This window comes from Chionomys nivalis, chromosome 3 (assembly GCF_950005125.1).
Source record: "Chionomys nivalis chromosome 3, mChiNiv1.1, whole genome shotgun sequence".
NCBI classification, from domain to species: domain Eukaryota; kingdom Metazoa; phylum Chordata; class Mammalia; order Rodentia; family Cricetidae; genus Chionomys; species Chionomys nivalis.
Window position 1 is genome coordinate 120,602,647 of NC_080088.1, and position 121,896 is coordinate 120,724,542.

Below are 121,896 nucleotides of genomic sequence, written 5' to 3' on the forward strand. Positions count from 1 at the left end.
AAGCCAGGACAGGAACTCACGCAGGGCAGGAGCCTGGAGGCAGGAGCTGATGCAGAGGCCATGGAGTATGCTGCTTACTGGCTTGCTCCTCCTGGCTTGCTCAGCTGTAGCTGAGCCCTAACATTTTCCTTGTGGGAGGGGGTGAGAAGGTGCAGCATCAATGACTCAGACACCGGAAGTCAGGTTGAAGGCATACAGAAGACTCGTTTATTTAACAACAGGGATAAGCTTATATACCCTCCCAGCACCCAGGCATTCTGATGCACTGACATTGTGTGGTTACCACTCATTGACTAGGTACAATTAGAATTTCTGACAGCACCTGGCAGACTCCAGGTTGCCTCCTCTCAACCTTGCAGGCCTTACCTTCTTACACTCAGCCTGCCTTTTTATAGAACCCAGGATCACCAGTCTAGGGTTTGGTACCACCCAACGTGACTGGGCCTTCCTCCCCCACCAAATCACTGATTAGATTAGAAAAATGGCGCTCTAGTCAGGTCTTATGGAGACATTTTCTCAGCTGAGGCTCCATCCTTTCCAGTGACTCTGTGTCAAGTTGACACAAAACTAGCCAGTCCAACCATTATATGTGAAGTCAGTGAGTGGAGCAAACGGACTATTTCCATCCTTCTGTTTTTGTATTCAGCCTCTTGACATGGGTGTGTCTCCTTCAGTGTCAATGCTCTACCTCTGCTCAACAACATTTGAGAAAACTGCTCTGGACATGTTCCAGTCCTGAGGACACTGTCTCTGCCTTCACACAGTTTGCAGTTCGGTTGGAGAAACAGAAATGTCCACAGAAGAAAAAGACAGTGCTGAAAATGTCGCAGAGGTCGCTTGGTAGATGAGGAAAGTGTATTCTGAGGGGTGAACATCCTAGCCTCAGCGATATGAAGGGGCCTGCTGTGTGCAGTTCCTAAGGGAAAGTTGCCTCAGCGATATGAAGGGGCCTGCTGTGTGCAGTTCCTAAGGGAAAGTTGCCTCAGCGATATGAAGGGGCCTGCTGTGTGCAGTTCCTAAGGGAAAGTTAACAGTAAAGAGAAGAGCCAGTACTGAGGTGGGAAGAGAGCAATTCTCTTTAAACAATCACATATCCTTTGGTTTCTTCTGTATCTGCTTTAACTGAAGGAAATTCCCATGGGAAGAGACAAGTGACTGGCAGCATGAGAAAGCCAACCAAGCCTGCATCTCAGGAATTCACCAACCATTAGTGTATGTGATTTCTAGGGCTCATTCCAAACCCACTCTTCTTAGCCATACGCCCAGCGTAACCTTCATAGCTCCCATATAAACCACAATGCATGGTGCCAGCTGCATGCTTTTTAGTATTTGGTCCCACAATTTAGGAATTCTCTTAGTGGATTCGAACAGTGAGGCTCAGGGAGGTGACATTCTGGGAAGGCAGGTCATATGCTCTACTCCCTGCTTAGATTTGTACAAGCATCAGAAACCCTGCCATCAGCTTACGCCCATCCACTCATCAGAAGTGTTTGGATGGATGGATGGATGGATGGATGGATGGATGGATGGATGGATGGGCATGCTTTCCATTGCTTCTTAGCAATGTTCATCCATCATTGTATGAACAATGTGTCAAAAAGAACTATCACTGGGTCCACTGTAGCTCTGGCACTTAGGATGGCTGGGGTCCTTTGCTTGCTCTAGGCAAGGAGAGGCTTCTCCAGCACGTTTAGAGCCGTGTATATACACGTTACACGTGCGTATGTATGTTTGTATGTGTGTGAATGCACCTAGGTCTGTGGGTATGTGTGCGTAGTATGTGCATTCGTACTTGTAGAAGTCAGAGGTTAATGTTGAATGGCTCCTCCTGCATCACTCTCACCTTGTATATTGAGGTAGGGTCTCTCACTTGAACCTAGAGCCCATCAGTTGTCTTGCTCTGACCCTGTCCCCTCCTCTGGAGCAGAGCCCTGGGACACAGGTAGGCCACTGTGTGTGTGTGTGTGTGTGTGTGTGTTTTAAATAGAAAAATACGTGTTAAATTCGTCAGCCAAATGGCAATGAAGTTAAGCGGGACGCTAGGTGGAGTGGAAATATTTGAGTGAGGGGGAGGCTGCAGTTTTAGAAAAAGATGGGTTTGTAAAGCAAAGCCTTTCAACGTTGTGAGCAGGGAACATTCTGGGCGGAACGTTAATCTTCGCGGAAATTGGCCTGGGTGCGGTATTAAGACCGGACAACATTGGCGGAACCTTGTCCCGTCTCCACCAGGCCTCTCCCAATCCCTCCACCCCCGTCTAGTTTCCACGGCAACCACGTGAGCCGACTACGCTGGCCGCGGAAAGGGAGCGTCTAGAGGCGGGGCTTGAGGCGGAAGCCGCGTCCGCACGCGCGGTGCGGAGCAGGCTGCAGAGATGCTGCTTGCGGGGTGGTTGTGGCTTTGTGCAGCGCTCTGCAGCCTCCTGCTGGGGCAGGCCGAGGCCCCGAACCCCGGGGTGCCGCCGGAGCGGAGCCGGCCCTACGCGGTGCTGCGTGGGCAGAACCTGGGTGAGCGGAGCGGGGCGAGGCGGGGCGGAGCGGGATGCGCGTTTGCTGCCAGAGCAAACAGCACCAGGGCTTGGGAGCGGGCGGCGCGGGAGCTGTCCCTGACGTCTGGTGCTCACAGAGCCAGTTTTCCTGCTGTCAGCCCAAGCTTGGGAGCCAGCTCTCTTGCCCTATGTGCTGGCGGCACCTGCTGAAATTAGAAGCTGGAGACCTGGGTTTGTGCCTTCATGTCCGACTCTATGGATTCAAGCTGGGCAGTAGGGCTAAATCTGCATCCATCCCTCTTCCTGCCAGATAGGCCCGTTCTCAGCATTGGCGTTTGTAATGGACGTTTTAGCATTCCCTACACACCAGGTGCTGTGCTCGGGACTTACATGTATTTGGGGAGCTTCATTGTAAGCTAATGAAAAAGTAGGGCTTTTCAATCCTGTTTTAACAGAAAAGGTAAAGTTATGTTACTCAGGGATACCCAGATTTGGCATGGTGAATGCCAATACTTGAATCTGGGATTTGTGGGATCTCGAAGCAACTTTGGGGAGTATCTATCACATAATGCATGGCCTTGAAAGGAGCTCTGGTTCTTGATACTGGGCAAACCAGATGTGTCCGTCTCTCCTCCACCCTCCCTCCCCACCTGATACCGTTCTGGGCTGTCTTTCTATGGCTTGCTTTCTCCCACGTTTTGACCACTTACTTTATACCTATCTAGCAGTCCGCTAAGTAGTTTTCAGAGATTTTCAGCCTGATCCTTTAGACTTGGGTTTGTCAGCCTGGATACAACTGACACCTTAAATCATGTGATTCTTTTTTTAGCTGTGGGGAGGGGGAGAGGCTGTCCTGAGCATAGGATGTTCATGAGCCCCCTATCCTTTACCCTCTGGATGCAGTCACACCCGCCACTTGCAGTCTACACAATCACAATGTTTCCAGTCCTAACCCTTTGGGTTAAGACCCCTACTGAAGAACAGCAAGCTGAGGATGCTCCCAAACTGTCTTAGCTGTAGTAGTAGTAGTAAGAATAATCATCATTATCATCATCAGCAGCTACACAAAGAGCGTTACGAAAGTTTACGCTGTGGTATTGCAACATCAAGCAGGTAATGTGTCCGCACTGGATGCTTTGAGGCAGTCTGCTTAGTAATCATGCATATATCTAGAGTCTGGAACAAAGTAGAAAGAATTGTCCTTTACCGCCTGGAGTTCAAGAAATGTGGCCCTAGGCAGTTGAGGGCAGTGGGAATTTTATCGCTGATTTCATGAACAAGGACACAGAAGTTGGGGGCCTTTACTAAGATGTATAGCCTAGGAAGCACATGGGAACCCAGGCAGTCTGACCTCAAACCCCGAACTCTTAACTGCCGTGAGTGCTGCCTGTCTTGGCCGTAAATGAAGTGTTCAACTATATGCACTTACTATATGCCCAGTACTTTATTGAACACTGCTTGAAGTTAACCCATAGTTAAGCTTAAAGAAATACTTTTAATTGAGTTTCATTTGTTCCACTTTATTGATGCAGAACATGATTCTCAGTGATGGGAAGTGACCATGGGATGGAGTTGTCTTTCACAGTCAGGTGGTGGCGTGCACCTACAGTCCCAGCACTTGGGAGGCAGAGGCAGGTGAATAACTGTGAGCTCGAGGCCAGCCTGGTCTACAGAGTGAGATCCAGGACAGCCAGGGCCATACAGAGAGACCCTATCTTGAAGAACAGTAGCAACAACAAAACGTCTTTTAAGGTTGTTTTTGGATTACTGATATGCCCTGCAAGAGAGGTGGGTACAAGGATGAAGAATAGAGGGGCTTATCAAGTTCCAAATGGATATTAATTCAAATAATATTGATATCTAGCATATGGTTTTAATTAAGCTTTTTCCTTTTTTCCTTTGTTTGGATTTTAGGTGTGGTGTGGTGTGTGTGTGTGTGTGTGTGCATGCATTTGTGTATCCAATGAGGCCAGAAGTGGATATCAGATCCCTGGAACTAGAGTTATGGGTATGTGCTGGGTCCAGTATGGGTGCTGGGTCCAGTAACACAATCTTGGTCTTAAACAAGCTAAATGCCATGTCTCCGGATAGCCCAGGTCAACTAAATACCTGGCCAAATTGTCAAAAGTCTTTAATTTCCAGTTTCCTAAAGTTATGAGTACAACTGGACTTAAAATTCTCTTGCTCCATTCAAACCATTTCCGTACATTCTAGAAGGGGCTTTAAAATTAAAGGGAAAGAAATCGGCTTCTTAAAATAGAAGCAAAAGAGAGATAAATGCTCGGCAGTAGTTCCTGGCTGCACCGCAGGGAGCCAGAGCTTGGTTCCCAGCACCAATAAAGATCTCAGAACTACATCTGGCCTTCTGGAGTAGTGACACACTCTTAAAACTACATCTGGCCTTCTGGAGTAGTGACACACTCTCAAAACCACATCTGGCCTTTTGCAGTTGTGAAATGCTGTCTTTGTCATTTTTCCTATCCTTTCTCCCCCTTACCCACCAAGAAAAGAAGCTCTTTGTGTAATAATAACTAGGCTAAGAGGGTGTGATGGGATAGAGGTGGGGCAGGCACAGATGAAATGACCGTCTTGAAAGTAGGCAGGTCTAGGCTTCTCCGAGGAACTGGACTGGTGCCTGGCGCGGGCCCACAGACTTGGAACTAAGCATTTATAAATGTGCCTTTGCTTATCAAAGGTCACAGCGCTTTGAATGCCACAGAAGACCGCTGCTGCTGAGTGAAGCTAAGTGGCTTACGTTCGTAGCTTAAAGCCCCAGGCTGCCAGGCTGAGTCCTCTTGTTGGCCCCACTCCTTCCCTGAGCACCCTGAATGTTTTAGACACAAACTGTACTCTCAAAAACAGCTGGGGCTGGAGAGAGAGCGCAGCAGTTAAGAGCACCACCTGCTCTTGCAGAGGCCCTGGGTTTGACTCCCAGCATTCACATGCCACTTCAAACTTCTGTAACTCTAATCCCAGGGAATGTGCCCCCCCCCGGGGGGGGGCCTCTCTCACTGTGCTGTACCTGTGGGGTGACTTGAGGAAGTGCCTGGCTATTTCTGCCACTCGGCGCAGTAAGTACTCTTGGGTCAAGTAGCAATTGAAAAAGCACTGTCTGTTAATGAAATCATGGAGCCTGGAGCTCCCACAAGGTAACTTGTTTTCCCTTTGCAGTGCTGATGGGGACCATTTTTAGCATCCTGCTGGTAACCATCATCCTTATGGCATTTTGTGTCTACAAGCCCATTCGTCGTCGGTGACAGCCACAGATCACCCGGCTTCAAGTTGCGCTGACAGCATGAGTCGCGCTGCACGTGAGCCCCTGGAGATGATGGAATCAGAACTCGTAGGAAGTGCCCACCGATATGGACAGGGCTTAGAAAAGCATCTAGCAGTAATTGTTTCCTAGCCTCAGTGTTGGCTGCCAAGTCGGCATCTTGGTGCTTTTGTTTGGCTGTGTGGGCTAAAAGTAAAGGCTGAAGCTCCAAGGCTCCTCTAAAGACATGTCCTTTGCCAAGTGTGCAGAAGAGCTGCGCTGAAGAGCAATAATCACTAATGCTTGAAATAAGGAAGAGGAAGACTCAACATGTAGACATCCCCTGCTTTCAACCATTCTGTCTTGGTGTGTTACATGGGGGCCAGTAAGATGGCTCAGAAGGTAGAGGGGTTTGCAGCCAAGCCTGATAACCTGAGTTTGGTTCTTGGAACGCATCTGGTGGAAGGAGAGAACTGACTTCCATGGCTTGTTCTTTGACCTCCACACATGAATAAGTAAATATAAAAACAAAGACGACGTTTCCTTTCTACTGAGGTGCTCTAGGATACCCTGGTTGAAAAGCCAGTGTTCATTGTGGAGAACCTAGGCCGTCATTCCTTGCCTTCATTGGCGCTGGACTTGAATGGCCACAGTTGGGCCGGAATTGTATCCCAGGTCTGTAGTCACACGCCCCCCGGCCTGCCAGAAGAACTTCACCTGACTCAGACAGATTGATGTCCCTCCCACCTGTGGCCTAAAGCTTTTGTAACTTTCCAGATGGGATTATGAGAGACTTAGCTCTCCGTCTTCTCCCGGGTGTAGGGCTCAGCTATGTGTCCACTGTGCAAGCTGCTGTTTGCAGGACTCTCGGCGTTTCAAGTGCTGCTACTGAACTTGAGTTCTCCTACTGATACTTCTCATAGTCATAGAGTGGTCGTTAGTATTTATTCTGCTAGATTTAATTTTGTCAGAATTGTTGCAATGCTTAGTCTTGTGTTCCCACAAGCACAGCACTGGTCTTTGTCTTATTGTCTAACAACCTGTACTCGATGTGAATTAACTGAGGAGGAACACTGTAACTGTTGGGGTCTTGTCTGTAAACTTGTAACACTGAGCCATTAAAATATCAAAATTAAAGAGGAATCCTGTCTGCTGTTTGATTCATCATGTTTCCAAGTGTTTAAAATGCAGGGTGGGGCTATATTGATGGCTCAGTGGTGAGGAGCACTTGTTGCTTCTGTAGAGAATTAGGCTTGGTTCCTGGCATGTAGATGGTGGCTCACAGCTACCTGTAACTCCAGTTCCAGGGACTTTTGATGCCCTCTGCTGACCACAGGTAGACACGGAGCATGTGTCGTGAACAGACATCACAAGGCAAACCAGTGCAGGTGTATGTGGTGTGCATTTGAATCTGGCCTCATTTATTTAAGGTAGACCTGTGTAGTGGAATTTAGCATGTGAAATAGTAAGGCTGAGCCAGACTCACATTGGGCTGGGACAGCATCCCGCACTTTTGTTCAAGGCCGACTATAAGGAGCTACCCTTCTCCAGAGCCCGTTTCTTTACCAGCAGTAACACCGGCACCCTGAAGCCGGGGTGATGGAAAACACTAAAATGTAGGAGACATGGCCACACACAGTCAGGCTGCTCTCCCCAGGAGTTCCAGGTATTGCCCTGACAGATGAGAAATATGTGGGCACTGAGATTGTGTCCCAAGAGGGCATGTCCAACCCCACTTCATGAACAACCTGTTTTGATATACCACTGTAATCCTTGTTGTCATTTTAAAGATTTTAAAAGGAAAGAGTAAAATCTTACCAAGCCTATAGTCCTTCTATTGTTCTTTGCTTGGTAATAATCATGTGGACATGGATGAGTCCAGGACAAGGAACCGGACCAGAGACACTTGGTTGGAAACAGAAATTGTGGGGCTGGAGAGATGGTTTAGCAATTAAGAGCATGGGTTTCTCTTCCAGTGGACCCGAATTGATCCCTGCATCCACATGAGGCAACCACCACTACTGCAGTTCCAGGGCGCCCCTGGCTTCTGAGGGCGCCAGCACTCAGAAGGCAGCAGGAGATGGGTCTCTCGCCAACCAGGGCTCCACAGATGGATCCTATCTCAGATAAACAGCTTATGAAGGGAACACAAGGCTGTAAGGCGTGACGGGCATCTGAACACATGAGCACTCCAAAGCACACGGGCTCATCTCCCGGTGCTGCTGGAGGTGTGGGGGCTCCGGAGCACTAGTCGCATAGCTTCTAGCTGGACTCATTTCTAGACTCGGGGCTAGGCAGCACTTGGACCTCCATTACTTACTGTCCCATGGTCACTTAAAATCTCTAGTCCAGTCCATCTCCCTTGATGTCACCATGGTTAGGAGGCGCCCGAGGCCAAGCTGCTGCCTATGTGTTCACGTCACTATTCAACACTTCACTGTGTTGTGTAACAAGACTGGAACAGACTCTCAGAAACCTGTACTCATGGGCTGGAGAGATGGCTCAGTGGTTAAGAGCATTGCCTGCTCTTCCAAAGGTCCTGAGTTCAATTCCCGGCAACCACATGGTGGCTCACAACCATCTGGAATGAGGTCTGGTGCCCTCTTCTGGCCAGCAGACATACAGACAGAATATTGTATACATAATAAATAAATATATAAAAAAGAAACCTGTACTCAGTGGGACGGCGCTTCCAGGTAGAAGTGATTGGAGCATGGGCCTTGGTGAGCTACTCGGTGTTAAGTCATCCATAGACTGCCTGTGACCTGCAAAGGGGGTGTGGCTCACGTACTGTTAACTCCCCAAAGCACAGCTGCTCCTCCCATCTTCCTAGGACAACTAAAATACTGTTATCCAGCCAGTGCCCTTTGCTTTTAAGGCCCGGATTTTACTCGAATGCCTTAGAAATATCCCCCCATCACTCTGGCTTCGAGGAATGAGTCTCTTGGATCAGCGGTGTTGATGCTGGCCCCTTTTCCCCTCTCCCAGGAGGTGCATGAAGAGGAACTCAAGTGGCCCAGCACTGGATCCTTTTCATGTATTCACACCTGGTACAAGTTGTAAGGCAATGCTGACTGTGCCCTGGGCAGGAAGGCTGGAGACAGGCGATGGTCTTTGCAAAGGGCAGGTACTGCCGACAGGGAGTGTGTGTTCCTGCAGTGGTGAGAGGACGCACCGCAGGAGAGACAGAACTGACTGGCAGGGCCTGTGGGCGCCCTCTGTGGAAGCGTATTTATTTGCATTTTAAGACAGAACACATGGGGAAAGCTGCAACATGGTGATGCAGTGCTCAGTCCCTTTTTAAGTGACTTCCTAGGGGCACAAGCACAGACTTCAGAAAGCAGAGCAATGGAACGCAAACCTGGGATTCACCTCAGTGAGTAAACATGGCCCCAGTGCAGCCATTCCCACAGTGTCTACTGGCAAATGCCAAGTAAACAGCTGCCAAGCTGAGCAGAAAGCAAATGTGATGCCCACCCTCGTCTTCTGTACAGGGCAGGAATTTTGGTTAGACCATCACAAAAGGTAGGTGCTATGAGAAATTAAAAATCACAATTCTTTTTGACTAAGAACATTTTACTGGCAACATTGACTGTATCAAACAGACATTCTTGAGAATGGTGGACTCTCTCTTCCTATCCCAACAGAAGCATAACAGGGAGCAGACTCAGAACAGAGGAAGGTACTGTTAGCATGTGATCAGTGCAGCCTGTGGGTTTAATGCCTGCACCAGGTGAGGGGTGCAAGGTGCCCTTGGCTGCATTCCCCAGGGGTCGGTCTGTTATGCAATAGGTATTTACAGGAGGGTTAGACAAAATAGTTAACTACTAAAGGTATCCAAAAAAGGCCTGAGAAAATCTGGTTAAAATGCATAACCTTGTATTGCTACTGATGGGAGTAGTCATTTTTATATCTCTTAAAAATAATAAAAACATTCTGTTAAAAAATATATTTATCCAGAAAGATGTTGATTTGAACTCTAAAAAGCAATATGGAGTCGTCACTTTTCCCTTTTGGATGAAGAGCCTCTACTCCAGGTCCGCTCTCTCCTGGCTTCAGGGCCACCCTGCCTTCTCTAATGAAGCTAGCTCATGCAGTTGGCTCTCCCCAGGCTGGAAATCCTTCACTGGAGCAGGCACGGAACGCACGGTAGCTAGATTCTCTGCTGTTCCCATGGTTTGGTCAGCTTGCGTGCTTTGAGAACCAGCCATGGATTCCCCAAGCTGCTCCTCCAAGGACAGGATTAGCTGCCTTCGGTTTAGCCTGGAGGATGCTGCTCCCAAAGGAACTGCCGTTATGGATTCCAATCAGGTCCTCAGTGTGTGGAGTGAGGTGGGTTAAACTATTAGTAATTTTTAAGGCTAAGGCAATATCCGTGGTCATTTGTATATCTTAATTTGATGCAAATAGCCATAATCTAAAATAGATCCTGTATATATCCTCCTAGCGGGGGCGGGGGGGGCGGGGGGGGTAAAGGGCACAGTCAAGGTAGAGATGGGGAGGTGTAATGGCAATGTCTAGGGACCCTATAGGAAGGGAATAAAGAGGTCAGCAGAACCCGTTTCTTTGGTGAACACTCTACAAAGGCTGCTGCTCTCCTGTAGAAAAGCACCCTGACTCTGCAGTGATGTGTGTTATCACTTCTGATGAAGATATATCTACTAACCTGCAGGGCTTGGCGTCACTGTCTAAAGCTGGTAGTAAAAATGTGACCTGCAGGCCAGGACAGCTAATGGAAGGTGGTGATACTCTCCTCCCTCAGCCTGGAGATGGGGCCTTCCAGTGCTGCCCTCCTCCACTCTGGGGAGTCCCTGGTCCTGCACCTTTGCATAAAGGAAGGGGCAGCTGCTGCCTGCAGGAAGTGTAGGCCTCTGCTGTAGGGTCGCAGCTGACGAAGCACCCCCATGCAGCCCAGAGCCTGTACTCTGTGCAGCCCCTGGACAGAAATGTCTACTTCTCAGTGAGTGACAGCCGTAAGACTTGCTGGAGTTCGGCCTCTTCCTCCTGGAGCCTTAGCTCCTGTTCCGCCAGCTCTTTGGCAGACAGCTCCATGGCCAGCTGCAGGTCACTATCAAAACGGCTCGACTCACTGAGGGCACCTGGGCACGAGCCTTCCATGGTGGTTAGAAGGCTCTCCTGGATGGCCCTAGGGTAGAAAATGGAACAGAGTTATTGCTATCCTGGAGGTGGTGGCAGCAACTACATTCTTACTGTTACTAAGAGCACACTGTACCAAGCACTCCTGACGCACGATGACGTCTACCCTGCTGAGGTGGAGGTGCTGGGCCTGTGAACCAGCATCCCCCAGTTCTAAGCTATGAATGAAGTCCAGTCTGTTAGAAAGCAGTGCTCACACATGCTTCCCATAGGAAGGAGGAGGCACTACTGCAGGTTCCACCATTTCCGTAGCTCGACCCCAACTGTCTTTAACCCTGCATATCCTCACCCAGCTAGACCTGCAATTGCACATTCACAGAAGACCAGGCCAAGCAGAAGACATTTACCCAGGGCTTTGCTGCAAGCAGCCCTAGCCTGTGAGCCAGTCAGCACTCAGGTCAGAGCTGGTTTAATGGATAACCACAATAAAAGAAGCATGAAAGCTGACGCCTAAACTCCCTGCTGAGCACGAGCCACAGAGATGCCCATGTATCAAGTACCGTGCCAACAAAAGCCACGTTATGAAAAGTCCCATCAGTTACCTTTCATACTGGGCTTCATAGCTGTGGGTGGGGCTGATCCCTCCATTTGAAGCTGGTCCTGAAAGTTCCTGGCAAAAACAAACGATGGGTATAAATACCTCGTAGAAGGAACAGTTGCCAAAATGACAAGGAAATGAACACAGTGAGAACAAAATGTACAGCATTCATAAGTTGTCGCTGACTGTGCTGTGTGGACACCAACAGCGACCATCACTACACTTCCCTACTGTACGGTACAGGGCATCAGGCATTACCCTGGAACGGGGGCCACCACCTTCTCAGACTTGACAGAGGTCCTCTAGAACCAGTGCCCTAGGATGGCAGCCACACAGCCAAGGCAGGGCATGCTTTAGAGACAAGCTGAGAAGACGCAGTTGGGTACTGGTCGCCCTGGTCTCCAGTTATTGTCCTCAATGGCTACCATCAGGAGAGCAAAGCCAAGCTCATTTGCACAGGGAAAGCAAGGGTGATGTTTTGTCTCAAGGCTGAATCTTCTCCAAGGAGCTTCCCAAAAGTAGATAGCCCAGCTGTCAAAAAGTAAATAAAAAAATCAACCCCACCCCATCTACTCCCCACAAAAAATAAGGGCTGAAGAGATGGCTCAGTGTTTAAGAGCACTGGCTGCTTTTCTAGAACCCAGTTTTGGTTCCCAGCACCCATGTGGCAGCTCATAACCATCCATAACTTTAGCTCCAAGAAATTCAACAGTCTTCTGGCCGCCTCATGCACCAGACACAGACATACATATACATTTTAAAAAATTAATGAAAAAAAAAGTACAGCAAATGAATCTGGACTGGGTCTGTGATGGCAGAGGGGAGTCAAGGAGGAGGTGGGACTAGGTTACTCGAGCCCTGGAAGCTTTGGTAAACACTGGCAGGCTCATGGACACCGTGCTCACAATTCATACTCCCAGGAATTCCCAGCATGCTCTGCAAATTCCTGAGGAATGGACAGTGGAAGGAAAGAAGAAACCAATAACCAACAACTGGACAGCAAACCCTGGGGCACAAGGCCACTGCAGAGCACATGAGACCCATCTTGGCCACTGCAGAGCACATGAGACCCATCTTAGAGAAAAAGGGCAAAATCCTGGGACACAAGGCCACTGCAGAGCACATGAGACCCATCTTGGAGAAAAAGGCAGGAAAAGGACAAAGACAGTGCTGGCACTCCCTTGTCCTCAGCAGGTTGTCTATGGCCAAAGCTGACCTCTGCCCAAGCTAGGAGCAGTGGACAGCAGAAGGTGGAAGGGCAAGCCTCCTGGGACAGCAGCACCAAAAGCCACAGAAGCGGGGGGACAAGGCATTAACCCTCCCACCCACCACCCACCCCTGCTGCAATGTGCTCTTTTCTTAGTTCTAACTGAGATGCAGAAGGAGTTTAAAGAGACTCCTCAAAATGGAAAAACTGTCAAGAGTGAGATTCCATTTTATCACACCCTGTCTAAGAAACTGTTACACAGTGAAAGTCCACATCACTGCCTTAACTAAGACTACTGACAAGAACGTAGTACTTCAATTCTAGAAGATTATATAGCACACCTTGAAAAATACACAAGAGCTCTACAGGTGAGCTTGAGTTACATACAGTAACTCTGCCTTTAATTACCAACAATGCAGCCATGGTGATGTCGGTAGGTCTCTTGTATAGCAAGCTATGGTGAAATGACCTGCACAAACACTGTGAACACACCAGACTTTTTCTTAGAGCAAGTCTGAGCTAGAAACTTCAGTGAACAGGGGGTGCACGCATGGGGGGGGGGTGGTGCCGACAGCGCACCTGGCTCCTGCTGGACTCCAACAGGCTCTGCTGGATGGCAAACTGCATTATCTCATAGTCCTCATCTTGGAGATGCACGTTCCTGCCGTTGTCTTGAACATGATAGGATTCAGGGATTTCAAACACAGACTGATCAACCTCGAAGTTTGTGACCTCGGAAGCTGAAACACAAAGGCAGCTGTTCAGTGTCTCCACTCACTCATTACAGATAGCTCAGACAACTTTTTTCTTCGTGTTTTTGTTTTTATGAGAAAGGGTCTATATAGCTCAACCTGGCCTCAAACTCAAAACATAGCCCAGGCTGGCTCCAGACTCATAATCCTCCTGCCTCAGACTATGGTGTGTTTTCAAGTGTCTGGGGGAGGGGAGGGGATTGTTTCCTTGACTGTTCTTTCCTGATACGGGGATCTTATTGTAATGCTCATGCTGGCCTCAAACTCCTGGACTCAAGTCCTCCAGCCTCTGCCTCTGAGTGCTGGGATTACAGGCGTGAGTCACTGCGCCCAGCCTAAAAACATCTCAAATCAAAGAGATGAAACCAGTAGCGACTCGGGAGCCAGGGCGTAGCGGGTGGCGCAGTTTGCCCAGCACGTGAAACTCTAGTTCACAATTCAGTGCTGCCAGATGAAAGTGTAAATCCACCCCAGAAGACAGTTTTTCCTTGTTCTTTGATCGTTCCTGGTGGAAACTAACACATAATCATAACGAAGGAGACTCGGTGGACTGTAAAGTAGAAAGAGTCTCCTCCCGAATGGAGCCAACTGAGCAACCTGACACGGTGGCCGAGATGTGCCCTTCTTCCTCCAGGTTTGCCAAGTTCTTGTCGCAGTGACAAACCGACACAGCACCCATAGTTGTTTCTCTTATGCATCACAGACTTACTTCAAAGTGTTCAGTTAATGACATAGGACTAAGATGCAGACGCGGCCTTTTAGCTGTACCTGTGTCGGCCTGGATCCCCTCCACACTCTGACTCTCTTCAGCAGTGCTACAGCCATTAACATTTCCAAATGTAATCCGTGCGTTCAAAACGTGAAACAAGGGGATTTCTGACAAAGTAAAAGCTTCTATCAGTAGACTTCACTGAAAACAATAACCACTGGCTAACATTATGATAAAGCACACTTTACAGCAGGTTTTCTTCAGTCCTCACAGCAGCGCACCCCTCCCCCACCACCACCAGCACACATGCACCCCCAGTCCACAGATGAGAAAACTGAGACTGAGTAAGACCCAGGTGAAGAACTTTCTCCTAGATCACAGCAGCAAGTGATCAAGACAGGAATCAAGTGTCATGAATACTCCACCATCCAAAATCCAAAATCGCCTTGTCCATACTAGTCTAAAAGCTAACCCTCAATTTTATTTAACCATACCTATTTTGACAGGGAATCCAGGAGGAAAGTCCAATTTGATAAAATCTCTCAGTCTTGCAAAATGAGCGCTAGTTCGAGCCATGAGGTCAATGATAGGAATGACCTGCTCCACGAGGGAGAGAGGGAACTCTTCACACATCCACAGTGTAGCTTTAAACCTGCAGGGTTTGACAGTGAGTGCTGGGGGGAGGGGGCGCAGGTCACTGCTACTCAGCACTAGACAGAGCACCCTTCAGAAGCCCCCCACCCCACCCCCGTTATTCCTGAACCAGGACTTGTAACGGACTGGAACCCGAGGAACTCTGAGACCTGACAGTGAGGGAAAGGGCTTGACAGCACTTCATTATCAACTGAGATTTACCAGCAGTGAATAAAACAGATCAATACAGAACAAAGGTGCTCCCCTGCCTCTGCTCGCTATGACAAAGGCTAAGCAGAGAGCCGGTTACTGTTGGATTTGTCAGATTAAGTAGCTTCAACATTACTTTTAAAGGAAGGGGCAAGGAATGATCAAAGCCAACCCTGAAGAGCACAATTTCAGATGGCCCCATGGGTGAACAGGGCCACATCTTCCACTTACTTCTGTGTTCTAATCGTCAGCTCTTTTGGCCTTCCAATGTCCCTGTCCTTCAGATCAAAGTCTTCATCAAAGTACTCGTCGGGTGTGATGGCCGTGGGGTTATTTACGGTGGCACACTCCGTGGTGAGGTCCTGCTGAGCCGGAAGTTATGGATCAGGATTGCCTGACTCTAAAGTACAGCCCCACAACCGGCTGCATGTGTTCACCGCATGAACAAGCAAGTCTAACAGCCTTCCCAGTTCCATCCACACCCTCTTTCCATCTTTATGTCCTAGGTATGGAAGTCACAGCCATGTGAGCAGGCGTGGGTGTGGAAGCTGGTACCCACTGTACCAAATGCACAGTTAGTTGGGGATCAAAAAAATGGTTGCTGAGCAGTGTAAAGCCCTGAGCCGGTCTCAAGTGCCATGCTCAGAGAAGGTCCTGTTTATCCCAGAGAGAGCGAGCCCGATTCCAGGACCAACTCTTACTCCAAAATCTAGATTTTCTTTTTCAAAGTCTCATTTATCTAATTTCTCCCCAAAGAGTATGCTATGGGATAATCCTGTATGCTGTGAATATGCATTACTCTCATTAGTAGACAGGAAAGATGATTTGGCCTATAGCAAGGTGGGAAAGCCAAACTGAAAATAGGAAAGAGTGTGGAATCGGGGAGAGACCCCAGGGAGCTGCCCAAGAAGCGAGATGCTAGAGGATGGGTAAATCTGTGAACCACGTGGCAATGCACAGATTAGATAGAAATGGGTTCATCTAAATTTAAGAACCAGTTAGTAATGAGTCTGAGCTTTTGGCCGAGCATTCTGTAATTAATGTAAGCTTTTGTGTGTTTGTTTGGGACCAGGTGACAGGTATCAAAGGAAAATCCTGCCTCTATTTACAAGAGTATCCATAGTGCACCTTGGGAGCTGATGTTTCTTTCTAAGTCAAGTGACCTACTCAGGACCCAATGGCCTCCATCTCAGGACCCAGTGGCCTTCACAAACAGAAGAACTCACCCCTTGAGCACCAAACTGATGTTCCACAGTTCCCAGCAGAGACTCCAGTGGATTCCGGTCCTCTAGAAAGGAGGGAAGATCAACAGAATCAAGCCCTCCTGATCCAAGTAACAATTCCACTTATGGGCAGGGAGATAAACACCCATGAGGTGAGCTTGCCCCAGAATACCCTCTCATTAGGAACTTTAGCCTAGAGGAACCACTATAGGAATCCCAGCAGTGTTACCATGGGAACCATTGTTATATGTGATTAACATACATCATTAGAAAAATGAAAAAAACAAGAATTCAAGTAGAGCATTTTAGCACTGGCTTAGGAGACAGCTAGATGGACCCCTCAACCCTAGCCACTCAGGGCTGTGCTCTGGCACTAGCCCGCACACCCGAGCACAGCTGGTGGCCAAGCTGCTACCTGCACGTTCTAGATGACTGCACATGCCACATGCCAACTCACTGAATCCTCTCAGTGACTGGAAGAGTGGCCTAGTACCACCTCCATTCTACTACAGAGGAACACGAGGCCTACAGCACAGACAACTTCACAAGGCCACGGAGCTGGCAAAGCCAGGATATAGTAACCGGAGGCCAAGGTCCATGAAAATCTCATCACTGCGGTGAGGTAAAGCCACTCATCCCAGTGATAATATCCTCCAATATCTTCTCATGCTCCATTTCTGTTGTTGCTGCTACTAAATCCAAGTTATTTGCAATAACACACATAAACAAGCCCTTGTGAATGAATGGCTTTAATTACAACGGAAATCAACTGTGAAAAACTCCAAGAATGAGTCAGACTAAGGAAATGTTTAGGAAGAGAAGTTAGGATCTGCATATCCAAACACATTTACCCCAAACTAAACAGAGTTCAGTGTAGACCAGTGGTTCTCAACCCATGGGCCACAACCCCCGGGGGGAGGGGGTCAAACAACTCTTTCACAGGGGTTATCTAAGATGTTTACATATGATTCATAACAGTGGCAAAATTACAGTTATGAAGTAGCAATGAAAATAATGTTATGGTGGGGTCAGCACAATGTGAGAGAAGAGTCGCAGCATTGGGAAGGCCGAGAACCCCCGCTCTACACGATCATCCAGAAGGAGGCAGGGGTGCTCTTTACCTTTATATCTCTTCTTTTCCTCCTCCGTCAGGTGTTCTGTCCGTATTTTGGTTATCACACTCACATTGTTTACTGTGTAAACCTTGAGAGAAGTGTGCAAAAGACAACAATGACACGGAATCCAAGGCAACTCAAGCATAGCAAGACTAAGAATGCTGCAGCAAAGCCAAGCAAACCCAGAAAAATTAAAGTTGGGACCCAGTCAGCAACCCCAGTCTCCTCTAGATGAAGAGATGGCTCCCACCTGGGGACCTGCACTTCCTACTGCAAAAGGGGCTCGGCAAACAGCTTCCACTGGGTTCCTCTTGCTCCTAAACCTGCCTCCTGTGATCCATGGTGCTCTTCTAACTACTGACTTAGCTGAACTCAGGTTCTCTAGACCTGGGAGATCAGAGAGCACCAGCATCCTTTCTACTGACAAAAGAAAAAAGGCTTCTTCTAACTGCCAGCCTGAGCGTCTGAGGGTCTGGGTTTGCTGTGCACTGACAGCTGCAGACAACAGTGCACCACAGCAGCCGTCTCTAGTGCAGCTTGCTGGGCATGATGGAGCTTTTTTTTTTCTCCTCACTCAGAGGCCAGCAGAGGACCCTACAACACCTGGTTCCCTCCATCCCCGCTGTACACTAAGGAAAGTCCCACCAACAGCTTGTCAGTTGATAAAATGTCAGATGATATGACAGGTATCTCTATGATTACAGTGGTGGCTCACTGGTGCCACGTTAAGTGGGCTGGGCTAATCTTTAAAAACTGAGCCAGCATCAGCTCTAGAAATCAATTAGAATTTAAGTAATAAAGATTCACAGAAATTACTTACTACATGGTACCTTCTTTAAAAAGATAAACTGATTAAATTTAATGTAAAAAAAAATCAAAGGAATGCCTGGCTCGTTTCTCAGCAATCATTTCTCTTTAGGAAAGCCACAGACCTGCTCAGGGCATGCTATCCGTTTTCTGGAAACCACTAGATAAACCTCAGCAAGAGACACATTAGGGCTGTTCCCCAGGGTCCCCTGCAGATGCACGGAAACAATCAGAACAGGCTCCTCATTTGCACAGAAGCTAAAAAGCTATAATAATCTTATTTTTTTTAAGAGTTTCCTTTTACCTTTGCTTCGTAACCATTAACAACTTCTGCTTTATCTGTCCTCCAGCCCCAGAATCCGGATTTAGTTCTGATAAAAAGTGAACACCACAAATTTCTACATGTATAATATGCCATTCAGATTTCACCCCTACAGCCTTTACAGTCCCCAGCTTAAGTTAGTCAAAGATACTTGGAAATCATGGTCCCCTTGTCCAAAAAAGGATGCTACCAATGACAGATGCCTTAAACATCTCCCACCCACCTCCCACAGTTATCAATCAATTTGCCTCACTCCAGACAAAGACAGCTGTCACTTTTGGCTTTTAAACAGGAACTGCCAGCACAGGGGACAAAGGTTGTGACATTTTTTGGACAGCGATCCTAAAGAAGTGAGGATGACCAGTGTTTCAAGGTCTTGCTAACTACAAGGAGGTATCTGGGTCAGAACTTTTATCTGGGTCGCCCACTGCTGGCAGGGGCACAAAAGCCTCCGCCTCCAACCAGGAATTCTCAGAAGTTAAGCACAGAGCTCTTCACCTCTTGGAGAAAGGCAGATGGAACAGGAAAGGCAATTAACGCTTCCACAGTGACTGAGTCCCACAATGTGTCCCTCAGCTCAGGTAGAGTAGAGGGAAGGATGTGGAAAGTGCCTTTTCAGCCCAGACACCGATTCCAATCTATGGACGACTTTTGAGGGAGCCCAGGGGCCGTCGCAGCTGTAGAAACCCAGTTCTAGCGCCACACACTTCTGGGGGGAAATGTATTCGGGATCTAAGAACAGCTCCTAGGTTCTGATTTTTCTTTGTGTGCTATGTTTTAAAGACAGGATGTTGAAGCCAGGCAGTGGTACACTGCCTTTAATCAGTCCGCACGCCTTTAATCCCAGCACTGGGGAGGCAGAGGCAGGTGGATCTCTGTGCGTTTGAGGCCAGCCTGATCTACAGAGTGAGTTCCAGGACAGGTTCCAAAGCTACAGAGAAACCCTATCTCAAAAAACAAAAACAAAAAAACAACAAGGCAGGATGCTGCTATGTGGGCCAGGCTGGTCCCAAACCAGTGAGCCTCTTGCCTCCACCTGCAGAGTGCTGGGATTACAGGCAAGCACTTCCCGCCACTCCAGGGTGTGAACTGTTTTCAACACATCTTGCTCTGGAGGTGTTTCCCCTCAGGAGCCATCCAGTCCTCCCTTTGTCTAGAACATCACATCCTGACTTTGCCTGGCACTGTGTAAAGTTGCCAAAAGTCTTCCCTTTTGCTGTCTGACAGAGTGAAATGGACACAGGAAGCTCAGAGAACAGGAGCAGGTTAGACAAATCACAAAAGCAGAATACAGCTTTTACATTTTATGTTTCCAGTTTCCCATATCAAATTGGGACATAATGGGTATATATGTCTGTTTTAACCCATCATAAAAGGAAGACCCATGGACGTTAATTTTACAGTTAGTGCAACAAGAGCCACGTGGCAAGAGATGAAGTCCTAAAGGAATCATAGCAAATGCTGGCTGCTCTAGCTTACATTGCACAAACAAGAACAGGGTTTGGGACCATGCCCGATAACTATCAAGTCATAGCTCTTGCTGTCACCAGTAACAAAGATCGAGATATTCTGTTTGGTTAAATCATTCCTCGATTCCTTATTTTTGTGACATCAATGGTGTGTAAGCTGGGAAACTGCCGTTTCCGACACGCAGCCTCAGGGGTGCCAATGCTTACTCCAGTCCGTGCCGCGTCAGTGCTCCCTGGGCCTCCATGCTCTTCACTGCTGCCCACGCCCCTCGCAGCTCCACTCTGACAGCGGTTGAGTTAGAATGCCCAGTGTCAGTGTCTACTATTTTAATCCTGGCTGCTGTGACTTCTCGTGCCTTCACTAGCTCTACCTACACAGGCATCTGAAGATGACAGAGAACCCAGCTTCCTCCTTCCTGTCTGTCCCACCTGAGACCAACACAGCAAAGGTCACTTAGCAGACACTGTGATTTAGTGACTATTATACAATTTAACGGCAGCTCTGAAGTGGCAGGGACTTTTTTCCCAATATGGCACAGCGTAGTCTTTTTGGGAAAAGAGTAAAATCCCAGTGCAACAAGTGCACACCATGGGTCAAAGCTCATCAGGAAGGGTAGTGATTTGTTTGTGTCAAATTCCTAGTACAGACCAGGAAAAGGACTAAAGCACCCATTGTAACGTGGCAAAGAACCATGAGAACCATACATGACTGTTCACACATCTGTGAGTCCCCAAACCTCACACTCAGGAATGGCTCAAAGCTCTACGTATGTCTCAGGGCGCTGATCACATACGAGCACCATTGAAACAGAAGAGAGCAAACAGCTGTCTCCAGCACTCTCCCTTCGGCCCAATGGCAGCATCAGGAAAGCCAGCCTGAGCCGTCTGAAAACTCTGTAACCACGGGAAGACACAATGTACCTTCGTCCTCAGTACAACGGAAGGCACTCTTGTTTCCCATCTGCACTCAGTTAACTAAAGCCAGTCTACACACCCTGGATAAGCAACACTTACTTCATCACAAACAATGGCTCTAACAATCCCAGTAGCAACAGGGAATCTACGACCTTAGGGTCCCAGGTTTTCAGGAGCTTGTTTTCCTTCCAGCTAAGGAAACTGGAGAGCTGGGCCACTTGCCTAGAGTCACCCTGCTCTCATCTCTGCTGACAGGCTGTGGCAGTGACAATGGCCTCCTCCAGTCTGGAGCCTCACACAGAAGGACCTCACAGCCTGGAGAGGTGCATAATGAAAACCAGACCTCTAGCGAGATCTTTGTGGATGGTCCCAGTCGGTCGGTCCCTAACCCTCGATGTCCCTAGCCAGGAGCCTGGCAAGAAGACTTCCTTCTTCAAGAATCCAGTTCCTAATTCCAAAGCAGAAGTGACCCCCAGACACAACACCAGCTCCATGTCCTCTCTGTTGTAGACACCATGCTTTCATGGTTTTACTTACACAAAAAGAAAAAGGCAATTATGTTTTAGATTTGCCTAAAGAGACATCTGTTTTCGTCACCAACTGTCCAGTGGAAAGGAAGAAAACGATTTGGAAGAGCGTAGTTAGCATATCCATGGAGAGAAAGGGCGCTAGATCCAGAGCAGTGTTAGATTAGCTCAGGTCACACTGAGTCACCGGCAGCGGGCGGCTCTTACTTGGATGGCATTGGAGATCACTCTTAAAATCCTCTAGCATCAACCATATTAGAAAAGAAAAGGTCCCAATCCCGTCACAATTTCCAATTACTGCAAATATGCCATTAATGAAGACAGTCCCCAAACTAGATGGTAAACTGGGCTCTAAATCCGCACCTTTCAAAGGCGATATTCTTAGTGTCGAGGCTGGTGTTGATGACTGGGCTTGTGAGCCGCCGTTCAACCTCCCTGCTTTTTGGCTTCATGAGGTCCAGGGTGAGGCGCTCCATTTCTTGGGAAAGATCAAAGTGTTCAGTGGTGACCACTCTGTCATCGTGGTTGACTTCCATCAGCTCTGCCCAGTTGTCTGTTAACAAGAACACCAGTGTGAGAAAGACAGAGCCAGCGATGCCAGCTTCACCCGTCAGCTCTCACATGCACTGCTGGCACTACCGCACACTTGTCAGCTCTCACATGCACTGCTGGCACTACCGCACACTTGTTTGGCTTTTTCTTTTTGCTTTCTGTCCTACTCCCCACCCCCAGAAACTGGAGGCTGAATCAGCCAGCGTTCAGGGTGACAGGGAACACACCACCACTGAGTACCTCACCTCCAAGAGTCCTGATTACTGACTCTCCTTGCACAGTGTTTGTCTGGCCAGCAATCTACAACTCATAGGAGACCCCAGAGCATCGTCCCCAAAATGGAGATTTTAAAACTAATTTTCCTCTTCTATCAGCAGCACAGTCCCCTACGACCTTCAGAGACCACTGCTGGAGTCAGTGCCCTGCTCAGACTCTGGGGAGCACTGCTGCTCTCCACCCTAAACTAGGAACAATGCCCGGTCAGGAAGGGGCACAGAATGACACAGAAGGTGTTTACTCCAAGGCTCAGCAAAGTAACAGGTGACAGACAACTGGGGTGAAGTAATGAATGAAATGAGCAGGGAACTGGCCAGTCTCCAAAAGGAGAGGGGTGCAGTGCCAAAGAACTAATTACAGCAGCCACAAAGACGAAGCATCCAATAAAGAATAAAATACAAATGCATTTTGAAGGTTCAAAATTACTGGGCTGCTGGACATGGTGGTGCACACCTTACCATCAGCATCAGGAGGCAGAGACCAGCCTGGTCTACAAGGAGGGCTCCAGCCAGCCAGGGCAACACAGTGAGCAGGGATCACTACAATGCAGACTCACCTCCTCCCTTAAATATGAAACTTCGTCTCCCTCTTATCCAGCTCATGTTTTCAAACCCCAGCAGAGTGATGTCCACGCGCAGCTTCGCACCGCTCTTCCAGATGCGACAGACATCATTGGGGCATATTCTAGAAACCAAGGGCACTGGAGGAAAAAGGCATATTATTGAGAAAAACACAGGGCTACGCAGAATGTGTGAGCCAGGAACTCAGGGCAGAGTGGTTGGGACATGACTGGCGAAACACAGTGGGACTTCTTCCTTCACGCTTGTAAAGGAATTCATCCTAAAAACCAGAAATGGAAGCTGGGCAAGGTGGGGCATGCCACTCATAGCACTCAGGAGGCTGAGGCAGGAGTTCCATTTTGAGGTTAGCCTGGGCTACATAGCAAGTTTGAGGCTATCTAGACAACCTAGTAAGGCCATTTTAAACTAAAATAATTTTAAATGGCAGAAGTTATATCCCCATGATAGCTCACTTGCATACACTAAGTTCAATCCCAGCAACACAGGCAGGCAGGCAGGCAAACAGACAGACAGACATAACCAGGAAGGCTAGTGGTGTGGTTAGTGGTTCAGGGCATGCTTAGCATGCACCAGGCCCTGGGGCTCAATTGCCAGCATTCAATAAATTAACAGGAAATAAAGAAAAATAAGTCTTTTATTCTAACTCATCAGAGAAAACAGTCAATAAATTTGGCAGCAGTCTTCTCAGCCTGGACTGAACCTCCAGGGCTGAGGAGTGGGCCCACCTGGACTTCTCACTCACACGTCCACTGCTACACGGCCACGCTGTGGCCTCCATTCACAATCTATCAAGGATCGAAACTGCTGTGTTTTTATCAAAGCTAGAAATACTACTGAGATGAAAAGCTATCAAAATCAAGTGTTAGTTTACTGACCCACAAGAAGGAAAAGCAGATACCTACGTAAATATATCATCAATTGCTTTACAGAGCAGTCTGAGGAAATACATGCATTTTGTAGAAAATTAAATAGAAAGAAAGAAAACTATTTCAATATTTGCCTCATTTTCCCCAGAATAACAAGTTTGGAAGAATCAAGCTAAGCAACATAAGAAAAGTAACAAATTGTAGTAAGTCATGAAAATGTTAGCATTACAAACAGGCATTTCAAATGTGTAAGACGGCCAGGTGGATACAAGCCTAGTCCCAGCTGAGGCTAGAAAGTTACTTCAGCTCAGGGGTCCAGGGCCACAAGAAGACCCTGCTTCCTAAAGAAGCTGCAAGCTTCGGCACACACTTGTCATCCAAACACAGGAGGCCGAGGGGCAGAAGGACCGACAAGAATCTGTGGCCAGCATGGGCTACAGAGAGCAGAAAGCCAGGTAAGGCTGTAGTGACCCAACCCTACTCCCCCTAAGAGACTAAAGTGGGTGTCAGGGATACAGAATGCAAGGAGGAGACAGAGTGCCTGTACGCTATATTTATCCATGTTCAGGCTAGAGGAAGCTACATGGAATGCAAGTCAGCTACCAGATTTGAATTTAACACACACACACTCACACACACACACTCACACACACACACACTCACACACACATACAGAGCTTTTGTAAAGGAACATAAACCTATCAACAGGCTATGGAAATTTGAAAACAAGTAAGTCCCAAGCCCATAGCCACTCACCCCAGCTGGTGAACTCCCATTTCATCTGCACATAGAAATCCGGGGCCTGAAGAGCAGACAAAGGTTTACAATAGGTGACCCTGACACAAACAACCAAACCCACACAGCAGGGTTATGTGGCTCTCTTTCTTCTTTCTTTCTTTCTTTCTTTCTTTCTTTCTTTCTTTCTTTCTTTCTTTCTTTCTTTTCTGAGACAGGGTTTCTCTGTAGCTTTGGAGCCTGTCCTAGAACTCCTCTGTTGACCAGGATGTCCTCGAGCTCACAGAGATCCTGGGATTAAAGGCCTGCGCCGCCACCACCGCAGAGTCTAATGTGGCTTCTTAAACAATTAAGGGAGGAGAGAGAGAAAGCAACTATGCACACCCTAAAACAAATAACTTCTATCTGACCCGTCACTTTGTCCGGATGAAAACACTTGCACACAGCTAAGAAAGCTAAGAGGCGCCTATGGCTCAGCGGGCAAAGGTGCCGCAGCTGAGACTGATGGCCCAAGTTCCTTCTCTGGGATCCACCTGGTAGAAGGAGAGAACCAACTCCCCCACACGTCCTGTGAAGCTCACATCATATATGCTGTGGTACACATGCACCTCCTCGCTCCAAATAAGTAAATGCCACTTAAAAGAAAAAGTTAACAGAACAGTGACCGGGTTGGGGTGTAAACTTTACCCAAGCCCATCAGGCTCCCAGCATTAGAGAATTAAGACCGGGTCAGGGTGATTCACAATTCCGGCTCTTCTCTGAGGAACTTGGCTGTAAAGGCTGGATGTGCTGGGAAGTGCTTCCCATTTACTGGCCAAGAGTACACAAATGAAAATGGGAGGCTAGACATCACCTCCGCAGGAAGGGGGTTTCCCTTTGCTTAACCAACATCCCAGTTTTCTCTTAAACTTTTAGAATCTGGCTTTCTGAAGTTATGCCACCACAACATCCTTGTCTCAGGATTGTGTGTGTGTGTGTGTGTGCAGCTCTCATTAATTTCTTATAGAAGGCTCTTGAAGGGCTACTTAAGAAAGCCAACTGACTGTCCAAAAAGAGAGGTGTGCCCGGCATAGTGCTGCATGTCTTTAATCTCAGCACTTGAGAGACAGAGGTAAGAGGATCTCTAAGTTTGAGGCCACCCTGGTCTACACAGTGAGTTCCAGGATAGCTGGGGCTACATAGTAGGACCCTATCTTAGGGACAGAATAGGTCAAACTATTTCCTTATTCTTCCATTACTCTTCCGCTTCCAAGGCTCTGCACAGGGCTATGAAGTGAGACTGTCTTGAGGGGCAGGTTATAAACTGAATTTTCCTTATTCTCCCACCAAGGCTTTGCAATGGTTTTTGTCCCTGCATAGAGCAGAAGGCAAGGAAATCTACCCTGAGTAAAACCAAGATTTTAATATTGGGCAAAGACCACATCCAAGGACAGCTAGTAAGAAAGAAATGCTAACATATGTTCTAAGAGACACGGCTGAGACATACAATCATTAACAATAGCTTCTGGTGCCACTAGAAATGATTTAGGGACTGAAGCATCAAACACAGCAATGCAACCCACTTCTAAGGGTTAATACAGGTCTTTAAAAAAATCCTCTACATTGAATCCTAATTCTTTCTTGTCAAACAGACAACTGGAGGACTGGTGACATAGCCCAGTGTATACAGCGCTTGCATGCCAGGCCAGAAGCCCTGAATTCCATCGCAGCACTCCATAAACTAGGCATGGTGCACACCTGTGATCCCAGCCTTGGGAGGTGGAGGCGGGAGGATCAGAAGCTCCGTCATCCTGGATTGACCAGTCTGAGCTATACGAGCACTGCTTTGGGGAAAAATGACTTGGCTCCGCTTACAGTAACTCAGATGAGAAAATGGCAGAGCCACGTGACCTCTACACACCCCTAAACAGACATCTATTTTTAAAACAACATATGTAACTACTTTACACTTCATGGGAATTTTCATCGTGGCTACATGAGAAATGAGTATCTTCACAAGATTTCTCTTAAGCTTCAGACAGTTGCTCTAAAGAGTGCTCAGACAATGGTTTGCAGCCAGCTTTCCCTCTCTCCATACAGCCATGTTTCTTTTTTTTTTTTTTGGTTTTTCAAGACAGGGTTTCTCTGTGGTTTTGGAGCCTGTCCTGGAACTAACTCTCGTAGACCAGGCTGGTCTCGAACTCACAGAGATCCGCCTGCCTCTGCCTCCCGAGTGCTGGGATTAAAGGCGTGCGCCACCACCGCCCGGCCCACAGCCATGTTTCTTAAGAACGGGCCTTAACTAAGGCTGTGAAGCTGACTTAACTGGTTAATAGCTAAGTAGCTGTTCCAGGAAAGTCACTTCTTGCTTAAGCTGAGACTCCAGAACAATGAAGGGGGAGCCTCCAATGCCTTTGTCTATTGCTGCCCTGGGCAGATCACAGGTGCTTGGGAGTCGGTTTCTTCACTAGCAGAGATCACCTAATGAACAGCAGCCATCATCCCAAACTGCCTGGTTGTAAAGAAAGATCTCAGAACCACAGCACCCTCACACTGAGATTCACAAGACAGATAATGTCCCCAAAGCCAGTAACTGCAAGTAAATTAAGGAAACGATTCAAAGCCATACTAGTGGCTACAGGTGACAAGAGTGGTGAGATGTCGTCCCAGACCCTGGCAATGCCTACATGGCCACTGTGCCCATCACTATTCCCGTGAGATGGCCTCAGCACAGGGCTCTGCTGTTAGGAACACAGGGCACTGGGCAAATTGTGTTTGGCATCCATTATCCTTAGGCTTGAGTGTTAAAGTGGCATTAAAAAAGATAGCATTGTGCCCCAGAAACAACACTTGTAAGAAACAGACCTTGCACTGCAATAAGACAAGATAGACAGAGATCAGCACTATCTGGCAACAAAACACCATATTCACTGTTCTTAAGACTTAAGGAAGATCACAAGGCTGTGGAGCTGTCTCCAGCCATCATGGCAGTGTTTGGCTCAGAGTGTGGTGTGGCCAGTCTTATGGCTACCTCAAGAATTTTGTGTAGCAGCTCAGGTACACCTTCGAGGGCCATGGATGTGTTGTGGTAGTCTCGGTGCTGCAGGACTGTGTACACCATCTCGGGGTCACCCGTGCTCACTGCTTCATGCAAAACTAGAAAACAAAAGGACAAAGCTCAATCACTGAGTATCCGCACGATCTCTGACAAATCCCAGTGCCAGCACAAAAAGCCAAGTGCGTAGCTCAGCATGTGCTTCAGAGAGCAGAGGACTGAAGCTGGAGTTGAGGAGGAACAGCCATGGCTTCCGATCGCTAACTCATCATTTCAAGGAAAACACAGTACATTTACTGGCCTCCTCATGTACTCACACCGCCATGACTACACGTAGCTCTGGCAGGTGGGACTTACTTTCACATGCAGGTGTTCTTGCTTGGTCCCCACAAAACTATTGTTACTAACAGTAAGAGGGTATCCAAACAGTGAACACCAACATTTCACCGCAAGAGGCTACTTCTGGCATTCATGTCTTTGATTTCACCTACACTGCTGGCCTCAATGGAGTTCCAACCACACCAGGGTAAAACTGACCTTGCTGACAGATGCTGAAATGGCCATTTCTGGAAGGCAAGTCACTCTCCACCGAGGGGGTCAGGATTGTGAGGCCAGCATTCTGGCTTCATCTTGTCAACCCTGCCTATTGCCCTGAGATGGACAGAGCTGACTAAGAGAAAAATTACCACTGAGCCTCATCATTTCCCAGAAACATGGAGGTGAAGGCATGGCCAATATGGATACTTGCCTGTCCACCCTTGGCCATTTTCTTTGGTCACATCTGCTTTATGTCGCAGCAAGACTCGAGCAGATTCCAAATGTCCCAAAGAAACCGCAAGATGCAATAACGTCCGACCCCGTGGGTCCAGGGCCTCTGCATTCTGTGAAGCAAATACTGAGGTTCATATACTGGATATAAAGAGCAGGAAAATGTACTTTTGAACTTTATGAAGTGCAGAAACACAGAACACACTATGGACACACTTTAGCAACTGTGAGCACTGTCAGACATGAATGTGGGATTAGAAACAAAGATTTCAGATGACCACCAGTTAATTGGGTTTCGTTATTGTTTGAGACAGGTTTTCACAAAGCCAAGACTGGCCTTGAGCTCCTCCTTATCTCCTGCCTCCGCCCCCCACGTGCTAGGATTCCAGGGGTCTGCCACCACAGTGTCCAAGGTCTTTTTTGTTTTAACTAATTTTTAAAAGAATGAGTTCCCTTTTTCTATAAAGTTATGGGCCTAATAAAGAAACACTATTCAGACAGGCACTGGTGTCACACTCCCTTAATCCCAGCAGAGGCAGGTGGATCTCTGTGAATTCGAGGCCAGCTTGGTCTAGAGAGCAAGTTCTAGGACAGGCTCCAAAGCTACACAGAGAAACCCTGTCTTGAAAAACAAACAAACAAAAAAACAAGACTCTAGACCTCCAACATAAAGCACAAGCCTTCACCACCATTCAGGTGAAGCCTACAAGCCAGGGCTTTCCTGGAGAACAACTGCCCTACAGAACAGATGGCAGCGACTTCTCAAGCGCGTGCCAGCATTCGTGTTCAGAACAGGAAGTGCAAGCCCGTAACCAAAACTGAAAGCACAGAGATAATTTGGGTCGGATTGAGATTACATTCCCCAGCTGGACTTGCTACAAAGAAAGTCCTTCTCTCATGTTGTGTGCTGAGCTCCAAACGCCCAGAAGGAGCACACAGCAGCAGCTGCGGGTCTCACTGACGGGGAGTGGGAGCTGTCATGACATCTGTGGACTGACATGTGGACAAGTGGGAGAAGACACACACCACACACTGGGCCTGCAGTCTTCATTCCCATTTTGCTATCAGAGCCCTGCTTTGGAGCTCCAGAGCCAAGTGGCAGAGTCTGATGTGAGCACCAAAGCCCCAGCACTGCCTGCACGGCACAACTCTCTCTTCCAAGCACACACTGAACTGCTGTGAACTCGTGGAGCAGGGTCTGTCTAAAAGCTGAAGGTTCCTTGGCAAAGGTGCTTTGTCTTGAGACGGTTTAGGTAAATTTTCATCCAAACGAACACATCACAGGCTGCTAAGAAACGGAAGTAAAGCGGGACCAGGGTTAACGGCCACGTTCTGACAGTTATGCACCCCGTTCTGTACAATTATATCTCAGCTATTGCGCAATGAGGATGAGAACTGTCATTGAGGAGAAGAGGTGGGAAGCAGTGTGCTTGCTGAACGTGAGATCCCTGGGCTGATCCCAGGTGCTAAAATAGGATATCCCCCCTTTTTTCATGGGGGATAGGAACCTTGTGAGAGCCTGAAGTTAAGTATCGTATGAACCCCATAAATACACTATGCTTTTCCTACATTCATACAATGAGGTGAAGAATTTTCACCCAGCAGGGTGGCCCATGCCTTTAACCACAGCACCCTGGAGACAGGGGCATGTGAATCTCTCTGTGTTCAAGACCAGCCTGGTCTACATGGGAATTTCCAGGCCAGCAGGGCTGCATAGTGAGACCCTGTCTAAAAACTGAATTAAGCCTTTTCATCTTTGCACTGAAAGGAGTAACTTTAGCTTCCCCTTTGGCACAGCCCAGTTTCCAACATCATCTTGTACTTTGGGGCCGCTCAGTAAAAGCAGAGGTGTTTGAGCACAGAGATGGTGATGTCTCCCTGCAGAGCTGATGTGCACAGGGGCTGCTCAGTGGCTGCCGGACAGTAGCACGGTGTGGGCTCCATCTCATCACAGGACTGAGCGGCCATTGACATTTCATCACCCACTCAGAGCAACATGCAACGGCCAGGACAAGTTCTCTGGAATTTCCCACTTAGCTTCAGACCGGCTGGTCATGGGTGACACTCTAGTTTCACTTCTCTTGCTGTGATAAAATACCCTGACAAGAAAGCAAGTAGGAGGGGTAGGGTTATTTGACTCCCAACTCCAGGTCACCCATTCAAGCTACAGGAGCTTTAACAACTGGTCACATCATACACACAGTCAAGAGCAGGAAAAAACACATACATGCACGCTCACGTGCAGTTCTCAGCTTCATTTCTTCCTTTAAAAAGATTTATTTTAGCCTTTCCGGCGGTGACGACCTCCCTACGAGAACATGCCTCTCGCAAAGGATCTCCTTCATCCCTCTCCAGAGGAGGAAAAGAGGAAACACAAGAAAAAGCGCCTGGTGCAGAGCCCCAATTCCTACTTTATGGATGTGAAGTGCCCAGGATGCTATAAAATCACCACGGTCTTTAGCCATGCACAGACGGTAGTCCTGTGTGTCGGCTGCTCCACTGTCCTCTGTCAGCCTACAGGTGGGAAAGCAAGACTGACAGAAGGATGCTCCTTCAGGAGGAAGCAGCACTGAAAAGCACCAGATTCGAGATGACTGGGAACCATCCCAATAAACACATTTTGGATATAAAAAAAAAAAAAAAAGATTTATTTTACCGGGCGATGGTGGCACACGCTTTTAATCCCAGCACTCAGGAGGCAGAGGCAGGCAGATCTCTGTGAGTTCAAGACCAGCCTGGTCTACAAGAGCTAGTTCCAGGACAGGCTCCAAAGCCACAGAGAAACCCTGTCTCGAAAAAACAAAACAACAACAACAAAAAAAAGATTTATTTTAGCCAGGCGGTGGTGGCACACGCCTTTAATCCCAGCCCTCGGAGGCAGAGGCAGGCAGATCTCTGTGAGTTCGAGGCCAGTCTGGTCTAGAAAAGCTAGTTCCAGGACAGGAACCAAAAGCTACGGAGAAACCCTGTCTCAAAAATCCAAAAATAGGGGCTGGAGAGATGGCTCAGAGGTTAAGAGCATTGCCTGCTCTTCCAAAGGTCCTGAGTTCAATTCCCAGCAACCACATGGTGGCTCACAACCATCTGTAATGGGGTCTGGTGCCCTCTTCTGGCCTGCAGGCATAACACAGAATATTGTATACATAATAAATAAATAAATATTTAAAAAAAATCCAAAAATAATAATAATAAATAAATAAATAAAAATAAAAAGATTTATTTTATTTTAATGAGTGTTTCATCTGCATGTACACCTTTATCCCAGAAGAGGGCATCAGATCCCATACAGATGGCTGTGAGCCATCATGTGGTGCTGGGAATTGACCTCGGGACCTCTGGAAGAGCAGGCTGTGCTCCTAAGCACTGAGTCATCTCTCCAGCCCTCCATTACACACACTCTGTAGTACACTTCTAAGTGAGGCAGCTCAGCGCACTGCCAGCCATAGGAGGGCCTTCATGACATTACTCTATCTGCATAGGAAGGGAACTACTTACTCCTCCACACCCAGAAACAAGCACCAACTGAGAGGCAGACAGCACTCAGCCTCCTGGGCAATTAATCTCAGATATGACATAGAAACAAAATCCGGTTCACTATGCTGTTAGCTTTCTTCTGTCCTAAACCACAGAAAGACACATTTGGCATCACATTTTGCGTGGCAGAAGAAAATTCTTCAGGGCTCACCATGCCTCCCTTTCTCAGGGAAATGAGAAAGGCATGAAGAAATTCCCCTACTACATTATGGAGACATTATGATTTGAAAACCATGGGAGAATAAAGATGAGAGGGGCAATAGGAGCTTTCAAACCAACAAAGCCAAAGGTCACAGAAGGTATCTACTGCACTGGCAGATGTCATGAAAAAAAAAGACCTGGTTATTAACATCAAACAAGGTGCAGTGGATGCATCTCAGCATGTGGAAGCACTTCCCACACGAGCTGACCTCCTGAGAGCCATCCCCAGCACCCAGGTCAAGGGAGGTGGGCTGGAGAGATGGCTGTTGCTGCAGAGGGCTCACATAGAGGGCAGCTCACAACCACCTATAGCACAGGTTCCAGGGGATCCGATGCCCTTTTCTGGTCTTTCTGAGCACCTGCACACACTGGCATACACTCATACTAAAAAACACAAACATATAAATAAAATGTAAAGAAATAAAAGCATCTCTACTCATATATTACAGGACCATGGACACAGAAAATCCTAAAGACTACACTACAAAACTCACACTAAATGAATTTCGCATTCATGCACTCATCAGTGCAAGATAAAAGATCAAGGTATAGCCACAGTGGTGGTGCACACCTTTAATCCCAGCACTTAGGTGGTAAAGGCAGGCAGATATCTGAGTTTGAGGCCAGCAGAATAAGTTCCAGGACACAAAGAAATCTTGTCTCAAAAAACTCAAACCAAACAAACAAACCAACCAAAATGAAACAAAGAGATCAAACAAAGCTAATTGCATTTCTATACATTTGCAAGCAAGTAAGCAAACAAACAAAAATCCTTGGGAAAACAATGCCCCTTATAACAGCATCAAAAACAATAAAAAACACTTGAGGAAAAAATATCAAAGCTCACACTCTAAAGGGTATAAAAAACTGCCGAAAGAATTTATATAAACATTAGCACAGCTGATGTTCATGGTTCAGAAGACTAGCTAGAGATAACATTTGACAAACTATGGTAGACTCAATGCAATTCCCAACAAAATCCCAACAGGCTTTTGAAGAAACTGACAAATTGATTCTGAATTATATGGAAATGCACAGAACCAGAGTCATCATTACAAAGGAAAAGCCATGGGTTGGAGAGAAGGCTCAGCAGTTAGGAGCACTAGCTGCTCTTCCAGGTCACCTGGGTGTAATTCCCTGCACCCACATCAAAACTACTCATAACTCCAGTTCCAGGGGATCCAACACTCTCTCCTGATCTCTGAGGGTAGAAGGCACACACATGGTGCACAGACACATGCACACATGGCACAGACACACATGCACACATGGTGCACAGACACACATGCACACACGGTGCACAGACACACATGCACACACGGTGCAGACACATGCACACACGGTGCACAGACACACATGCACACACGGTGCACAGACACACATGCACACACAGTGCACAGACACACATGCACACACGGTGCAGACACACATGCACACACGGTGCAGACACACATGCACACACGGTGCAGACACCCATGCACACACGGTGTACAGACACACATGCACACACGGTGCACAGACACACATGCACACACGGTGCACAGACACACATGCACACATGGCACAGACACACATGCAACCAAAACACCCATACACTAAACTAATTTTTTAAAAGAGAAAAGACAAGTTCAAACACATACATTTTACAATTTTGAAATGTACTACCCAAAAAACAGCTATCAGGACAATGTGGTACCACCATGAAGACAAATATCTCATCACTGGGGTAAAATTTAGAACCCTGAAATAAACACTTTTTTTTTTTTTAAAAAAAAAAATTGTGTTGTTGTTGTTTGTGACAATGTCTCACCTGGTCTCAACCTGATATGTAGTTGAAGATGACCTGCCTCCATGTCCTATGTCTGGATTATAGCAGGCACTATCGAACTCAGTAAAAGTTCAACAAAGGCTTCAAAACAATTCACTGAGAAAGGAATACTCCCTTTAGATGAACATGCTATTCATACCCCAGTACCAGCACTGAGGGCAGAGGCAGGAGACTCAGAATTTCAAGACTACCAAAGGCTACACAGCAGGTTTCAGATGAGCCCAAACTCCACAGAGACTCTCAAAAAAGGAGGAAAAAAGTTGGACAGTAGTAGTGCATGCCTTTCTCTGTGAGGCCAGCCTGGTCCACACAGCAAGTTCCAGGACAGCCAGGACTATGGCACAGAGAAACCCTGTCTCAAAAAACAAAAAAAAAAAGGACAATCTCAATGAAATCAGAAATTCCTCAGAAAATTAAACAGAGTAATCATATCATAATGAACACGATACAGTCTATCCATGCTGAAGAATTGCATTTAGTCATAAAAATGGAGAACTGATGCATGCTGTTACATACATCAATCTGCAAAACATCATGCTAGACACAAGAGGCCACATGTTACACAAGTCTACTTATGTGCAATATCTGGATAACAGATCTACGAAGTCAGAAAATATATTAGCTACCTGGGACTGAAGGGATTAGGGAGGAGTGAAAAGTAGATGCTAAGAATATATGGTTCATTTGTTATTTATTATTTTTAAAAGTAATTTAAATGATTTTTTTTAAGAATTTCAAGTGTTAACAGGTTAAAAACAAAACTCAAGTTTGGATTTTGCCAGAAATAGCACATTGAAGGAGCTGGGTTGAGGCAAACAGACCAGGCCACTACTTGATGACAGACAGTGGCACAGGTGACATGTGGCATTTGGCAAGTGGGAGTGGACACACTAAAACCCATGAGCTAGGACACTTTGGATAGTGTGTTAGCTGCTTTTCTGTTGCTGTGAAAGAACTACCATGACCATGGCAACTGAAATGAAAGGGTTTCTTTGGCTCACAGTTCCAGAGGGTTAAGAGTCCACTATAGCAGGTAGCCATGGTGTCGTGGTGGCTGGAGCAGAAAGCTGTAACGCACATCCCAATCATAAGCACAAAGCAGAGAGTGAGCAGATGTGTGTTTGTGTACTTCCTCCAGAAGGCTGCACCACCGAAACCCCCAAACACACCACTAGCTTGGAACCAAGTGCAAAAATACAATTTGTTCAAACCACCAGAAAGATTCATAGGTATGTCAAGAAAGATGTGGAAACCATGCGTGTCCACAGGTGGCAACAGGACTAGTCTACCATCTATAAGCTGTTTTACTGCTCCCTCGTAAAGGAGAACTGTAGAGGCACCCACCTCACAGTCCTCATGGGCAAGGCCTGGGCTGACACGGTGCCTGACAACAGAGCACCCAGAGCCAGCTGCTCGGAGCAGCGCCCACACTGGAGAATCAGATCAGCCGTCACTCGTCCTCAGAGATTTGCTCGGCGCTGCCAGCTAACAGTAGCTCAGAAAGGATGGGCTTTCAGAATCCAACAAACTCTGACCCATTCCCTCAGCCATGAGCTACATCAAATTAAAAGCCCCGCCTCTCCTTTGAGTCTGGAATGAAGTCAAGGACTAAGATTCTCACGTCTCCTTCATGCTTGCTAATTCCGCTTTTCTAAGCACAGAGCCTTCTTCTCCACCTGCCATCAGAGGCAGTTGAGAGGCTGAGTTTTGAGGGCCAGCTGCAGATAGCCTGGGCCCCAATCCCAGTTTCCCCACCAGCCTCCGTGAATTCTTAATGCCTGTGCCACCTAGCATGTGGAAATGCTACCTTAGGCCTCCAACAGAAGGGTACAGCACACCAACTGCCTGGGGCCTCTGGGCCTGGGACTCCTGCCTCAAGTCAGATAGGAAAAAGTAACTCCTATCTGAGTGGTTTTGTGAGCTTGCGTTCCTGATGACCCAGGAGGAGCTCCAGAGAGTCTGCAGGTGCTTCATCTCAGATGCCTTCAGACTGGCCTCCAGGCAAAGGGTGCTGACTAGAATATGTGCCCAGTGACCTCACCTGGCCTGCCACTTGCTTCATCAGGCTCCAGGGACTGCTGTTGTCTGGAACATTCTCTCCCCTTCCTGGCTGCTGTGCCTCCGCTGCTAGCTTCAGAAGAGGGTTCTATCTGCCACTCTCCACCCAACTTGACTCCCAGTGCTCCTATGCTCCATGTACAAACTCCCCTCTGCCTTCATCCCTGTAAGTGTTCATTCATTCTCCAGCACCAGGGGGAGGCCAGCAGAGCTCCAAAGACCTCCTGGCCAAACGACAACTGAACACAAGTCACCAACCTCAAAGCCCCGCTGCCCATTAAGGAGCCAAAGAGGCACTGTAAGGATGTCTTCTGACGCCTGGGGTACTCACAGTTGCTAGCTACCAGTGACACGTGAAACCGGCAGGAACTTACTGTCTAGGTCTGGATAAACTCAACTTTTTTGTGTGCTGCAATAGGTCCCGGAACAAAATACAATTCTAATGTGCCAGCTGCAGCCCCACTAGGGTGACAGACAACCAGAGGAGGAGACAGCAGAAACGCAACGGCAACAACAGCAAGGCAAGCAGCACTTCGTTGTTCAGCTGATGGGAATTCTTGGTTTTTAATTTTGCAGCCAACCCCCAACTCCTGTAGAAAAACCAGAATATGCATGAAACGGCTAAATCCCCAGGTTCTGGAACTCAGTGGCTACTGCTCGGTAGCATTGCACCCATTCACCATGTGCCAAAAGTTTGATCCATTGCCGTCCTTAGTTTCCCTGAAGGAGAAGCAAGCTTTCCGAATGGTGAGCAAGACAGGAAGGCAGGTTTGAGGCCAGCCTGGGTCAGTTGTTTGTAAGATTTTAATGGCTAGTCTGGTGTGGTGGAACACCCTCCAATTCCAGCACTCAGGAGGCTGAGGCAGGAAGACTGCTGAGGACAGCAGGAATAGCACAGCAAAACCACGCATAGCAGGGCTAAGAAGGCGGCTAGGTGTGTCAAGTGCCTGGTAGGCATGCATCAGGACCTGAAGTCAGATCCCAGTGCCTATGAAAAAGCCAGGCGTGGCACACACCTGTCACCCCGCACTAAGGACACAGGAACAGGAGCATCCTGACCAGTCAGTCTAGCAGAAAGTGTGAGTTCCAGGTTCAGTGATAAAAACCTGTCTCACAAAAGTAAAAGAAATGACTGAGGAAGATATCCCAACATCAGCCTCTGACCTCCCCCACGCACACATACCCTCACGGGCAGGACCACACAAACACATACAACACCAACCAGGAACACACAAACACCACACAACCGCATAGAGCACAGAGGGGAAAAAAGCAAGAGTACAAAATTTGACTTTTTATTTCTCTTCTAGGTTTGTCTTTCTCTCCAGAGGGAAGGGGGGATGAGGAGAAAGGGGAAAGGGAGGACGGGAAGGAAAGAGAAGGGTTCAGACAGACGACAACTCTCCTCTCAGGCTTCATATTATGACTCAAACACAAGCTAAGCACACAAGTGAGCTGCTCTTCAGATCTCTGGGATGGGACGCACAATGACACCTACCTCAGAGAGCAGGCAGAACTAAATCAAAGATGCCAGGGACCCAAGAGATGGCTCCGTGGGTAAAGGCAACAGCCACCAAACCTGGAGCTGACTCTACCTCTGGGACCCACAGAGTGGAAGGAAAGAAGGGTCTCTGTGTTCCTGTGTACATGTTTGTATCTCCCTCTTCCCTGAAACACACACACAATTTAAATACAAAAAATTTAAGATTGCATTAAAAGATACTTTAGCGGAAGCTGGGCACAATGGCTCATGTCTTTAATTCCAGCAGTCAGGAGATGAGTGAGGCAGGAGGACTGCCTAGGCCCCACAGTTAAGTTAACCAACCAACAATCAACCAGTCACTTGGCACAGCACTCGGCCTTCTACATCCTACTCCCTACCTGCACAGAACATGCCGGACACATGACTTAGCATAGTACTGACCATTAAATCCACTGCCTCCTGATCAAAACGGAAGTTAGTTATATCATACTCAACAGGGAATCTGGATTAGCACGAAGCAACACCTATTTCCTGCCAAGTTACTTAAGGATATTTTAGTGATATCAATTATCTTGACCAGTTCTACAGTTTGTAGGGACTCAAACAAAAGGCAAGTCTGAAGAGTTTCACAGCGGTGGCAGCAGAGCACGGGCTACATAGCCGCTCTCTTCCCGCCACTTCAATAGCAAATTTCAAGGCTGAAGTGAGACAGTCGAGATGTCCATGCCAAGGTCTCCTCCCCAGAGGCAAATGCACCATTGTGAAATGGCCCATTGTAGCAAGAGTAACATCAACCCAGAGAATCGAAAAGTATGAGCATCCTTTCTCAGCCTTCAAGTCAAGGGCAGTAAAGACCTCAAGTTTTCCCTCACAAAATCTATTACAAGATTTTAATTCCCAAGCACTGCCAAGCCTGTGATCCCAGGTTGGGGTGCGGGGTGGGTGTGAGGGGACTGGGTGGGGGGTTTGTCACTGATAGGGTTTGAGGCCAGCCTGGGCTGCACAGACGACTTGCAGGCTACCTAGAGTTTACACAATGACATCCTGTCTCAAAACAAAAATAAAATATTTTAATTGCAAATGTCCTTAAGGCCTGTCATGGTCAAAGACAGAACTTTCAGAGGATATCTTTGTCCCAGTTTGTAGGAAATGCTGACTTTGCCACTGCTGAGATCATGAACTAAGGTGTCACTCTGACATCAGCAGACAGCTCGTCCTCGTCAACGAGTAGAGTACTGTGTTCAAAACTCAGGACTGGAAGCCCGTGGGTTGATGATAGAGAACCTCTCCATCACACGGGATCTCGATTCTGTGACTTTGTGTGCATGCTCAACACTGCACAAACTGAGAACTATCATCTATTGTGAAACCAGCACCAAGAACTGAGGCCAGAGTCGTCCCAGGCCAGACAAGCGTCCCAGCACTGAGAGCCACATACCAACTCCTTTTCTATGTGTGTGTGTATTTTTTTAACTTCTTACTCTGAGACAGAGTCTAACTTGCCTATACTGGCCTTGAACTTGTAATACTTCTGCCTCAGCTTGGTTACGTGTGTGCCACTATGTCCAGTCAAAACTGGTTACTTGCTGAAATGTCCAGGAGAAGATTTGAGGAGAGACCTACAAGAGTCCAGAGAGGTCTCTGGGCTGGTCTACTAGAGGATTCTATCAGCAGGTACACTGAGAGGGCGGGCTGGCAGTGAATCATTCTCTCTGGGGGCCTGTGTCATTATCTCTTTAACTCTTCAACACTCACCGTGTAGTCTAATTAAGAACAATGACTCTCACAAAACCTTGTTCTGTCTGGATACCACCCCCTACGCTGAGGATGAAACAGGGCCTCCCACACAATAGACGAGTGTTGTACCGCTGGGCTTTCTTGTTTATTTTCAGACAGACTCTCATCAAATTGCCCAGGCTAGCCTCCAGCTTTAGTCTTCCTGTTTCAACCGCCTGGGCAGCCTGGGTTACTGGTGTTCACCACCACACCTGCCATGGAATTCTTTTTTAAATGACAAAAGTGACTTCTGACTCTCTTCGAGTGTCCAGACAACTTAAAACACACACGGCAAGCTGCACACCAACGCTTAGCACAACTGTCCAGACAGCAGGCTATGGAGTGGACCCAATGTTTGCCAACCAAAAGAACCAAAAGTCTTGACAATTACAGAATGTGAAGTCATTCAAAAGCAGGCCTTTAACAGACTGGCAAAGATGAACGAAGTCAACGGTGACAATCAAACCTGATTTCAGGAGTAATTACAAATCCTTATCTTGTTTGCTATTTGTTAGTTTGGAACTCAAGGGTACCAATACCTACAAAAATTGTTGCAGTACCATAAATGCCATAGCATTCAGGAGGCTACCCCCCAAGTTGGAGGCCAACCTGGGCTACAGAGTGCATTCCAGGCTAAGCAGAGCAACACAACGAAACCCTGTTTCAAAAAAAGAAAGAAAAGAAATGAAATGGAATGAAAAAGAAAAACCAAGAAACCCAAACAACAAAATAAGAATATACATAGCTGGGTGATAGTGGCACACGCCTTTAATCCCAGCACTTGGGAAGCAGAGGCAGGCGGATCTCTGTGAGTTCGAGGCCAGCCTGGTCTACAAGAGCTAGTTCCAGGACAGGCTCCAAAGCTACAGAGAAACCCTGTCTCAAAAAACAAGAAAAACAAACAAACAAAAAAAGAATATACATATACAGCAAAAATTCTCAACCAAGCACTACTGACGTTTGGAGTTAGATAACTAGCTCTCCGTTGTGGGTGGGACACTATAGGGCACAGCGGGGTCCCTGGTCTCCACCCAACTAGATGAGAACAGCACCCACCTCGCAAGTATAACAACCAAAAATGTCTCTTTGCACTGCCAAATGTTCCCTACCATCTCCAATGGAGAACCACTGAGTTTGTGAAATGACAATATATTTTTAAAAAACAAAAAACAAAAACAAGACGCCAAAGCACTACAGACAGGGAGGGGCTCTAAGGGGTCTGAACACCAGAGATTCCCAAACTTTTTATCAGCCATCCTGGGGAGCTCGTTAAATTCTGATTCCTAGGACCATCAATCTAGACAAGGACTGGGTTTTCCCTCATCACTGCCAACATCCTCACCCTATGGGAAAGGTAGCGTGGGCCCCAGAACACAACGGCTTTGCCCAAGGTCACAAGGGAGTTAGAACCGGGCCTCCGAAGCCAACCAAGCTCTTCCTCGGCACAAGGGTGGATGAAGTAAGGGGTGTGTGTGTGTGTGTGTGTTTCTCTTTCGCCTTCGAGGCCATAAAGCTTAAAGGTGCATTCTGAGGAGTCAGCCTGAGATAAAAGATCCCGTCTTGGTACTCATTAGCCCGGTGGCCTTGCGCAAGGCAAGTAGACTAAGTAGGCACTGGGGTCTCAGTTTCCTTCCCTGTCATATACGCATCATTCCTAGCGATATCGGAAAGGGGACACTAAACCAAAAGCCCTCGACATAAGGCCAGGTCTACAGGACTCCCTTGCTGCGGGTCCTAGCGAGACCCACAAAGCTGAAGGGCTGACCGGGGCTCGGGAAGGAGGCGAACCGACCCCGACTCCGCGCCGCGCACCTCACCTGGCCCCGCAGCTCCTTCTCCAGCTGCCGGTAGTCGTTGTTCCAGACCAAAAGGTGCAGCGGGAAGCGGCTGCTGGCGTCGCGGGCTGAGGACATGGCGAGGAGGCGCGGCCCGGGCCTGACCGCCCGCCTGCCACCAGCCTCGACCCCACAGGGTCTCGGGGACCCGCCCGACTGGCCGGAGAGCGAGGGGAGGAGAGCGAGCGGGCGAGTGCGGGACGCGGCGGGCTGGCGGCGCGGGCCTCCGAGGCCGGAGCGGGCGGCGCTGGAGGCCCGGGGTCGCGGGCCGGGCTGGGGACCGGCTCGGGGACCCGCTCGGCCGCGCCCACCCCGCGCCCCGCGCGCTCGCGCCCGCGCTGACAGCTCGCGAACCGACTGCCGCTGGCCGAACCGCTCCGAACAGGGAAGTGAGCGGGGCGTTCCACCGAGTGCCACGGAGGGGGACGGGGCCCCGCGACCGACCCGAGCCCCGCTCCATGTCCTCCCGCCGCACCCCGACGCCGAGACACACGATGAACACAGTTCTGTGGTATCGAGAAACCCTCCGGAAGCCAGAGATCCCCACGTGAAAAGTTTAGGGTGCGCGCTCCCTAGCTCTGCCCCCCCTGCTCCAGCCCCGTCCAGTGGTTCGTCCCACAACTGGGCTCCTTCCATTGGCTCAGAAGCCCGGGGGTGCGAACCTGGACCAAACCATCTGGCTGGTGCCGTCCACGATTGGTCCGAAGCCATTTTGGATGTGGGCAACACGAAATCGTTTTCACGGAAGAACTGAACCCTGGAGAGGTGACACCAAATACCCTCATAACGGGGTAGCTGTGTCTCTAGGCTTCTACACTTTGGAATATTTGAGCTGGGTGGTTCTTTGCTGTGGAGGTTATGCTCTGTAGAGAAGGGCGAGCGCTGCCTATTCAATGCCATCAGCACTCTTCCCCCAAAATGTCCCCAGACAGTTGTCCCCTGGAGGAGAAAAATCGCCCAGTTGAAAACCACTATTTTGTCTGAATTCCCAACTCCTCTACAATTCAAAGTACTTTCCATGAACGTTTGTCCTGCATCAGTCTCATTATGCTAGTCGTTCAGATTTAGGGTTGCGGCCCAAAGGACTAATAGAACATTCAGGCTGGCCCACAATATGCACAAGTAAAATCCGTCCTTTGGATTGCGACTGCAGGCACTATATCTTCTTGACACATGAAGAGCCAAGTGTTATGTCTGCCTAGATATTTACAACTGTCACGAAGTCGTCCAATGCAAGCATTCCCGCTTCCTTCTTGGTTCCAACATACATTCAGCTTTTCAGATGATTGCAGCGGCCGGTCAAGAATTCTGACCGACCTAGTCCATTCTCTTCGGGTGTGAAGTCCTTGAAGAATGAGTGAAGGATTAATAACTTTAAGATGGTACCTAAAAGCGTCAATGGAGGAGTGTGTGGTAACCATCAAACTTCTCATGTGAGAGATGGACATGACCCTTGCTTCTGGGAATGGCTAAATGAACTTAACTATTGAACTTAACTATATTATTATCTCCAGGAGATTGTATGTTTAGAGTTTTTATCACAAGGTTTTACTTCTTACTCTGGTACTAATCAGTAGTGGATCCAGGAATCACTTTAGTAAGGGAGAGCCCAACTGCGAGAGTATTTAGAGACAGGTAAAGGATGCTCGGGCAGACCTCTGCCCTCATTCAAGATGGCTTTAAGGAAGCGTGCCCTTTCCGGTCACATGACCCGCCAGGCTCAGCAGGACGTCTCCCCGCGCGTGCGTAGTGTGCCGGGGCTGCTAGGCGCTGAGGGGAGAGGCGCCGTCAGCGCCGCCCGGGGACCCGTTAGAGCGGAAGCGCAGCCGCCGCCTCTATAGTCGCGGGGTTCCCGGCAGGTGAAGCGGGAACCATGTCGAAGCGGCTCCGGAGCAGCGACGTGTGCGCCGACTGCAGCGGCCCGGGTGAGTGACGCCGGCGGGGCCCGCTCGCCTCGCTCTCGGGGCCGGGACCCCTGGCGGGGCGGTCCCCGCGGGCGGGGGGGGGGGGGGTGACTGCGGCCCAGCCGCACCGACCCCCAGGCCGCCCCGGCGCGAGACGACCCCGAGCCTGTCAGCCGCGCCGCCCGGGGGTCCCTCCCTCCCGCGGCCCGGCAGAGGGCAGAGGCGACGAGCCCGGGAGCGGACGGGACGGGACGAGACGGGACGGCAGCCCCGGAAAACCAGTGACAGGAGTCAGACGCGGGCCGCCCAAGGCTGCAGGTGTTTCCCCTTCCCGGTCCCCCGGCCAGTGCGTGTGCGCGACCGCTCGGCTGCGCTGCCCGAGGGGCCCCAGTGGACGATTGCCCTGCGCCCGGCAGACACTCCTGGGGGACAGCCCTAGCTCGGGGTCTGAAGTTTGAGGATCTAAGTTTCCACCAGATTTCGCCTCTACATGACCTTGGACTGATGGCTTTACTTGCTCAAACCTGATTTCCTCGTTTCTCCGACGGAAACTATCACTAGTACAGCGCGCAGTGGTCAGTGGATATTCCCTAGGGATCGTCTCTTTTGTATGATGGTACTCAGTTCAAAACCCTTGTAGTTCCTTCAGCTACAGTTTGGCTTCACAGTCGTACCACACACAGTCGCTGGCGGTGTAAACTCGGGGACATCGAACGACCAAACGGTTCTTACTGCGAATAGTATTTGGATTTGAAGATTGGATCTGACTTAGTAATTGGAACCCAATTGTCAGGTCTCAATTCAGATTTGTGTGTGTGTGTGCTTGTTTTGGTTCTTGGACTTGATTAACTTCAAGTTTGAAGTCACTTACATATTTGATGACTTTCCTGGTACAGTAGTGTTTAAATAACTTTAATTAAGTCATTGAACTCCAGCCGTTTGCAACTGTTTTTATCTTCATCTTGTCATTTAGAAGCAGAGGCTGGTTATAAATGGTGCTGTGGTAACCCTTATTTCATGGTCCTGAGTACTACAGGTTAACCGTTCAGATGGAAGATAAGGACAGGCAGGGAAAGTTTTAAAAGAAGTGCTTTATACTGTTAGCCTGGTTTATACAAACTATCATTTTCTCAGCAAATGCTGTTTGTTCCGCTTCCTTTTCTTGCACGTTTTCCGTTGATTCATGCGTGTCTAACTTAAAGCTTCCTCTCGGCATGCACGTTCTTTGCTTCTGCCGTGGAAGGCACACAGCAAAGCAGATTGCCTCTCCTTGCTGCCCTGACCGCTGCCTTGTCCGTTTGTAGCATCTCCAGGCCTTTTCTGTTGTTTGATGTTATTGTCTTGAATGCCACACTCTAGCAAGACTTGAGTCACTTCCTTCCTTGAAGGCTGAACGAGCAGCTAGGAGTTTGTGCCCCCTTTGTGCACAGCGTAGGTGGAGGGTTACCTGAAGGATTAGGGCTCCTTTGAAATATTAATGCCAAGGCCGGCTCAGAAGGTGCTCAAATACTTAACTCTTCTGGACAAAATTTGCTTAAGATGGGTGGGGGCACAGATACTTTTGAAGTCCATTTGTGGTGCTCGTGAGCCTTATTAAAAACCCTGCCTTCCAGATAAACTGGAAGGGCTTCACCCAACCTCATTCATAGAAACTTAACTTTCGGTTTGTTATTGTTGTTGTTGTCGTCAGTATCCTTTCCTTGGGATTCTGATCCATGGTGTTTAAGTGATTATTTGAGACCATTGCTTAATGCCTGTTAAGCCATTGCTCTCCTTTTCCTGTCTGATTTGCCCAGGAGTACTGTGAGCCTCTGATAATGAAAAGCGAAGCCACACGTCTAGTCTTAATACTACCAGATCAATGCAGAACGCGATGTTGCGGTGCGTCTGCTCAGAGCCTTCATGCTTCCCACCGCTCCTTAGAATGGCATAGTAGCACCTATGGTTAAGCCTGCTGGATTCTCTTCTGTTTTGCTTTAGAGAAGACACTTCACTATGATTATGTCTTGTTTACCTTTGTGGCGCCGGGGCCAAAGCCAGGACCTCCCAATTCCTAGGAGAGTCACATGCACAGTCCTGATTTGTTTGTTTTTAATGAATCTAGTTAATTTAAAATGCATCATTCCTCAGGCTCCAAAACCACCGAGAAACCCTATCTCAAAAAACCAAAAAAAAAAACAAAAAACAAAAAAAACAAGCCCCCATGACAGACACTTTACTTATTCTTATTTTTTACATTGTCTCTCCCCTTTCCCACTGTGAAGACACTCAGAGAAGTAATTTACCTCACATTATTGCACAAGAAGTGGCGGCAGAGTTGGGATTCAAACCATGGACTGTTCGTCCCTATAACCAACCCTCTAACAATTGTGTTCTGTGGCTCCCAGGATTTGTCTTTGATAACCCATAACTTTTCATTATAAGGTTTGAAAGGGTTAAAATAAACTGTTAAAAATGGTAAACATGACATATATGCATTTCGGAGATTTTTGTGGATGTTGAAGAATTTTAAAATGTAACCCTTAGGCCATGCAGCTGGAGTAAGTAGCACCTATTGTCACCCCACTGTGAGTCTGATGGGATGAGAAAGGCGTATCTTTATTTGGGATTTCTAAGGCTCAGATTACTTGCCCAGATCCATCCTGCTCACCTAGTGTAAATTATTCCACTTCTGAAAGGTTGTCTGATGTAGTTCTGTGGATTCCAAAGGAAAAAAAGTATTGTACTCAATGAGAAATCTTGTTCATTTTGGTTTACCTCTTTATATCTGTGAGGCACCTTCCTTCAAGTCAGCTGCAAGACTGGATCCAGCAGGTTGTCTAAAGCAACTAGTATTGGCATAGAGCATTGCCTTAGCAGAGCGGGCACCCTCCTGCCCTCGGAGAAGAGCTGAGTGCTTCTGCAGGTCTCTTCTGACTTTCTGTTAGCATGTGGGACTTGACCTCCTGCACTGAGCAACAGTCACCTCACTGTTTACCTTAGATACTGTTACTTGGATAATGCACTGTCAAGATCATGTAGTCTTATTTACAAAGATGGACTCAAAATGATTCATCAAGCTGAAGATGGAACTCAATGATAGAGCTCTAGCTCAGCATGGACAAGGCCCCAGGTTCAGCCCTACAAGGAAACAGTGGAATGATCTACCCAGCTCCTTCATTCTGCTTCCTTAACTAACATTCCACAGAGCACATGTGGTAAACCCACGTTCAGGCTAGAGACTGGCCCACACAGGAAGGCAGATGCATGTGTAAGGCTGTCTTAGTTCAGTAAACCTGATCTGTCAAGGTGGGTAGCATCCTCAGCTGGTCCCTCCGCTTCAGATGTTGAGGAGCATATAAAACAACAAAAACATACTCTGTTTTTTTTTCCCTTAAAAACCAAACATCAGCCATCTTTTGCTATCCTGTATACAACCAATTAGCGTCCTTGCCACTGAGGTGTTGTTCTTTTTCCAGATCCTTCCTGGGCATCAGTAAATAGGGGAACTTTTATATGTGATGAGTGTTGCAGTGTTCATCGGAGTCTAGGGCGCCATATCTCCCAAGTAAGGCATCTTAAACACACACCATGGCCTCCAACACTGCTTCAGGTAAATGATAAGAACATTTTTCATAATTGGAAATTTGTGTTTTAGGGATTGTTATTTTAGCAACTAAAAGATCTAATATATACCTTAAATCCTATAAGAATATTTGGATCATAATTGGATAAAATGTTGTGCTCTTCATTTCTGTGTATAGTATACAATATTGTCTTGTATTGATGTCATTATCTAGTCTTTCCTTGCTCACCTTACATAATCTTGCTTCCCCAGAAGCAGTTATACATAGACAGATATATCAACAAAATGTATCAATAAATGTCTAAATTTCTTATTAAGTTTTCACTGCTTACTTTCTAGACTGTCACCAGAAATTGTTTTGTTTTGTTTGAGACAAGAGTCTCACTATGTAGCCATGGCTGGTCTTGAACTCACGGATCTCCTCTTGCCTCTGTTTCCTAAATGCTAAAATTAAAGGTATGCACCACCATGCCTAACATCAGAAATTATTTTATTGTTTAATTTTTAGTTAAGTATTTTATTTATTGATTTATTTGGTTTTTCAGGACAGGGTTTCTCTGTATAACTTTGGAGCCTGTCCTGGAACTTGCTCTGTAGACCAGGCTGGCCTCAGACTCACAGAGATCCGTCTGTCTCTATCTCCAGTGCTGGGATTAAATGCGTGTACCATCATCCAGCTCAGAATTTATTTTATAATTAATTATTTTTAATGCATTGGTGTTTTGCCTGCATGTATGTTTGTATGAGGGTGTCAGAATTCCCTAGAACTGGAGTTATAGACAGTTGTGAGCTGCGTGTGAGTGCTGGAAATTGAACCTGGTTACTTTGGAAGAGCAACCAGTGCTCTTTACCACTGAGCCATTTCTCCAGCCCCCAGAAATTTTTATTTTTTAACCTTTTTTTTAGATTTACTTATTTTGTAAGTATCTTTCCTGCATGTATGTATGTGCCCACAGAGGGCAGAAGAGGGCACAGGATGTCCTGAAACTGGAGTTACAGGTGGTTGTGAGTATGTAGGTTCTGGGACCCAAACCTAGGTCTGCAAGAACCACTGGGCCACCCCTCTAGGCCGTAGCAGTTATCTTTAAAAGGTCTCTCTTTCCTGTAGGCTGTGATGAATGATCCTAAAAGCCACTGCTGAGAAGCTTTCATTAACTTGCAGTCCCTGAGTACCTGCTCACATTTTTAGACCACTTTTTCCTGCTTTGATAGAAATGTAGACTCGGTTTCCTCAGAGATCGCTTCAGCATCTGAGGTATTTTTAAAGCCCTCACTGCCAGGCAGAGACTAAGTGAGCATGTTTTGATTGCACGCCTAACACTTGTCGCAGGGCAGTCTTTGTCTTATTTGAGATCCGATGTCATGTTCCTTGTACTTTTATTTGAGGTACACATTCTTCAGTTCTTCTGAAACTTGGGGCATGCATTGTAGGCAGAGTTTTCTGCTGGGACATTTGCACAGTGTACAGAAGTAGGCTTTCCCAGCAGTGCATTTTGTGATATTTGTCTTAATCCACATCTCACTAAATCTGCAACAGCTGCACACCGTGCTCCTTAAGCTTGTATGAACCAAGGTACCAAAGCAAGTGTTCTGGGTTACTGGTAAGAGATGCCCATGAGCTGCACAAGCAGGACAGACCTTCCTGGGAGTCCTGTTTGGTAATGAAGTTGAGATGTTCGTTAAAACATTCTACTTAAGCCAGGCAGTAGTGATGCATGCCTTTAATCCCAGCACTCAGGAGGTGAGTTTCAAGACAGCCAGGGCTATACAGAGAAGCCCTGTCTCCAAAAAAACAAAACAACCAAACCAAAAAGTTCTACTTAGAAATTCCCAAGGGGCCACTCTCACGTGAAAGGAGTGTGCTATCCCAGGTCTGTTTTTGTTTACAGTTTTAGAGTTTACAAACGGTACAGAGGCGAGTAATTGGAGATACTAGGGCTGACACTAAGGCATCAGATTTTGAAGGGTGGGACATGACTCACAATGGAACATGAGAGAAAGAACATTCAAACATTTGTTCATTGTGTTATTTTATTTAAGTATGTATAAGAAAACTAACATTATTAATAAAAATTTTAAATAGGTGTATTTAATGAGAGATATCAAGTGAATAGTGTGTACATGGGTAAATATCATTTGTTCAGGCAGGCAAATGCCATCCTAAAGAGTCAGTCACTTCTCCTTCAGTTTGTAATGTAAGTATGTACAGACTGTCCTACAAGCAGAGTGGAACCCTACCTCCCTCAAGTTCCTCAGTCTCACTCCACAATCAGAAACAGGAATGAGCGCTGCACAGGCGTGGTAGTGTTTTTAACAGAGCATTATTTTTCCATTTTTTTCCACTGATTCTTTTGGAATATTTGAGGAAATAAAATAAACATCTCATACTGCTTGGTTTCAGATGGTTGAGACTTTGTATAACAATGGTGCTAATTCTATATGGGAGCATTCTTTGCTGGACCCCGCGTCTGTTATGAGTGGAAGACGGAAAGCTAATCCACAGGATAAAGTGCAGTGAGTGCAATGTTTCTAACTATTTCTATTTCTTCGCAACAAATGGCCCTGTTGGAAGAATGTGGCTATTTTGATCAGCCTTGTGCCTGGGGCGTTTGCTGTTGGGGGGGGGGGGGCATTGCTTGCCTAGTTACCCAACTGAGCATAATGATTTCTCCAGTCGGAGACCAGGGCTTGGTGACTAGTTGTGATCAGAACTAGTGGCATTCAGACCAGAAATCTGGCTCCCTGCAGCAGTGTTCTGCCCAGTGCCTCACCTATTAACACAGGACCAACTGCTGCTTCCTCCTGAGGCTCCGTCCGTCGTGAAGGAAGTTAGAAAGGGAAGAAAGACGCTACAAAAAGTGGCGTTCTGTAACATGTTTTCAGATCAGATCTTCAGCACTGCTGAAATGTATTCTCAAGTTGGGGGTTTGGTCACTTCCTCTTCTTACAGTACAAAGAATGAGAAATGTGTCTGAACTGCAAGTGAACTGTTTTCTTTTTTGTTTTCAAACCAGCCCCAATAAAGCAGAATTCATCAGAGCCAAATATCAGATGTTAGCGTTTGTTCACCGATTGCCCTGCCGTGACGATGACAGTGTGACTGCCAAAGATCTTAGTAAGGTAGGTGCGCTCTTTCCAGTCCCTGGGGAGCCCACTGAGACAGGAGGGAGAGACCAATCTCTTTTATACAGTTAAAAGTTCCGGCGGCTTTCTAATGCAGTCTTCTTTTTTCTCTTAAGCACAGTTAGTCCTCCTTCTAGACGTACTAGACAAAGGAAAGTAAATATCTCAGAAGCAGCAGTTTTCCTCTTTTTGTAAGGTTTTTAATTAATTAATTAATTTGTGTTTTTCAGTACATTTTTCACATATATATTTTGTAAGTTCCCTACTTGGAAATAATAGCCATTTCAAAGGAGTGTTTCTAGAAGGGTCTAGGATGTTTCCAGGATGCTTGTTTCTAAAACATTAGAATGGCAGGGAGAGGAGGTAGAGCTTGAGAAGTGAGTAGAGCTGCTGCGTGCAGGGCTGTTGGCTGGCGGACGCACGCTTTCTCTGGGCCTTGGCGGTTCTGAGATGCTGTAGAAATGTTCATCTTGAGTTTCAGAGCAGTGCTTTGAGCTAGATGCTCACTCAGCAACATTGTGCAATTCACAGTACTAATTTTTACATAGACATAGATATAATTTTCCTACTCATTAATAAATTTTAAACAGTTTCTCTCCTTTTTTACCAAATAAAAAATATAGCCAAGTCTGGTGGCATGTACCTTTACTCCCTGGCTTTTGGGAGGCAGAGGCTGGGAGATAGCTAGGAATTCAAGGCTGACCTGGTCTATATAGTGAGTTCGAGGCCAGCCAGAACTACATAGTAAGACCTTGTATGAAAGAGTGTGTTGATGATGATGATGATGATGACCCATATCAGATGACTCACAACCACCTGTAGCTCTAACTCCAGGGTATCTGACACCCTCTTCTGGCATCTGTGGGTACCTGCACTCAATGTGCACATACACACACACACACACACACACACACACACAAACAAACATACATATGTACATACATACATACGATTAAAGAATTAAAAAAAACTGACTACATTGGTTTCTCTGTTACTGTGGTGCCTATTACTACATTTGGAACAGTTCTAGATTAAACTTGAAAGAAAGCAGCTTGTTTTCTTCTTGTTTAAAAGCCTTTCTGTGATAATAAGGAATTAGCATAGCACAGTGTCAGTATTTCCCACCAAGAACAGCCTCGTGGGAGCACTGTATGGAGAGGTGGGCAGTGCACATTGACAGTGGGTGGTGTAAGGGAGCTGGGATCGGCAGCTAATAATCACTAGTGTAGCCGTGTCTGAGTTTTGAAGCATTTTCTGTATCACTGATTCCTCACAATAACCCCATTGGCAGATGGCACCGAGATACCCAGGTTCTACTGCCCAGAGTTCTCCTCAGATCACACAGCTGGAAGGCAGTAGGCCTTGAAATCCTTTCCACTCAATCGCAGAGCCTCCTTTTCAAGTGCTTCCCACTTGGGTTATAGTTGGGCCCTACCCGGCAAGCCCCGCATCTGGGCAGACTGGGCTTCACAGTTCTAGTTCCTTGTGGGTAAAATAGGCGAGACTCACCTGCAGCCTACAGCCATTGTGAACAGCAGAGACTCCCCGTTTTCCTGAGACAATAAAGATCTGTTACTAATAGAGAGTGCATTAAAATAGGTCACTGGCTGCTCCAGCACATCACTCCTAACACTTTTACAACTACTCTTTCTGTGTTTGTTTTTCAGCAACTCCATTCAAGTGTGAGAACAGGGAACCTTGAGACCTGTCTGAGACTGCTATCTCTAGGAGCCCAAGCCAACTTCTTTCATCCTGTACGGAAACGTCAGTTGGTTCAGATAATAGATTGAAACTGAGTTGTATTTGAATAGGCTGTTTACTTAGTTTTCTTTTTCTTTTTTTTTGTGTTTACTTTTATTAATAATTCTTAGGAAAAAGGCAGCACTCCACTCCATGTCGCCTCCAAAGCAGGACAGATTTTGCAGGCTGAATTATTGGCAGTATATGGAGCTGACCCAGGCACACAAGATTCTAGCGGAAAGACTCCTGTTGATTATGCAAGGTGAGGGCTGAGGGTGTTGGGCCACCTGTGTGCTGAGTGTGATTCCTTGCGAAGTGACTGAATTGTATCTGACTTGTGTTCAGTGCCCTTAGAGGTTTATTTTCTATTATTTTATGGAAGAAGACATTTCAGCATCAGCTGAGACAGGCAAGACGAGGCAATCTAGAATCATAAACTGGTGTACTTAACTTCCAATCTTTGTAACAAAGTAGTGTTCAAGCCATAGCATACAAATCAGGTATCAAGAATTGAGAGTCGGGCTGGCTGGAGAGTTTACTCAGTGGTTGAGATCAACGGCTACTCTTGCAGAAGATCAGGGTTCAGGGTTCAGATTCTAGCACCACATAGTCCCTCATTCATAGCTCCACTTCTGTGGATCCCAGCACCACATGGTCCTCATCCATAACTCCAGTCCTGAGGATCCCAGCACCATACAGTCCTCATCCATAGCTCCAGTTCTGTGGATCCCAGTACCACATGGTCCTCAATCCATAACTAACTCCAGTTCTGTGGATCCCAGCACCACACAGTCCTCATCCATAGCTCCAGTCCTGAGGATCCCAGCACCACACAGTCCTCATCCATAACTCCAGTTCTGTGGATCCCAGCACCACATAGTCCTCGTCCATAGCTCTAGTTCTGTGGATCCCAGCACCACACAGTCCCCATCCATAGCTCCAGTCCTGAGGATTCCAGCACCACACAGTCCTCATCCATAGCTCCAGTTCTGAGGATCCGAGCACCCTCTCCTGGCCTCCACGGGCGCCAGGCACACATGAAATGCACTTACATGCACATAAAAATAAATAAGTCTTAATTTTAAAAATTAAATAGGCCGGGCGGTGGTGGCGCACGCCTTTAATCCCAGCACTTGGGAGGCAGAGGCAGGCGGATCTCTGTGAGTTCGAGACCAGCCTGGTCTACAAGAGCTAGTTCCAGGACAGGCTCCAAAACCACAGAGAAACCCTGTCTCGAAAAACCAAAAAAAAAAAAAAAAAAAAAAAAATTAAATAAAAGAATTAGAGCGAGGACTGGAGAAATGGCTCACTGAGTGACATGCTTGCCTGTAAGCACGAGGAACGAAATAGGGCTAGAAACATGGCACGAGGCTGGAGCGCTGGAATTGGGGTCAAATACAAAACCCACTCTTTAAGTTTTAAATGCGTCTTTAAATTTTTCCTGTTGTGGTTTTGTTTTGAAGCAGATACTCGCTATGTCGCCCAGGCAGATCTTGAACTTCTGAACTTAGACAAACTTTTTACTGTGTGCCCCTAGTAACTGGGACTACAGGCATGCCACCATGTCCTGCTACAGCTGAAATGCAGGGGCATGAAGGAGCTTCCTGGGGTTCAGTGAGTCTTTAAACCTGCAGGTCTAGGTGATAGAAGATGGATGTCTTTCCTTCTCTTTCCAGATTTACTAACTATGAAACACCATGTTCACAAAGAAGTAAACAGGGGAAATGACAAAAATCTGTCCCAGAATCCTAACTTTACATCTCCGGAACAGATGATTAGTAAATGCTGAAGGAATTAGGCAAAATTACATATGAATTGTCGACAAAATGGACAATTAGCCCCGTTTTGTTTTGTTTTACTTTTTGAGACAGGGTCTGACTCTTTAACCCAGGCTGGCCTTAAATTCACAGATATAAGTATTTCTGCCTATGCTATGATTACGGGTATTAACTACCATTTACTGCTGACAGTTGATCTTAAAAAGTGCACATGGCTTGACGTTTGACAGGTAAAAGCCCTGTCACACAGCCCTGAAAATCTGAGTGTAGTCCCCAAAACCCACATGAAAAGCCGGGCGTAGTGTTCACATGTCTGTAATCCCAGCAACCACAGCAAGGTGGGAGGCAGAGAGAGGAGTCATAAAGCTTGTAAGCCAGCTGTCCTGATGTGTGCAGCATGACGAAAGCCAGAGAGACCCTGCCTCAGTAAGATGGAAGGCAAGAACCCACTACCAAAAGTTGTGCCCTGAGCCACACACGCCATGAAATAGGTAATAAAATTTAAAAAGCATATGTAAGGAACTATGGAGAGGACCACCGATTAAAGCTCTTGCTGTACAGGCGTGAAGGCCAGAGTTCATACCCTCAGCGCTCACCCAGATGCCTCGTGAGTGTGCTGGCTGAGCATGGCAGCCCTCTTGTATTCCAGCAGTAGAAGGCAGACGGGGGTCCCTGTGGCTAGCTGACTGTATCATCAAGTTCTGGGTTCAGTCAAGACTCTGCCTCAATGGTGAGGTGGAAAGCAATCGGGAAGATTCCTGATGTAGACTTCAAACCTCCATGTATGTGTGCTTCCACACATTTGAGCCCACATGTGGGCAAACATACATTTCACATACACACCACACTGACCCATACAGAAAATGAGCATATGTAAAGTTTCTGCATTGTGGCCCCAGTGATTAGGACATTTCTTCAGTGGTCTTTTGAGGAGTAGGTGGGATATGGAGCTATGAAGGAGGAAAAAAAAGCATCCTTGAGAGAAGAAAGGCAGAGTCAAGAGTAGGAGATAGGGATGGACAGAGTATGTTCATCACCATGGAGATGGGCTGGAGAAGCCAAGCCTCAGGAGTGGTGAGAGGCACGCAATGTTTCCTCAGCTCTGAGGCTGGACCATGCTGCTTCATTTCAGCCAGAATGAAAAGCTCCGCCAGGTGCTCCGCCCAGACCAGCACCATGTCACCTACTGAGAAAACGGCATCTGTTAGGTTCAGAAGTGTGTAGTAGGTCAGGAAGTATGTGGAGAGAGAAACTGGCTGGAGCTAGATTTCATCTTTGACGATAACAGAACCCACAGTAAACATTTTTTCACTTTGGAGTCTCTCATGAGCTTTGTGTGTAATAGTTACTTACATGCTAAAAAGATTCCAGGCAGGTTAAATGTTTTAGGAATAAAGACAGGCAAACACTGTTTCCTGTTGCAGAAATGGCAGATACAGAGGCAGAAGTAGCTTCAGGGGTGGGCTTTGCATCAGGTTAGTCTGCCTTGAAGCCCTTGAAGTGATTTAACTTCTAGGCTCTGATCCGGCAGCTGACTACAGGCATCAGGATTGTGAGGAGGAAGGGCCTTCTTCAGAACATCAGCCTGGGGCCATCCCCCAAGGCTGGGTGTTTCTGTGAACACTCTAGTTGACTTTTGGAAACCTATTTATTAAGTTGATTTTCTCACCTCATTAAATGAAGTTATTCCTCTCATGTGTCTTTACCTTGTAAAGGGAAAAGGGTCGCCTGGTGGGGCTCTGGCTCTGGGAGGAGACACTGAAAGTGACCAGATAGTCAGTTGTGTTTGATAAGCTGCTCAGGTGTCTCAGAACAGACCTGTGCTCTTCTGACTCAACGACAGTGAACTGAGCTGTGTCAATGGTGCTTTGTTCTCTTGGTAGGCAAGGAGGGCACCATGAGCTGGCTGAGCGCCTCGTGGAAATACAGTACGAGCTGACTGACAGACTGGCCTTCTACCTCTGTGGCAGGAAACCAGGTGAGAGAGAGGACAGCCTTGCTGCACCTCTACTCTGGAAAAACAGGTCAGGACAACATTTTTATGACTTGCTCTGGAGCTAGTTCCAGGACAGGCCCCAAAGCTACAGAGAAACCCTGTCTCGAAAACAAACAAACAAAAAAAGTCCTCAGGAAGATTGCCATAAGGGTTTCTTTTTGAAAGGATAACTGCAGAATTTTTATTTTTGTTTTCTTTTGCTTTTTAGATAGGGTCTCACAATGTATCCCACGTGACCTGGGACTTTGCTGTATACCTTCAACTGGTCTCAAACTGTTTTAAATAATTTTTGAGATAATTACCTCATCTCCCCTTCCCTTTCTTCCCTCCAGATGCTCCCATATGTCCCCCACCTTGCTCTCCTTTGAATTCATGGCCTTTTTTTTCTTTAATTGTTGTTGTATGCGTGTGTGTGGTTTTGTGTGTGTGTGTGTGTACATATATCTGTATATTCCTAAGTACATGGCTATAACCTTTCCAGTTTGTATTATGTTACTTGTATGTATATTTTCCTGATTGGCCATTTAGCATTGGTCGTCATTGGCGTGCTTCCGTGAGGAAGACTGTTTCTTCTGCTCTCAGCAGTCTAGTTTCTTAATCATTCTCTGTGAGGACTGAGCCTCCTAAGCTTTCCCTTCCATCTTAGCGGGTTTGTGCCGTCCTTGTTGGGTCACATTCAGGCAGCCATGTTGGTGAGCCTCTATGGGCGTAGCCTCTGACATTTCTAGGAGACACAGTCTGACAGCAAACTCCTAGGTCCTCAGATTCTGACCACTTTTCTTCTCCCTCTTCCGTAATGATCCCTCAGCCTTAGGTGCAAAAGTTGTGATGTTGGGACTGGGCTCTACAACTGTGTCTGTGATTGACTGTGTTTTTCTGCAGTGGTCTCTATTTGTTTTAGAGAGAAGTTTCCTTGAGGGATGAGGACTACACTTATCTGTGGGTACAAGGACAAATACTGAGAACATAGTTAGGGTTTATGCTGGTTTAATAAAGTGATGGCTGTAGGTTCTACAAGATCCATGACTTCACTATCTCTGGGTAGGTGACGAAGTTTTCCCTCTTGTTGAGAAGATCCTAAGTCCAACTAGAGAACTGTTGGTTACTACCAAGGTATGCCTGCCACTTCTGCACCCCTAGGGTTATAGTGCCATACTGATAGTTATGGTTCATAGGCATCATAGCTGGGTAGGCTTGTTGGTTGCTTTCCTACTTTGGAATTCTGTTTAGTGGTCTCTATTTTTTTGCCTCTGCCTCCTGAATGCTAGGATTACAGGTGTGTGCCACCATTCCTGCTTAAGATAGCTGTAGTTATGAATAAAAATACAAAGTTGGTCAACTCTTGAATTTGTAGTTTTAAATTTTTTACATTTACTGTGTGTGTGTGTTTACGTGTGTGTTAGCATGTCAGAGGACACCTTGCATGATCCAGTTCTTTGCATCCACCTTGTAGATTCTATAGATAGAACCTCGGGTCGTCAGCAGCGGATGGCCTTACTCACAGAACCATCTTGTCAACCTGGGATTTTAGTTTTTAAAACTTTTCACTCTAGAGAAACATCTGTTTCAAGAATCCCAGAGCATAACTGAACCAGAGTTGAACATGCATCATAGTTCTTGAGCGCTGTGGAACTAACAGTAGAGGATCAAAGCTGGAGCCCTTAGTTGCTAGAAGGATTCAAGGATAGAAACAGTCGTTGACTTTTTAGAACCTCTTCCCTCGGCCGAGTGAAATATTCATTCTATTTTCACTCTCATAAGTCTTAAAATCCTTAGGAATCCCACACTGTAAAGAGGGTCGTTCAGGTGAGACCCCCAACTTACAAAGAGCGACTGAAAGTGCCTAAATGTCTGGCCACCTGTGTGGGGGAACATGGATTTCTTTTCTTTCCTTTTCTTTTCTTTCTTAGTTTTTTTGGTTTTTTTGTTTTGTTTTGTTTGTTTTTTGAGACAAAAAATCCTTTTTTAAACCCTTCTCTGTGTAACAACCCTAGGTGTCCTGGAACTAGCTCTGTAGACGTGGTTGCCTCGAACGCACAGAGATTCGCCTACCACTGTCTCCCAAGTTCTGAGATTAAAGGCATGCGCCACCACCGCCTGGCTGGATTGCTTTTCTTTTGCTGCCTGCTCAGCAGGCAGAGCCCAACCTGCTCTGTTGCCTGGTAAAACCCAAATAACACTTTCCATAGACTTCAAAGAAGGCCCAGAGTCTTATAATACAGTGTTTAGAATATCCTTGATTTCGCATAGTGACTCTGTATATGAAGAGCCAGGAAAACCTCAGGGGATACAAGGAGAAAGCAGATGCTAGGCCTAGGGGCAGCTGGTGGCCAGCAGGTAAACTGGATGAGCTGTCCAGTGACCCGAGTGACCCTGTAACTCACATGACACAGAAGGAGAGAATCAGCTCCCACGAGATGTCCTGTTGGAATTCTCAGAAACATTTTAAAGCTGCCAATAAGACTGTGCTCTGAAAAGCAGTGGACATTCTTAAAGACACATACACAGAGAAGAACCTAGAAGGAATATTAAAATTGAATTATAGTGGCTAAAAATTTCAAATCCAGATTAGTAGGTTTAATAGCAGGCTGAAAATACTAGAAAAACTATATTAAAAATAGCTAGGTAGTGATGTAGCTCAGTAGTAAAGGGATTACTGGCATGCCAGAGGCTCTGGGCTCAGTTCCCAGCACACGAAAAGGAGAACCAACAGCAGCCTGCCTCAGGGACCTGTGGGTAATACTGAAGAATGGAGGTGGGCACTACATTGATACGGCACTTGCTTTGCAAGCATCAAGACCTGGGCTTGGTCCTAGGAGGTGTATAAACCAGGCGTGTGGTACATGAATATAAGGCCCACCACTGGGCAAGCAGAGGAATTAGGATCATGGGGGCTTGCTGGTCAGCTGGTCTGACCAGTCAGTGAGTTCCAGGTTTTAGTAAGAGACCCTATCTTAAAAAATAAGGGTGGTGTAGTCATATACATGTATGTATATACATAAGCATGTATGCATGTAAAATAATGATTAAAAAAGTCCATGAATTTGAAAGAGCAGAGAGGGCTGTATGAAAGGGCTTAGAGGGAAGAAAGGGAAAGCTAAATGATGTAATTATAATCTTAAAAATAAATAACTTTTAAAAGGAGTAGAAGTGGGGTTTTATACCTTTAAATCTCAGCAGTTGGAGACAGAGGCAGGCAGATCTCTGAGTTCAAGGCCAGCCTGGTATACAGAGTGAAGTTGGGACAGCCAGGGTAGAGGGGCTAGAGAGATGGCTCCGAAGTTAGGAGCACTGGATACTCTTGCAGAAGATCTGGGTTTGCTTCCTAGTACCCACATGGTGACTCACAACCACCTATAACTCAGGTTCTAGGGGTACAAAGCACTCTTCTGCCCTCTGCAGGCACCAGGAACAAATTGGGACATGTATATACATGCAGGCAAAACACACATGTACATACAATAGAATAAATATTAAAGAAGTAAGAATAATAGGTTAGAAAGGTAATTGAAGAAGACACATTGTGTCAGCCTCTGAACTCTATGTGTAGGCACAGGAAATACTACCAAAATCTAAGTCTGAAAAGACGTAAAGATTCCCGAGACTCATGCCGGGCAGTGGTGCATGCTTTTAATCTCAGAACTCAGGAGGCAGAGCAGGTGGGTCTCTGAGTTTGAAGCCAGCCTAATCTACAAAGCAAGTTTCAGGACAATCTGGACTGGACTGTTACACAGAGAAACCCTGCCTTAAAAGACAAAAAAAAAAAAAAAAAGATTCATGAAACTCCAACTTCAAAGAAGGTGAATGCAAAAAGAAACCTGGGAAAAAGTACTTCAAAAACATCCAGAACAGTATTTCACATAGCAAAGTTGAATATCCTTTATCTGAAATGCCTAGTACCAGAAATGTTATAGGTTTCAGATTTTTCTTAAAAATCTGTTTTGGAATACTTTGCTGTAGATTTCTGATGCAGAAATCTGAAGTGCCAAACTTTCTGAGCATCCTATTGTTGCCCTGATGCTCCTCAGAAGTCATGGAGGTGAAAGGAAATAAAACGCTATTGTTAAAGTGACAGAAGAAAAGAGTTGCCTGCCTGGGGGCCCATAGCTAGTAAAGCCTTACCTTTCGCATGAAGACAAGTTAAACACACTGCAAGATGAAGAAAAATCAGATACTCCATTTCTCTAACAGCCGTGCTGGAGAAGGGTCTTGAGGCCATCAGCCTGAACATCAGATTAAGGGGTGAATGATAGCAGAGGAACCTGGCTGCAGATGTGCGTGGCAGCTGGCAGTAATGACTCTATCATGCAGTGTACATCGCTCTGTGTGTGTGTATTGTGCTGTCGCAGCAGGAATGAGAAAGGGTGAAAGAAATACAGTAGCATTCCTACATTTTGTCTGAAGTGGGGAAGGAACATTTCTAGGTACATTGAGAAGTATGGGTAGTGCAATCCTTAGCACAGCGACACCAAGAAAAAGACAAAGTGGTGTGATCAAAAAGCCTAGAGATAGAGGCTGGAGAGATGGTTCAGAGGTTAAGAACATTGGCAGTTCTTCCAAAAGACCCAGGTTCAATTCCCAGCACCCACAGTTGACTTGCAGCCATCTGTACCTCCAGTTGCATGGGATCCAGTGCCCTCTTCTGGCCTTTGCAGGCGGTCCTCACACATGGTACAACAGACATACATGCCAGCAAAACACTCGTGTATAAAATAAAAATAAGTAAATCTTTTTAAAAGATCCTAGAGGTAAATTAAAAAAATATCAAACAATACTCAAATAATTGAAAGATCTTTATTGAAAATATTCAAAAAAAGAAAAAAGAAAAAAGAAAAGAAAAATGGGGGGGACGAAGCTCAAAAAGAGAATAAGTAATAAAATGACATAAATCTGGACACAACCTTACTGTTAATGACCAACAGAGCATTTAAAAGCAGTAGTGTCAGGAAAGGGTTACAGAACGAAAGCTGAGCTGCACACTGTATACAAGAAACCAGTTCAATACCATGATTAGGTCAACACCAAAAGGTATATAGAACAGTTGTCCATGCAGACTTTGGAGCTATGCCGACATCAGGCTGTCTGTGGGCTTCCCACCCTGAATGAAGCAGATGTGATCTGAGTGGGTCAGAGTAGACCTCAAAACAAAGAAAAATAGCAAAGATCGAGGGGACATGAAACAATGACAGAAGGGCGCACTTATGCCAAGAAGATACAGCGCTCCAGGTCACGTACGTGTCAGTAGAACTGAGAGAGAGCCGCAGCTGGGGGCTTAGCAGGCAGAGGCACTGGACAGCAGGAGTTGAAGCCCCCAGACCCACCTGGCGGAAGGAGAGAACTAATCCTAGAGATTGTCTTCTGACTTTCACATGGACCAGTGGACCTGAGAGGAAGGGCCTTACTGCAGACTCCACATACTGCCTTTGAAGTTATATATATGGAGTTGGGTAGTTGTTTTAAAACAGTAACATGCTGTAGCCCAGGTTAACCTCACACTCACCACAGTCCTGTCCCAAGTACTGAAATCACAGGTATATACTTCCAAATAAATAAAAATAAAAATACAGTGTCAAAATTTGTAGGATTGGATGGGCCTGGTAGTGCATGCTGTTAATCCCTGCACATGGGGCACCTGTAAATCCAAAGCATTCCAGAACTGCATAGTAAGACCCTGTTTCACAATTAGAAAGTGAGAGGGTGGGGTGGGGGAAGATGTTCATGGATATATTTAAACAGCGTCTATAGGAGGCTTTATTGCATTAAATACTTGGATTTGAGAAGGTAGCTCTAAAGTTAGTCTTCTCACAGAGGAGCTAGAGATAAACATGTGCACGGCTAACCCAGCACAGGACAGTTACAGAAAACAGAGGGACCAAACATTACCATGGCGGATATGCTTGATATAGAAATCAAGAAAGTGGATAGAAGCCTATTTTAAAAAGGATCTTAATAACACCATTAGTTAATGGCTAATGAAAAGTAGACGCCGAGGCTGTGGCTTGGCATAGTTGTAGGTACAAAGCTCTGGGCTTGATTGCCAAGCACTAGAAAGCAGCAGTAGGAAGATATTACAACTTTGCAGAAAAATATGACAGCTTAGATAAAACATACTCATTCTTTAAAAGCCACAGACTACCACAATCCATCTGAGAAAAAGAATATAAATATCTATTCTTAAATGTATATTCGTATACACTTAGATTTCCTCCCTAAGCCCTTTGTGCAGTGCTGGGGACCAAACCCAGGGCATCAGGTCTCATGCATGCTAGGCAAACATTCTAATACTTGACTGAGTTCCCAACCCTGAAAATCTGGATTGTTCAAGAATTTGAATTTATACCTCAACATATACCCCAGGTTCAAAAGATAGGAAAAGGGCTGGAGAGATGGCTCAGCAGTTAAGCTCACAAGTTAAGAGCACTGGCCATTCTTCCAGAGGACGGGGTTCTTTCCCAGCACCCATTTGGCAGCTTACAACCAAGTGGGATTTTGTTTTGTTTAATAATGTATTTAACTTTGTTTGTGTACATTGGTATTAGATACCCTAGAACTGGAGTTACAGACAGTTGTCAACTGCCATGTGGGTGCTAGGAATTGAACCCCAGTCCTCTGGAAGAACAGCCAGTGCTCTTAACCACCAAGCCAAGCCTTCTTTCCGTCCTCTTACCATGTGTGATTCCAGTTCCGAAGGAGTCCACATCCTCTTCTGGCTTCCATGGGCCCCAAGCACAGAAGTGGTACAGATGTGTTCAGGCAAAAGACTCACCCATAAAAAAGAATAAAACTCTTCAGGAAAGAGAGGAAGAAGAGCAGGACCCCTTCTCTGCACATGCTAGTGGATTAGTGAGGTACCAAACCCAGCAACAGGAAAGAATGCGGTGTGGGAGGAGACAAGAATCCTCGGCAAATTTTAGCACAGTAAATCGAGAAATGTGTAAAAAGAAAAAAAATACAACATTGCCACTGGAACATAACTTACCGGAAAACAGTTAATGTAACTGAAAAGGTGGCTCAGTGGTTAAGGGGACCCAGGTTCAGGTCCCAGCACCCTCAAGTTGCTTGCATCCTTCAGTGATTACATTTTCACGGCATTTGACACTGTCTTCTGACCTTGGGCACACAGGTATCCACATGGTACCCATACACACTCACAGACAAAGCACTCATACACTCAAAAATCTTTTTAAAAGAGAAAATCAGGGCATTAATAAACTACAAGACAAAACTTATGCAGTAGTCAGTGGCATTTGGCCAAATTCAACATCCATTCATAATTTAGAAAAAAAATTAGCAAACCAGAAACAGATGGAACTTGCTTAACTGGTCATGATTGCCCAGAGAACCAGCTGTTCTCCTGAGGCCAGTGTCTGTTCTCACCATGCCTACTAAGTGAAAGTCCAGACACCCTACCTCCCATAGAAACTGAAAAAGGAAGAAAAAAAACTTTCCCCGCTCAAGTGAGATAATATCTATGTGGAAAATCCCAAGGAGCCTACAAGAAAATTTCTAAAACTAAGAGTATAGGAAGATTACAGAACAAAATCAGCAGCTCCGAATCATATCTCCTTTATTCTTTAGTGTGAGTGCATGTGGTATTGCCTATAGGAACAACTGCACTCCGTGTGCAGGGAGGTGAACGTGCACCAAGCTTCACAGCAGTAGAATCTAGGCTGGAGATCCAGGTAAAGGACCTAAAGCTACAGGCTAAGGAGGGTCTCATGGTCCTTGTTCAAAGTTCCTAGATTTTTGTTTTGTTCGATTAATAATTTGGGTTTTGTCAGAAGCACTCACCTCGCTTGCTTGCTCACTTGGTTTTTTGAGCTCGTCTAAGTCCAGTACTAGGCTGACATCAGAGTCACATAGGCCTCTTGGTCTTTGTTTGGCCTCTCTAGTTCTGGATTAAGGTATACACCAGCACACCTGACCTTAAAACCAAAAGAGCTAAGAGTGAAAAGTTAAGCAGATATTGAAAGGAAGTATTTGGAAATCACATTTTCTTTCCTCCCCTTTTTTTTTCTTTGGTTTTTCAAGACGGTTTTTCCGTGTAGCCCTGGCTATTCTGGAACTCACTCTGTAGACCAGGATGGCCTGGAACTCTTAGAGATCCGCCTGTCTCCGCCTCCTGAGTGCTGGGATTAAAGGTGAAGGTGTGCACCAACACTGCTGGGTTTGGAAATCACATTTTCAGTAAGAATGTGCATCAAGGACATTTAAAAACTAAAGGTCAACCTGAGCAGTGCTGGGCACAACAGACCAGCAGCACCAGCAGTGGGAGGCTGAGGATCAGTTCTTTTCCTTTATCTCTCATACGGTCCATCCTCGTAGCAGACTTTCTTAGGCCGCCAGCCAGCTCCCAATCATGACATGGAGATATTATTAATTATGAATGCTCAGCCTTATCTTATGCTTGTCTTACTGACTCTTAGAAGGTAAATCAACCTGTTTTTCTTCATCTGCATTTTGCTTCAGGGCTTTTTACCTTTCATTCTGTGTGTCATTCTGCGCGGGCTGCCTGGCCCCAGGCCTCCCCTCCATTTCTTGCTTCCTCTCTTTCCCCATCCTAGAGCCCTTCTCCCGCTCGTTCTCTCTGCTCGCCAGCCCTGCCCGTCCCTCTGCTGCCTAGCTCTCGACCAATCAGGTGCCTTAGGCAGGCAAAGCAACACAGCTTTACATAGTTAGAGGAATATTCTGCAACATAAACATGATTCTGTTCCACAAAACATCCTGACTGCAGTTTCCCCTCTCTCCAGTCTTCCCAGCGCTCCCCCCTCCCAGCCTTTCCTCTCCCGCGGATCCACTCCTCCTCTGTTTCCCTCAGAAAGGAACAGGCCTCCCAGGATATCAAGTCAACGTGGGATAACAAGATACATACAATAAGACTAGGCACAGATCCTCCTATCAGGGCTACTAGGTGGGACAACCCAATAGGAGGAAAAAGTTTAAGAGCAGGCAAAAGAGTCTGAGACACCCCCACTTTTAGGAATTCCACAGAACACCAAGCTAGCAACCATAACACACGTGCAGAGAACATAGCGCAGATCAGTACAGGCTCCATGATCATCACTTTGGTCTCTGTGAGCCCCTATGCGCCCTGCTTAGTTGATTCTGTGGGCCATGTTTTCCTGGTGTCCTTAACCCCTCTGGCTTCTGCAGTTCTCCCCTTCTTCTGGGGGATTCCCCAAGCTCCAAGGGGAAGGACCCAATGGAGATCTCCAGGTCGGGCGCTCTATTGTTTGGCTATAGGTCTCTGCATCTGCTCCCATCAGCTGCTGGTGGAAGTTTCTCTGATGACAACTGAGCTAGGCACGGATAGGTTCTTGCCATACTCTTGACAAATACTCCTGCTATAAGGAATCTGCACGCCTGACTGCACGCAAGAGGAGCCAGCAGTGCTAGTTAAGACTGAGTCAAAGAGGGCTGGAGAGATGGCTCAGCGGTTTAGAGCATTGCCTGCTCTTCCAAAGGTCATGAGTTCAATTCCCAGCAACCACATGGTAGCTCACAACCATCTGTAATGAGGTCTGGTGCCCTCTTCTGGTCTGCAGGCATACACATAGACAGAATACTATATACATAATAAAATAAATAAATATTAAAAAAAAAAGACTGAGTCAAAGAATGTAGTCATCTTTTCTTAGAGGAATCATTTATTTTTATTTTTTTTGAAAACAAGCTCTCGAGTAGTCTGTGTGGTGGTCCACACCTTTAATCTCAGCATGTGGGAGACAGAAGCAGGAGGGTCTCATGAGTTCCAGGCCAGCCAGGACTACACTCTTTTCTGTCTGAAAGCAGGCCAGTGTGGGAGTGATAGAGAAATGGCTGAGTATTTGCTACTCTTGCAGAGGGCCTGGGTTCCATCCCCAGCACCCATGTGTCGGCTCATAACTGCTTACAACTTCAATTCCAGGAAACCTGTTGACCTTTTGAGCTCTGTGGCCACAAGCCACCCTTGTGGTATGCCAGGAAAACATGGATACACAATAAAAATATTTTTTTAAAAAAAAAAGAAGAAATTAACCAATTTCATTAAATTAGGCAGGTCTCTAATTTGCTGTGTGTTCAAGGATGACCTTGAACTCTGATCATCCTCCTAAGGGCTGGGATTATAGACAAGCAGTACCATGCCCATGTATGTGCAAGAGAATGTGTACACCTGGGCCAGCGTTCTGAAGTCAGTTCTCTCCTCTTTGTTGAGCTTGAGGCTTTCTTGTCTGTGCACTGTACTCCAGCTAGCCGGCTCAGACACTTTGAGGCAGTCTCCTGTCTCCATCTCCCACTTCCCTGCATATGTGCATGCATGTGTGTGTGTGTTTGCCACCACAGCTGAGGCTTGAGTTGTCAGACTTCTACAGCTAGAGGTTTTACCTGCTGAGCAATCTCCCTGGGCTGTGGGCCATTTCCTGCGCCCTGGCGATCAAGACCATCTCAAAGAGATGAAAAAGAGAAAAACAAAACCTGAAGTCAGTGTATAAATGGCTAAACACAAAAACAAAACAAACAAAAAACCAAGCGCATGAAGATTAGCATCATTAGCCATTACAGAAATGAAATTAAAACCACAGTGTGATGCTGCCCTAGAACTAGTCGTATAATTTGGGGAAAAATATGGAGCAACTGTAAGTTTTGCACATTGCTAAGGACAACACTGAGAGAGTGTTTGTCTTTAGGAGACACGGTCTTGCTGCGTAGCTCAGGTGGGTCCCTCTGCCTTAGCTACTGCTGTGCTATAATTGCAGACATGTGCTTGCTGTTCAGAATATAAAACAGCAGAGCTACTAAATGAATAGCAGCTTCCTCCCAAGTAAGACGCACATTTACCGCGTGCCCCATGCCCAGGCACAAAAACCACAGAAGTGCTTGCCGTGGTTTGTTCACTGGAATGTGAATCCTTGTTCTAGAAATCTAGGTTAGGGCAGAACTGCTCGGCAGATGGCAAGGTGGAGTCACTCTGAGTCTGCATGCAAAGCACCCCTGCCCTAGCCCTGAACTCTCCCAGGCTTAGTGCAGCTCTGCCATCTGCCACCAGGAGCTGGTGGAGCCTCCCTCAGCATTCTTCTGTCAGTTTTTCTGGGGTGAGCCGAGCAGCATAGGTTTTCTGCCTAATGATGTCTGGAACTGGTCAGGTTTCAGGGAACTTGTAGCCAATCTCAGAACTTCTCTGTTTCCTCATGATTATGAAAAATGACTAATTGGAAAATTTAAATTGAAAATAAAAAATGGTAGCACTCCTTTATATATCTCAATATTGACATGAGCAAAACTTTGATTTCTGTTTCAGATCACAAAAATGGACAGCACTTTATAATCCCTCAAATGGCAGACAGGTAAGAACCAGTTTATCTGCCCAACATTGCCTTGGTTTGCAGTATGTAAGTGTATTATATTTTGTGTTTAACAGAGCCCATACATTTTTCTCTTTTATGGCTATACACTTTGGAAATAAGACGGCTGTAAGTAAACCACCATGTGAAACTTAACTTGGAAAGAGCACAGATCCCAGAAACACTAATAAGGAGTTGGAGCCAGTAATGCTGTTGCCACTATTTGGCCAGTTGTCCTGGTGTTTGTGTTGATAGGTCATATTCACAGGTATTTCTGTGTCAGAAGAGAAGAGCTGATATTCTTGGCCTATAATAGGGGTTGGCAAACAATTTTGTCAAGGACCAGGAAATATGTTAAGCTCTGTCAGCTGTGAACCCTGTCACAGCTGACAGCTTCTCCTCTAGAAAGTGTCAGCGAGCTCTTAAGATGACGGGCTGGCTACTGAAACTCGAATTTTTAGATCTTGAGAAATGAATGTTCTTTTTTCCTTCTCTATCCAAAATGTTTAAAAAATATAAAAACCATCCTTAGTTCATTAGCTGAGCAAAAAAAGCCCTAGCTTGCTGCCCCCAACCGTCCCAGCCACAGCAGAGGGCCCTGCAGCGCTGGGCCAGTACTGCCAGGGTGGTGCACAGACAGACCCTGCTCTTCCAGCCGTGCTCTTGTCTTTCTGGCTTTTCATTTTCCTTCTCCGTTTTCCTTTTTATTTTGCCTTTTTTTTTTTTTTCCCTTTGTGCTGTGGATGGAACCCAGCAGCTCACACATTCTACAAATGTTTTACCACCAAGCCACACCCCAAGGCCTAGAGATCACTCAGTTGTGGGCCAGGGCCTGCCTGCTGGGTTTCAAGGAATCACTGGCCAAATTGTTCCAGTCTCTTCAATGACTCTTTGGCTACAGAATGCTTGGCTCTGACGGTTCCAGGAACCGTCATATTTCATCCCTTGGGCATCTTAATCTTGTAGAGTTCACAGCTTCTCTTTACTTGCTTAATGGTTTTGTGCATTTCCTCAGCAGCCTGGATGTGTCTGAGTTGGCAAAAGCTGCCAAGAAGAAGCTTCAGTCTGTGAGTATCTCTTCCTGGTGAACCCCAGCATGGAAACACCCTGCTGGTCCCTATTGTCAGTCTGAGTTAGCTCTTGCATCAGATGATTGTTGAATCAGAAGGAGGCTGTCAGGTCTATATGTAGCAATGAAGACCAAAAGCTCTTGAGTATATCCAAGTCCGCTGACTACTTCAGACAATCTGTGTTCTTCTCTCTTGTATTAAAAATGCAGCCCCTGCCTGTGGTAGTCGGATATTGTTTTCTACCAGAACTCTAGGTATTTCTCAGGGTACTGGAGTGAGTGAGATGGCCTTCCATGGCATTTCTTCCATTAGTCACAGGGGACGGGACACTAAGGAATAGCAGTAGCTGATACTGCCAGGGCAGTGACTTGGTGCATTCATCCACTGGAGTAGTATGGACTCTTGCCCGTTGTATGCTGTTCCTTAGAGCTTTTTAAATTTACACTTCTGAAAGTTGATGGTCTGGACCTAGGCCTGTCAGTCACATAATCTTTGTATTTGAAGATGCCCTGGGAGAGTGATTCCCTTTTGTCAAGCTCACCAGATATTTATTGGTTACCTCTTCTCAGTGCTCCCTGGATCAGAACCAGTTTTGGGGTTTTTTGTTTTGTTTTTCGTTTTGTTGTTGGTTTTTTTGTTGTTGTTGTTTTTTGTTTTTTGTTTTTTGTTTTTTGTTTTTTTTGAGACAGGGTTTCTCTGTGGTTTTGGAGCCTGTCCTGGAACTAGCTCTTGTAGACCAGGCTGGTCTCGAACTCACAGAGATCTGCCTGCCTCTGCCTCCCGAGTGCTGGGATTAAAGGCGTGCGCCACCACCGCCTGGTGTTGTTGGTTTTTTTAATTTTTTTATTTTTTTCATTACCTTTAAGGGCCCTTCAGCACAGTGTCACTTTCTGTCTGGTTAGGTGTGCATGCACTGTTGGGGGGGCTCTGGGAATCAGCTCTCTGAAGCCCCCGCTCCAGGACTCTGTTCCTGCTCGTTTTCCTTGCCTAGTTCCCATTCCTCTTAGCCCTTGCGGAGCCTAAGCACCTCTGAGGTGTAGGTACAGTCCAGCCTCCCTGATTCGTGATTTCCCCTCCTTCCCCATTCACAAGAGACCCTTTAGAACCTCATACAGTATCATTTGAAGTATCACATAAAGAAAATTTATTCTTAATAGTATTTAACTGTATCGTGAAATAAATGTGTTTTATGCAATTTGTTTGGTGTCTCTGTGTTCTGTATCTGCAGTTTGTGTGTTTGTGTGTTTTAATGCCTTTCTTAAGTTCAGGAGGCCATGGAGTAAGATGAATGAGATGTCGAGCTTTTTAGGCAGCACAGGAGTGTGTGCTTTCCTTTAATTACTGGTCACCTGTGAGCAAATTTCTGTTATACATAGCAGACAGACAGACAGACAGTCTCCTTCTGACTGTCAGCTAGGCGGATGCCACAGGAAACCTGAGCTTGACTGTCTTATCTAACATGGGACAGGCATTAAATAAATACCTCAGACAGAGTTTAATATGCTCTAAAGACCTTAGACTGGGTGTCAGGCTCAACATCCGTGCTCACCCTCAGCCCTGCAAGCACAGAACCTCCCCTTCAGCAAGGATGCTGGGAAAGAGGGCATCCCAGGGGCTGCTTCTCACAGGTGGCTGCTCTTACCAGTGCCGGGGTAGCATTCACCACCACTACCACCTTTCTCGTCTATATACCGTTCTCTCTCCTTTCATTTCTTCTTCCCTAACTGTGTCTGTCTCATACTCTCACTCTCCTCCCTAGTAAAAACTGAGGGAAATGGAACAAAAAATCAATATATTCTTGAATTAGTAAGTGTTAACACTTTAAAGTCTTAAGGCCAGTAACGTCTGTTGCTCATTTTTTTTTTTTGTTATAAAATGGGACAATAGTAAATGCTATCTTCACTGATGGTATTAAGCAGGGTGCTATTTGCACCATGTCTAAGAGGCAGGCAGGCCCTCAGCAGAGTGGATCATGATGCCATTAGTGATAACAGAACAGCTTGTAGTCCAGTCCTTGGAGGCAGAAACTCGATGATTCTCAAGCATGTTCAGACTCCCAGACTTCCTTGTATTCCCTGGCAAGACTGCAGGGTTTATTTCGAACAATGAGTGTAATGTGGATTCAGTGGAGAAGTTAAAAGGAGATGGACTCTTCGTCCTCAGTCACCTCGCTGTCTGAACTCAGGCTCAGCATTTTGGTATATTTCCTTCAGTTTTTATTTCCAATTTGTACCTATTTGTATCTCTTTTTTTTTCCTTCTTGAAATTATATGCCAGAATTTCATGCCCTGTTTTTGTTTTTGTTTTTTAACCCGGTAGGGTGTTCTAGGCGTTTCCTGTGTTCCTCTGAGGGCCCTGTAACCAGTGTTTTTGTTTCGTTTTGTTTTTTTAAAAATGTCGATTTAAAGACCTCTAGGTTCATCTAAGTGACGTCCCTGCAAATGTCAGGCACAGCACAGATTGGCAGTGTGACAAGTTAGCATCTGCCATCAGACCACAAAGCAATCAGCAGAGAGAGCACAGCTTCTGAGTGTCAGACTGAGGTGGAAGAGCTGGAGCCTGACTGGGCTTCTCCTGAGCTTCTCTTTTCTCAGCTGGAAAACCTTGGTAGTCTTCCCAGTTCCTGCTGCTCTGTGATTGTATTGTGAGCTGTGCCCCTCAGTGCCCTGATGAACCACAGCATGAATAAGGAAGCTCAGCTCTTGTGTTGTAGTCAGCCAGGAAAGCGAGCTGAGCGCGCTGGGCAGCAGGTGCTCGCCCACTGCTGACAGTGGCTGTCTAACCACTGCGCTCAGCAGGCACCCCCACCGGAGGGTTCACTTCTTTATCCCACCAGGGATTTAGGACCCATTCCTTATGGGAGATCAGACAAAGGTTTTCAGGACAGCAAAGACTAGGGTGCTGGCTAGCACAGTCAGAGCAGAGTGGGAACCTGTCTTGCCTCTTTGTAGCAGTAACCCGCCTGTTGTAGAATAGGGCCTAGGAGAGGCAGCTGCTGCTAACAGGGAAATGGTAACGGCAGGCATTCACTAGGCACTGGCTTTGAATAAGACACTGAGATAAAGGGTGACTGCATGCGTCACAGGAATCCTCCTGGTGTTAATTGTTGTCCCTTGTGTTCCTGATATTTTTACTTTCAGCTAAGTAATCATTTGTTTGAAGAACTTGCCATGGATGTGTACGATGAAGTTGACAGGCGAGAGACTGACGCAGGTGACTTAACATGCAGCTTTACTGCGCTTCTGTTCTCAGTGGGAGGTGGCAAGCTGCCAGCCTGGGTTTTTCTTGCCCAGTTGCTACTGTCCTCATAACCTATGTGTTGACATGTACTTTTGTGTGTGTTGGCTTCGGAGTGTGCTTCCCCGAGTCTCCCTTGTAGTGTGTGAGCCATGCCTCCCAGTGGACCTCTACAGGTGTCATAAGATTCTGTCTCTGGCTCTTTTCCTCCGGCTAGTTTGGCTTGCCACGCAAAACCACAGCACCCTGGTAACCGAGACAACAGTCGTCCCCTTTCTTCCGGTCAATCCTGAGTACTCCTCAACACGAAACCAGGCAAGTGGTTTAGTGTGAAAAGTTATATTATTTGGGAAATGACGGATGTGGTATTCATAGTATCCTGTATACACGTAAATAGACAACTTGAGAATGAATAAGAAAAGCATATATGAACAGGAAAATACACATAACTCACAAACATGAGAGGACATGGTAAAGATAGAAAAGGACACTCTAGGCTGTAGTGGAGTGGAGAGATAGAAAAGGACACTCTAGGCTGTAGTGGAGTGGGGAGATAGAAAAGGACACTCTAGGCTGTAGTGGAGTGGGGAGATAGAAAAGGACACTCTAGGACTCTGACAAGATTGTGAGTGACTGCGGATGAGACAGGCATCTTGTTGGCTCCTTGTGTGATCTCAGTGCTCAGGAAGCTGGGACAAGAGGACCTCAAGCTTGACGCCAGCCTGGGCAACATAGCAAGACTGTGAAAGATGGAGAGAGGAAGGGAGGAAAATTGTTTACTAGTTAATCAGAAGCCTTAAATTTATGTAAATCTTTGTACCAAGGAATTTTCATTTAAGAATATTTCCCCCCAAAATCAGTTTTATACGTGTGTGTTGTGTATAACAGTAGAACATTAAAAGCCTATTTCAGACAGAGGAGTGAGAAAATGAGGTTCTAGTTCCAGCTAACCACTGTCTGAAGGAATGAAACCCACATCCAGGCTATAAGCTTATCTTTAAATGTGGAAATTTCCCTTCAGATTCACTTTTCACTCAGCTCAAAATTAAATCATTGATAGCAAAACTACGTTTTTATATTCTGATAGTGCTGGAAATTGAACCCAGGATCTCATGTGCTAGTCAAATGTTCCAGCAGTGAGCTACACATCCTGCCCGAACCATTTTATTTTAATTCATAATAGCAAATACTGATGTCAGTTGGAGAATGATGGTGACTGAGTTAATGTGATGGAGCTGGAAGACCCTTGCCTAAGGCTAACAGTCCTGGACATCTGCTGCCACTATTGATGCTTCTGTTTTTACATTGCAGACTTTCCCATTATTTTCTCCCCCTTAGGGCAGACAGAAATTAGCTCGGTTTAATGCCCATGAATTTGCTACGCTGGTCATCGACATCCTCAGTGACGCCAAGAGGAGACAACAGAGCAGTCCTCTGTCCAGGTCAAAAGGCAAGTGTCCAGTTCTGAGTGTGTACCTGGGCCTTGTGAGACACAGTGTTCAGTCCAGAGCTGGGGTGATGGGCAGTCACAATACAGCTCAGGGTTCAGTCTAAAGCTGAAGATGCTCATAAGTGTAACCTAGCCATTCTGAGAGTTTGTTGCTAATATGTTATGACGGAAAGGTACCTGTTGGAGCCCTGGTGAATAGAGTACTTCAAAGTTACCAAGTATTCCAGGTGATACAGCATATTAGAGTACCTCTGTGTTACAATTTCCTCATATTTCCACATCCAAAACAGCTTCAAGATTGCTGACTGAGATGGTCCAACCTCACAGACTACCCCAGTGAGGACTTGATCATTATTCTGATTTTCTCATGGTCCCACAAAGAAACTAGTGCCCCCAGACAACAGGAATCAGTCTAAAGAATGATGCCCACATTCACAAGAAGTGAACTGTGGATAGATTTTCATTGTTTGGTGGGCTATAGGTGTTGCCATCATTTGGGGGGGGGGGTGTTAAAATTTTTATTCATCATGGTCAGGAAAAAAAACTAAACAAAGGAGCTAGTTTCAAAGATCTCTTTCTAAAAGGAAGAGGGGGATATAGTATAAAATAATGAGATAAAAGGGTGGTTTGCCAAGTCTACTTTTGAAAAGTCTACTTTTGAAAAGCTATTAACTGGGCTGGAGAGATGGCTCAGCGGTTAAGAGCATTGCCTGCTCCTCCCAAGGTCCTGAGTTCAATTCCCAGCAACCACATGGTGGCTCACAACCATCTATAATGAGGTCTGGTGCCCTCTTCTGGCCTGTAGGCATACACACAGAAAGAATATTGTATACATAATAAAAAAAAAATAATCACTGTGCTTTAAAAAAAAGAAAGAAAAGCCATTAGCCTCAAATATTTTACATACATCGATACAGATTTTTGCTAGAAGAGTTAGTTTGTGACACTACTTGTATGTTTCTACTCTTTTTCTTTTGTTTTTTTTGTTTTTTTTTTTTTTTGGTTTTTCGAGACAGGGTTTCTCTGTGGTTTTGGAGCCTGTCCTGGAACTAGCTCTGTAGACCAGGCTGGCCTCGAACTCACAGAGATCCGCCTGCCTCTGCCTCCCGAGTGCTGGGATTAAAGGTGTGTGCATCACCGCCTTAAAATAATATGATGCATGAGGTTTTATGAAACAACCTTACTGTTATTTTGTTCCTCTTTCCTCTTCAAGTTCTGTATTTTTCTCACTTACTAATAAAACTTTTATCAAAAAATTATCAAATATTATTCAGACTTATATGTGATTTTTTCATGATCACTTATTTCCCCATAAAATTGGTACCTTGAAAGTAACACAAAAGTCTAACTTAAAGTTTTCAAAGGACATAAGTAAGAAAGGTTCTTGATTACAGTTATATTTCTTCTGCTGTCACTTTTCAAGCCCCTCTGCCGCTACATATTCTATTTTGCAGCTGTAAACTTTGCGTTTCTGTGGCCAGGAGCACTGTGATGAGATGATGTGTACCACTGTGATGAGATGTGGAGCACTGTGATGAGATGTGGAGCACTGTGATGAGATGATGTGGACCACTGTGATGAGATGATGTGGACCACTGTGATGAGATGTGGAGCACTGTGATGAGATGATGTGGAGCACTGTGATGAGATGTGGAGCACTGTGATGAGATGATGTGGAGCACTGTGATGAGATGATGTGGAGCACTGTGATGAGATGTGGAGCACGCTGAGCATCCATCTCACAATCCTCCACGTCCTGTCTGCAGACACAGGAGCCCACTTCCTCTGCAGCCAGCCCAAAACTCTAGGCTCAATTTTTCTATGTACAGAAAATTTGAGGCACTTAAACAAGATATTTATGCTGTAAAACTTAAGGTTCCAGTCAATATCACATTCCCCAAAGACAGACAATAAACTGACAATAATTTGTGCTCCCTCTTGGTTGTTCAAGAATTTGGTTCTATCAGTTCAACCAAGAATAAAGACTCTGGGAAGGTGCGTTAGATCGGTGAAGGTGCGGTCTGGAGAGTCTGCAGGAACCAGAAACCTCAGAATAAGCCTACTCTTAAAGAGAACGGGTGAGATGTTTCATGTATGTTGTATTTAAAAACATTAGAAACAGCTAAATAATAAATCCTACAGAAACAATCACATGAGAAGTACACAAACACTTCCAGAAATACTTAGCAGTGTGAAGTGAAATAATACATTCTTTAAGGTTTGGTGTAGTCTCGATTTTGTAAGGGAAATGTATTTGTATAGATGGCTGTGCCCAAAGCGCATCCATGGCAGAGGTTGAGCCTTATACCTTCCTGCTTCTGTATTTTCCCTTCTCGTACTGTGTAAGTGCCTTTCAGAGTGCCATGCTTGTCCACGTTCTCATACTTCTTGTTGAAAAAAATGACTCCAAGCACAGTGGGGAAGGTGTTGAGTGATGTCCCTGAGTGTGAAGAGGCAGAAAAGGGGCAGAGGGGAAGGTGTGTATTTGATGAGCGTCTTCCTCACATGACTTGAAGTGTGCTCCTGGCCCCAAACTGTGGTCGTGAATCTGCTGTGTGTATGACAGAGCATGTAAAACAAGGCTGTGTGTTGACTGGCTCATGAAGATGCTGTGGCCAGTGGCTCTCGGGAACTGTAGACCTCTGTCTCCTCTAAGAACCTCAGTGACAAATTTTTAGAATATATTCACTGAGAATAACAAGACTGTTGGTGTACATACATACATGGATGACTAGAGAGAAGCGGGCCAACTTATCACAGAGACTGCTGTTGTCCCCTCCGTCACTCATAGTGTCTCCATCCCTATAGTCAGATTCATCTTAAAAATTAAAATGGCAGCTGTTCCTCTTAAGCCAGAATTCACCTCCACATGAATCTGCCTATAAGACAGCATTAGAAATTGGAACGTATATTGAGTTGCCCCAAATAAACCACAAACCTAGGTGGTTTATGAACTTTTATTCTAAATGTGTCAGAGCCTGTGAGTCACTGTTCCTCCTCTGTGAAATAGACATGACTGATAATGTCCACGCATGTCCGCTAGGTCAGCTCTTGTCTGTTAAGTTGGATTCAGATGACATAACGCTACTGTTCTATTTTTTGAGCACCTGGTTTCCAGGCTGTGTGCTTTCTAGGGTTATGTTGGTTTTCGAGGCCTCGTCTCTCTGTGTAACTCTGTTTAACTTGCCATTCCCTATACAAGTGTCACAGGTATCATCCAGTTACATCACTTCATCTTGGCTTTAGCTGTGAAGCTGTGCTCCATGTATGCAAACCTGGGGCTTATCGCCTCAGTCTGGCTGCCCTGGAGTTTGTCCAGCCACGCAGCTGAATCAGGGACTCAGTATTGTTGTTGTTATTATCTCATACATTATATCCCAACCACGGTTCCTCTCCCCCACCTCAGTTTCTTCCCTACCCTTCCCCTTTCCTTCAGATCCAACCCCATTCCGTCTCCCCTCAGAAAAGAGCAAGCTTCCCAGGGGCATTAACCAAACATGGCATAACAAACCACAATAAGACCTGGCACATACCATCTCATCAAGGCTGAATGAGGCAGCCCAGTAGGAAGAAAAGGGTCCCACAAGCAGGCAAAAGAGTGAGAAACACCCCCCACTCCCACTGTTAGGAGTCCCACAAGAACACCAAGCTACTCAGCAATGACATATGCGGAGGACCTAGGTCAGACCCTACCGGCTTAGATCAGGGACTCTTGACCTTCTCTGTGTAGCTGTCCGTTGAGCTTCTTACTTCCTGTTAGCCCTCTGTGGGTGAGAATATAACCTACTATTTGTGCCATTTTCTTCCAGTCCTAAAAGTTTTTTTAGAAGGAAAAAATATATTTTAAGTCTAAAATAGTTTTCCTCTTCTGTATCTTCAGATAATGTGGAACTCATATTGAGAACTGTTAGTAACCAGCACAGCACTGAGAGCCAGGACAACGACCAGCCAGACTATGACAGTGTGGCATCGGACGAAGACACAGACATGGAAACCAGAGCAAGCAAGGCAAACCGGCAGAAGGTGAGAGGGCAGACACACAAGACAGACATGTGTCTCTTAAACGTGTTCTCCCACTGGGGCTGGTGCTTAATGGCACAGTGCTTGCCGAATATGAACTAGGCCCTGCATTCAATTCCCAGCACCACCAGAAAAAGTCACATACACATAAAAAAAAAAAAAAAAAAAAAAAAAAAAACCTTGCCTGCAAAGTTGTGAGGGTTAGCCCTTCGAAGGCACTATGGATGGAACTGGGTTTCCTGCTACCTCAGGCCAAGCAGATAAAAATGCTTTTTGTCCCTGAGCAAATGAAGAGTCAGTCTGTTGGTGTCGTGGCTATTCGTGGGACATGAGCAGAGGCTTTTACACACTCAGATTTTATAGAGTGGCTTCTCTGCATGCTCTTCTCCATTTAGGGTCATCTCCTGTCCCCAGAAGATGTCACTGATGGGGAAGTGGGATGGTGACAATAAAGTGCACACCAGCAGGTGGTATTCCTCATAAAGAGATAGTGAGAGAGCCTCCAGACAGTTCAGGGAGGGAAGTCTGGGCAGACAGAAGGGACAGCCAGGGCCTCAGGAAAAGGCTAGTCATGAGTAGAAACAACCTAAAAGTCACACACAGCGTAGAGGTCTGATGCCACATTGGAGGATTGAGGCCTGGAGGGCAGGCAGAGCCCAGGAGTTTGAAGTTGGAGGGCTGCTGAAAATATGCAAAGGGCTGACCACAGAGCTGCCTCAGGGCCTGGGCCAGAAGACCCAGAGGGAGAGACTGAGGCACTGCACTGTGAACATGAGAGAAGGGCTCTCCCACCTACAGGCTGCCCCAGGACTGACCCACGGAGGCACTCCCCAGACCCTAGAAAATAAGACAGAGCTCCGGAGGCATTAAGCAGGGAGATGGACTTAGAGATATGTCTAGCATCTGCTTCCCCATGTTGGCAGAAGGGACACCAGTTCACTCAATGAAAGCTAAGACCATTACCACACCCTCAGGGCTAGACCCTCCATTGAATGACTAGGTTCCCACCTTTCCTTCCAAACATCTCCCCAAATGAGCTCCACTGCTGGTTGGAAGCTTCTCCAGACATTCTCACTGATGCCCTCCGCTCCTCAAACACTACTTACAGCTCACCCAGCTCCTTAATGTGTAGTCCAGTCCAGCTTTTGCACCCTCCCCTGCTCCACTGTATCTGTTTCCACAGCACTAATCACCTGCAGTGCTACTACGTACTAGATGCTAGGTATCCCAGCTATGCTGCTGGAACATAAACACCATGGAAGCAGCAGTCTTTGCTTATTTTCTGTACTGATATATCCCACTCACTGGTAATTGCTTGATGCTCAATAAATAGTATAGAATGAATGAGTTCTTAAAAAAAATTTTTTTTAAATTAGTATGGAAAATGTATACGAGTCAGGACAAGCATTAGGCAGTCAGTGTCATATAGGTTTGCAGCTCCCTGCCTGCTCCTTTAGGAAACTCTGGCTTTAAAATTTCAGAAGTACTGTAGTGCCCCTGCTTCTCATTTGGTTTGCAATTCAGCTGGCATGGCCAGAGATTGAAATTCTTTAGCTGTTAGTCTTTAACATTATCATCTGAGATTGTGAACATTTTCCCCAATTTATTTTTAGAGCCTAGATTCAGATTTATCAGATGGACCAGTCACTGTGCAGGAGTTTATGGAGGTCAAAAGCGCCCTAGTGGCTTCTGAGGCCAAGATACAGCAGCTAATGAAGGTGAATAACAACTTGAGTGACGAGCTGAGAATTATGCAGAAAAAGGTAACATGTCAATAAATGCCAGGATGGTTGACTCGCTGATCCCAGAGCAGAAGGGAGAATCCTAGTCACCATGATTGTGGTCAGAGGGAAGAAAACCATTTACTGTTACAGACCTAGAAAAACTGGGGCCACGCTGTCTTTTTGAAAGCAGGATGTGTATGGCTATTTGAAATGAAATACTTCTGATTAGAAATGTATCCAGAGTAGGACTAGGGTCTGTAGCTCAGTGGTAGAGCGTCTGCCTAGCATGCATAAGGCCCTGGGTTCAATTTTCATGTTTGGCGGTGTGTGCTTCTAAATGCATTGTTTGCATCTGAAAAAAATGCATTCAGAGATCTACTTAAAAGATCTAACAAATGTATAAGTCGGCATAGCTTTGCCCTGACCTGGGCTTCCTGAGAGTCTGGAAGTTACTTCCTGGATGTGATTCCCTGCTGCCCTCCAACCCCATTACTGATTCTAAAGATTAATCACACCGTGTAGACAAAGAAGGCCAAAGAATGTGCTTATCAGCATGGAGGTGGCCCCAGCCTGTACTGCCAAGGATAAGAATGTCTGCAGGTCACTCAGCCCCCATGACCATCTAGGTAGCGCACAGCTGAGACCAACAGTCTAAGAGCCCTTTGCTGAAACATGCAAGACCTGTATTTCCTCCACTTTTTGAAAACATAAAGATGTAGTTTAATGCAGTCATCACAAATCATTTTCTTGGAGTGATTTTTCCCCCTGCACCTTGCCTTTGTAGATCACTCTGCCAGACATCACCTTTTCTCTGTAGCTCTCCTTTCAGTGCCCACAGAGTTTTCAGATGGTGCTGGGAGATGACTCAGTGGGTAAAACATTGCCAAGGTGAAGACAGAAGTTCAGACCCCCAGAACCATGTGAAAAACCAGGGCACAGTGGTCCACCTTCAGTGGCCAAGCAACAAAGTGGGGATAGGGTCTCCAGAGCAAGCTGCTAGCCAGACTAGACAGAACAGTGAGCTCCATGTTCAATGAGAAACCTTGTCTCCATATATAAGAGAGAGTGCGACTGAGGAAGGTACCCACACATATGCACACACATGTGCAAAGAAATTGCCAAGGAAAACTAAAATTGACTGGCAAGATGGCTCAGCAGGTAAAGGAGCTTACTGCAGCAGCCTGACACCTGCGTTCCTGTCCCGGTCCCCGTAAAGGCTGGGAGGACTCTACCAAACTGTCCTCTGACCACATGACTCACATGCCACACACATGCACACACGATGATTGCTTTAACTTCTAGAGGCGACCCATGTCTCTGAAAGCAGATGTCTTGAGTTTCTTTAGGAAGTGGAGAGCAAGGACTAGAGAGATGGCTTATCGGGTAAGGAAGGCACTTGCCACCACGCCTGATGTCCTGAGTTCAGTCCCCCAAACACACATGGTGGAAGGAAAAGCCCAGCTTCCCAACTTCTATACGTGTGTCGTGTTGTGCACTCACCTGGACACATACACGTACACACAAAAAATAAATAGAAATTTTAAAATGGAAATGCTGAACAGGGCCATTGTTCATTGATTATTTCTTCAATTTTTACAAATGCTTTTGGTTTCTAAAACTATTGAATTATTTGTAACTTTATTTCCTGCCAGATTTTTCCCAGAGTCCTGCCATGTTTTTCCCAGAATGTAGCCTTTTTTTTTTTTTTTTTTTTTTTTTTTTTGGTTTTTCGAGACAGGGTTACTCTGTGGTTTTTGGAGCCTATCCTGGAACTAGCTCTTGTAGACCAGGCTGGTCTCGAACTCACAGAGATCCGCCTGCCTCTGCCTCCCAAGTGCTGGGATTAAAGGCGTGCGCCACCACCGCCCAGCTTGTAGCCTGATTTTTTTTGTTGTTGTTTTGGTTTTTTGTTTTTTGTTTCTCAGGACAGGATTTCATTGTGTTGTATATCCCTGGCTGTCCTGGATCTCACTCTTTAGACCAGGCTCACCTGTGGATTCACAGAGATCCACCTGCGTCTGCCTCCCAAGTGCTGGGATTAAAGGCGTGTCCCACCACTGCCTGGCTGCCTGCTTCTTATAAAGATAAACATGGATAAAGTTTATCTAAGGGCATCTTCTCTGTAAAAATTAGGTTTTTTTTTTTTTTTTAATTTGACACAGCCTTGTAATCTGTCCACTTCAAACTGAAGCTGAAGAATAACAAGTTCAAAGACTCTTTGGGTTAAGAACTAGGTCAAGGCCAGCCTGAGAAACCTGGACTCTGTCTCAGTGCACCAGGGCTGCGGCTCTGCTCGAGGCCCTGGATTAAATTCCTGTGTGAGGGGCTGGGTGATTGAAACCAGGGGCTTGTGCTCATCTCAGAAGACAATTGAGCAGAATCCAGACTGAGTGTTTCAGAGGCAACCACAGTGTTGAGAGAGTCTCTAATTTCATAGTCTAGTCTGAGGAGCCATGCTGGGCTTTTAACATAGGCAGACACGTGAGCCCTGCACTCAGAGACCTAATCACTTACACTCCTCACTTTTTGGACCATGGCCACTTCACTGAGGCCACTCAATTCCCCATCCATAATCCTGACAGGCCATTCACACTTGTCTGTGTCCCGGAAGGCAAGAATTTCTAGGGGCTCTTTTTTTTAAGAGGAGGTTGCAAGCATAGGCAAGGAAGCTATGCTTCTGTGGAAGTGTGGCTCTGCTGATACAAAGATGTGGGGTTGGTTTACATAACAAAAGATGTATTGATTTTATCTCAAAGCTAAAGTTTTTAATAGAATTGGCAAAGTAGCGTGATTTATGTCTGATCTTTCACGTTTAACAGTTGCTTGGAAACGATGCTAATTAATGAAGAGGACCGGCTACTATTGGTGTATTTTCCACAATTCCGTGCTTTCTTAAAAAAAAAAAAAAAAAATGAAAGTTAACTCCTAACTCTGCATGAACTTGCTATTGGAAAGTGAGAATCTCCTGGTGCAGACACAGTTGGTTATGGACTTAAACCTTGGCAAAGGAGGGCAGTTGGTCAGAGCGTACATTCTGTCAAAGAGTAGGCAGTTGATACGGTGACATGGACGGTGCCGTACAGCGGGGAAGGACCGGGCCAGCACGGATACATTAACTTGTATTTAAATTGCCAGCCCCACAGTTTCTTGCTGATCTCTTAACCTTGAAGCAGCATTCATGTGAAAACTGGAAAGAGTACTCAGGGCCTCCAAGTGACTACCAGATAGGCTAGCCCATTTAAAGCCAGCATCACCGACTGCATGGTTTTGAGTAACAAAGCCAATTGAGAGAAAGGCCAGACACACCAATCCTGACAGAAAAAGGACTGATCACCAAAGAGAAGCAAGTGTGCCTCGTGGAACGCCCCTTCATGTGAAGATGCTAACAGTCCAATAGGTTGCCAGTTTTCTGTGATACATTTATTTAGCAAACTTGCCATGGATTGGTTCCCTCCTATTTTTTTAAAGATATGCTTGAAAGTACTTGGAATATCAAGAGTGCTATGCAATAAAAAAATTTTATCCTGATTTTTCTTGTTGGCTCTTTGGAAAGCATTAGGCACTGGGCTTTCTCGACTGAGCTCTTGCGGTGTCTCGCTCTTGGGAGAGCATTAGGTGCTGGGACTTTTCTCAAGCTGAGCTCACTCTGTCTTGCTTTGCACCGCAACTTTAGTCTCTTTGTGCTGCTTCTGTGGTGTCTCCTGTCACTTTCCCCATTTGCAGACTGCTCAGGGATCATGTGAAAAGAGCCCTAGTTAACACTCTGAACCTCTTCCTTGAAGCAGAGTACAGCTTGTCCGCAGATGTTTGGGCCCTCCGATAGTCCAGAGTACAGCTTGTCCGCAGATGGTAGACTTCAGTTTCTCATGAGCCTGTGCGATGCAAACAGTGGGTTACTCCAGAGGGAAGAGGTGTCACTTCACTTGCAGCCCAGCTAGCTTTACTGTTCGCATGAAGTCGGTATTGTGTTCATGTACTTGGTGTTTGCTTTGTCTGCTTACTGTGCAAAAACACAGGCCCACTGCCTAACATTTCTTTCAGCTTCAAACACTCCAGAGTGAGAATTCAAGCCTCAGGAAGCAGGCCACAACCAATGCCTGTCAGGTGCAGACTGGCCCTGACTACCCAGACACTTCCAGCCACTCATCCTTAAAGCGCCGGCCGTCTGCCCGGGGCAGTAGGCCCATGTCCATGTATGAGACTGGATCAGGTCAGAAACCATACCTCCCAATGGGGGAAGCAAACCGCCCTGAGGAGAACAGGACAAGGCTTCAACCCTTTCCTGCTCACGTAAGTAATGTCACTATGTATCTGTCCCTACTGTGTGCTCTGACTGTGTGTTCCTTTTCTGACCATGCAGCTCGCAGGCTCTGAGAGGTGCCCTTGTGTTTTCTGCGTGGGCATGTCTGCAACTGCTCCCAATGTGACCATGAACACGTGTGGACTGAAGGGTCTGGGCCGAACTGGACATTCTGGTGCTTGCTCAACCCTCCCTTCAGTTCCTCTCTTCCCATGATGGACTTCCCAGACAGCCTGCCTCTGTTGGCATTTTTTTTTGTGTAAAGCTTCCTTCCCGAGTTCCACAAACAAAAGCCAATTGTAAAGGTCACTGGCAGAAATGTCTTTGTCTTCAAAATAGGCAGAGGTTGGGGTTGGAGGCATGGCTCAATGGTTAGAGCACTGGCTGCTCTTAAAGAGGACCTGGGTTCATTTCCAAGCACCCACATGGCAACTCACAACCAGCTATAACTCCAGTTTCAGGAGATTTGACACCTTCTTCCAGCCTCCAATGGCACTGCATGCACCTGATACACGTACATGCTGGCAGAACACTCCTACACAGAACAAACACAGCAGAGGAGTCAGGGGCATGCCCTTCTATGAACTGTTGTGCTTAGGACCAAAGATGCTCTTTTGAGCCCTGTGACCTGCTACATGGAGCTGAGAGACTCTGGGCTTCAGCGTAGGCTGTTAGCATGGCTTGGTCATTTCATAGAGATGCAGTGTAAGCAACAATTATAGCAGCACTCAGCAAGCTGAAGCAGGGGGATTACCCAGACTGTATGAAGAGATCTTGTCTCCAATCAGACTTTAAAGAATACAAGGCTGTACATAATAGAAACTGTGCCCACCACCAAGTGCCAATTCCGGAGACTGCCCTGTAGCAGGTTCTCATGGTCTGCGGAGCTCGCAGGTTGGGGTGCAGTTTTCAGACATTAAAATGCTGTTTTCTGGATTGGTTTATTATGAAGATGTCTGTTTTCACAGGATACCACAAGCATACACTGCCTTATGTGGTTATTTTTTCAGAGTATCATATTTATCCTTATAAGTGTCAAAGTTAATTCTTCAAATTACATAGAGAATTTCAATAAAATCCTTAGGGTAATGAAAAACAAATGATAAAATCTTAATAAATTAGCCAGGTGGTGGTGGCAGCACACACCTTTAATCCCGGCACTTGGGAGGCAGAGGCAGATGGATCTTAGTGAGTTCGAGGCAGCCTGGTCTACCAAGTGAGTTCCAGGACAACCAGGATGGTTACACAGAGAAACCGTGCCTCAGAAAAAAACAAACAAACAAACAAAAAATCTAATAAACTGATTTCCATTTTGTCAACTTTAGAGTGGTAAAACTGAAGTATTGTATATAACCAGGAGTCCGTTTCTCAACTTCTCTTTGTTTGGTTTAATGCTTGAAGACAATGTATTTGCATTTAAACTAAGTGAAAAAGAATCTTATTTTTCAGATAGCTGAAAACAAAACTTAGGAAAACCCACTTGATAACTTGCAAAGTGTACTAGATTTTAGAGGGAATTAGGGTGTGTGGCTGTTATGTTGTCCTTTATCTGTAGCACTGGAGGCTGGAGTGATGGTGTGCATGAATTTAGTCCTCCACGGCCCTAACATCTTACTGTCCCTCTTGACTGGAGAAGAAGCATCATTGTAGACTATGCATTAAGAACAAGTGCTGCCAACCTTGACAGCTACACCAAGCATAGCTATGATAGCTATGGTATCCTTTCCCTCAAGGAGAAGTAGCCTCTTAAGTGGAGGAGAGTGGTTTCCAGCAGACACTAGCGTCACCAAGGATTAAACCTCTCAGGAGCTGTGTCACAGCTGTCACCAAGCTCATGGGACTCTTGTATGATGAGCTGGTAGGGTGGGAGATGGGCGTTTGTTTGTTTTGTATTTTCCCAAGCTTGTTTCTTTCTCCACTTCCAGATTGGGAGGAGTGCACTTGTGACCTCCTCTTCGTCTCTGCCTTCCTTCCCCTCTACACTTTCCTGGTCCAGGGACGAAAGCGCCCGAAGGGTTAAGTACACTCTGAATGGTCTGCCCTGGAGGAGGGGCAGTGCTCCTGGGCGCTTTGTGCTTGGGCGCTGGCCCTACTGTCCCTTCCCCTTGCTAACTCCCCTCTGTCCTGCATGAAACAGCTTGGCTCCTGGTTTCTCACAGCAGCAGGCACCTGCACCCATGCACTTCTGTTCCTGGAGAGACTCAGCCTCCCTCCGTGTAACTCCACATTTTTCCTTTTCACCATTTAACCAATTTCACAAACCAGCCTACAGCATTCATTCTAAGCATATTGTCTTGTTAAACAAACAGAACATTTAGCTGGCTGCTGGTTAAATATAACAGGGCAAATATGTCCAATTTTGAGCAACAGTTACTAAAAGTATTGGATTGCATTTGGGTTAGCACAAAAGTGTCATGCCTTTGTTGTTGTTGTTGCTTTTGAACTACTGACTTACTTTATGTTAGTACCATCTTAGCTGACAAACCCAACCCTCAGTTGGTGCTATCATACCTGCTAGCAATATAGAGGTGAGGTGGCTGCAGACTTAAAGCTGTCTGCTTGTACTGGTTGGCCAGACCCCTCTGCTGGTGTGTACCTCACACTCTGAAGTACATGGTCAAGCTCCTGTAGAGGGGTCCCTTCCCCCATACACACTCTTAGAAAAGGAAGCTAAAAGGTGCAATGGGTTTAAGTTCCCATTCCCAAAGGACCATCAGTAGAAAGGAAAATGCTTTCCCATGCACAGAAAGCATAGCATGCTGGCTTCCTCTTGAGCCTGAGTGTTGGAGACCTGCCCTTCAGACTCCAGCTCAGTGTGTGTATAGCAAGGGCAAGAAGAGGGAAGAGGACTGCGAGCAGCAGAGCAAGCTTTTGTGGGCCCTCCATCCCTCAGAGTGATCCTTGAGTTTCCTCACAGCCCTTTCGAAGCAAGGAAGTCAAATGAATTCTTGCTCTTTGATACTTGCAGTCCTCAAAGTGTACTTAGTGTTTTTGTTTCGATGATCCAGTTAAAGAACAGCAAAAGTAACAATGAAATCCCCTCATTTTGTTAATAATTTTGTTAATGAGAGTCAACTAGGCCCTTCTTTTCCACCATAAATTTTTTTTTTTTTTTTTTTTTTTTTTTTTTGGTTTTTCGAGACAGGGTTTCTCTGTGGTTTTGGAGCCTGTCCTGGAACTAGCTCTTGTAGACCAGGCTGGCCTCGAGCTCACAGAGATCCGCCTGCCTCTGCCTCCCAAGTGCTGGGATTAAAGGCGTGTGCCACCACCGCCCGGCCACCATAAAATTTTGTAGTTCTTAAAATTTATGGAGTTTGGGAGCCTTGAAAAGGACCAGTTGCTGAATGACTTTGTGCACAGTGATGAGTGGGGTCATTCAGCTCATCCGAGCTCCTGGCAGCTTTGTCGTGGGCTTAGGTTTCTGTGGTCTGTCTGTGCAGAGAAAATAGCAAGTTGTTAAAGAACTGAAGCAACACCAGCTATAAGGCGACTTTTCTATTAACAGCTCTGAGAGCAGCACTTAACAGCCCTGGCTCTGCATGTTCACAGTAATTTTCATAGACTTAAATGCTGGCTACATTGAAATCCTGTATGCTTTTTTGACGACGGAGGAGGACTTAGTGCGTAAGTAATTGACCCTGGGTGACTGTCCTCTGCACTTGAAGAGCGTTTCCTGAGCACTGGCAGTGGGTGTGTGGCTCACTCTTCTGAAATTTTAAACAGAGCGTGGCACTTTTGATCATTATGGGTAATGTATTCAGTTTCTGACTATCACCTTGACATCAGGGAAAGCAAAATCATCTGTTAGAGAGATATGGGATTCCAGGAGGTAAGAGGATTGCAGGTTTAAAGCAGACCTGGGCTACATAGCAGGTCTCTGTCTCAAAATCCAAAATAGAAGGCCCAGAGGATATTAATCCTGTCTTGTAGATTTTTCCTCCCATGGGAGCAACTCTGAATGGACTGTCCAGCATAATTATGGAGTTTGTGTGTGTGTGTGTTTGTGTGTGTACATATGTATTTGGTGTGTGCATATGTTTGTGTGCATATATGTTTGAAAATTTAAAAAAAAAATTAAGATTAGACATTTCCTGTAAAAGGTAGCAAAGATCTTAGGGAGTTAGAGTTCTGAGATCAGGCCCACAAGATTCATCTTTCACTTCCCTGTCCTAAATGTGGTACCCCCTCTGTCCGCCATCCAGGCTTCTAGTGTTGGTAAGACACTGACTTGAGCCAGATTAAAATCTGCAGCAATGAACAGGAACTTAAAAATTTAGCTTTAATATCACAAGGTCCCAAGCCAACACTTAGTCATTTATCAGATGAATTGGAGTGGACAAGAAAATTCATATTAAGAAGCCAACCCTAAACTGGGCAGTAGTAGCACATGCCTTTAATCCTAGCATGCGAGAGGCAGAGCAGGCGGATCTCTGTGAGTTTGAGCCAGCCTGGTCTACAGAGCTAGTTGCAGAACAGCCAGGGCTATACAGAGAATAAACAACAACAAAAAAAAGAAGTCAACCTTAGTGTCTTCTGGTGCAGGAGTGGGGACATCCAAGAGGAAATATAAAGGACCTCAGACAGACAGACAGACAGACAGACAGACAGAGAAGGCAGAGTGTGACAGGACTGAGGAGCACCCCACCTTGGAGCTGTCCAAACTACAGACCTTAGGCAGACTTCCTCAAACCAGCTTCCTCTAGCAGCCATTTTTTTCCGGATGAGACTACACTGTCTCGTGTGTCTAAGCCTTTACAGCGGTAGCCTTTGCCACATGCTCCCGCACCAGTTCAGCCCCCTGGCTGTGCATGGCTGGAAGCAGGCAATCAGTAATTGGTGTAGATTTTACAATGGTTTATGTTCATTTCTACATAAGGGATTGTCACATGTAGGAAGATGAGCACCGAGAGATGGTCTTTCCTCCAGGAGATGTGGTCCTTGCCACACCTTGTCACACTGAGAGGCCCTGCCTTTAATGGCACTGCCATTCTCTTGCAATGTTTTTAGGGATTCCTGCTTTGAATCTACAGCCCATTTTGAACCTTCAGTTATACTGAATCTCTGCATCTTCAGAGGTAAATGTTTTGGGAAACAAGTAAGAGTCTGGCTAGCTTTCTTAAGGGCTCATAAAAGCATCCCCGAAGGCAGTTCTTAGCAGCAGTCATGCAGACTTCCCGAACCTGTAGTAATGTAAGGATCTACAGAAGGCTTGAGACCTCCTGCAGACAGACTCTTGCTCCTCAGTTAATTCTAGCTCTGAGGTGTGTCTTCAGACAAGTGCTGGTAGGTTCATTATTAATTGCATCTCATTCCATTGGGTTGAGAACTAAATGAGAGGTTGCGTGTGTGCCTCTGTCAGCGTGTGTGTCTGTTCAGGGAGCCTCTGGTGAGCTAAGGAGAAATGGACCCAGTATTCACTTATCTCTTAATACATTTCCACTAAAGGGCTGGTTGCTGTCCCAACTGGGTTCTGGGTATGAAGGTAACACCCTGACAGGAATGCTTCCATGGGAAGACTGAGGAAGCATCTAATGCTCAAAACTAATGGGGTCTCCTTTCTCTTGTTGTAGACATCCAGACTGGAGAAGCAGAACAGCACACCGGAGAGTGACTATGACAACACTCCCTTTGACACTGAGCCAGAAGACACAGTGTATGTGTGAGAGAGCACAGGGGGGCTGTTAGCACAGACACAGCAGCCTTGGCCACCTTCAGACCATTAAGATCTTAACTGCTTTAGTTTCCTGGTGTCATAATTGTGTGTCTTCTGTACTCATATTGCCGCCTCAGCACGTGTGCCCTGTGCCAGCGCGCTCTACCTTCCTGTGGGTCTCAGTATCTGCTGCGCGTGTGCCCTGTGCCAGCGCGCTCTACCTTCCCGTGGGTCCGCAGTATCTGCTGCACATGTGCCCTGTGCCAGCGCGCTGTACCTTCCTGTGGGTCCGCAGTATCTGCTGCGCGTGTGCCCTGTGCCAGCGCGCTGTACCTTCCCGTGGGTCCGCAGTATCTGCTGCGCTGCACCAGTGCTGTACCGCTGTGCTGATGTCAGCTACAGTCTGAAGCTGTTGTTGCCTGGGGATGGCTGTTTAGCAGCCCTGACTCCAGCCCAGGACAAAAGGAAAGGCCTTAGAGTGGCTGTAGGTGCTGGTGATAACAGGAGGAAGGAAACCCAGAAGAGCTGATGAGCACTTGTCCTGCTTAGTTATTCTTACCTGTCCACAGGTCAAACCGAAAGGGACGGCAAAGGAGTATGGTGTGGCAGGGGGATGGCTCATTGCCAGACATAGTAGAACCCCACTTGGTCTCCAGCCCCACACTCCCCAGCACAGAAGATGTCATCCGGAAGACTGAACAAATCACCAAAAACATCCAGGAGCTCCTCAGAGCAGCGCAGGAGAACAAACACGACAGGTATGAGCAGTCTGGCTCCCCTGTGCACACACAGATGTATGTGTTAACTTGGCAAGAGGAGGCTGTGCCTTTTTCCCCGCATAGAGCAGGGTGCCCACAGCTTCCCACAGCTTTGCCTGACAGAGATAAGGGATCTCACGTGAGAACCACTCCTGGAGGGAGTGCTTCCATTCTGTGGGGTGCTCTGTGTGTGATCCTTTACACGGTTAATATACGGCTGGGGTTTCAGGCTGCCCTTGCACTCACGGCTCTCTGGTGGTTGTCAGAAATAGGTGCCCTGAGCGTGTACTTCAAAGATTGCAGTATGCTGTTTGCTTCAGTTCAGGGAGATTTGTTATGTAGATGTGCATTCAGCACCGTTTATGATCTGCTCTCCTCTCCTTTGAAGACCAGAGAGAAAATGATCATTTCAAAATCATTGACTTAGGCTTCTGACTTAAAGCTAGAGTGGCATGGGGATTTACCTTTTCTTAATTATTTGGTGTTCTGTGCTCTGAGTACTTGGTGCTGCGCTGATGACAGCCTCACCTTTATCCCTCAAGTTTACCTAGGGGGGCTGCACCTCCACACCTCCATCTTGCTTCTAGTGGCCTGAAGCAAGTTCCCCTTACCTCCTCCCCCACCCCCAGCTCTTCTTCAGCTTCACTTGCTTGTGGTCATGTTTCTGTACACACACTCACTAATATAAAATTAGAAATAGAGACAGCTTTTGACAGTCTTTAGTCAGAAGTCAGTTTTATGGTTTTGAAAACGCAAGGAAAGAATGTTACTTGAAGCCTTGAGTCTGTGGTGGTTACAGTGGTTACAAACAGCTTTGTCAGGCCAAACCTACAGCAGTTGTGGCTGTGTTTCTTTGCAGAAAATGCCTCCAAATGTACTTTCTTAGTGCCCATGTCCCTCCAAGACAGTGGGGAAGTCAGGCACACATAGCCAAGGTTTGGTGGCAATGTTGCATTAAGAACCATCACTCAGTACCCATCAATTTGTGTTTGTCCCTCTCCACCTGGTAGCACATAGCCTCGGGTATACTACAGTGAGTCGCCCCATGTGCTCCATCCTGCATAAAGCCGGGGCTTGCTTCTTCCCTTCCTCTTCACAAGTCAGACCACCATGCCTGTTTATGAGTGCGAATATGACGCATCACCTCCTTGCTGTTGAGCATCCTAACGAGAGGAACTGTGCACGTTCATGGCCAAGCAGATAGCTCGTAGACAGTGAAGTGTAGACACCAGTTAGAATTTAAGGATTTTTTTCATTCCTTTATTCTTCACCTCTATGGGCCTTGGCATGGGACCGTTGCTCCTCTCTCTATAAATCTGGAAGATAGCTGTGAGAAGTAAGGGAGCAGGCTGGGCATGTGTGCTTGTCTTCATCTCTGTTGCCCAGAGCACACAGCGCAGATTTCAGGCCTGGGGACTGTTACCAGGGTGGATGTGTGTTCCTGAAAGGAGGGACCTGCTTTGTAGCAGCGTGTGCACTTGCTGTTCGGGTGCACAAAGCCAGCCACAGCTTAAGCCCCCTTCACTAATGAGTGGAAATGGAACCCACCTGCCCCTGAGCACTGTGCACCTCTAAACCATGACCTCTTCACTATCTTACAGCTACATTCCCTGCTCAGAGAGAATACATGTTGCTGTTACCGAGATGGCAGCCTTGTTCCCCAAAGTAAGTCACTTCCTACTTGCTCCCTTCCAGTCAGTTTCTCAGAATGGCTTCCTGACCTTATATTGTCTTTGTGAGGAGCAGAGTGTCGGGATAAGACCCAGGATCCTGTGCATACTAGGCAAACTCTCTCCTAAGAGCTGTACGGCAGCCCGTCATCTTTTTCTTACATTTTGTAGCACATGGTTTTTTTTTGTTGTTGTTGTTTTTTTTTTTTTTGGTTTTTTTTTTTTTTTTTTTTGGTTTTTCGAGACAGGGTTTCTCTGTGGTTTTGGAGCCTGTCCTGGAACTAGCTCTTGTAGACCAGGCTGGTCTCGAACTCACAGAGATCCGCCTGTCTCTGCCTCCCAAGTGCTGGGATTAAATAGCACATGGTTTTTAAATACATCTTCTTGTAGGGCTTTGAGATGCTTTCACTATGCATGAATATCAGTTTTAGTAAGACGTGTATATATGTAAGTCAGGTGCCGTGAGGCAAAGCAATAGAAGAAAGTTTAGAATAAATAATAAAGATTTTTTTTTTACATACCTTAAAATAGCACATACTACTAAAATTCTTCTCAAATATAAGCATTTGCTTACTCCTTAGGCCATGATTTGCAAAGCTGGTAATGTTTAAAATACCCAACTGGAAAACGTTGGACTTTACAGTAAACTGCGGTTGCTCTCGGGAGCAGGCGTACCCCTCACTGCTGGATGGCCACTCCTGCGGCCCACAGCAAACAGCTTTACTCTTTGTTTTAGAAACCCAAGTCTGACACGGTGAGGACTTCCCTCCGGTTACTGACGTCCAGTGCCTACCGGCTTCAGTCGGAGTGCAGAAAGGCCCTCCCAGGAGACTCGAGCTTGCCCGCCGATGTGCAGTTGGTCACACAGCAGGTCATCCAGTGTGCCTATGACATCGCCAAGGCGGCCAAACAGCTGGTCACAATCACCACCAAAGAGAACAACAGCTGAACTGCAGGGCGCTGTCCTACTTTCTAGCTGCTGAGAGTCCGGCTACGCTTAGACATGAACTCTTCAGATTTTTACAAAACCATTTAATGATGATTTGAAACTTTTTTAAAAAAAATCTCAGTATTATTTTTGCATGTTTTCTAACAGATTTTTGACTGTAATTTAACCATTGCCTTATGTGAGCTTGTATGCAGCTTAGCTCCTGTCCTGTTGTGTTGCCACCAAGTGCTTAGGTCATGACCCGATGTGTTTAAACGCCATTGTTCCGAGTTTGCGACAACTTCCCAGCCCCTGAAACTCTCTACCCATGACGAAAACTATAATAATTGATATTTTTAGTAAACATTTTCTTAAGAGAGTTGGATTTAAAAAAAAAAAAAACAATGTTATCTGTTTCTTCCAAGCATCGTGCAATAAGTAGATTTTTACATCCTGTCTCAGAGTCTCAGAACTTGGGGTATCTCTAGGCATGTGGGAGAGCAGGTCCTTGCCCCTTCCTAGGGGAAGTGCGTCTCTTGGGGGGGGGGACAAGGAAATGACCCATTTCTAACTTTTGTATCATGTTAAGTGTTGTGTTATTTAATGTTTTTATCTTGATTTTCTATCTATAAAGATTTTACCATCATGCTGAAGTCTTCATAATGTCCAAATAGTAGTTAAAAATTCCCATCTACATCAGGTTCCAGTTGGCCACATTCAGAGCAAGAGCACCCCTTGTCAGGGACCTGCCTTCCCCCCAAACCAGACAATTCACTCAGAACTTAGGGCAGGCAGAAAGAACCTGGGTCTGTTCTCGCGGACCGGTGCTGGCATTCCTGCAAGGGGCAGACATCGCAGTGCCCTTCATCCTTTGACCCTCACAGCTTCACATGTCTCCTCCTGAAGGGTTTCTTCCCAGGTAAGACATAATGGCTCAGTGTCTTCCCTTCCCCTACGGCACTGAAGGGCTAGTCCCCTGCGCTCTGCTAACTGCAGCTCTCCCATAGGTCCGTAAGCACAGAACTTGACGTCTAGGCCGCGGCAGCGCTGGTGTTTACATTACTTCAGGCTCTTTTTGTGGATGTTGCAGTCCATCCCCTTCCCAGCTTACCACATCTCTTTGGCAGTCATGGCTATGAAGCCAGCCAGGCATACACCAGGACACAGCAGGGCATAGGGCAGCTGGGGAGCCCTGCCCAGCCTGCAAGGACAGCAACCTGTATTGCTAACGCTTTGGTTTTTCAGCATAACAGGAATTTGGGTTATTTTATGCCATTTTTCTAGTTGAAATGTGGACAGTCAATCTAGACATGCCCACTGAACAAGCAGAAGTGAGCTGTGACCTCTAGGCTGCCTCTTCATAGCCTCTGCTGCGGCCTATAAACTGCGACATGAGGACTGGCTTTGCTGGCCACCAGCATAGCCTCTGAACCAACCCTGGAAGGCAGTGATGACCCGCTATGAGTTCATTGTCAGTCTCCTCCCCCGTGTGTTCTGTGGGAGTGATCAAGGTGCAGGTCACCTCCCAGAAACAGTGCCACCATGGTCAGGTTCTGCAGGTCACGTGTGCATTGCATGCATGGGAAAGGGCCAGCACTCCAAAAGCTATCCGTAGAACCCAAAATGCCACATCTCTGCTGGATGCCCAGGAGTGCCTTTCAGAAAGGGGCCTGCCAGCTTGAGCTCAGGCGCTGCCTTGGACAAACTTGTCTGCATGCTGCAAGGACTCTACTGCCCTTCCTGGCAGGCTCTCAGAGTTGGTTCCAATCCTGAGCTGGTTCCCATGATCCCCAGAGAGGATAGGCCTCTGTTGGAAGCTTCTCAGAAGAGAATTGTTAGAGTCAAGGACCTGCCACAGAGGACACTCTGTAGAAAATGAAGGAACGTGGGGTCAGTCCAGCGTCGCCAGCTGCTGTCAAGAGCACCAGAATCCACAGACAATCCTGAGTCCTCCTCAGGCTGAAGCTCCCAGGTGGAGGCCAAGGAACCAGCAGGAGGTGTCCTGCCTGGAGCCCCCGAGACCTGGGGTCAGAAGATTCTACTCCCATAGGCAAATGCATCTTGTCTCAACGCTTGTCCTGGCTGGTTTTTGCTTGTGGGTCCCATTGCCTTGTACAGGTCAACTCTGCATCCAATCCTGCTGTTCTGTTCCTTGTTCCCTTTTCTGCCCTTCCTTCCTACCTATCCCACTTCCCGAGACAGAGAGGATGAAGGACCTATTGATGAACAGACCCTGCCCCACGCTCCGTTTGGAGAAGACACCATGACGGTTCTTACTTGCCAAAGACTTGAGTCCAGTGTTGCACTCAGTTGGGACTATAATCGCGCAATGTGAAGGGTGCTACCCTGACCCCAGTGACTCGGTCGCAGAACCAGATTGAGAAGAGCACAGTTTTATCCTCTGCATCTGGCAGTCCAGTTTCCTTTCCTTCCTGTCCTTACAAAGCAAAATGCTGCATAGACAAAATGAGACATATTTCACACCAGTGTTTACCTGCGTCGCTCGTGCGCCCGCACTTGTTTCTTGTCATTAAACATCCTGTCCCTGAAGTTACTGTTCCCTCATGTAAAGTCGTGCTGGAGTTTGTGCCTGCCAGTTATGTAATAAATAGTCTCTTAAATGTCTGTGGTCATTTTGCTTCCCTCCGGCTGTTGAGTGTTTCCAGCCACTGGGTGGGGGCGGCAAGTTTCCTTGTCACTGGATCTTTAAGAAGAGGTGGTCGCTTAAACCTCCCTACCTTGGGGTACCCAGATTAGTCCTTTTCTTCCTGTGTCTAGCATGTAGCCTTTTGTTTTGTGTTTGAGGCAGGGTCTCAACACGTAGCTCAAGAGTGCCTTGAACTGTCATCCTCCTGCCTCTGCCTTCTGAACACTGGAACTACAAGCATGTGCCATCATACCTATCCTGGTACCCTTACCCCTTCCATGTTTAGGTCATCCCAAGCCAGCCCAACTCAGATGCCCTCACTCCTTCCCGGTAGGCAGGCAGGTAATAGAATTAGTTCGTGCCAAAGGCCAGCAGTCTGTCTTCACTTTCAGCGTGCATAGGGGCTGTGCACTTGGCTTTGACAGGGCCACCTTGTCTTCTGGAGAAGTGGCATGGTAGTTCCAGGTGGAAGGAGGAGGGGATACTTGACTATCTCTGGGCCTCTCGGGGTGAAGCCTTAAGAAAGGTGGAATGTTACTCCCAGCTTGCTAGGCAGGACAGCTTAGGAGAGCCCACAACCCACAGGTCAGACCCAACAGCACACACCCAGAGTGCTTCCTGAGCCAGGCTCCCAAAAGGGCCTACAGACCCTGCGAGGCTGGCTCAGTTGTGTGGGTGCCTCCGGGGCTGCTGCTGCTACAGGTCTGTACCACATTGGAAGACACTGCTGTAGACACTCAAGTCTGTGTGCCACGCAGCAACTTCTCCAGCTCTTGCTGTTGACTGTGTCGGGCACTGCTTGGTTCTTTGAGGCACTGGTGAGATAGCCAGTAAAGCCACTTGCCTCTAAGCCTGAGAACCTGAGTTTGAACCCAGAACCCACACAGTAGAGAACATAGCTTCTGTGAGTTGCCCTCTAACCCCATGAATGCATGGGCCATGTACACACCCACAGACATGCTCAACCGATGAGGGAAGATTTATTTCCTTTGACAGAAGAAAGCAGCACCCAAGGAGGCGGACTCCCCCGCCTGGGGAAGGTGAGGGATCAGATGGTTCGTAAGACTGAGGCATCTTTGAGAATATGGCAAAGAAGCCAGTGACAGGAGCTCTGGATGCCTCAAAGCCCAACTCACAGGGTACCCCTGAGACTGCTTAAACAAATGGCTCTCAGCTGTCAGCTTGTGCCCCCAAAGCCTGGGCTCCCCCCAGTAGGGTTTGCCTTAGTTCCTCAGGCCCTCACACCTGGACTATCTGGTCACCGAAGTCAACAGAAAGGCCTGCTAAGCTTTGGCCATGACTCAGAACTGTGTGAACATGTCCTCCGTCTGTAGGCCAAGCACAGGCCCCTCACAGAGGGGACCCAACCCTGCTACCCAGCAGGTCAGGAGTGTGAGGTTGTCCAGGAACAAGTCCTGGAGGGCACCTGCCTCTGCCTTCTGACCATGGCTTTGTCCTGCTTCAGCCCAACTACTAGCCCTTCCATCGGCTGTGAAACCGGTCTCTGAAAGAGCAGACATGACCTCACTTCTGCACACCTGGATCCTGCTCCCCATCCCACACACCCCACAGCTTCCTCTCTTCCCAGGTTCCCAAACTGTTCACACTCACTCAGAACCTAGTCTCATTTGTCACAAATGGGGCATCTCTCCAGGGACCCCAGAGCCTATGCCTACAAAAAGCCTGCTAGCACCTTGGCCAGCCTCCTTCAAAAGCCCAAGCGGACACTCACCTAGCCTTGGCTTCTCTTTGCTAGCCTTGGCTTCTTCTCTTTACCTCCTCTGTAAACTCCATCTCATGCCCTAAGAGATAGGCACATTTTGAAATTGCAGTCCATACACGGCATCTTCCTCCAGCCCCTTTCCAGAGCCCCACTTTGGTACTACCACCCAGTACCATCTGAAGCCCCCCACTCTTACTTTCCCAGGGTGTCTATATTAAACACCCAGGAACTAGGAATAGAAACCTCCCCATTCTGCTGATGAGAAGCCTGAGGCTCAGGCCTGTGAACACAGGCAGTAGTAGGGAAGCTCAGAGTATAAGGCCTGTGGTCTGAACCCTGGGTCTCTACCCAGGCGAGTGAACGTCCAGTATAAAGACAGCAGGCCCGGGGGGGGGGGGGGGGGGGGGCTGGAGAGATTGCTCAGTGGTTAAGAGCATTGCTTGCTCTTCCAAAGGTCCTGAGTTCAATTCCCGGCAACCACATGGTGGCTCACAACCATCTGTAATGGGGTCTGGTGCCCTCTTCTGGCCTGCAGGCATACATGCAGACAGAATATTGTATACCTAATAAGTAAATAAATATTTAAAAAAGAATGAGGTATGAGTGGGAGGATTAATTAAAATGGGGAGGATTCTGCCCACACCCCTGGCAGAGACACAGAAGGTATCCCCTGGAAGGCTAGGTCTTCTGAGTTCCCTGCTTTCCAGAAACTTTTTAACCTACCCAGGCCTGACTGGTCTCTAGAACTTGGTTTGTAAGTTTGGTGCCGTCTTGGTGAATATGTGGCACCCTGGACTCCAACAGCCTATGTTGGGCACCTTAGCGAGTGAGCCGTGTCTCTGTCCCAGGCTATTTCCTGGGCCAGGATGTAGGAGGCATGTTCCACTTCCACTCCAGGTGTGTGTCTGTGTAACGTCCAACAGCAGTGTGAGGAGATGGGGTGGAGGAAGTCCATCTGGAACAGTGCTGAGGTGGGAGGCTCGGGGACCCCAGGTTGCTGTCAACTGTGTACTTAGCTGAGAACCCAGAGGCAGATGGGTTTCTGGGTGGTGGTGGAGTCTGAACATCTCTGATGACTGTTGAGCAGGGACCCAGGCACCTTGTAACTCCGTGGTGGAGAATGTAGGAGTTGGAAGTGAGGCTGCGATCCCACGAGGTCCTGATGTAGAGGCTACTGTAAACCAGGTCTGCCTCATGTCATCCTGAAAGGCCTGGGAGGTGTCAAGGCTTGGCCCTCGGGGCAGCACTCCTGAGGTGGTAACTGGAAGAGGCTAGTGTCCTGTTGGTGTGCTCAGAGACACTCACCTCCTGCCTTCCGTGTGTGTGTGTGCGCGCGTGCGTATTTGTGCATGTACGCACGTGTATGCACATACATGTGCACTAGCTGCACGTGTCCGTTCTCTCCTTCCACCATATGGTTCTTGAGGGCTGAAATCATTAAACGTGGCAACAAGAGCCTCTAACCACTAAGCCATCTTCCTGGTCCCTGAGAAAGCAATTTCTATCCACAGCCCAGAAAAGTTCAGAAGCAACTATGTGAGCTGGAAGCCAGAAGCAGTGCCGTGGCCAGTCAGGTCTCGATGCTCAATTCTGCCTTGGGAGTCCCCAGTCAAGTGGCATGAATGACAGATAGTATGGCCCAGAGTGGGGACTCTCACAGATGCCTGCCTACCGTGACTAGGGAAAGAAACACAAAAGAGCTGCAGACGTGGAGCTGCAGACACGGGGCCTGCAGACACGGGGCCTGCAGACACGGAGCCGCAGACGTAGAGCCGCAGACACGGGGCCTGCAGACACAGGGCCTGATCATCCAGAGTCATGCAAGCAGCTTTAGAAAAGCCAGTTTCAATAGAAAAAGGTGGAGCCAAAGAAAAATGAGTAAAGAAACAACAGTGTGCCGGGCAGTGGTGGCGCAGGCCTTTAATCCCAGCACTCGGGAGGCAGAGGCAGGCGGATCTCTGAGTTTGAGGCCAGCCTGGTCTACAAGAGCTAGTGCCAGGACAGGTTCCAAAGCTACAGAGAAACCCTGTCTCCAAAAACAGTGTATCTGTGCGCTCAGCTATGTGGACTGAAAACAAAGGAGCTGTAGCTAGTGTTCAGAGAAGCATGTGACTGTCTGTGTCCTGGTGATCATAAAAATAATGTCCCCCTCCTGAAAGACAATGATGTCAAACTCCACATGGCTGAATTCCAAGCCATGGAGAACTAACTGTAAGGGCCAGTGTTTTTCAAAAGCATCACAATAGGCCTGCAAGTGATGCTCATGTCATGAACTGAAAGCTACCTAAAACCTAGATGGCAGGAAAACACTTTCTGTCCATAAACCGGGCTGTGGCCAAGCAGTGGTGTCACACCCTACACACCTTTAATCCCAGACAGGTGAGGCAGAGGCAGGTGGGCTCTGACTCATCTGCAGAGTTCCAGGACAGCCAAGGCTACACAGAAACCTGGTCTCAATAGACCAAAAGAAAACAAAGAGGATGGCTGTGTCGCCTTCCTGTGGCACCATGGTCGGTCTCACGCACTGCTGTCCATGTGTCTGTGGCTAACCCCACTGTCTGAGTCCTGCCAGGGTTCTTCCCTAGGGAGCTGCGGCTGGGAGCAGCACAGAGGACAGGCTGTATAGTACCCCTCCCTCCGTGGCCACAGTGGCTGCAACCCATCTCTACTACAGAATGGGAGAGGAACCTACTGAAGGAATCTTGCCTCATTTTAAGTTAAACAGGGCCATGTGCTTGCTACACAATGACATGTCAGTAGCAGGCATGGAGGACTGTACTAGGGGCCAGTGTTGGCTTGCAGAAGTCCATCTGCACAATGGTTAAGTCTCACACCTCTCGCAGGACACTGCTGCCCTCGGTGTGACTGTGCACAACTACAAACACACTGGCAGTTAGAGGCATGAGCTGTCAGCAAATACAAAACAGCTCTGAATTCAGAAAAAGCAGCTCAATTCCGTTTGTGGGGGAAATGTTTAAAACATTTTTAAAAACGGGAGGGGGGGCGCTGGAGAGATGGCTCAGCGGTTAAGAGCATTGCCTGCTCTTCCAACGGTCCTGAGTTCAATTCCCGGCAACCACATGGTGGCTCACAACCATCTGGAATGAGGTCTGGTGCCCTCTTCTGGCCTGCAGGCATACACACAGACAGAATATTGTATATATAATAAATAAATATTTAAAAAAATAAAAATAAAAAAAACAGGGGCCAGCGAGGCAGCTCAGCAGTTAAAGGCACTTGCCACACAAGCCTGATGGCTCCAGTTGAATCCCGGGACCTTCATAAAGGGTAGGAGAGAGGTGACTGCACACAGGTGTCCTCTAACCCCACCTGCACGCCATCACACAAAAGTACGTGTGTATATACATATACACGTACGCATGCGTGCACAAACAAATGATCATACAACAACATAGAGAACTAGTGGGACATCATTTTAATTCTAGAAAAAAACAATGTTTGTCCGATAAACCTTCAATCACCCCTGTGCAGTGTCTGGCCACTTGGGGTCTAGCTTGGAGCAGTAGACAACCATTAGTGATATTCTGTGGTTCCCATAGAAATATGGGGGAAAAGCCAGGCAAGTGGCGCACTCCTGTAATCCCATGACTTCAGAAGCAGAGGCAGGAAGATCTCTGTGAGTTCGAGGCCAGCCTGATCTATATAAAGTTAAGTTCCAGGACAGCCAAGGCTACACAGAAAAACAGTGTCTCAAAAACAAAAAAAATAAAGGGCGAGAATATCACTTTCACAAGAAAAGTGAATGGAACCTATGAAATGTGACCAGGGAAAGACCCGTGATGCGGCTGTCTGCACTGGCCTCCTAAGTACCCTCCTACAGCAGTGACAGCCTGTGCTTTAGTTCACAATTAGTGAGCATTTGAAAAGGCAGGTAACTCACAAGTGCCTAATGAAAATGTTGCTCAGGGGCCACATCTGAGAACCACAGTGAGCAATGAGGGGACAGGATGGGGTTGCACAGTGGGAGGGAGGAAAGCCACGCAGCCCTCGTACCTGGGCTGTTTCTGTAACCACAGACAATGCCCTATAATCAGCTAGAGTGTACTGAGGTATGGAATCTTGAAAACAATAAGAAAACTGAATCCCAGAGGAAGGGCATGGAAAAGTACAAGTCATAAAGATACCACCGATGCTACCAAGATCACAGCTTGTCTGCAGAAGTGAGTTGGGAACTGGACAGGGGTCCAGCAGCAGGGGATGGGCTGACCTGTGGTTCTCCAGGGTCACAGGCTCCTCTGGGCACATAATTCCCACAGGGCTACACACAGGCCTTCCCCAGACTCTGGAGGACATAGTGTCGCCCCTGCCTTTACCAGGCTCGCCCACCAGGTGACCTTGAAGACTCTTTTCGGGGTGGCATGTGTTCTAATGCTCTGTGGGGTTCGTTTCTTTCTGCTGGAACTGGGGCTGGGGCTGGACTGAGGACCATAGGCTGCCAGGGAAGCCTTCCACACCCCAGCTCCACGGGAATTCTCAGCACTTCCAGAACAAGGAGTTTCTTTGTCGCTGTTTTTTCCTGACGCCCAGGCTGCCAGGCTCCTCCACAAACACACATGATCCTTTGGGGCTCCGCAACTAATAACTGAAATAACTGCACACAGACCTCCAAGTCTCCCTTCAACAGAACAACCTATTAAACAGCAACTTTAAAGCCTGACAGGCTCCCTCCTCTCTCTGGCTGGTCCTCCCTAGCGCTGACATGTGCAGGCATGACAAGGGGAACCTACACATCCCGTCCTGGGAATACCACTTGCTCTTAGTAGCTCTAAAATCTATTTAAAAAGCACTATCCAACCTCTGGACAGTGCTGTAAACATGAGTCTGTCTGTAAGACCTGTCTGGGTGAGGAGAGCAGGGGAGGGTCCTTACGGGTACTGCACATCTAAGGCATCTTGACATCTAGCTGGACCATGATGTGCTGAACAGGCCTGGCCAAACTACCCAGCAGCACCCTGAGCCCTGGCCAGAACAAGCACTGTACAAATGTCTGGAGCTTTCTATCAAGTTGGCATGCTTCCGTGTGCTTAACATCAGTCCCAGGCAATTTTGGGGTGTCCATAAGGCTGAAAAAGAAAGCATACAATTTATCAGATCAACAGTCTGCAACTCTGGGAACTGACCTCTTGCTCTGTTACGAGCACATGACTAAGCTTTCACTTCCGGCTGAGAAAGTCCTGACTCTGAGCCACAAGTGAGGCACTCGCGTGCCCTGTGAAGCTCTGGCCCTGGCCAGCTGGAAATGTTCTTCCCTGTGCTCGGAGCCCTCTGCTGGCGGAACTCTTACTCTACCCCAGCCACTCCCTCTCTGGCAGGGAAGCAGTCAACCCTCTTCCTCTGCAGCACACACCCCTCAGAACGCCAGAGGCCAGGTGGCCCGAGAGTCCCTCCATGGGCTCCAGAGAGCCTAGTCAGCAGGTCCCTCACAACAGGCACGGCAGCCTCCGAGGTGCCCCAAGTCACTCGGGAACAACATGTAAAATGCATAGAAAGAGAGGAAGCAGAGGGAAAGGGGAGGCAGCTAAGTCGGTGTCTCCGTCTCCTGGCTTCACTGGGCAACTGGGACCTGGTCCTGTTGTCACCTCTCATCAGCTATGGCCATCATTCTTCTAGATCATACTTTGTCCAACAGGGTGGACAGGTACAAGACCAGCGATCAGACCCTCTGTCTTTGCAAAGGAGGAAGCAGCAGGAACCAGAGCAAAACCACGAGGACCATTTGAGGCCCAGTCAAGGAATGGCCTTTGTACTGAGTCTATAAGCAGTGGGAAGACAGACATAGGATGGGGCTGTGGTGGCCAGTCACCTGGCGGGCGCCTACCTTGGGCCGGTAGCCCTCCTCGGCCATGGTCTTGGCCTCCTGTTGTAGCAGAGCATCGGAGAGCTGTTCCGCCCTCCTGACCTCCTCCTCTTCCTCCTCCGCCTGCTGGGCTGCTTCCCAAGCCTGGAGCTGTTGCTCTGCGACCTGGATACCAAGAACAGAGTCACTAGAGACAAGGCCCACGGGGCAGAGCCCTGCCTCTGAGCAAGGAGGCAGATGGCAAGTGCCAGCAGCCAGGATGGGCACCTGAGGTCATGGAGCCAGTGCTGTGGACCTTGGAAAAACTCTGTATGCAGCCGTGTGTTTGGAAAGCAAGGGGGTAGGAAAAAGTAACCGTGACATCAGCATGGTCCCCACAGAGACTAGGGAACCAGAATAGAGCCTGTGCCACAGAGACACGGCTCTGCAGTTAGAATAGACTGTCCTTACAGATGAGCCGAGTTCACTTCCTAGCAAGCTCAGGTGAGTGGCTCTCACCTGCCTGTGACTTTAGCTTCAAGCCAGTGCCTTCTACTGGCCTCCTTGGGCAATCACACAAGTACACAAACCCACATTCGAACACACCAAAAGGGATTTGGATGTGAGTGAGCAAAGAACTGAGTCATGGAACTTCGAGCTCTGTCCTGCAGTGTCCTGAGAACCTCGTGGGGCCTGCTGCCCGCCCCCGCTCCCCCCACCTCCCGTGTCCTGACCTGCAGAGACTGCCCTCACCCTCAGCACCCACCTGGGCTTCCAGCTCTTGCTTCCTGGCTGACTTCAGCTCTTCCCTCTCCTCCTTTGCACGCTGAGCTGACTGCCTTGCCTCCTCCAGACTCTGGATGAGTTTTTCCCTGTGTTTTAGGGTCTCTTCTTGTGCCCGCCGGTTCTGCTCCATCTTTTCTTGTATCTGCTGCTGCCTCCCCATCAGAACCTGGCCAAGGGGAAACGAAGGTTTGCATTTCAGGTGAAGACACCGGTCCAAGCTTCACACTGGCTGCAGCCGCATCTGTACCAATCTAGCCTCGTCTTCACACACAGGCAGCAGACCTGAGCCACAGGCCCAGTATGGGCCCCTGCTCTTTCCCAGACATCCCAACTATCCTGGTTACTTTTGTTTGTTTCCAACTCTCCAAAAGCTAGAGTCATCTGGGAAGAGGAGTATCAGTCGAGAAAATGCCGCCACAAGGTTGACCTATAGGCCAGTCAGCGGCGCATTTCCTGGTTTAAGAATATGAAGCACCACTGTGGGTGGTGCGACCCCTGGGCAGATGGTCCTAAACTGTACAGCACAGCAAGCTAAGCCAGTCAGGAGGAGCAAGCCAGTAAGCAGCACCCTCCATGGCCTCCGCATCAGCTCCTGCCCCAGGATCCTCTCTGACTGCCCTCCGTGATGCACTGTGACCCAAGAGGTTTAAACCTCAATAACCCTTTCTTGTCCAAACTGGTTTAAGTCATGCATTTTACCATAGCAATAGAAACCCTAGCCAAGACAGCAACCCGCAGGGCACAGCAGTGTGAAGGGGGACACTGGGGGCCCTCTACACAGGTACAGGAACCTCCGGCCACCAGTGGCAAGCCCAGCCGACGGGTGCAGCCATGCCATCCTCTGCGGCTACAAGTAGCAAACGCCTGCTACTGTTTGGAACCTGGACCTTGCCCCAGAGCAGTGGGATGTAGCAGCCCCGGCCCAGGAACCAAGAAGCCACAAGACACACCTGACACCTGCACTGTCCAAGGGGGGCACATACTGTGGCCACAACCAGGGAAAACTGCAGTGAGGAAGACCGGGAGCCACAGGGTACACGCGACACACCGAGCACACGGAATTCAGAGTTCCAGCCCACTTCAGCGCAGCGTCAGGGCAGGGCCGACAAAGGCTCCCAGCCAGGTTCCCCGCGTGCCTCGCACACTGCTGCTTGCTGGCCCCAGGGAACATGGACTCCTACATGAAGGTGCCCAGCAAGTGCCTCAGCGAATATCCACCCAAGGAGGGAGGAAGGGCTGCCGCTGCAGCCGCGCAGTGTTGGCTGATGCATGCTGAGAGATGTGCTGGTGAAAATGCATGAACTCAAACTGCACCGTGGGAAGGACCCATGGAGTTAAGAAGCCATGTGCGAGCCACAGGAGACAGAAGAGGGCTCTAAGGATGGCCCACTTGTTCTTGCTCTACGTCTGAGCATTGCCTACAGAGACTTAGATGCTACTTAAGATGACCAGAGCAGGGGCCGGGCGGTGGTGGCGCACGCCTTTAATCCCAGCACTTGGGAGGCAGAGGCAGGCGGATCTCTGTGAGTTCGAGACCAGCCTGGTCTATAAGAGCTAGTTCCAGGACAGGCTCCAAAACCACAGAGAAACCCTGTCTCGAAAAACCAAAAAAAAAAAAAAAAAAAGATGACCAGAGCAGAATTGGTCAGTGGGGACCAAATAGCTGTCCAAGTCCCTCAGGCGGAATTACCTCATTCATCAGTCTGTCCCGTGCACTTTGCTCGCGAGCCCATTCTGCTTCTCTCTTTTCCCACATCTCCTTGGCCTCCTCCCTAGACAGACACAGAAGGGACAACAGAAGTTCTCCACCACCAAAGGCAGGAACGGATGACAGCTCACACCGCTGCTCAGCTGCAGGCAAACACATCCACACCAAGAACAACACTTCTGTGGTAGTTTAGGTCATCATTTAATACTTCATCTCCTTAAATTAAAAAAAAAAAGTACCACAGCCATTTAGCACTGAGGTAAATAAAACCATAGGACCAGAGACAGGAGGGGAAGACACTACCTGTGCCCAAGCCCAAACACCACCCTCTGAGAATGGCTACTGGCTCACCTGGCAGCAGCTAGCAACCTCCTTGGGTCTCCAAGGGCTGTGTACCCACCACTTGGCCGAATGTCAGGGCCAATAACACTATCTGGATATCTGGTGTGGGACAATGGTCTGTATTCTGTCATTATATTTTAAATAAATGCTGATTGGCTAGTGGCCAGGCAGGAAGTATAGGCAGGACAACCAGACAGGAAATAAAGGCAGTTCAATGAGAACAGGAGAATTCTGGGAAGAAGAAAGCCCATTCCTCTGCAGTCCCAACCCAGCCACAGAAGAAGCAAAATGTGACTGCCTCACTGAATAAGGTACCGAGCAATGTGGCTAGCATAGACAAGAATAATGGGCTAATATAAGTTATAAGATTTAATAAGAAGCCTGAGCTGATGGACCAATCAGTTTATAACTAATGTAGATCTCTGTGTGATTTCTCTGGGACTTAATGATTGCGGGAACCGGGCAGGACAGAAACCCCTGCAACAGATATCCATGCATATCGCCTGTTATTTGGCTATTTCCATCTGTGAGGTAGACTTTTAGGTCCCAAAGCTGAGGCCAGAGTCCCAGTCCTGCGCCCCATGGAGAGCAGCCAAGGTAACATGGTGGGGGTGTCTTCATTAGGGTTCAGGCTGATGTCACAGACCTTAGAAGCACAAATATGTCTATGCGGAAGCAATCTCCTCAAGTGGTTTTGAGACTTTAGATAAGCACCTCACTACTCTGAGCCATAGTGGCTTCCACTCTGAATAACATCAGCTACTAGCAAAGACATGTTCTCTGGGGATGAGGAGCTATATGGGGGATGTGTGAGGACACAAATGGTCACCCAGTGACCTGAGGGCATCTCACAGAGGACAGTAGAGGCCAGCAGCTGTACCTCACCTCAGCAGTAGCTGCAGCTCTGCCTCCCGAGCTTTCTCCAGCTGCAGTTGCTCCTCGATGACCTGCTTCATCCAGGCTGCATCGGCCAGGGCCTGTTCCCGCCGGGCCAGTTGGACACGCTGCAGCTCGTCTTCCTTCTCCAGGAGTGCCTGCAGGATCCGCCCATCTGCCTCCTGGAGGAAGGGGTGTGACCCACGGATGGTGGGGCCAAGTGAGTTCTGTGCTGTGCTCAGACAGAGGAGCCTGCCTCCCTGCTCAGCCCCTTCTGCATGTCCCACAGATGCAGCCATGCAGGGCTTGATGCACTCTCAGGACAGAAGGGAAGGGGCTGGATTGCTTCTGGTAACCACGAGGTCGGCTTCAGGAACTGCACTGGCCCAGAAGTTTCCCACTAAGGTGACGCCTACCACCTGTGCCACCACAGGCACATGTCCCTGGATGTGCAGAACACATTTTAGTACGCCATTTGGCTTCAGTTCTTTGAAGAGGGTACAGCGGTGCATGGACACAAACACATGCACAACTGCTAACGGCAGCTCTACTGGAAATGGGAAAACCAGAGACCAAATGCCCACTGGCAGGAAGTCTACATAAGTCAACACTACAATAAAAAGGTGAGGGGAATTCAAGGGTGGGGGCAGAATAGTGGCACCAGATCTAACGGTCTGACCGGAGGAGGCAGACAGCCAGGAGATCTGAGTGTGTTCACCCACAAGCTCATTCAAGTACATGACAGGATCAGCTACCAATAAGAAGCCTAACCTGTGTTCGCTAAAACAACTGTGCTAAGCAACGCAGCTGAAAGGACACTGGGACTTGAACACCGGAGGAACCGCCTCTCTATGGGTGTGAACGAACAGAACAGCCAGCTCTGGAGATGGGCAAGACCCTTGCTCGGCGCCTCACCGAGCCAGAATCAGGCACTTTGTCCCATGTGTCCACACTATGAAATGACTGCTGGCTTAATTAACGTCTGCATTGCCTCCCGCGTTTCTCCCACTAAGCACACCTAAGGACCAGGCCGTGAGATGGCCCATCTGCGCTTTAATTCTCCCGAGGATGCGCTCAGGTCCTGAGCAGTGCAAACAGTTTCCAAAGGATGAAGGCTGCCAGGGTGTCAGTTCACTCACCAGCTCCTCCTGGATCTGCTGGGTCCGCCTATGGAGCTGTGCATTGTACTGATGTCTCAAGAAGCGCCTAGAGGTGGAAATCAAGCAGCTTCAGTCCTGCATGACCACTAGGCCACACCCCCTCTGGTTCTGGGGAGACCGCATGGAAGTCTGAGAAGGCAAGAGACCCACCCTCCGGGAAGAGCCCAGGCTTCCCACACACCCCAGCTCAGCCTTGCACCGGAGGGCCGCCATCTGCCTTCTGTCTTCCTCTAGCCTCTGCAGCTCCCAGTGTTGTTTCAGCAGGTTCTCTTGCTCCTTCTTCAGCTTGGTTGCCTGTGGTTACAATAGTAAACCCAAGGAAGATGGGTCATCACGGGTCATCACCATCTCTGGTCCCCTCCGTGGAATTCCGAGTCCCACCTTAACTAAACTACCCTACAAGCCTGGCCCAGTCCGAGAGACTCCGTATACTGGTTCACACTTACTCTAACTTCTGTTTCCTCAGCGGACACAGCAGCCTTGCTCAGGCCCTGTCTCTAGGATCTAGAATTAGTGATGGGCAATCTCTAGTTACTAAAACACCAGGGCTAAGGAAAGGGAAACAGAGACCAAAGAGGTGAGGCCTCGCTCTGTCTGAACAGCAGACTCAGGAAACCAGTATTGTCAAAGACAGCCTCCTGGACCAGAATCCCTGATGGCTCCCATCCTGAGACCCAGACCTGCTACCAGGAAACAGTGTGCTAGAGCATGCGCCACTGGAAAACCCCGATCCAGTGGACAGGTGTGCCACTAGGCTGTTAATGTCCCAAAGTCTGGGCGCGCCATGGAGGGTCACAGCAGAGCCATGAAGGAGCACACACAAGAGGAGAGCATCCAGCTCTAGAGTGGGGACCATGCACAGAACCCCACCCCTGCTGCCATCTCAGAACGGCTTTTAAATGTGCCCATTCCCACGCGGGTCAGGGCGGCTCCCCTCACCTCCATCTCCTTCTGCTTCAGCTCCTCCATCTGCTGACGCAATGCTTCAGCCTGCAGCTTCCCCTCCAGCTGCCTCCTCTCCTCCTCTGCTTTCATCCGTTCCATGGCTTCCCTGCGAGCTGCTTCATACTCATTTTCAAACCGCTTGATCTCCTGCTCCTCAGCAGCTTCTTGCTACCAGAGGGCAACACTATCAACATGCAGCCAGCAGAGACTCAGCTCCCAGCTGCCATCTAGCTGCTGTAGGACCCAGGTAAGCTCAATCTGGAACCCCACTGATCAACACATGCTGTGGACTCACCCCCAGAGGAACTGCGATAACCCAGGGTTGCTTGCCTGGGATGTGGGTTTATGATGCTGTGGCCAGAGAGATGGCTCCACAGTTAAGGGCTCCTCTGCTCTTCCAGAGGATGAGCAGAGTTCAGTTCCCAGCACCCACATCAGGCTCCCACAGTCACCAGGAGCTCCACCTCCCGGTGATCTGATGTCCTCGCCTGGCCTCTCAGACACCATTACACATGTGGTACACACTCAAACACATTACAAAAAAAGAAAAAGTACGTAATAATTAGAATCTTGGCGCTGGAGAGATGGCTTCAATTCCCAGAACCTACATGGAAGCTCACAGCAGTCTGTAACTTCAGTTCCAAAGGATCCAACACCCTATTCTGGCCTCCACAGGCACCAGACACAGCAGGCAAAATGCCCATACACTGAAGAATAACTTTTCAAAAGATTTTAATTAAAGAAAGTTGGTCAAAGCCGGGTGGTGGTGGCACACGCCATTAATCCCAGCATTCGGGAGGCAGAGGCAGGTGGATCTCTGTGAGTTCGAGGCCAGTCTGGTCTACAGAGCGAGTTCCAGGACAGGCTCCAAAACTACAGAGAAACCTTATCTCAAAAAAACAAAAAACAAATGAACAAAAAAAAGAAAAGCTGGTCAAAGTGGCACATGCTTATAGTCTCAGTCCCAGGGAAATGGAAACTGGTGAGTCCCTGTAGGTCCTCAGTAGTCCACTGGGAAAGCTACAGAACACTGAGAGACCTTATCTCAAAAAAGGTGGCTGGCTCCTGGGGACCATCACCTGAGGTTCTCCACTGACTGCCACATGCACATACCTGCACACACACCCACATGTGCACAGGCACACACCTGCATACACACCCACACATGCACATTCACACACCTACAAACACACCCACACATGCATGCATATACCTGCATACATGCCTACACACACATGCATGCACACACCTGCATACACACCCACACATGCACATACACACACCTGCATGCACACACCTGAATACACACCCACACATGCACATACACACACCTGCATACTCACCTACACAGGCATGCACACACCTGTACACACAGACACATCCATGAATATGCATGTGGGCACACACAAAGCAAATATTCAGGCTGCATATGCAGCAAGCATTGGGGCAGGTGCAGCAAGCATTGGGGCAGGCGCCTGCTGCTCATCTAGACAAAAGCATAGAAACAAGACCCAGTGAGAGGTGGGGAGGGAGCCACAGCACAGCACGGAAGGGTCACACATCACACACCTGTTTTTTTTCTTCTTTCTGTGTTGCCCAAGAATTTATCACGTGCTTCTTGTGAAGGTCCAACTCAACCTAAGGATGAGAAAGAGAGAATATTAATTTCCCTGTGGGCTTGTGTGAGACTGAGGTGACTTGAGGCTGTCTGTGCCGTCTGCTGGAACCTAACCATGACTCTGTGAGCTTCAAGTGAAAGGCGACCCCAAGGAGAACAGTCTGAGGGCCAGTGAGACACTCAAGGTGTAAAAGAACCCTGCAAACCTGACTATGTGAAACACAGGATGAGGGGGCGTGTGTGTGTGTGTGTGCGTGTGTGCTCCTCGCATCTCTGTGGTAAGGGGGCTCGCGTGTGTGTGTGTGCTCCTCACATCTCTGTGGTAAGGGGACTCGTGTGTGTGCTCCTCACATCTCTGTGGTAAGGGGCCATTTGTGTGTGTGTGTGCTCCTCGCATCTCTGTGGTAAGGGGGCGTGTGTGTGTGTCCTCCTCACATCTCTGTGGTAAGGGGGCATTTGTGTGTGTGTGTGTGCTCCTCACATCTCTGTGGTAAGGGGGCTCGTGTGTGTGTGTGTGTGCTCCTCACATCTCTGTGGTAAGGGGGCTCGTGTGTGTGTGTGTGTGCTCCTCACATCTCTGTGGTAAGGGGGCTCGTGTGTGTGTGTGTGTGTGTGTGTGCTCCTCACATCTCTGTGGTAAGGGGGCTCGTGTGTGTGTGTGTGTGTGTGTGTGTGCTCCTCACATCTCTGTGGTAAGGGGGCATTTGTGTGTGTGTGTGTGTGTGTGTGTGTGTGCTCCTCGCATCTCTGTGGTAAGGGGGAGGCGGAAGCGAGAGAACCGCCTCAAGCTGGGAGTGCTCGGCTGAGTGGCAGAAAGAAGACAAAGGCTGCCTCAGCGAGGTGGGAGGAGAGAAATGACCTCCACACAGTCGCCAGAGCACACTTGTGTCCCTCACACACACAGTAATCCATAAAATCACCAACAACAAAACCAATCTGCACACTCAGCAGGTAGGAAACCAAAGGACCAGCTGCTTCTAAGCCCAGTTTACAACCAGAGCCCCGGATGAGCAGGACGCATTTCTCAGGAACTGCAATTTCAAAGGAGCCCAGGAGACGGCTCAATGGAGCAGAGCCAGCCCTGAGCTCGGGTCACCAAAACGTCCCTAACAAAGTAGTAGCTTAGATCAGGCTGGCCTTGAACTCACAGACCTGCCTGCCTCTGCCTCCTCCTCAGTGCTGAGATTAAAGGAGTGAACCAGAGCCTGGTGGATGGTGGCAAGAGCCTTTAAGCCCAGCACTTAGGAGGCAGAGGATCTGTGTGTTCGAGGCCAGCTTGCTCTACATAAGGAGTTCCAGGCTAGCCAGGGCTACATAGTAAGACCCTGTCTCAAAACAAAAACAAAAAAGAGTGAACCATCCCACTTAGCTTTCTTATTTTTTAGTATTTTTTACATTTTTTATTTAGTGTGCATATACGTGTGTGTGTGTGTGTGTAGATCAGAGGACAACTTGTGGGAGTTGGGTCTCTCCTTTTATCCTGTTGTTCCTGGGATGAAACTCAGGTCACCAGGTTTGGCAGCAAACACCTTTACCTGCTGAGCCCATCTCACCTGGAAATTGCTACTGACAACTTCAAGACATAAGAAGGTACATAAAATGACAGAACCAAACACTGCTGAAATGTATAAACATTATCAGCAACAGGCTTAACATCCTCCAGCCAGTCTCTGCTCAGTGATCCAAACCAAGACATTCTCCCTCTGTCCCCAGGTCTCAGACTCCTGTCTCCTTCATCCCAGTCTGGGCCTTCACTTTAGGAGCCCAACAGCAGCGCGCGCACACACACACTGGCCCAGCTAACTCCAACAATGCTGCCAAAAAGAGTACCCCAGGACGCAGCTGTGCAGGGGTGCCCCAGGACGCAGCTGTGCAGGGGTGCCCCAGGATGCAGCTGTGCAGGGCTGCCCCAGGATGCAACTGTGTACCACAGTCCCATCTGGCCCTTTCCAGCTTCCTGGCTCTGTTCTTGCACCACAGGCCAGTTCTTCCAGCCACCTCCACCCAGAAGCCCCTTTCTTCACTCTTTACTACAGAACTAAAGACAGCATCCTTGTACACTCCTCTCCTTCAGAAGCTGCTCTTAGAGATGTCCTGAACCCACCTACCCAGGTTTCTGCAGCCTGTTGGGAAGAGTTCTGGGGTCAAAGAACATATCCCAATGGCAATGTGTGCAGCAGAGTTCACGGCCACTGCTCAGTGCTGTCCAGCCAGACCATCTGCCTGGTGATCTTTCTTCCTCTGTATCAACCCAGCACAAATCCAGATTCAAAACCAAACAAAAGCTAGTGCAGTGGTGCACGCCTTTAATCCCAGCACTCGGGAGGCAGAGTAGGTGGAGGCGGATCTCTGTGAGTTTGAGGCCAGCCTGGTCTACAGAGTGAGATCCAGGACAGCCAGAGCTAATACAGAGAAACCCTGTCTCGAAAAACCAAAACCAAACAAAACAAAGCAAAATAAACAAAAAAATCTGAAAGCGCACTATCCCCTACCTGGGCAAAGCAATGCAAGGCTCTTAATTCTTACCTCTCGAAGTTTGTGGTTGTTTTTTTTCCAGTGATCATATAAAAGTTGTTCAGCAATCTATCAAGAAAACACAGAAGGACACCTGACATCGCTGTTCAAATCCATTCACTTACAAAGACAAAAGAAGTCAGCTGAGGCCATGACCTTATCCATCCAGCAATGTCAACAATCAGCCACTTAAGTCTGCTTTCCTTATACACACAAGTCTGGGGATAGGACATCACAGCAGAATGGACCAAGAGTTAAGATCTGATGATATAACTTGGTCCCTTCTGGGAATCTCCAAATACATGGCAAGTTGAAACACACAGACACTAGTTACCATAGCCACTTGAGATAAAATAATGTCCCCAGACTTCTGTGGGGCCACAGAACTGAGCAGAGGAAGGAAGAATCACTTGCAATGACTTATAAGGCCGAGAAAGGAGCTACCACAGACCAAACACTCCCCTTGAAGGCACTGAAGTGGGGGTAGCTGGCCTTTTGTCTGCCCTCTTGCTGGCAAGCTCAGGTTACTATGGTTGGTATTAACTCCAACTTCTTACAAACAGAAAACCATAAATTAATCAGGCAAGAAAGAAAGAAAGAAAGGAAGGAAGGAAGGAAGGAAGGAAGGAAGGAAGGAAGGAAGGAAGGAAAGAGGGAAGAAAAATCCTCCCAGACTTCAGCACCAGGCCAGATGTGCAAAGATATCCAAGCCCGTGGGCTCGACAACCGCTGATGTCTGTCTGTTGTGAGACAATCATTGTTGAAACACCTAACTACATGCTAAGTGCCGACAAGACATGGCTATCCTCCCCACCTTGTACAAATCTTTAATGGCTGAATCTGTTCTCCAGGCTTCACATTTTAGATGCTTGTTCCCAGCCAGGTAGGTTATTCACCTTAGATCCTGGCGTGAAGAAGTGTGACTTTGAGGCCAGGGTGGTCTACAAAGAATGTTCCAGGCAAACCAGGACTGCATAGACTTAGTTCAAAACAACAAAACCAACAGCAAAAACAATAGCTCCCCAGCGTGTGGCACTATTCAGAGAAGCTGGGGTACCTTTAAGGGGTGAGGAACTAGCTGGTGGCATGTCTTTGAAGGTTATAGACTAAACCCTCCTTCCAAAGTGCCCTCTGCTTCCTGAATCAACATGATGTGAGCGCCAGTGGGCATGGACTCCATGCCTTCCCCATAATGATGGCTTGACACCCTCTAAAACCATGAGTCCAAATAAACCTTTTCTCTCTAAAGAGTGCTTTTCCCATGGCCTCAAGAGTCACCTGGTCATCTCATCTGACCAAGGCTCCCAAGAATAACCCCACAGATGCAACCATCCGCTCACGCCATGAACACTCTCACTCTAACCAAGGCTAGGTACCAGTTTCCTTCGCTCTTCCCGGGCTGACTTCAGATCCCTGTGCTGTTCCCGGATTCTCTGTTCCCGCAGGCTCATGCTCAAACTCAGCCCTTCCAGCTCAGCGGCCAGCAGGTCCTGCTCCTCTAGCACAAGCCGCCTGAGTCTCTCACGCCGGGCCTCCAGACTCATCCTCTTCTCCTCCTTCATCTTCTCACGCTGGTAGGCGTGCATGCTAGGTAAGAAGCCCACTGTTCATCAGCCACACCCAGGCCACAGTTTCATATGCATTTCTACATAAACTGGGGAGGGGTGTGTATTTAAACACACACACCTACAGAGAACACGACTGCTCTGCATACATTTTAGTTTTCAAAATGCATGCTATCTCACTGATTATTTTCTCCCATACACCCCATTTTCCAGCTAGAATAGCATCGCCATGTGGATTACTCATGCTGTCATAAGTCACAGTCCCTAGGTCCTGAGGCCGCATCCCATGAGCAGCTAGCGATAGGAACCAGCGAGCAGGACACACAGATACTTGCCTCCTCTGGTAGGAGGTCTCGGAGCTCCATTGCGCCTGTTTGGAGCTGTGGAAATTCGAAGTCCTGAAATAACGGCTGTTCTGTTCCCACTGCTGGCGAAGTTGGGCCTCCTGCTCTCGCTGGCGAGCTACAGTCTGATCCTGGGGTCTCCGGCTGGACCAATAAGAGGGCAGCGTGGGGAGCGCCATCTGAAGGGGCATCAGTGGGCAGAAACTGAGCCAGCTGCAAACCCAGGAACCCTCACTTGAATACTTGAATAGTCTCCTCTCTTTTATGAGGGGCGCTCGACCTTTGGCTGCACCTTTTGAACAACTTTAAGACCCACATTCCCACCCTAGAGCAACTGGATGACCGAAACTTTAGAACGAGGCCCATGCCAGCATGTTTTAATGATGCGCCACTAGGGCTGCAAATTATCAATTTAAATAAACCTGGACCAGCCATTGTCAGGGACGTTACAGACACAAGAATTGTCCTGACATGGCTGGGGTAGGCAACTGAGGATTTTTACATTCTGCATAAAATTACAGGGGGCAAGCAGGTCTCAGGGGCATGCCCCCGCAGTTCCAAGTACTTTGGAGGCCGACGCAGGAAGACATAGCTTGAGTCCAGGAGTTCAAAGCTAACCTGTCTCAAAAGCAACAAAAATAACCAGAGACAATGATGTAAAGATCAGTATGTGCCAAGCACCTGACATACAACTTTTTACAGGTCCCGCGCGGCACCCGAGTCAGGTCGGTCCCCCGGACCCCTCTAACCTGCGACGATAGAGGACGCCTCGTCCTGCCCCTCGGCCCAGCCTAACCTCTGACTCGTGCTTCTCTTGAGTTTGCGAAGAGTCGTCAGCCTAAGCTCGAGCACGCGCTCACCGGACTCGAGAGTCCCGCGGCGCCCGGGGCAGCGACGCCAGCCGTTTCCCGGTCGGTTGCCCAGACCACGGAGCGCCGCGAAGGCCAAAGTACTTGTAGCGCGACACCGCCGCTCGCCTGGAAAAGGAAGTAGTGGGGGATTTTATTCTGGCGCCCCCTCGTGGTGGGAGGGAAATCGACAGCAAGTGTTGCTAGTCCTTGAAGTAGGGAAAAGGGACAGCCAAGACCAGTCTGTAAACTGTTTCAGTGGGTATCCCCATCATGGTCTTGACCTCTTCGCTCATATTCTCACTCCTCCCACTCTTCAGCTGGACTTTGGGAGCTCAGCCCAGTGCTCCACTGCGGGTCTCTGCCTCTGCTTCCATCAGTTGCTGGGTGAAGGTTCTATGGTAACATTTAAGATACTCATCAATCTGACTACAGGGCAAGGCCAGTTTGGGTATTAGTATGTAAAATGAAAAAGAAAATAGTGTTTTCTTTTTAAAAATAAAGTAAAATAAAATAAAAAGACCAGTCATTACCCAGAGTCAGGAAGTAGAGGAGGTGATGGTTGGAAGTGAAGGAAGGAACATCAAAATCATCCAGGGAGCTGCTCAGAGTGAAAAAAATAAATGATTTTCAGTGCTCCTGGGGGATGTCCCATAGACAACGGAGGCCAAGAACCGATGGTCTCCATAATTACAAGTCACCGGTAAATTGTTGTCATAGTTTAGAGGTGGATATAAAGATTTTAATAACTCTAATGCACCTGATTGAACATATGCATGCATTAACTATTCCATTAAAAAGAAAAAAAAAACACAACTGGGGAGCACGGGGATTGTGTATGCTTAACATGCTCAAAGTTCTGAGTTCAATCCCCAGCACCCAGCACCCCCAAAACAATGCAGGAATGCAGACAAATATTCATCATTCATTCTTTCTTCTTTCATTTCCCCACCCATTTCTTTTTCATCCCCTCACTCCTCCATTCCTTTGTTTCTCTATTTCTTACGGAGGCCATAGAGAGTTGCTGGGCCTCTACGACCAGGTTCAAACCCGCAGCATGCTGATACGGCAGGGCTGGGTTGATCACTCACCCTCTGACCCCAGGGCCCACTAGGAATCCTTGTAAGAGAGTAAAGGGAGGCTTAACTGGAGGGTGTGGACGGAGTCAGAGGTCTCGGAGCATCCCGCAAGGACAAAGTGGATGTTTCTGCTTTCCCTCAGTTGTGAGGCGTTTACTCATGGAATGCCTGCTCCATACATGAAGATCCCCATGGATGTCCTACACCCCTGCCATCTCCCTTGCTGTATCTCCAATGAAGGGGAGGCGGAGCCACCCCAACCCACCCCCAGCTGTCATCGAGGCAGAAAAGGCCATCTAGCCTTTGTAGGAGTCCAATACATGTCTGTGTGTGTTGAAAACTTCAGATATACATGAGTTAAATTCAGAGGGACCTGACTTTGAGCTCTGATTTGTCTTGGGCAAGCCTGTTCCCATTTCAGGGCCAGTTTCTCCAAAAGTACAGTTGCCAGATGAACACAACTGGAGGGATTTTAGGACTTGACAGACCAACGTATCCTGATCCTGAAGGCGCTGTGACTCTGTACCTTCTCCATTTCTTCTCCCCTTCCTCCTCCTCCAGTTCCTGCATCTCTTTCCTCCTCCTCTCTTTGAAATAGGGTCTTGCTGTGTAACCCAAGCTGGAACCCAGTATGGAATGTCTACTGGCCTCATACTGGGGATCTCCCTGCCTCTGCCTCAGAAGTTCTGGGGCCTCAGGCATGTGCCTCACACGGAGCCTTTACCTGGGCCTCTTTTACTGGCCAACGCAATTTCACTGGCCCCCAGAGTTCCTGTTTCAGCTGCATGGTTACGTGACCGCTACCTGCAGCTCATACCATCTTTATAAATTATCTGTGCTACTGGAAATCATGAGTGATATTTAATTAAACCCATTTTAGCTTCACTTGATCTTCACACAAGTGTTCTTGCTTGCCTGAGGAACCATAGCAGAGAGGTATGAAGCTGGGATTTGGGCCAAGCTCCACGCACTTGGGGCCAGAGTCCAGGTACTTCCTATTGTAATGTTCCCTCCTGCTATAGCCTCAATGCCTGTTGCACCGCAAGCACCCAAATGTACCAGAGCTGGGTATGACAGCTTATGGGTTTGAGGCCAGCCTGGGCTATAAAAGAAGTCTAAAAAAAAATAAACAAGGCCAGGGAGATGGGTTAGTGGTTGAACTTTGCCACACATGCCTAATAACCTGAGATCAGATGCCTAGAACAGGAAGGGAGAAGGAAGGAAGGAACAAAGGAAGGAACAAAGGAAAGAAGGTAGGCAGATGTGGTATTACACATCTGTAATCTCAATATTTCTATGGCAAAATGGAAGATATTGATAGCTCATAGACCAGATAACATGAAGTCTACCCTCCAGTAACTGAAACAAGAGAGACCCTGTCCCCAAACAAGATAGAAAAGTCCAGAATCAACTCCTGAGAGTTGTTCTCTACCTTTCACACACATACTGTGGCCTACACACACACACACGCACACACACACACACACACACACACACACACACACGAGCCAGATTGGGGGTTCGTTTATTTATGATGTATACAGTGTTCTGCCTGCACATATGCCTGAACACCAGAAGAGGGCACCAGATCTCATTACAGATGGCTGTGAGCCACCATGTGGTTGCTGGGAATTGAATTCAGAACCTCTGGAAGAGCGGCCAGTGCTCTTAACCTCTGAGCCATCTCTCTGGCTTCCCTATCCCTGCCCTAGATTGACTTTATAAGGAGGTCAGCAACATAAAATATTTAGTGACAGGCCAGTGACAAGGACCCAGAGGGACAATAGGGAAAGCCTGGCAAGGAGGCAAGGTGGGGAGACGGTGGACTTGCACCTTTGGGTGTCTTGGCATGAAAGGAGGCCAGAATGGGGAGGTGAGACCCGGCATGGAGGAGACTCTCCATTGGCCCAGAGGCCAGGCACTGCCCTCACTTAGCTGGCAGGCACCAAGGCATGTTTTGGGTATGTCACTATCAACTGCTCAGGCCTCTCTTGTCACTATTGGGCTAAGCTGATGACCCTCCCTGAAGACAACAAGGCAAAACAAACTCACAGGCTGCCTCTAAGAACCCAGCTTTGGGGCCAGCGAGCTCACAGTAAGTATTCAGAGGAGGAATTTACAGTGGGCGGGTGTTCCCTGAAGACGGCGCTGGGCGAGGGTTCACCGTGGCTTTCATTTTTGTTTCTCTGGGTTTGCAGTTTTGCGGTGGGCACTGAAGTCTGGGTGGCATTGCTGTTGCTGCTGAGAAAGAGTGCTGTTTGGTCCCAGGCCTCGGCTGCACTGCCACATGTGGTACACCAGGGAGCTTTCCGAATGCCCGATTCTGAGCCCGACACGGCAGCATTTGTCTATATGCCTATAACACCGGCCTGGTTCAGGAGGCTGAAGCAGGGAGACCGTGATTTTGAGGCTGGCCTGGACTACACAGGGAATTACAGATCATCCTGCATTTCATGCTGAAACCCTGTCAGAAAGAGAGGGAGAGAAAGAGGGAGAGAGAGAGGAGGGGGTAGAGACCCCAGACCCCCAAAAGAACTGTCAATTTATGTGTTTTTATGGGTCTGGTTGGAGCCTGCGCAACTATTTTAGTTTTTCTTGTGGTCCTGGGAACTGAGCTGGGGGCCTTGAAGGTAGCTTCCTTCCTGGGCTGATCGGTTTGTTTCCAAATCTTAGGTCTTGTTGTTGCCTAGTCCGCTCTCAAACAATCCTCCCTCTGCCTCAACTTCATAAGTAACTGCGACCCAGATGCCACCACAACCAGCTTGTTCTTATCTATTTATTTATATTGGGGCAGGACGTGAGACAGGGTCTCACTATGTAGCCCTGGTTGCCCTGGAACTCACTGTGTAGACCAGGCTGGCCTCGAACTCACGGAAATCTGCCTGCCTCTGTGCCTGCCTCTGCCTCCCAATCACTGGGATTAAAAGCGTGTACCACCATGATTGGCTTGGTTTTTATATTAAATAATGTTTAAAGGCTAGAGAGATAGCTCAGCAGTTTAGAGCATATTGCTTTGGTAGAGGACAGCAGTTCCTTGCACCATCAGGTGACTGACTATAGCCTGTTAACTCTAGTTCCAGGGGAATCCAGTGCCCCCTTCTGGCATCCAAAGTCATTGCACTCACGTATGCAAACACACGCAGACACTTGCAAATACATATCATTTTCAAAAAATGTTTAAATAGCCAGGCAGTGTTGGCGCACGCCTTCAATCCCAGCACTCAGTAGGCAGAGGAAGGCAGATCTCTGAGTTTGAGGCCAACCTGATCTACAGAGCAAGTTCCAGAACTGGCTCCAAAGCTACAGAGAACCCTGACTCAAAAAACTAAGAATAAACAAAATAAATAAATAAGTAAGCATAAATAAATAAATAATAATACATCATTTCTGGAAAGTAGAAAAAGACAAGACCTCCTGAGTAAATTGGGAGCATGGGGACCATGAGAGAGGGTAGAAGGGGGGGGGCGCGGAAGAGAGGGGAGCGAGGAAAATATATAATTCAATAAAAACAATTTTAAAAGTTTAAAAACACATCATTTCCATGCCTCGCAGCCTCTTGCCCCATCCCTGGCATTTTCTGTGCTCTATGAGATGCAAGTCCACCATGGATGATGCGGGTGAGGGTCAAGAGCTGAGCGGGACTGCGAGCCTTGCCGAACTTTCGGCGACGGCCAAAGGTTTCTGGCTCCTCTCTGGCTCCCTCTGAGCTCTGGGGATATCTCTGCCCTGCTCATGTAGCCGCTGAGGTAGTGTGGGGCCACCCTCACTACCTGGAGGTTTTTCTTTAGTCTGCCAAGTCCCTTTGGCCACATGTAGTCATAGGGTCACCAGTTCCGGGCATCAGGAGGACATACCTCTGACAGACTCTATCCTGCTAGCATGGAACTCCACTTTTAGTGACTGCCCTGGGGTTGTGCGGGTATTCTCACCTGTCAGTGGCCCCTTGCTCTTCCTTCAACCGCCTATGAAACTGGCAGGAAGGACAGGGCTCATTCCAGCACACATAGGCATGCTGCATGTCACAGCCCTGTCACACACATCCCTCCCCTGCAGACAGAAGCCCCAACCGAGAAGCCTGCCCTTGGTGGCCTTCTTCAGATATGTGGCCAATACGCTCCGGCATTAGGTAAGCTCACCAAACTTCTTCTGACAGGCCTGCTTTGTGTCTACAAGAGGCTACATGTGGAATTCCATTCCAGAACCTTCTATTCACTCAGCACCCTCAGGCAGCCCTCCCTGCTTCCATCTGCTGGAATACAGTTGTTTGATGGAATGACACCAGCACTTTTGCTGCCTGTGTTATCTTTAGAGGCCAGCTCGTGGGGGCGGGGAGCCTCTATGGACTCCCAAGAATGTCTTTTTATTGTTGTTGTTGTTTTTCGAGACAGGGTTTCTCTATAGCTTTGGAGCCTGTCCTGGAACTCACTCTGTAGACCAGGCTGGTCTCAAACTCACAGAGATCCGCCTGCCCTTGACTCCCGAGAGCTGGGATTAAAGGTGTGTGCCACCACCGCCTGGTCTCCCAAGAATGTCTTACTGCTTAGTTGCAGTTTGCTGCGTATAAACTGTGGACAAAATGATGGTCATTTATTAATGGTTTTCTATACACAGTGCCAGGGACATGGTCAGCATGTGGTGTGTGACGACGGTCAATTTATTGCATAGCGCCTGTTAACGGAACAATCTGGGGACGTGCTGTTTTTCTCCCGAGTTTCCCCACTCCAGCTACTCCCTCCGGGTGATATACCTGCTGATTCCTCCAAACCAGCTATGGCACACGCCCGCCGCTTGTGAACGACAAGGATGGATGTGGACTTTAAGCACAGTTCCATTCAGCGGCCCGTGGGGCTATCTGCTCGTGAGATGGTGACACTGGGTGCTGTCCCACAGGTTGAAGACCCACAGAACCGCTGTAGCTGTCACGTCGCCAGCAGGAAACTGCTATGGAATAATCCTTCTAGACACTGTATGAATACATGTCGCGACGATTGGTTTAACAAGCAAACTGATTGGCCAACAGCTGAGTAGGATAAAAGTTAAGTGGGAAAGCCGAACTGAGAACGATGGGAGGAGGAAGGGCGGAGTCAGAGGAGTCACCAGCTAGATGGAGAACGAGTTGGACACAAAATATGGGATCGAGGTAAAAGCCATGAGCTTTGGGATAGCACATAGATGAATAGAATAGAAATAGGTTAAGTAGCTGGGTGGAGGTGGCACACGACTTTAGTCCCATGACTTGGGAGACAGAGACAGGTGGATCTCTGTGAGTTTGAGGTCAGCCTGTCTACAGTATTAGTTCCAGAACAGGCTCCAAAACTACAGAGAAATTCTGTATCGAAAAAAACAAGTAAAAAAGAAAGAAAGAAAGAGAAAAAAGAAAAAAAGAAATAGGTTAAGTTGTAAGAGCTAGTTAGTAACAAGCCTGAGTTATTAGCTAAGCATTTATAATTTATATTTATATTAAGTCTTCGAGTCAGTTATTTGGAAGCCGCTGCTGTTTACTTGGTAGCAGATGGTTGGGAAAGGAAAACTCCACCTACAGGAAATCACACGGCACAGCCTTTATCAGAGTAGGATTAAGGAAAGAGTTCAGTTTAGATGATGATATCAAAGACAGTAAACTCACCCAAGAAGCCTGGCAACACAGCTTAGGGTTTTTTTTTTTAATTGTTACAGTTTATTTTATTTAGTGCATGTCTGTATGTGTATGGTATATGTATGTGTGTGGTATATGTACATATACTGTATATATCTGTGTGATCTATGCACACGTATGATATATGTATCTGTGTGTATATGCATGCAGGATATATTTATGCATGTGATATATGTATGTTTATGTGGTATATGTATGTGTGCTATATGCATCTGTATGTGTGATAAATGTATATTGTAGCATAGGCGTGTGTGTAGTATACACATCTGTATGTGCGACGTTTGCATCTATCTGTGTGTGTATGAAATGTATGTGTGGTGCTTTGTGCCTCATAGGTAGGTGTGATATATGCGTGTGTGTGCACTTGTATATGCAGGTACTCTCTCCCATGCATGTGTTTATGGGGAACAGAAGACACATATGTATGTGTCTTTCACTATCTACTTTATGTTGTCTAAGATAAGAGGGCTCGCTGAACCTGGAGCTCACCATTTTGAAAAGACTGTCGGGCTGGAGAGTCCCCAGGTCCACTTGTTGGGGTTACAGATGTATGCTACCACACCCAGCTTTTCTGTAGGCCCTGGGGATCTGAACTTGGGTCTCATGATCGGACAGTAAACACTTTACCTACTGGTCCATCTCCACCCAGCTCATTATTTGTTTTGAAATAAGGTCTCACTGTAGTTCAGAATGGCCTGGAACTCAACGTGTAGCCTATTCAGGTCTTAAACTCATGACAATCCTCCTGTCTCAGCCTTCTGGGATGGCAAGTGCGAGTGACACCCAGCTTTGATAACCTTTTTTATGCGATTAAAAATACATTTCCTGCTTACTTGATGTAATGACGGGGCAGTCAAACGCGTCTATGCACGCTCCACATCTCAAGCCTCTCCAAGGCTGCGGCACTGCGGCCTCACGCTCGCTCACAAAGCTCTTGACTGCCACCATTCCACCTTCTGGGAGCTGTGCATGAGCCTTGGCATCGCTGCAAGTGTGAGCGGACTTTCCCACGTACCAGGCTTTCCCTTTTGGTCACCAACCAGCTCCCAAATCATAACACAGAGGCTTAGCTTATTAGTTCTGAGCGCTCCACCTAGCTTAGGCTCATTCTGGCTAGCTTTTTTAACTTAAATAAACCTGTTTCTTTCTATCTACCTTTTGCCTCGGGGCTTTTTGCTTTTTCTTTCCCTCTGTATATCTT

General features: G+C 47.4%; 5 protein-coding genes across 16 annotated transcripts; 3 read left to right on the plus strand and 2 right to left on the minus strand.

The window, feature by feature from the left end:
* Positions 1–2,334: 2,334 nt before the first annotated feature.
* On the plus strand, positions 2,335–6,871 carry C3H12orf76 (chromosome 3 C12orf76 homolog). Its single transcript, XM_057764891.1, has 2 exons — positions 2,335–2,505; positions 5,658–6,871. The coding sequence occupies exons 1-2, from the start codon at positions 2,373–2,375 to the stop codon at positions 5,741–5,743; spliced, it is 219 nt and encodes a 72-aa protein (XP_057620874.1). The 5' UTR covers positions 2,335–2,372; the 3' UTR covers positions 5,744–6,871.
* Positions 6,872–8,962: 2,091 nt separating this feature from the next.
* Ankrd13a (ankyrin repeat domain 13A) lies at positions 8,963–41,221 on the minus strand. The gene is made up of 15 exons (XM_057764350.1): positions 40,833–41,221; positions 28,116–28,248; positions 27,344–27,468; positions 24,355–24,400; positions 22,708–22,851; positions 21,687–21,876; positions 18,395–18,461; positions 17,290–17,371; positions 16,172–16,233; positions 15,177–15,307; positions 14,597–14,754; positions 14,162–14,269; positions 13,221–13,381; positions 11,439–11,506; positions 8,963–10,885 (listed from the first exon to the last, which is right to left on the minus strand). The coding sequence occupies exons 1-15, from the start codon at positions 40,926–40,928 to the stop codon at positions 10,690–10,692; spliced, it is 1,767 nt and encodes a 588-aa protein (XP_057620333.1). The 5' UTR covers positions 40,929–41,221; the 3' UTR covers positions 8,963–10,689.
* Positions 30,432–30,708, plus strand: LOC130871110 (40S ribosomal protein S27). Its single transcript, XM_057764351.1, has one exon. The coding sequence runs from the start codon at positions 30,454–30,456 to the stop codon at positions 30,706–30,708; it is 255 nt and encodes an 84-aa protein (XP_057620334.1). The 5' UTR covers positions 30,432–30,453.
* A 1,392-nt stretch (positions 41,222–42,613) lies between the features above and the next one.
* On the plus strand, positions 42,614–93,712 carry Git2 (GIT ArfGAP 2). Of its 9 annotated transcripts, none has more exons than XM_057763602.1 (20): positions 42,614–42,775; positions 46,213–46,346; positions 48,721–48,833; positions 49,334–49,439; positions 51,110–51,196; positions 51,314–51,444; positions 54,844–54,938; positions 66,235–66,280; positions 67,293–67,344; positions 70,488–70,560; positions 70,802–70,899; positions 71,923–72,034; positions 75,915–76,057; positions 77,668–77,817; positions 81,820–82,068; positions 84,004–84,093; positions 87,649–87,731; positions 88,301–88,489; positions 90,091–90,154; positions 90,896–93,712. In XM_057763602.1, the coding sequence occupies exons 1-20, from the start codon at positions 42,724–42,726 to the stop codon at positions 91,106–91,108; spliced, it is 2,280 nt and encodes a 759-aa protein (XP_057619585.1). In that variant the 5' UTR covers positions 42,614–42,723; the 3' UTR covers positions 91,109–93,712. The 9 variants fall into 9 exon arrangements, with proteins under 9 accessions (XP_057619585.1, XP_057619587.1, XP_057619586.1 ...); XM_057763604.1 differs by having other exon boundaries at positions 77,668–77,772; XM_057763603.1 differs by having other exon boundaries at positions 67,296–67,344.
* Positions 93,713–98,809: 5,097 nt separating this feature from the next.
* On the minus strand, positions 98,810–114,049 carry Tchp (trichoplein keratin filament binding). 4 transcript variants are annotated; one of them, XM_057766057.1, is made up of 13 exons: positions 113,973–114,049; positions 113,104–113,291; positions 112,580–112,790; positions 111,216–111,272; positions 108,641–108,709; positions 107,066–107,239; positions 106,308–106,420; positions 106,106–106,172; positions 104,976–105,148; positions 103,731–103,812; positions 102,021–102,206; positions 101,297–101,440; positions 98,810–100,541 (listed from the first exon to the last, which is right to left on the minus strand). In XM_057766057.1, exons 2-13 carry the CDS (start codon positions 113,289–113,291, stop codon positions 100,509–100,511), a joined length of 1,497 nt encoding a protein of 498 aa, XP_057622040.1. In that variant the 5' UTR covers positions 113,973–114,049; the 3' UTR covers positions 98,810–100,508. The 4 variants fall into 4 exon arrangements, with proteins under 4 accessions (XP_057622040.1, XP_057622038.1, XP_057622039.1 ...); XM_057766055.1 differs by having other exon boundaries at positions 113,909–114,049; XM_057766056.1 differs by having other exon boundaries at positions 113,862–114,049.
* Positions 114,050–121,896: the final 7,847 nt, after the last annotated feature.

Excerpts from the sequence above, each read along its gene's own strand:
- Git2 (XM_057763602.1), top strand. The coding sequence starts at position 42,724 with ATGTCGAAGCGGCTCCGGAGCAGCGACGTGTGCGCCGACTGCAGCGGC. Across the intron at positions 67,345-70,487 it reads CCAAGAAGAAGCTTCAGTCT|CTAAGTAATCATTTGTTTGA; the intron begins GTGAGTATCTCT and ends TTTTACTTTCAG. Across the intron at positions 76,058-77,667 it reads GCAAGGCAAACCGGCAGAAG|AGCCTAGATTCAGATTTATC; the intron begins GTGAGAGGGCAG and ends ATTTATTTTTAG.
- C3H12orf76 (XM_057764891.1), top strand. The coding sequence starts at position 2,373 with ATGCTGCTTGCGGGGTGGTTGTGGCTTTGTGCAGCGCTCTGCAGCCTC. Across the intron at positions 2,506-5,657 it reads GCTGCGTGGGCAGAACCTGG|TGCTGATGGGGACCATTTTT; the intron begins GTGAGCGGAGCG and ends TTCCCTTTGCAG.
- Tchp (XM_057766057.1), bottom strand. The coding sequence starts at position 113,291 with ATGGCGCTCCCCACGCTGCCCTCTTATTGGTCCAGCCGGAGACCCCAG. Across the intron at positions 105,149-106,105 it reads AGCAGATCCAGGAGGAGCTG|GAGGCAGATGGGCGGATCCT; the intron begins GTGAGTGAACTG and ends CCCTTCCTCCAG. Across the intron at positions 100,542-101,296 it reads AGGAGGGCTACCGGCCCAAG|CCTTATGGACACCCCAAAAT; the intron begins GTAGGCGCCCGC and ends TTTCTTTTTCAG.
- Ankrd13a (XM_057764350.1), bottom strand. The coding sequence starts at position 40,928 with ATGTCCTCAGCCCGCGACGCCAGCAGCCGCTTCCCGCTGCACCTTTTG. Across the intron at positions 21,877-22,707 it reads TTTCATATTTAAGGGAGGAG|ACAACTGGGCAGAGCTGATG; the intron begins GTGAGTCTGCAT and ends TCTTGTTAACAG. Across the intron at positions 14,270-14,596 it reads TGGATTCCCTGTCAAAATAG|AAATCCCCTTGTTTCACGTT; the intron begins GTATGGTTAAAT and ends TTACTTTGTCAG.
- LOC130871110 (XM_057764351.1), top strand. The coding sequence starts at position 30,454 with ATGCCTCTCGCAAAGGATCTCCTTCATCCCTCTCCAGAGGAGGAAAAG.